Consider the following 144179-nt stretch of genomic DNA (forward strand, 5'->3'; position numbering starts at 1 on the left):
GTAATTATAGTGGTAAATAAAAGTTAATACAAAAGATTGAGCAATTTAAAAAAAAAAATTCTTTACTGTAATAAATAGTGTGATATATAAGCATGATATCAGCCCATCTGCCACACTGCTCTCTGTATATCTGCATCAACCATAAAAGAACCTGTATCGGTCGACCACAAATTTGAAAGGTTACGTATACCTTGTATTTTCAATATTTCAGTATTTTGAAGAGAAAGTTTGAAGGGTATATAAGCCTTGTATATTTTCCAACACTTATATATGTCCTGATACATGCTTGCTAAGGTTTGTTTTGGGTGGAACAAAGGGCTCTGCTAAACATTTGCTTATGTGTTCAAAGGTTGGGGTTTTGGTTATTTATTACGTAGATAGATGGATGGAAAGAAAAGAATGTAGATAATAATGTATGGGGTAGTGTAGTTGTGTTTTCACCTGTGAAGTGTCTTGTTTGAATGGCCATTTAATAATCCTCAGGAAACCAAGCAAATGGTGGAAAGTTTGGAGAAGATTCTAGATGAAGATCAGTGCATCAATTCCAGTGTTTTCCAGGAGTTTATTCTGGAGGCGAGGTTGGTGTGAAGCCATCAGCATCTAGAGCTCATCCCTTTACCAGTAGAAATCTTTTGTAATCTTCATACTCTCAGCTGTACACTGTAGGTCAGGCCTATTCAACTGGGGACCCATGGGCCAAATCCGGCCCGTTTGATATTTTCAGTGGCCCGCTTGAGGTTGTCTGTTGTCTTAGGGTGTGTTCACACCACAGTTTAGATGCTTTCAGATGTTGCACTACAAATGATCATTATCCATACATTTTATGAAATTAAAAGTTTAAATAACTAAAATCATGGACAACTGACAAGCGTCACTTCAGAGAAGCAAAAAAGTTATTTTCATTTATTTGGTCAAGAAAACATTCAATTTGAAAAGTCAAATGTTTATATCATTGCATCTTCACTATAGGAACCAAACTATTAGTATCAATTTGATTTACTTTCTCAGTTAAGGACCAATTTTAAAGCATTTTCTGGAATTTTTTTTTCTCTTGATGTTTTAATGTTATAGTAAACATAAATTATAGACACAACATCTGATGGAACCTTTTCATTAACGAAATGTTCTGGCTTGGCCCGCATGGCCATAAGATTAGTTTTTTTCCATCTGGCCCGCTTGTCTATGAAGTTGAATTGCCCTGCAGTAGGTTCGGTGGATTTTCAGTGGATTTTCTTGTTTTTCTTGCAGTGAAAGTGAACTGGAGGAAGTTCTTACATTCTACACACAGAAGAACAAGAGTGCCAGTGTTTTTCTGGGCACAAAGTGTCACAGCAGCAGAACTGAGATTAATGGTGACTTTAGAGAACCCAAAACATGCCAGAACACAGAGAGTGAGTGACAGTTCACCATGTTTTCACATCATGCGTGATTTACCAATATACTGCATGTGTGATAATATGACACAGAACTGAATGAATGTTTGAATTACATAAAGTGGTCTTGATTTAAATATTTTCAAGCATGTCATTTCTGATCTACAAGCGCCACCAAACAGAGATACAGAAATAGTTTGTATTTTCACAGATTCCCAAATACTCTTTCCTTCTTCAGTTGATCAAACAAACAGATAGTTTCGCCTTAATCTCACTCCACTGTTTGAGTCAAAGTTGCTGTGTTGGGCTGGACGTGTCGCTCTAACAGAGTAATGTTTTTTTTTTTTTTTTTTATAGCACCACAGTTTTTAAAGTAAATCAACCAAATGGCTACGAAAATGGGATACATAAAATAATATTAACATAAAAAAAAACTGTCAAAAAAAACAGATTTGTTTTTCCATAATAGCATTTCAGAAATAATTGTTTATTTAAATATTAGTTTACTAAAACGTTACAATTGTCATTGTTTACTCATCTGCATGTTGTTTAAAACCCATCTGCTGTTATTTCTTCAGGGGAATATAAAAGTAGAATTGTTTTAGGGCTCTTCATGCAGTTCTTTTCCATTCATACTGATCACAACTGTCAAGCTGCAAAAACAACAGCAACAACAAAAACCACCACAAAAGTATCATGAAGTAGGGATTAAAGTAGTCTGTATTTTTTGTGCATTGTATTCCAAGACTTCTGAAGACATATGATAGCTTTGTGCAAGAAACAGACCCAACATTAGATCATTTAGTTTGAGCTCAAATCTCATTCTCCATCCCTTATATTCAAACTAGTGCCACCTTCAGTTACAACACCATACTCAAGAACCAATGCCGTTTTAGCATCAGTGATGTCAAACCTGCTGAAGAGCAGCATGAACTTTCTTGAACATTTTTAGAAAAACTAATATTTTAATATTGACTAACGTTTTCAAATCAATACATTTGCAGACATTTTTATGCTTACTGGGTACTATTTTTTTTTTGTCAGGATGTAATATTCTGTAACGACAGACATTATCAAGCTTATTTCCTTTCTTTTCTGTGAAGCAGCTGTATCTAACAACCTGGACTCTGCTGGTTTAGAAACAATGGACACAATCAGCAAGGCACAAAGTACAGACATCAGCGCAACTCTAAATGCAGACAGACGAAATGGTTTACCCCACTGCACGGACAACTGTAGTGCAACTAAACAGAGTAACAAAAACATGTGTAACACATTGCAAAATGGATGCATCAGAAATGAAAGGCAAAAAGGAGACTGCACAAGTGTTGAAGTACACCCGAACATATTAACTGTACCTGAGACTGATGCAGGGGAAGATGTGGCAAACAAGACTCACCCTTCTGTAATCAGAAGCAAAAAAACTTTGTTAAAATCTTTTAAACTGCAGCCTGAAATGGGCCAAAATATGAAATCCCGTCCCAGGGAGCCCAGCCTGACATACTCCACAGCTTTAGATTGTGAACACATCATCCTGCAGCACAGCCTTGTGCCGTCTGCACCTGAACCCCCGCCTTACATCCAGCCCCCCACACCCTCTCGCAGTCTCCTCCTCCTCCACAGTCACACCTTCACCTCTGAGTGTCACATGGGCATCTGCACGCATGGATTCTACTGGAGCAATATCAACCCCTGAGGCACCTCGACCGGTCCAGCCCACCGACGTGAACACCTCCTCCATCTCCAGAGCTCCAGTGCACACCTTCAACCAGAGATTGTCACACCCATGTTCAGCAGGGCAAGGTAATCTGACTACAGTAATTCTGTACTATGAATTATTTGATCATTGAAACATTATTATGTTTCTCATGCTTGTCACCAAAGCTGGACACAACAGCTATTTTTCATTTTTCCTATCAGAGGAACCGTCATTTCAACCAAACAGCAATTGGAACCAAGTAGATTTAAATGCAATAAGATAAATATAATATGTAATATATAATCAATGTTATATACTGTAATATCATTTTGGATCATTCTCATTTTTATGCTCAAATACAGTATAACAATACATAGGAATAAAGGGTAATATTTATGTACATATGAAAAACACTTGAATATATGAAAAATACCACACGTACACTTTGATGGACATTTTTAATTGATGACGTAAACAAATCTTTTTGAATCATCTCATCAAAACAGACAGTTTGAATGGATTCACAGAAATGAATCAAACGTTTGAATCTAAGAAACTATGAAAACATCACTTAATGCTCCAATACATGCAAAACTAGCTGAACTGATACACTCTTTAAGAAACGTAACATGGCCACATTTAGGAAGGGTAAGAAGGGTAACAATATAAAGATAATGAAATAATTGAATTTATTGCTATTTTCCAAAACATACAAATAATACATTTCCAAGTTTTTCTTCAAACTATTGCTTTTACTTTGAAATGCACTGCTTGTAGAAAGCAAGAAAATAGCATTTAAAAGATGCCATGATGTCAAGTTACATTTAGATAAAAATTGTGAGTTGAGGCAAGAGTTCTTATCCAAACCTCAGTATAGTAACCTGAGAAGAGGACCCCATTTCAATACATTTTCCAAAAATTTGGCCCACTCACTTTTTGCTGCTCATGCCAGCCTCTCAAATGTTTGTATCCCCCAGGAGACAAAAACCTGTTTTGGGTTCAGATTGTTGTGATATTCATCAACAATCATGAATATATTGTAGATAATAAATAAATGGCTCAGCCCTGCTTGTCATTTAATTTATCTGCCTGAAACATTTCATTGCTATTTGTCAATAATGTGTATGTATGTATTGTGTGTATTGTATATAATTATCATGTTGTGTAAGTATGTGTACATCTGACATGTAAATTGTGTTGTGTAAATATGTTGTTTATTGTAATTGGTATATGTCTCGTCACTGTCATGACTGCTATGTTGCTCGGAACTGCACACAAGACTTTCACCTACTGTTGCACTTGTGTACATGGTAGTGTGACAATAAAGTGATTTGATTTGATTTGATAATATTTTTACATTATAAATCAGTTTATTTGTTTTTAATAAAAATGATTTGAAATCCATCTCTGCTCTGCCCCACAGTGAGTCAAAAGACCAGTCTGAGTAAGTCCAGGCCAGGTTCTGCTGGTGTGCTAAAAGAAAAGGACTCATTGACTGCCCAAACCCAGTCAAACCAGCAGGCCATTGTATCAGCTCTACGCAAACTAGTGGAGAAGCAGGCTGCTCGCCAGTACAGTACATCCAGTCACATCAGCCTTCTCACACAACACGTGAGTTACCATTTATCCATGATTAAAACCCTTTAGAAGCTTTTCAGGGTTTTTCACCTTTAATCTTCCATAATTTCCTTAATAAACATAATAATGGTCTTCATAGCAGCAAATTATGTCATTTTGCAGCATGAAATAATGTTCAGGTCCCCTTTTAATTATTTGGCAAAAGTGGAAATTGCCAAAGGTTTGTGAAATAACTGTTTGTCAGAAGTGGAAGATCTTTGCCAAATGTTTGCAGAAGAACTGTTTGCCAGTAGTGATGGATATTTCAGATATTTGCCAAATGTTCACTACAGAACCGTTTGCCCATAGTAGCAGATATTAGTCAAAGGTTCACTACAATACTGTTTGCCAGAAGTGAAAGTTGTTTTCCAAAGTAGTGTGCCAAATGTTTCCAGAAAAACTGTTTGCCAGTAGTAGGGCTGCAACTATTGTTTATTTTGATAATCGACTAATCTAATGATTGTTAGAACGATTATTTGACTATTTGCCGATTATTGCAAAAATTATCCTTAAATTATCCAAAAAAGACAAATAAAAAAAATATCGGTTTGTATATTGTGCGAAGACTACACCCTCTCACCTTCCTGTTCACTTGATGTCGATCCATCTTTAACTCTTTAACTCTTTCTTCTTTCTTCAGCATAAGATACACACTGTGATACTCATATTGTAATTCACTATGTCGCGAACAATCACTATAAACTAAATCTATCTGCAGCAAGCGTGAGCCAGTGATGAGCGTCTCCGTGCGGGACAGTGTATCAGCCGGGAGAAGTTTGAAACTCTCTCGCGCTGTTTTTCACTCGACTCATATAAGTGGCTCTGACCGCACAGACAAATGTCAGTTTCGGAGTTTGTGCTTATTTATACAGCCCACCTCCTTATTATTTGAACTTTAACAAAGGATGCATTAAATACAGGATACAACGGTGCAGTGTTTCCTTTTTAGACGCTGGACAGGCAAGTTTTTCTCAAGTGGAACACCAGTTACAGCTTCTCTTAATTTCACGATGACACTGTTTCTGTTTTTAGTTATTTTGCATGTTTGTATTATAATACTCTGTGATCTACATCACCTTAATCTGTTTGGAAAGTCTGGAGTGCAACTGGACTGTGAGCGGTTCTTTCTTCCTCTCCTCAATCAAGTGCAAGCTGAAGTGCTGCTCTCCTGCATCATCATTAGTGTTTCAACACATCTTATGTTGTGTTAAATGAAATCAGACAATGAAAATTGGTCGATAATGTCGTCTAATCGTCATCTAAAGGTTTGCCAAATAACTTTTTGTCAGAATTAGTAGATATTTGCCAAAAGTTTGCAGAATAACTTTTTGCCAGTAGTGACAGATGTTTGCCAAATAACTGTTTGACAGTAGAGGTAGTTATTTTCTAAAGGTTCACTACAGAGCTGTTAGCCAGAAGCAGCAGATATTTGTCAAAGGTTTGCCAAATAACTTTTTCTCAGAAGTTGAATATATTTGCCAAGGGTTTACTGCAGAACTTTTTGCCAGACGTAGAAGATATTTGTCAAAGGTTTGCCAAAGAACTGTTTTCCAGCAGTGGCAGATATTTCAGATAATTGCCAAATGTTCACTACAGAACTGTTTGCCAGTAGTAGCAGATAAAGTATTTGTCAAAGGTTTGCAGAATAAATGTTTTCCAGCAGTGGTTGAGATTTGCCAAAGATTCGCCAAAGAACTGTTTTCCAGTAGTGGCAGAGATTTGCCAAAGGTTCACCAAATAACTTTTTTCCAGCAGTGGTTGAGATTTGCCAAATAACTTTTTTTCCAGTAGTGTAAGAGATTTGCCAAATAATTTTTTTCCAGTAGTGACAGAGATTTGCCAAAGATTCACCAAAGAACTGTTTTCCAGCAGTGGTAGAGATTTGCCAAATATTCACCAAAGGACTGTTGTCCAATAGTGGTAGAAATGTGCCAAAGATTCACCAAAGAACTGTTTATAGTAGTGGCAGAGATTTGCCAAGGCTCGCCAAATAACTTTATCCAGCAGTGGTTGAGATTTGCCAAAGATTTGAAAAAATAACTGTTTTCCAGTAGTGGCAGAGATTTGCCAAAGAACTGTTTTCCAGTAGTGGCAGAGATTTGCCAAAGGTTCACCAAAGAACTGTTTTCCAGTAGTGACAGAGATTTGCCAAAGATTTGAAAAAGAACTGTTTTCCAGTAGTGGCAGAGATTTGCCAAAGAACTGTTTTCCAGTAGTGGCAGAGATTTGCCAAAGGTTCACCAAAGAACTGTTTTCCAGTAGTGACAGAGATTTGCCAAAGATTTGAAAAAGAACTGTTTTCCAGTAGTGGCAGAGATTTGCCAAAGAACTGTTTTCCAGTAGTGGCAGAGATTTGCCAAAGGTTCACCAAAGAACTGTTTTCCAGTAGTGACAGAGATTTGCCAAAGATTTGAAAAAGAACTGTTTTCCAGTAGTGGCAGAGATTTGCCAAAGAACTGTTTTCCAGTAGTGGCAGAGATTTGCCAAAGGTTCACCAAAGAACTGTTTTCCAGTAGTGACAGAGATTTGCCAATGATTTGAAAAAGAACTGTTTTCCAGTAGTGGCAGAGATTTGCCAAAGAACTGTTTTCCAGTAGTGGCAGAGATTTGCCAAAGGTTCACCAAAGAACTGTTTTCCAGTAGTGACAGAGATTTGCCAAAGATTTGAAAAAGAACTGTTTTCCAGTAGTGGCAGAGATTCACCAAATAACTGTTTTCCAGCAGTAGCAGAGATTTGCCAAAGATTCACCAAAGAACTGTTTTCCAGCAGTGGTGGAGATTTGCCAAGGTTCACCAAATAACTTTTTTCCAGCAGTGGTAGAGATTTGCCAAGGTTCACTAAATAACTTTTTTCCAGCAGGTGTAGAGATTTGCCAAAGATTCACCAAATAACTGTTTTCCAGTGGTGGCAGATGTTTTCCAAAGATTCACCAAATAACTGTTTTCCAGCAGTGGTAGAGATTTGCCAAAGATTCACTAAAGAACTGTTTCCCGTCAGTGGCAAATATTTACCAAATGTTCAACAAAGAACTGTTTGCCAAAATTGGAAGATATTTGCCAAATATTCACCAAAGTACTGTTTATCAGAAGTGCAAGATCTTTTCCAAAGGTTTGCTGAAGAACAGATTGCTAGACGTGGAATATATTTGCCAATTGTTCAGCGAAGAACAGTTTGCCAGAAGTGGATAATATTTTCCAAATGTTCACAGAACTGTCTGCAAGACATGTCAGATTGCCAGATCTTTTTTTTAAAGGTTTGCAGAAAAAGTTTTAACCAGTATGGCAAATTGTCCACAGTTGCCAAAGGTTTTCTGAAAATTCACCACTAAGGCAGCAGAGCTTCGAACTTCTAGCAAACTTCTGTCTTGTGTTTTCAATACCAAAATATTTTAATTGTATTTTTTTGTTCTTTATTTTTTGTGTGCAATGACTTGGGTCAAATGGCTGTCAGACAGCCAGTAGAATGTGTGCTGGTGCATATGACAGAGTGGGAATGTGTCTGAAGAATGCTGCAGGTTTCTGTGAGGATCCCGTATGAACAGAATGCCACAGAAACAGTGTGTTTATCAGGAGAGTGTGAGGAGAGCAGGATACAGGAGGAGTCAGTTCCATATCTCTCTGTGTGGTCTCATTATCAGATGCTTATAAAGGGAGGCACACTCTGTTGATATTTAATAAGCAGGTAGTTTTCCCTTCAATTAAATGACTCTTATATATAAAAGAATGTAACACATTGGCACAGAGTAGAGGTGCAAGATCAGTTCATGCCCCACTTTTCCATTCCTTTAATACCTGCATCATTTCAATGGTAATACTGTTGGCTGTCTGCTTTTTGAGATGAGGCTGGACACAAAGATTTCCTGAATCCATCTTACTGAACGCTTTTCATGGAGACTTTCAGTTCAAGTTTTATTGCTTGAACAATTACATGAACAAATTGAAATTTAACATTATTGTAAATAACAGCCTTTTTAATGTTTTTGAAAAGACACTTCTAGATTTAATTTACTGACTATGGTTATATTGTTATAGCTGTTCATTTGCATTTTTAATTTAAAGGCAGTGAAATATTCTGTTAATCAATAGTATAAACATTTATACTCTGATTTATATGTAATTTCCTGCATGCAATTTTATGAACCACCAGAATTGGTTGATATTTTCAATCTCACAATTCGTGCCATGGAAGTTTTGGCTGGTATTTTAAACACCTTGTTCAAATAATTACTTCTTAAAAGAGTCAAAATATAGCATTTGCAGCCTACTGACTGTTTTTCATATTTAATTGAACTAAGATTGACTCAAAATCGCATTACTCTTCACTTTATAATGGGCAATTTCAAATAGAGGTTGCCGTGACAAACAAAATAAGCCATGCATTTGGAAAGAATGGTTGGCTGTGTGCATTCTTCATGTATGAACAGCAAAGAACACTCAAGCTGTGTTTTATATTTGCCTCCCGTGACCTTGTAGGCCACATGTTGCCTTTTATAAAGAAATGTTCAGCTTCAGCATGGATCATTAGCACAAACCATCATCACAACCCAACATAGTTCGGACCATTTAGAACCAAATATAGAGGCAGCGCAACACAATGACGTTCACATTTGTAAAAGCTCTGCTGCTGTTCCTTTAATTCAGGAGAGTAACAGAATGAAATATGTTATTCATTCACCATCAACAATGATCATTTCAGTGTGTTAACAATGTCACGGTTTTATTGAAAAGTTCTTTTAATATGTTTATTTGGGTCAAAATGGAATATTGAATTAGAATTTGACAATTTCTAGACCTGACAGAACCAAGAGGTAAAAAAAGGGGGGGTGCTTAAACTACTGAAAATGCTGATCATCAACTACAGGAGATCACCCGAAATGATACTTCAAAATTTTAAAAGATTGCTAATAGGGTTGCATCTTCATGAATTATGTATATATAATTTGTATGTTATTTTATATATATAAGGAGACCTGTCGATTTAACATTAATTCAGTGTGATTTATTATATAAAAAATAAAGCATAAAAAAATGAATGCAATTAATCATGTCCCCAGACCATAATAAGGAACATTTCTTCAATATGAGCAATTCAAGCTTGAAGTAGCACCGGTTTTCTCTAGTAGGCTGTAAACTTCAGCTGTATAGACAACGCTCAGCTTATACAGAGAACAAACCACACACAATTTCATTAATTATTTGACATACCATATAGTTAATTATATTAAACATTTGAATTGACAGCCCTACTATTAAGCTATCACACCAGGGCTATCTAGTTTGAGAACACATGTGGGTTTGTAGTTTTTGATTAGCTTATATTTTCCATTAACCCTCTGGGGTCTGAGGGTGATTTGGGCCCTGGAGAAGTTTTGACATGCCTTGACATTTGTGCTTTTTTCAGTTGATTAAAATCATATTAATGGCTAAAGTCTGATAACACTGTATTCAGCACAAACTGGGCTACAATAATATGTGAGCAACATGTGTGTGCATGTTTGTATTTTTGAGAAAATAATGTTTATGCATGGTTTTTGAAAGAAATTAAATTAAGTCACTGAAATAAGGTCACACAAAACAATATAGTAATTTAACTTTTGTAAGACAATTTTAGTGTTAGAAAGGTCATATGCGAGGAGGCGTGAACTATCATTAATATGGATGTATTTCACACCTGAGGATACAAAGACCCTCCCCTGGGCCTATCAATCAGGGATAGAGAATTAATGTGAGGGGAATTAATTATCAAAATCAATTTTTAAGTTAAAAGTAATCTGACTATATATTTTCTTTACATAAAGACTTAATTTTCGACCTACACTACCATTAAAAGAAGTCTCTTCTGCGCACCAAGACTGGATTTATTTGATCCAAAATACAGTAAAAACATTGTATGAACTATTTTTACAATTTAAAAGAACACTTTTTTTATTTGAATATATTGTAAAATGCAATTTGTGATGAATTTTCAGCATCATTACTGCAGTCTTCAGTGTCACATGATCCTTCAGAAATCATTATAAGATGGTGATTTTCTAATATGTGCATATTTAAAGTGCATTTTACTCATTTAACCTGAACACATATTTGCAAGCACAAGCTTTGTCGATGATAATAAGGCAGCATAAACACTAGATAAAATATAATCTAAACATTCATATTATTTTTATATCATATTACATATCATATTTATATCATACAGCATACAATTTAAATACCTGCTTCAAACTTTCATCTGAGTCCCGCTCTTCTTCTGAGGAAAATGTTAACTTCCATACTATCCTGGAGCTTTCTCGTCTTTGTATCGCTGCAAACGCGCAGAAAAATGAATGAAATGTGTTTAAATCAAACCTCACAGTCGCCTGTGTATCGTTAAAAACAGTTGTGTTTACAACCTCACAGTCGGGGGCATGTACATTTGCATTGATTGTCTCAGCATATTAGTGTATGAATGGCGCACTCTGCTTGTGGGTGGGATCACATTACAGATAATGAGATGGACCGGTAAAAACTGTACATCGCTTTGTTTCATACAGATTACATTGCAGGAGAATATTTGTTTTAAATTTGAATTGTTTTATTTAAAAGTAGACATTTTAAGCTTTCTTTAGACATGTTTCATGTTTGTGTGATAAGTATTCGTGGAGTTTAAGTTCATTTTTGTGACGTGTTTCTGAAATATGCTTGTGAACCCAGAGACTGCTGAAAGCTCACCCTCTTTATTTTCTTTATTTTACAAAAGCACAATGTTTTGTTGTTATTGTGAGTGTACACAAATAAAAGTAGACCCTTTATAGTTTCTAATGATGTCTTACACTTATCTGTATACCCAAAATGACAGAGTATTTAAGTTGTTTCTGCTGTAATGACGAAAATATCCAGCAGGACGCGCCTGCACGTCCGTCAACCCCAGAGGGTTAAGAAAGGAAAGATATTTTGGCTCTGTTTAAAGAAAGCTGTCTACGTCATACGTGCAATATCATTAGGCATGGCAATAAAGTTTTGGTATATTCATGGAAGCATGCACATATAAATGAAGACACCCCATTAATAAGACATTGGTAGCTAGTGTAAATGGGTTGTTTGCAAAGCCGCAGATGTATGTCCTTGCAGCTGGCTGGCCTGAACAATCAGAACAAACCGATACTGAAGGTCAGAGCTACAGGTTAGAGGATTTGGTCTCCATCTGTCAATATTATGAACAATCAGCTAGCCAGAAACAGTCAATTAGTGAGATTTGATTAAATGCCAACATTAAATATTATATCTAAATTAGCCAATTTTCCCTTTTAAAAACAAAAACTTCCATAATTTCTGTTAAAGCTGCACTTCATAAGATCTTTTGGTTACAAATTAACAAAATTGCATTATTGAGTCAGTGCATGAATAATTCATGTGGAAAAGAGTGTTCTTGCCTTACCCCAATTCACTATGATAAACCTACAATAATGATTTTAATTTAGAGGGAAATTACATGCTTACATCATTCGTCCTTCTGTGTTACGTCACGTACGTTTTCAGCAGGTCTAAACAAAAGCGGCAGATATGTTACTTGCTTGGAAGGCATATTTTATTTCACATATTTGTCTTCTAGGACTTTCTTCTTCCTATCAGTGAATTTTGGTGCAGCTAGTCACATCATAAACGGACATACAAGGTATACCACAAACCGTCAGGTTCAACCTCAAAGAAGAGCATCTGCAAGTTGCATGCAATTTTATGTTTCAACCACAGTTGATGATAGAGAGGCAACAATTCCGTACTGCAGCTTTAAATTAAATGATCAATGAAAAAAAAAAAATTCGTTTCATTTCAATATCAGTTGAATTACAAGATTTACACACTCTCTGCATGTACTGTAACTGACTTTAAAATATCACTGGCATTTTTTTTCTGATCTGATGTGGATTCTTTATAGAATCAGGCAGAAAATATATTACTGAAAGCAGTATTTGTATTCTTATAAAAAATACCCAAAACAGACTGAAGAACAGGGACAGTTATTGTTGCAATTGTCTATTTATTGCCTGCATTTTTTCAAACATAATAAATTGCATATTTGCAGTTCTAAACATCTACCAGAGAAGCCAATACCCTTGTGAAATATGACACGAGAACACTAGCACGCCCTCTGCCTGCATATGTCTAACGCACATCATAAGTGTCTGCTTACTACTGATTTGCTCCTCAGATCGCATAATTAGTGGAGAATGATAATTCATCAATATTTATATTTCAATACGTTCTAATGAATGTTTACTGAGCCCTTGGCACCATGTAAAATAGATTAACTTGTCTGTGGATCATCAGTGCATACAAATGTGGAACTGCCATTTTGATTTTGCATGTTTTAATTTTATGTGCATTTATAACACAAATGTGCTAACATATTGTAAAACAGTGCTCAAATCTTGAAGCTAGCATCTGAAGACCTTTAATTTACAGTTTGTCAAGATTAAAAAGGATTTATAAAGGATTTAATGGTAATATTGTGCAGTAAATGTAACTAAACAGCGTATTAGTTTCTCTGTGCTCCAGTGTAAGTTATATTTGACAGAAATATTACAAATGCACTTGGACACTCTATGGCACCTATTTAAATGTATTATTTAGTGAAAATCTACAGTGTAAAGCAGTTCCCCCCGCTAGATGGGGCATTCAAGCGAGAAACCGCTTTCTTTTGCTTCAACAACACCACGCCAGAGATATTAACAACCGAAAACACAACACAGCTGCACACAAACCAGAGAATTGAAGTTGAAGAGATGCAGCATTTCTATCCAAGCCCTATTTGTATGAAACAGAGTATTCCTAAAATAACCTGAAAGAGGAGAACAACACGAGGGTGAGTAAATAATGACTGAGTTTTCATTTTGTGTGAACTATCCCTCTAACTGAAATTGTCAGGGACATTATTATCTGTTCCAATGTATTGTAGAGTTTGAACATTTACTTTGATACAGTAGTATCAGTTATTATTTCTCAATAAAAGAGCAAATAAGGATTTACTGAGCAAACTACATTTACATGGACCTCCCAAATATTTTTGTGAATAACGCCCACAGATAGTGCGAACACTCACACCCACGGCCTGGTGCGCGTAGCCCAGGCATGCAAAAACTTGATAAGATGTAGCGCATGGTTGTAGTGCATAGCCCTGTGCCTAGTGCACATATGACAATAGAACTTGCCATCTTTTTATTGACAACTTTGCTAAATAGCTCACGTTACGGGGTTGGATGGTTGAGCTTGAAAAACAGGACAATTCAAGAGTCACACCTGTTAGTAAATTCAGTTTGTCAATCCCAAACACAGACTGTGTGAACATGGCCCATGAGAATTCCCAAAAGCTAGAAGGTTAGTTGTTTTTTTTTTTTGCACTGTAGAAGATTTGTAAAAAATACTTTGCAATCAGTCATCCTGTAAAAAAAAGTTTGAGTGCTCAAGTAATGTGTTAAAATGACGACTCAACAAACATCAATCAGCCAGCTGTGCAGCTTAGCATTGAGCATCCCACACTGTTAATGTGTTCACAGAGAGCAGCAGATCATCTCTGCAGTGTTTCAAAATAAACTTCTTCAGTGAGGTCTTGTGGAGGTCCTGCATTAATTTAAACACCTGCCTGTGAAGAATGCTGAACATTTCCCGTCCTCGGTCTGACTAGCACACTGTCCACCTGAACAATAAAATGAATGAACGTATTTTCACACAGGTCAAGATTTATCTTGGTCAGTCAGGTTTTAGGTCAGCCTGGAGCATTTTCTAGTGACACGGCAGCAATGCTTATAATAAAAAAAAAAAACACATTTTGACGGATGACTTGGTCAAAATAAGCTGCTAAGTGGACCAGACTAAGAACCTTAACCAGGAAGAGATCATTTGACTGACGTGTCGCAACATGACCCATTTTGTTTTTTTAACAGGCCGTTCAGGATAGGCAAATCTGAAATACATGATTCCACAATATTAGACTTACAAGGAAAACTCATTTAGACAGTGGTGCAAAAACCTGATTGTACAGAAAACACAGATGGCATTTGTGGATATCTGTCCATTCATAATAAGTACTGATTATTTCACCGACATCAGTGATATTTCTCTTGATATTTCTTTGATTTGTCTCATATTTCATCTCCAGCGTGCTCTTCACTTAGTTGTCAAGTACACAACTTCTGAACAAACTTTATTTGGGGCAAAAATGTTTGGGGAGGTGGAAAATTATTTTGTTTAGATGATCATAATGTTAAACATGTAATAATTTGTGTTTTTATAATGGATTTCCATAGTTTAATATTGAAAGTCTGGGTTTGGAACAAAAACTGTCAAATCTAAAAGTACCAATGGTGACCTTCATATAACAAAAAGGAAAAAGTTCAAATCTGTTTTATTAAAAATCAACCCATGGGACGTGCAATTGCCTGAAGTTAAAGAAACACTCATATGTGTGTATTTTTTAAAGATTTATAGCCATTGACCTGGCAAACAGTGAAACCCAGTGACTAGTTCTTCCTCTGAGCTGCTTACGATATTAACCTGGTATCTTGTGAACGCTACTTGGTTTCCAGTGGACTGATAAAAACCAGTGTGCCCTTACTTCCAGCAGTTGCAGATTGAAACTGATGTTTTTGTGTGTGTGTGTGTGTGTGTGTGTGTGTGTGTGTGTGTGTGTGTGTGTGTGCACGCAGTATGCATTATGTGTGCTGTCTGATGCTGACACTTCCAGTAAATGTGCCCTCAATATTTTGCTGCAGTAAACTTCCTGCAGATTAACTTTAAATCATGTAATGAACACGCTTATTCATCAGATATTTTGCACTAAAAATGTTTTTATTTTTCCCCACAGCTGACTAATCTAAATGTGGCCAATGGGCTCTTCAGCAGAGGGGGTCTGGTGTTGGGCCCCGAGCCACGACCTGGACCTGTGAGAGCGGTACATGCAGACACGAGCACAGGGAGCTCTGGGTAAGTGCACATACACTCACTTACACACTCACACACACTGATCTGTCTGGTTTCTGGCACATGTTCCTGAGGTGAGGAAGACATCACAGTGCATAAAGACGTGATAACTCATTTCACAAGTAGTGTGTTGTGTGTTTGAGATAACCAGCATAAAGCGTAACTCAACACACAACTCAGAGCTATATTAGACACAGTGTGTCGGTGTTGTCTTTGTGGTAATTCTGTTCTGGTAATTGCTTTTGTAATATTATTCCATTGGCTTTTGCACTGGTATGTTATAATGGCAAAAGGGTAAGTGTTCAAGAGTTCATAGCTTCACAGTGCCAGTGTTTGGAATCAGAAATGGAGAGTATTTTAAGAACTCTTACAGGAAAAGTCTGTCATTATTTACTTGCCATCATGTCCTTCCAAATGGCATTTCGTCATTAATGGTGTGAAACTTTTCACAACATTTTTTAATCTGAACATGGCATGAATGAGATTTCAGACCTGTGGAAGATATGACTTCAAAAGTCTATATAGCACACAAGTTGACAGCCTGTGAAATGTCATTGTATGAAAAAGAAAATAATCATTTTGAAACTTGTGCTCAGTTAATGTTGGCCAAATCGGTCGTTGTCTATAAAACTGAAAGGCCAGTTTAATGATCTCTGAAGAGTCAATATTTGGTGTAAACATCATTTCAATTTTGGGATTTCTAGACTTAAATCAAAGGTTTCAAGATAATCTATAAAAGACTACAGTAGAGTGCACAGTTTAGAGTAGTGTTTATAAAGTAAGCTTTGAAGTAAATAACATCCTCCACTGTTTTCCTAACCCTCTGTGTGAGCATGTGCGTGTACAGATACGTGTTAAGCTTGACGGAGGCTTAGATCCTTGCGGTAGACCAAGTCATAGGGAGTCAAATTAAAGACTGGTCTTCCACAACCATTTGCCCAGATTCCCCTCCTACATCGTCACACTCCAAGTGAATAGCATGAGTTCAGGTTTGATATTATTAGAGATTGACCTGTACGTCTGTGTAAAGTGTGATTCTACAGACCAGCAGTCAAAGGGTTAAAATTCATGTGGTTTCTCCTGTATTTTTACAGTGATATGTGAGTGACAATCTCTCAGACACTTTGGCCCTGATCTTGCCCTTCACTGTTTTTCCAGTCCAACACTTCCTTATGTATGGGACTGTCATGGAATTCCTGGAATGTCTGGCTTTTTCCCTTTTTAAAAGTGTTTTTATAACCACAAAAGAAAGAGTAGCCATTATACAGAATCTGTAATACACACACCGTGATTTTCTAGTGATATCAATAGCAGACTGTAACTTTTACTAACATAAATGCCATGATCGAGCAATCTCTTCCTGTTTGTTTGATCACTGCTTTGCTTCAGAATGTCAGGGCTCATATTTGAGAGTGGAACACACCTCTAATATTAGGACTGTTTCCATTACATTGACCGTAAAACAGGGGAGGATGGGAAAAAAGTTAAACAAGGATTCTATTCTGCTGCAGTCCTTTCTACTGAGATTAATCACCAATTAATCATAATAGTGTTGGGGATGAACGATTAGAAAATACTGGGGTTTATTTTTCCTCAGAACTCTGTCAGGAAGACTCTGCCAGCCTGTCTTTTGTTTATAGCTGAAGGTTTCATTCCTGGTCAAAACGTGGCATCCCATTTGCAAGGCATCTGGCTGGAACTTTCCACTGGCTACCGTGTGATACACACCAAACTAGACAAAACCAAAGCAAATTCTTGTGCTGTTATCCTTCACCTAGTACTTGGCTCGCAATTTTTGAAGAATCTCAAACTAACATTAATTTAACAATCTATCATAATATACCATGATATACCGCTTGACCCTTTTTTTTTTGACTCAATGCTGTCTTTAATGTTTGGGTTTTTTTGAACACCACCTCCGCAGCCAAGATTTTGGGGCCAGTGGTCTGTGCCAAACATACTGAAGCCGTTAAGTGCGCTGTTTTAGAAGCCAAGGGGGTTAGGCGTAATGGCTTTCAAAGAGAAGTAGGGACCTTTGAAGTTGCACTAGCCAGGAGCTGCCAGGTATGCTAGATCAGCACTTCCAATCCATTGTCCTCCCACAAGTTTTTCACTTACTGTACTGCAACGGTTTAGTCTGATACTAATGAAGAATGCCCAAATCTGACCCTTGCTAACAGAATCCAGCAGCTGAGTGAACGGCCCAAGGTTGAATGTTGGATTATTATTTTTTCCCTTTAAGAATGTGGCAAACATTGTGAATGGCAGTGATTGAAATATTTGGGTAATTTTAGTTCCACTTCGATGACTGTTTCAGCTGCCTCTTTTCTTGGCACAGGTAGAGATTCATTTCCAGTAAGTTATTGGTACTGCTTGCAAATGGTAATAATAGACGTGGTTAAGGATGGTAATGGAATGTCATAATTATTAAATAGTTAGGTTTTGGAGTGTGTCATCGACTGGAAGAATGTGGAGTCCCACAGAGTAGACTGAATTGACTGTCAGCTTTACCTTGGCTTCTTACCCCAACCATAGTATTCCAGGATTACTCCTACTCACAGCCAAAACAAAATCTTTGCATACACATTCATGTTTATTCTGCATATATACTGACAGCTGCAGAAGTTTATTAGCTCCAGTACTAATTTTATGGGAGCCAGTGGAACAGCTCTTAGAGTAAAAGCAGTGTCGATAAGTGATTGAATGACACGTAAATAAAAGCTGAAATTTCCAAAACATTCAAAGTAAAAAAATTAAAAAAAGTATCCATCTGGAGCATGATAGATGTCACAGATGGTCATCTTCTCAGTGGTGGCCCAGATTTGTTTCATTGTACATGGACCTCAATTGAGAAAGGCGGGTCTTTCTAAAGGAGAGACTTGATGTTGGATTTATGACAGCAATAATAAGGCACAATTAGCTTCAGGTGTGCCTCCTCACATGCAGCCAGAGGGGTTCCATTGAACTTCCCCTTAATCTCCCACTCCTATCGTGAACCTGGACTTGGGAAACAATGATTAAATGCAGCCTGCACCTCACCCCGTTCTGCCACCCTGCTAACATCTGGGGTCAGAGATGTCTCCTCCTTTGCCACGGCAAGGTCTGTCACCTCCCTACTGACTCTGCTCGGGATTTAGGCTCACTGCCTTCTAGTACTGGTTCTGCTGTACCTTTCTGTCCTCACTTGGACCAGGCCCATAAATGAACTTGCCTGCTCCTGTGTTATTCGCAAATGGTACCAATGGATGCATCCTTTCTCTCCAGCTGCAAGTGGATGCTCCCATTGGCAATCACAAAAGCCCAGGTAGCTAGTCCATCAAGTGTTAGAAGGTAGCCAAAAGGCATAAACTGGAACTGGTAAAGCCCATGTTGGGTTCTACAAATGGTCAATTCTCTGGCTTTAGGTGTCAAAGCCTCTCCACCAATTCATCAGTTCTGGTCATTATATATTGCTTAAATGCTCTTGATCTGTCTAAGGTCAATGCAGTACCTGATATTACCATCACTTTCTGGGAGTAGCACAAATGAACAACATCACACTTGTGGAAGTGTCAGTTACACCTATTGAAAGCAATGTGTCCAGCTCATCGTTCAGCACATGTAGCAGGTGTTCTGGGATGCAATACATCTTTTGATGCCCTAGTGTGACCTTTATAATAATGTAATTCTGAACCAATTGGGTATATTTAGGCTTCTCTTTAAAGTGTACTGGGTCCAGAAACTGCTCTGGTTGGTCTCTCCAGTGTGGCTCCAGATGTGATGAGTCCACTGCTTATGTTGTGACCGTTTTAGGAAAATATAGCCACATTGGTTCTTCCTTCTCATGGTGGCCTCAAACAAACGGCTGAATGTTTGCTGTATCAGTCTGAGAGTGGAACTCTTTCATCAATTTGATGTGGGAGGTTCTGCTTTATCTTCCTCCTCTCTGGTGCAGGCAACGCTGCCAGCCGCATCTTGCATACCACTTCATATGGTCCCTGCCACTTGGCTAGAAGCTTGCGGTCATTAGTGAGGAGCAAGAGTAGCACCTTTTGATCCGGCAAAAAGTACCTGGCACTCTTCTCATGACAGGTTTTCTGGTTCTGCAGAGCCTTCTTCATGTTCTCTTGGGCCAGAGAGGTAATCCGAATGACATGCAGGATGACATTGCTTTTTTCCACCTGGGGACCTTCCCTATCACACAAATTGTGTGTGCCAATACGATATCTGATTATTTAGAACAGCATCTGCCGATACAATACAGATATTTGGGTGGTTCTGCTTTTTTATGCTACCTTGTTTTAAATCACTAATAATTCAACATAACAATTCTCTATGTCTCTGCATGGTTTCCTTGTTTCAGAGTAACTGGTCGCAGTTTTAAACAAAACACTGAAACAGAAAGCACATTATTAACTTGCATTAACGTTCTTAAGTCACATTCCCTAAATTCTGAATGAAGCAGAAGCAGCCTCCACTTTTAGCTTTAACAAACTTGTCATATTTCTTGCTGTGTCAAGCCTGAAGTTAAGTAATAAAATTAGTTATGTTAAATGTTTTAATGGTAGTTCCTCCACCTAGTAAAATACTGGCAGTGCAAAGCTTACAACTAACAACTATGCTGTCATTGTCACTCTATTCAAAGTAAATCACAAGAGACATTTTATTTACACACAGCATGAGTTGTAGGCTAAATGTGTGACACATTTTTCCACCCCCTATTGACAGGAAATATTCTGCCCTGATTATCTGCTCTTTTTAAGCAATCTGAGTTCAGTTATTTTTAAGAGGATTCAAAGGACTCTAATAATTATGGAAAATATATTTACTGTATTTACTTTTTTAAAACACATTGCTTTTGATGAAGAAAATGCAATGTTTTCAAGAAAATGAAATGTTTCTGTGGCACCACAGAAAAATAAATAGATGAAATGTGAATCATTTTGATTTGGTTCATAATCTTGAACTAGGAATCATACTATTTTACAGTGGAAACAAAGGTATCATGCATACATAACTATTGTCAGAGGTTATGAGAGTAAAAACATTTTAATAAAAGCTTTGTCTTCACCTTAATTGGACCCAGATGGTTTGGAGTTTACAGACTCTCCTCTGGTTGGCGAGTGAGAAATTCCACTCTGGGATAACAGTGTTGTGTTAATGAGTCAACACAGACACCAGAGAGACGGCACACTGGAGCCGAGCTGAATCTATACTCCTGCCTGTCATCAACAGCATACATCACACTGCATTTATTGCACTCTTTCTTGAAATGCTGCACTAATGTACGGCTGTATTAACATTCTCTGGCACATTCTGAGGGCATACCTTTCTTGCTCACTGGGTTCTACCTATACATCCAGTGTCATGAGACCTAATGTTTCACTAATATAACCGAAACAAAAGATCCCCAAAGCAATTGTATTTGTTGCACAATTCACAATGTATTGGAATTATGTTTAATGTGTTTATGGTTTGCACTGGTGTGTTATTTTATATTTTTATTAGAATATTTGCACATGCATTCAATGGACATTCTTAGAAGGTCAGTGAAGGTCATATGTCCTCCTCTTCTCCACCATAGTGATGTAATGACCTACTTGTAAACATTTGTAGTACCTGCTAGGGATGTCTGTTTTCAGATATTTTCACAATCAATTATTGTGGAAATGAACAATCAATTTATAAAACTTGAATACTGCCAAACGCACATTTAGGACTCCAAATAATATGTGCATGTAGCATACTTAATATATAATATTATATTTCATATATAATATAATTTAAATGAATATACTTAAGAAGTATTACTAATTTCCTCTTAAAATATTCTTAGTTCAGAGTATTTTAATACGTTAAGGCTATGTTTAGTACAAATTTGTTAATTGTTTAATTACATGTAATGAATTACTGTTAATAATAACTTGCATACAAGATACATATTTGAGTTCATTAAAACTTCATGTTGTGGATTGTGTGATATTTCAGACATTTGAACTTCTTTTTTTAATTTGAAATTAAGTCAAGCAATAAGTCAAATATTAGGTAGGTGGTCGTAATTTTGTGGCTCATCTGTATAAATGCAGGTACTAGGGATACATGATGATTTTGAACGCTTAAGCTTATAAAACACTGATTAATTAATTTCAGGACAAATGGGTTCTGAATATTTACTCCCAAATACAAGTCTTGTGCTGTATGAAAAATAATATTCTGAGTATTTTACCTTTGGTTTAATGTCTCTAGGTCAAACAGTAATTGAGTTTAATGGAATTAGAATATTACAAACATTTACACACTATATTTATTTGAAAACATATAGAATGTAAATTCCAACATAGCCTTGTGTCATGAAAGGGATATTTTAAGAACATTTCATATTTGTTGTGATGTCATAATATCAAATGGTTCAATTGTTTAATTGATTTATATGGCTTAGAAAATTGGTATGAAATAAATACAAATAAAAATCAATTTTTTTTTAATTCAGCTTTGTATTTCACTGTTCTAAAAAAAAAGAAATGTTTTTTTCTTAGATTTAAAAAACAATCACAGTTACAGGGTTTTTTCAACAGCACAAATGAATGACACCGGTTTGGAGCGATTTGGACGACATGGGGTGGAGAAAGTGACGTCACAGCCCCGAATCATATTTGTTATTTCTAAGGAATGGAAATAGATAAATTGTTCATTTTAATGGCACAAACCAGCACAAATCGAGCACAAACGAATGACACCAGTCTGGAGTGATTTAGACAACATGGGGTGGAGAATGACATCACCGCTCACGAAAACATGTTTGCTGTATCTAAGGGAAATAGTTACAATATTTGTTTTAACGGCACAAACCGAGCACAAACGACCAGCACCGGTTTGGATCGATTTGAGCGAGATGGGGTGAAGAGTGACATCACACAGCCCAAAAAAATAATGCATAATATCTCAAACATCAAACCAGCAAAAACGTTAATTTATGTGGCACAAATCAGCACAAACAAATGGAATAGTTTTAGTGATAATTAGTTTTATGGGGTGCCAACTTCCTGAGGTCCTACAGATATTCAATCGGATTGAGATCTGGGGAAATTATTGGCCAGGGCAACACTTTGAACTCTTCATCATTTTCCTCAAACCATTCCTGAACAATGTGTGAAGTGTGACAGGGTGTATAATCCTGCTGAAAGAGGCCACTGCCATCAGGGAATACCATTGCCATGAAGGGGTGTACCTGGTCAGCAACAATGTTTAGGTAGGTGGCACGTGTCAAATTGACGTCCACATGATTGGCCGGACCCAGAGTTTCCCAGCAGAACATTGCCCAAAGCATCACACTCCCTCCACCAGCTTGTCATCTTCCCACAATGCATCCTGGTGCCATCACTTCCCCAGGCAAACGACAAACACATACACAACCATCCACATGATGTAAAAGAAAACGTGACTCATCGGATCAGGCGATCTTCCACTGCTCCGAGGTCCAGTTCCGGCACTCACGTGCCCATTGTAGGTGCTTTCAACGGTGGGCAGAGGTCATCATGGGCACTCTGAACGGTCTGTGGCTATGCAGCCCCAGTCGCAGCAGGGTTTGATTCACTGTGTGTTGTGACACATTCCTCCCATTACCATCATTAAACGTTTCTGTGACTTATGCCACAGTAGACCTTCTGTCGGTTTTGGACAGACGGGATAGCCTTCGTTGCCCTCGTGCATCAATGAGACTTGGCAACCAACACCCTGCCACCGGTTTGTGGTTTGTTCCTCCTCGGACCACTGTCTGTAGGTACTCACCACTGCTGACCGGGAGCACCCCACAAGCCTTCAGAGATGCCATAACAATTTGGCCCTTGTCAAAGTTGCTCAAGTCCTCCTGCCCATTTCTCCTGCATTCAACACATTGACTATGAGAAATTGTCAGTGTCATCTAATCTACCCAGACCTTGAGATGATCAACGTTATTCGCTTCACCTGTGAGTGCTCATAAGGTTTTGGCTCATCAGAGTAATTTCAGGTGATGAAATGGCAAAGGTCTGTTTTAGACGCAATGACACTCATGTTGATGTTCATGTGGTGAAGTGGTGGTCTTTGAAGTCATGTAATGAGTCACCATTAGTTTTTCCAGCTCACAAAGCATTTTAAGAAATTATAATTGAATCGATGTATGGATCTTTTCACATAACTATAATACCAAGTGTCTTTGATTCTGTTCTCATATTTTCTGTTCGATGAGAATTGCTTTAATGATGTTTAGAGTTAATAATGTTTAAAAACAATCAGCAGAGGTCTAATAGTGCATCTCCAGTTAAAATGTTTTTAGAATACTAGCAAGATAAATAATTTTACAATAAAAACTAAATCATGTTAAATTATTAAATCTAAACATCATGTTCAGGGCAGATTATAAAAAAGGGGTAAAGGCTGTAAAAGAAAATGTTTTTTGGTTGGAATTACTTTTAATTGGGTGATAATTACAGCAGAGTTGCAATTTGTAAGCTTTGCACTGCAAGAATTTTCTGGGGTGGAACTACCATTAACATTTTTAACAAATTTGATTACTGACCTTAAAGCACCACACAACAAGAAATATGCAGAGTGTGTTAAAGCTAAAGCAGAGATCAAGACCAGTTACTCTGAAACATAGAAGACATGTTGAGACATAGAGTTATTACATTTCTATCAAAGTTGCTTCATTTATTATCACTGATTTGAAACAATATAACATAAAAAGCAGGACTACCAAGCAGTCATCATCAGTATCGGCAGACATTGTATAAATAATCAGATACTGATAACGGCACACACATTTTGTAACTGTGTCATCAATGTCCTTTATATCTACATTGGTTGCTATAGTAATGACTGAAGCAGCAGAATGGTTTAGAAGAAATAAGCTGGGATTTTATTCAAAATTCAAACCACATATGGGTGTAACAATCTGATTGAAGTTCAACATTCATACTACAATCAAACTAAACGAATTTGAGTTGAATATGCCAAACTATCAAATTTGTGCTGTTTCTCTGAAGTTTCCAGTGCTTTGAGTTGTCTTTACACTTGACTTTTAGAGGAAAACTTACGGCTGAATTATTTTCTCTGTAATCCACATTGAGCGTGTGCAGCTGGGCTGTGGGGCCCTGCCACTTTAGACGTGAACAAAAAGTCGAAGTGCTTCTGTAAAGCCAGAGGTAATCCAGTTAGACAAGTGACTGCTGCTCTGGCCACTGCCTCTTTGACAAAGATGGAAGGTGACACTGCAAGTGCAGGGCAGATAGAGGTCATGTGTTCTGTGACAGTGATGTTTGCCATGAAAACGCACTTTGCTGTGGAACTGCCCCTATTACAATTAAAATCCTACAGATGAGGAGACCCATGTCATTTTTCCATTGACAGGATGTCGTGATCTGTGCCCAATCTGGAACTGTTCCACCGCAGACAAGTCGGTTCTGGGACGCAAAAATCAGAAACGTTTTCAGAGCAACAACAACTCAACAACAAAACAGACAAAAAATAAATCCCGATCAATGAAGCAGTTGATTTTTTGTTGCACCCCTCTTATCCAAAAACCCTGTCTAATGAGTAAGGGGAAGCATGTTAAATAATTTAAAAGTCTGCAGATATTAATATCATACAGATATGGGACTCCCTGCTCTCTACATTATGGCATCCAGTTCAGGCATGAAACTCTGAATGGTGCAAGCTGATAGGTTCTTTTAACTGATCTGTCAGCCAATCAACTAGCATACTCTCACTTTGCCTAATACTTAAATTTGCCAGTTTCACTGCAGTGCTCTGCGAGTGTTTTCTCTGAAACCCTACTTCCATAGGTCTAGATCTGTTACATGGTGTATTGTTTTATTTCTAATTGTGCTGCAGCATATCAGCATGTCTTGTGTTTTTCCAACTGTGCAGTAGCAGCATGTCCACATGTATGTCTGTGTATGTTCTAGCAGTTTTAAATCTCCATACTTGTTCTGCAGCAGCAGCAGAGTACTAATGTTAACAAATGTACCCATATTATAAAATGCTTCTAATATGTCATACCCACATTCTTTCCGGGAGTTTTCATGACTGAACTATTGAAAACAAAATCATATTGGTCCTCCACTACTCACACACATATATATATATATATATATATATATATATATATATATATATGCTTTAGTGCCTATACAAAGCGATCCAAATCAGTTACTAATTAGGTTCCATTTCAGTTAGGATGCTGCCTTAGAAGACACACAGACAGCTCATGAGCATGACATAATGGTCTAATAAGTTATATATTTCTACAGTAGCAGCGGTCTTCTCTTGTGTTGTTCATAAGGCCACTGGCACACTGAATTGCTGTTTCTCTGCTTGTTTCCTGCTATTGACAGTTGATTCTGTCTGTACTTTGCAGTGGGAAGGCTGTGTGTGAACCAGAGTCAGTGTGTGCTGGAGATTCAGCCAGCGTTCAGTCCATTCAGCAGAAGAAGCCATCGACTGCAGGCAGCTACCAGCTGCAGTTTGCCATTCAACAGCTGCAGCAGCAGAGACTGCAATCCAGACAACTGCTGAACCACAGTCGCACACGCCACCAGGTAACACTTGTAGGACTGCCCCCGTCCAAGATTTTCCTAGTTGATTAGTAGTCGTTAGTTTAAGCAATTAATCAACTAGTTGTTGCATGTTTGCACCTGTCCCCATCACCCTCTGCGACTCCACAATTGACACTGTGGAGTCTTTCCGCTTCCTGGGAACTATCATCTCCCAGGACCTCAAGTGGGAGCTGAACATCAGCGCCCTCATCAAGAAAGCACAACAGAGGATGTACTTCCTGCGGCAGCTGAAGAAATTCAACCTGCCAAAGTCAATGATGGTGCACTTCTACACAGCCATCATCGAGTCCATCCTCACTTCCTCCATCAATATCTGGTACGCTGCTACTACTGCCAAGGACAAGGGCAGACTGCAGCTTGTCATCCGGTCTGCAGAGAAGGTGATTGGCTGCAATCTGCCACCGCTCCAGGACCTGTACGACTCCAGGACCCTGAAGCGTGCTGGAAAGATTGTGGCTGATCTCTCCCACCCTGGCCACAATCTCTTTGAATCTCTTTGAATCCACACCTCCGGCTCTACATTTCACTGCACTACTCTGCTCTCTTTTATTTTATACTTACTTTTAATTGATACTGCGTGGACATATTTATATTTATATTTATATTGCTTTATTTTTATTCTTGTTCATATATTTAGAGACTGTGTGAACGCACCTGCAACACCACAACAAATTCCTGGTATGCGTAAAAAACGTACTTGGCAATAAAGCTTTTTCAGAAAATTTGTTTTTTTTTTTAAAGATTTTTTTAAATTTAATTCCTTAATTTAATTCCTATGACCTGAGTTCCAGGTCTGAGGAATAATGCTATAAGTAACATTGCTAACACTGTTCTACATTACAGAGAAATACTAAACCGTAATCATGAGCCTTTCAAATATAAAGCACATGCACGAAGCGAGCCGCAGCGACACCAACCAAAGCAGTAATGATCCTGAATGTGTCGGAAAAAGCAGCAAGAGTCTGAACATTGTGTTCATTTATAGAGAGAAATGCACATCGACGATGATCTCGGGGATCGGTGATGGTCAGAGTGATGATGCCTTTGATGATGTCGAGACAATATTTGGCGCATTTTTCCATGCATTACATTTATTATTATTATCATCAAATTAATATTACAAATAATTTCCCTGTAGACACACAGACACATGCTTGAAGAAACACACTTTATTATATTATTAAGATCAGATGACAGAAAAGTCGTCTATGTGCATGAATGACACGCTGATACGGAGGCGGGCAGTCTCGTGAACACGTGTATGTAAAAGGTTCTCACTCTTTCTTTGTTTCAGTCTTCTGAATTTTGTTTTGCAAGAACAGTATCATCTATGAGTGCTGCAAATGACCTCAGACATCTCAGTTCAGGAGGTGTTTTGAGTTCAGTTCACTTTATTTCCACAGAACAGTTCATTGTGAACACAACTCTGCAGCCTATACATCTGTGATTAAAACATAAATACAAAAACACCTCCAACCATGAGTTATATTTCAGTGATTATGATCATTATTATTCGTACATTTATAATTGTTTTTATGTCTTCTTTTGTGTAGTAATTTTCTGCCTGCATGTTTAGACGGACACTTACCTGACGGTAAATGGAAAGGTGGTTACTTATATATGTATATAAAAATCACTATAACAAGAATCCCGTGGGTTTCCGATGTAATTGGATATTGATATATATATATATATATATATATATATATATATATATATATATATATATATCGTGAAGGAGGGAACCAAAAGGTTTATTCACACGCATAATGTATTTTCCCTGTCAATGAAACACCGGCCGGTAGAGAATGCACAGATGAAGCAGGTTCTTTGCCAAAGAGATGTTGCCCTTCACAACCATCTTTCAAAAACAACACACATTTTAATTGCACTTATTTTTTTCAGTTTCATTTGAATTGTTAGTTAAAATAAATAAAAGATAAAGATCAAAGTTTGAAATCAAGGTCTTACTTCATTGTGTATTCTTAACCCTAACCCTGCTTAATGAAAATTACCCCATAGTTCCACCTAGTGTTCAACCAGCGGTAATATCGGTGTTTGTCGGTTTTCAAGATCTATAAAAAGCCCCAATTCTCAAATTTAGGTGCGTAAATATTAGCCAAAATCAACCTTTTCCCCTGAATTTCTGCTAAAACAATAATGACTCTTCCTAAGTTATCTTTACTCTGTTTGAGACATTTGAATTGTAGATGTTCATTTATCAATTTAATGACTCCCCTGCTCTTACTCGAGCAAGCACTAAAGAAAACATGTCCACCCCATAACTTCACAAATATTTTAGCTTCCTGCATGGAAAGATGCATTTTTTGAAGAAACACTATATCATATTTCTTATGTTTAAGAAAAGAAATGACTTTTCTTCTTTTTATGGGGTGCCCCAACCCATTCACATTCCATGTGGAGAGAGACAATCCACTCATAACATTTGACATTTTGATATATTAGAAAAAATAGATTATGTGTCAAAAACAAGATTATAAAGACCACATTCCCCATTAGTGCAACAATCAGAAAAAAGAAAAATGTGCGCGTTAACCCCGCACACGACAACGCCAACTGGCTTACATCCCTCTAAACTCAAACAGTCCATGTATGCCTATGAGAGCCCGTGACAACTTTGCCATCAGATTGCTTTAGTCTGGTATTTCTATGCAAAGTTTGTGAGACAGAATTACATAACAGAAGCAAATCTATAAAAATAAAACAAAGTCCAGCCAATAGGCGGAATAAACACAAAGAACGTGTAGATTAATTTACAAAACTGACCCAAATGTGTGCTCCTCCACAAAACAACCTCCTGCTAACGGAATAAGTGCACACACACACAAATTAAATTTATAAATAAAAAAACGTTCAGTTTCCTCGGACAGTCAAACAAATATTCAGTGAGTGCTGTTTCATAAGTGCAGCAGATGACCTAATCATTCCAATGTCCTGCAAAAAATAATCCACAAAACAAACTCCATCCAATAGGAGGCATAAGCACAAAGAAAGTGCAGATTCATCCACAACTGACCCGAAGGAGTGTTACTACACAAAAAAAAACTCAAGCCATTAGGTGGAACCAGCACAAAAACAAATAAAATGGTACCCATTTTCCTTGGACGGTCAAGTGAATGTTCAGTGAGTCAAGCCCACTAGGTAGCAACATGAAAATCACCAAATGGAATTGTTGTGGGCATGTAGATATTGTGCGGCCATCCTTAGTATCTGTTCTCTGTTTGGCCGGAAACATCAGTGCAAAAGTGAATTTGCAAAGTCTGGGAACAAGAAAATGCTGTGGTTTTCCCAAGAAAGCCTTCCTTTACTCCTCGCCTTGCGTAACACGAGATCTTTATCAGATGATCTCAGATATTTGGCCAGAATTGATCGGGGCCCTCGAAGTCCCCCAATCTTGTATCCAACTTTTTCGTCTCCATAGCCATAATTGGTTGATGTATTACAGCAAGATCCTCAGGTCCACTACGACCTTTGCCAGCATCACCGACATGCTGGAGAGCTGACACTGGATCTCTCCTGCTACACCGTCCAAACTGAGTCTCTGGTCTGCGGCCCTGTCAAGGCTTTCAGCTTGAATACATAAGTATCATTTAATGTCTCGAGAGCTTGGGGATTTTGAATATTTTGACATATTGGCTTCATAGAGCAGTTATGGAACAGGTTGTATCAAAACTCTCCGGTTTATGACACAATAAGAATTAAAAACTAGCAGGAGAGCTCGCTGTTCACACTTCCGACCCTCGCATGGCGCCGCCAACAATTTCAAATTGTTGCATATTTCTAAACCAATTGTGTTGAAGTGTCAGATTTTGCAATGATGCTCGAATATTCTGTCAAACATGACAATGCTCCACAGTCAAATCTGATTGTGTAACAAAGAAAAGACACTTATTTCATCAAACATCAAAATTCTAGCATAAACTTTGTCACACAGGTGTCAGACTCAGACTTCGACCAGTGTGGTAGGTTTGGTATATATAGCCAGTTTTGCCTACCAAATGAACTCCTCTTAAATTGGTCAGATGTTGATTTTTAAATCTACTGAAGTGCACATGTTTGTGTGATGTCAGGGTTAGGTTTAGGGGTAGAGTTTAGAAATAGAAAATATCATTAGCTAATGGAAGTAAATGAGAGTTCACTAATATAGTGTGTATGTGTGTGTGTATGTGTCTCTGTGTGTTTGTGTGTCTCTGTGTGTGTGTGTGTGTGTGTGTGTGTGTGTGTGTGTGTGTGTGTGTGTGTGTGTGTGTGTGTGTGTGTGTGTGTGTGCATGTACGTTCATTTTCTGCATTGTGGATGTTTTATAGTCTCACCCCTTCATTTATGTGTGGTTGTGTTCTCCATCTATTCATCCATCCAGCCTAAAGCCAAAAAGTTGAACTCCTAAAGGCATGAATTGTAATTTTGCAACATATGTATGAAATCATGAGCACTCTTATTAAAATGAAGACTCGAGTCATATCAATAAACTTATAAAAGCTGTTTTACTCTACAAGGAGAAGGTCCGCACATGGGGGATGCCATGTTAGAATCACATGACCAGCCGAATACTACTCGCTTAATCTCAGTAACCAGCCTGTTATTTGACACTTTCACTCATTGATTAAATTAATCATGACTGATGTGAATTTCTACAATGTCATCTAAAACTGAAAACTATTGATTTTAAGTGATGCTGCATCCAAACCACTAGGTGTCAGTGTCCAAGATGACACGTAAGCCGTATTCAGATGGGAATAGTTTTTCTGACATATGTCTGTAAAGTAATTATTACTGCGGGTGTCTGTAATATTTACCATTGATTCACACTGGATAAGCGATATCTGTAAAAATCACAGAGATGGGTGTGTCTACAGCATTTACACGCTGCCGTCATGCGTAACTGACCTATTAGAAAATGTATACTGCTGATTAATTATTCAGGAAATATTAAACACGAGCATATACTGTATCTTTGATTATTAGGAAACATGACTGAATATCTGTCCAAATAAACCAGAACTGGTGACATTAACAAGCTTGTAATCTTATATTACACTCTTGAATTAAAAATATGGACAATCCATTTACATTTTATAATTTTATTTTTCCCTCCGGAATATAGGCAGGGCTCAACACAATTTCCCCACTTACTCTGCTCAAGTCATAATTAAAACTGCTGGTTTCTCTTTTATATGGGTAAATAAACACTCGACAGCATAAAAAGCTTGAGAAAATCATGCATCATTCAAAACACAGCAGCCAGCATTATCTGAAGTTGTGAAGCGCGTCTTTTTCTGATGATTTCTCTTGACCAATATTCACTTTGTACACACGGTGATATTTTAAGGGCTCAAGGGCTGGAAAGTGCAGATTTACAGGCTTTTTACTAACATGTCAGTTTGCACAGGATTGATATTACCAGGGGTTATTTTTTACAGGACGTTTTATGGTAGGTAACCTTTACCGGCATGGGAATGTGCAATTTGTAAAAAGTCAGGAATAATCACTGACATGTCTGATTCGCACAGGTTTTAAAATGACTGAGAAGCTCTGGTTATTATTACATTACATGACCCATATAAAGCTATTTCTGTCCAAATAGGGCTGAAGACAAAAGTTACTTAATGCACCTTTAAATGATCAATAGTCATTTAGAGCTGTCACATACAACCGAAACAAAAGAAACTAATTCTGTTTAGTTTTACCCCTTCTCTCTATTTGCATCTCATTATAATGTCCATTCATGGTTAACCAATGGAATTGAGTATTTTAAATGAAACGGGATCTACACCACGTGTGTTTTACTCTCGTCTGTACATGTCACACTTACATCAGATTCTGTAAACATTAAGTCTTCTGCACGCTCTGCTGTTAACATCACTGCATATGTTATAATAGTGTTGCAATTCACATACACTGATGTCACTGTTCTGTGTTGACGTTCATCCGTACTTAATGCCACTGGAGCTTGTTTTTCTTGGTTGGAGTTGAATGTCCTCTGCAGGGGATTTTGGGAAAGACGTCCCACCCCCACAGACCTGTCATCACAGAGGTCCTCTGAAGCTCAAGCAATCAAGCCGGGTCACCCGAGAGCTTTATTAAGATAAGGCCCAACTCAGAGGAGACGGTAGATATATGCCCGAATCTCACGTGGGATTACAGTACACTTCCTGTGAATGGACTGTTAGCCAGTGTGAGTGAAATATACTGGTCAGCAGTGCAGCTACACTCTGTGTGTGTGTGTGTGTGTGTGTGTGTGTGTGTGTGTGTGTGTGTGTGTGTGTGTGTGTGTGTGTGTTGGGTGGACTGGTGGTGAGTCAGCCCTGTATCAGTGGATACTCCCTAAACCGCCCCATAAAGCATTGCTCTTCTTTGTCAAACACAGAAACTAATTTGTAAACACATTCATGTGCCCACTCACATACAGTGCAGTCCAAAAAGATTTTTGGACACTAAGGCTTAAAAATGTATGAATGTCTCTGCATTATATAACAAAATATCAAAGCCTGTATAATTTATAAAAAAAAAATATATTCACTTAACAGTTGTGCCACTTTCTGCATCTTATTCATTAACAGTCTAGTTTAAACAGACTAAATGAGCACTGAAATGGCGCTGCGTCTTGAGTATTTAAATGAACACATCGTCATTCCTTCCATGCAAACACACCACCTTTCTATGTAAATTAGGCTCGTGATAGGCAGTGTTCAAAGGTGCTTCATTCACAATAATTTCCCGGCACAATTTACATTGCGCTATTATTGTCAGATGAAAGCGGGGGTTGAATGTATTTTACTTTAAAGAGAGGTTTGTGTACATTTTCCATCGATCATATCAGCACTAATTCATCAAATACTGTGAAGAGCGTTATAACTGGCATATAGATACGGTGTAGTCAAGCGCTCTTTCACCGTGTTAAAGGCTTTTCTGAGAAAATGCTAAATTTGTACTTTATATGCTGTGATCAGGGAATGAAGTTAGCACCTGCTACCTGCCAAATGTGTGTATTGCATCATCCATTGAAACTCCATGTTTGCTAATCACTAATCTAAATATTGGGAGGAGGGCAGCATGTATCCCTATGTGTACCCATAATTACCCCAAACTTTGTCCCAGAGGAGGGAAAATATGATTTCTTAAAAGTTCAGCAGGGACCTTCAGAGGTATATAGTAATGAAGTACATGTTTGTAACTGTACTTAAGTTCATATTTAAAACATTTCTACATTACTGTAGTGTAAATATTTCTGATGACTTTCACATTTAATACACTATATTTTTAATAGAAATGTTTTTAAATTTTTGGGTGAACTGTCCCTTTAAATCTTGTTTATGTAAGATTTAATGTGTGTTTTGGCTATGAATTAATTCGATACATTTTGGCTTACATATTGCAAATGTTGGCAAATACTATGAAAAATGTGTCCTGCCTTTCTTTTGAGTCCTGTTCATATAAAAGTCAATCAAATTCAGTTACCATTTACATTTAACCAAGGTACGACGTGCATGAATCAATAATGACAGATGTGCTTGTGGAAAGTCATATTAATTTCAAAATGACACTCACTTTTTCTTTGTGGTTGATACAAGTTTTGTTGACTGTCTCTGCCTGTGTGTAGGGAGTGTGTTTACCTTTCAATCTGCTGTATGCTTGTTCTCTGCACTCACAAATCTTCAACAGAGTATTCCTTATCGCTGCCCACGTGTTGGGAAAACGATTACCTTCTAATCTGTTGGCCGTTGTCCTTTGCCCCTCGCTACGCTTCTACGGAGGATTGCAGCTACTGTGCGCACTCATCCCCAAAACTCCATCCCGCAACTACAGCCGGTGCTGGGATCTTCAGTCTTCGCCAGCACAGTTAAAGATATCTGTTGCAGGGACGGGCCGTGATGCTGATACTGGTGCCGAAACCCGGGAAGGAGGAGGGATGCACCATAGTAGAGTCCTCGCTACTACCGTCTACCGAAATCAGAGCAGCTGCGGCCATCTCCTGGGGGACAGAGGTTCCCGGCCGCCTGAGAGCGGAGGAACAGCCGCCTACCACGAGAGGAGGAGGGCCTCCAAGCTGACTTCCTAGAGCAGTAAGGGCCGCTGCTAGGGGTGGAGGAGACCCCTACCAGCCACTAAAACGCTACGGAGACTGCCTCCGATCCGCCCGGGAAGGCGCGGCTGTCATCCACTGGAGGGAGGAGGAGTGTTTTTTTTCCTCTCTCTCTCCCACTGTCGCTCTGTGTTGGCCTTTCCCTCTGTTTTTAAATATTATTCTCTTACATATTCAGGTCTTTAGAGACCCGGCACTTATATCATTTAAAAATTGATGTACAAAATGCCCAGATAGTGTCAAATTTTCTAAATATTTTCAAGACAATTACGAAATAATAAAATAAAGCATATTTTGATATATTTTTATGTTTTATTTTTCAGATAATGCAACAAATCAGGACAAATCTGACAGTCAAACACATATTTTCAAACTCATCTCAACATTTAAACATTCAGAAGCTGTACATCACTATTGAAGGAATAACCTTGCTATTAAAATGGATACGAGTAGGGATGTTGTGATATTGCTGCGAGTATTTTAATCATACGTGGAAATCCCACTTGAACACCTCAAGCACTATAGTTATTGTTTCATGTCTGTCCGAATTAGCACTGAGTGCCTGCTTAAAAATGGAAGGGAGTGTGTGTAGTTTCGGCTCACCTGCAGATCTTTCCATGTCAGTGTATATTATTAACAATGTATCGATGTAGAAATATATTGCCATTTAAATGCCATTAATCAAAGTGCATTATTGACACTTGCAGTACAAGAAGAACTTGCTTTCACGTTTTAAACCATCGTGCACATTATTGACATATTACCAGTATACAGCACACACGCTGACAGTAACCTATTTAGTGTTTCTTATAAAATGAATGTAAACTCACTTGGTACACATTATTTCAAACAGTGATATCTCATATCATTATTATATATAACATTTCATGATATAATATTAATTAATAGAATTTAGAATTCTTGTATTTTTATAAAGTTAAAATGTGATTGAAATAATGATGACAAACAAATTATAACAAAAATGAAATATTCACTTTCACATACTTTTTTCTGAAAGGTTCTGTTCAGTTCTATTGCTTGATCAGCCTGAATGTACCCCACTATTTTTGATAGCTTATTTGTTTGTAATCTTTTTTTATAGACAAAGGTACACAAGCAACTCTTATTATTTCAACTTTGACCATTTATATTGTGTAACAAAGAACTTTATTTTGATGAGAGATTGTGTTTTTTGCTCAAACATTTTCAGAAAAATAAAAACATTTTGAAACATTTAGTCATTTAATTGTTATTATATCGAATCAAATTATATTGAATTGTTAACCTCATATCATTTATCAAATCAAATTGTGAGATAACCATATCGTCCCATCCCTAACAATGACCATATTCATATATTATATTGTATTTACATGGTGATTCAAGGTGGTACATGCCCATAAAACATGGTAATGACAAGGTTCTTTTTTATGTGTTTTCATGTAGGCAAGTAAGGGGTGAATTCACTAAGAAAAGCATTAGTTACTTGCACACGCTGTCTGCGCTGGTTTAGTGCCTGATTCAATAAAGGTTTTCTGCAGATCAGGCAACAGAGCTAACTTTTCCACAAAACATAAAAATGTTGTACTATATATCAGAAGATGCAGCAGACCACCGTTATCTAACACGCTCTGCTGACATGTAGCATCATATTGATCCAGACACCTGAATCATCCCTTTAACATGCCGAAAGTATGCTTGATCTGTATATAAGCCTGGTTATAATACTCTTCTCCATCATTTGATCATTATTTGATGAATTATTGCTGATATTTGATTGATAGTTAATGTACACAGACATCTTTCAGCACGGTGTAAATTGCGGCGGGCAATTTTGGTGAATGAAACGCAATCTATAATGAGCTTAATTTACATAGAAAGGAGATGTGTTTGTGCAGAAAGAACGATAATGACTTCATTTAAATACTCAAGGCTTAGCGCTAATTCAGTGCTGATTGTGCCTGCTACATAGTGAATAAGGTGCTGCTTTTTGCACTGAAACACCACACACAAAAGTGGCACACCTGTTCTGTAAATTCGCCCCTATATGTTTTGATGTTCTTTTAAAGGTAAAATCAAGGTGAACCTAATAAAGACCTTCTTAATCATTGGTAAAGAGTAGGATGCAATTGCAGGTTTGGTTTGCATTTGTTGTAGTAATATATCCACTGCAACCAGTGTTATCTTTGTTCTCTGTGTTTTAAAGTATTACATTAGTGTGTTGGCAACCAAGAAACTGCTCCAAATGATTTAGCAGCACATGCATGAGCACTCTGAGCCATTCAGATTGAATTGCGAATCAGACCACTTTGCTATCACTTGTGACCAATTCATTGAGAGAGAGAAAGCAACAACTCAAAAGAGTGATTAACAAGAGATCTTGTTCTGATTTAAAACCGGCTACTAGGTATGCGTTTTGTTAGAGCTACACCACTACCTAATCAATAAAATAGCTTCACTACTGAAAAGCTACTTGATTTAAAAACTAGCAAAGCTACCACCTCTCTAGTGTGAAAGCTAATAACTTACAGTGCATCCGGAAAGTTTTCACAGCGCTTCACTTTTTCCACATTTTGTTATGTTACAGCCTTATTCCGAAATGGATTAAATTCATTATTTTCCTCAAAATTCTACAAACAATACCCTATAATGACAAATTGAAAGAAGTTTGTTAGAAATCTTTGCAAATTTGTTAAAAATAAACTGAAAAATCACATGTACATAAGTATTCACAGCCTTTGCCATGACACTCAAAATTGAGCTCAGGTGCATCCGGTTTCCACTGATCATCCTTGAGATGTTTCTACAACTTGATTAGAGTCCACCTGTGGTAAATTCAGTTGATTGGACATGATTTGGAAAGGCACACACACACACACCTGTCTATATAAGGTCCCACAGTTAACAGTGCATGTCAGAGCACAAACCAAGCCATGAAGTCCAAGGAATTGCCTGTAGACCTCTGAGACAGGATTGTATGGAGGCACAGATCTGGGGAAGGGTACAGAAAAATGTCTGCAGCATTGAAGGTCCCAATGAGCACAGTGGCCTCCATCATCTGTAAATGGAAGAAGTTTGGAACCAACAGGACTCTTCCTAGAGCTGGCCGCCCTGCCAAACTGAGCGATCGGGGGAGAAGGGCCTTAGTCAGGGAGGTGACCAAGAACCCGATGGTCACTCTAACAGAGCTCCAGTGTATCTCTGTGGAGAGAGGAGAACCTTCCAGAAGAGCAACCATCTCTGTAGCACTCCACCAATCAGGCCTGTATGGTAGAGTGGCCAGACGGAAGCCACTCCTCAGTAAAAGGCACATGACAGCCCACCTGGAGTTTGCCAAAAGGCACCTGAAGGACTCTCAGACCATGAGAAACAAAATTCTCTGGTCAGAAGAATCAAAGATTGATCTCTTTGGCCTGAATGGCAAGTGTCATGTCTGGAGGAAACCAGGCACCGCTCATCACCTGTCCAAAACTATCGCTACAGTGAAGCATGGTGGTGGCAGCATCATGCTGTGGGGATGTTTTTCAGTGGCAGGAACTGGGAGACTAGTCAGAATTGAGGGAAAGATGAATTCAGCAATGTACAGAGACATCCTTGATGAAAACCTGCTCCAGAGCGCTCTGGACCTTAGACTGGGGTGAAGGTTCATCTTCCAACAGGACAATGACCCTAAACACACAGCCAAGATAACAAAGGAGAGGCTACGGGACAACTCTGTGAATGTCCTTGAGTGGCCCATTCAGAGCCCAGACTTGAACCCGATTGAACATCTCTGGAGAGATCTGAAAATGGCTGTGCACTGACGCTCCCCATCCAACCTGAAGGAGCTTGAGAGGTCCTGCAAAGAAGAATGGGAGAAACTACCCAAAGTGTGCCAAGCTTGTAGCATCAGTCACAAAAAGACTTGAGGCTGTATTTGGTGCCCATTTACCATTTATGTACATGTGATTTTTATTGTTTCCGTTTTTTTTTGTTTTTTTTTTTAATTAAATTTGCAAATATTTCAAGCAAATTTATTTCATGTTGTCATTAAGGGGTATTGTTTGTAGAATTTTGAGGGAAATAATTAATTTAATCCATTTTGGAATAAGGCTGTAACATAACAAAATGTGGAAAAAGTGAAGCGCTGTGAATACTTTCCAAATGCACTGTAGCTATTATGCCGATCATGGTATATATTTACAGTAGCAAGTAAGACTGTGAACCCTTTTGAATCATTTATGTATAAAGTTGTCTTAAAATCTGGTTTGATCTTCATCTAATTTACAATAATGAACAAACACATTCTGTTTGTTCTAATAACACAAATTATTGTATTGTTCTTGTACATTTTGAATACATCAGTCAAACATTCACAGTGTAGGTTGTAAGAATATGTGAACCCCTAGGCTAAAGCCAATATAAAAAGGCAATTAGAGTCAGGAGCTGGCAAACCTGGCATCCAATTCATGAAACGAGGTGTGGGTTAGAGCTACTTTGGCATCTGCTGATGTGGACCATGACTCACTATGATCAAGAATTGTTTGCTTTGCATAATGCTGGAAAGGGTTACAACATTATCAGGAAAAGTTTAGACAATTCATCTGTTCACAGTTAGACAAACTGTCTGTAAATGAAGAAGATTTAGTACTGTGGGTACTCTCACTAGAAGTGGCCGTCCAGCCAGATGACTCAAAGGACACACCACAGAATGCTCAATGAGGTAAAAAAGATACCCGTGAGTGACAGATAAAGATTGAAGGAATCATTGGGACTGGTTAACATCTCTGTTCATGAGTTTATGATATGGAAAACATTAAACAGACATGCGTTCATGGCAGGACACCACGGAGGAAGCCACTGCTTTCCAAAAAAAAACTTTTCTGTGCACCGGAAGTTTGTCAAAGATCACCTAGACACTCCAGAACGCTACTGGGAAAGTGTTTTGTGGACTGATGAAAGTTAGGTTCAATTGTTTGGGAAGAACATGCAGCACTACATACAGTATGCCTTTAAAATGGCACCGCATAAAAATATGAAAACATCATGCCAACGGTGAAGTACGGTGGAGGGTGCATCATGATTTGGAGCTGCTTTGCTGCTTCGGGTCCTGGGCCGCTTGCTATCATCATGGGAAAATTAATTTTATTTTTTTCTTTTATAAAATGAAAAGTTTATCAAGATATCCTACAGGATAATGTCGGGGTGTCTGTGCACCAGCTGAAGCTCAGTTGAAGTTAGCTGATGCAGCAGGACAATGACACTAAACATCAAAGTAAATCCACTACAGAATGACTTCAAAAAAAGAAAATCCACTTTTTGGAGTGTCCCAGTCAGAGTCCAGACATTAACCCAATAGAGATGCTGTGGAATGACCTCAAGAGAGACACCAGACATCATAAGAATATGTCTGAACTGAAGCAGTTCTGTAAGGAAGTATGATCCAGAATTCCTTCTGAATGTTGTGCAGGTCTAATCCACAGATACCAGAAACACTTGATTGAGGTTATTGCTGCCAAAGGAGGATCGACCAGTTATTAAATCCAAGGATTCACTTACAGCACTGTGAATGTTTAATGGGATGTGTTCAATAAAGACATGAAAGATTATTATTGTGTGTTGTTAGACTAAGCACATTGTGTTTGTCTATACATGTGACTTTAATGAAGATGAGATCACATTTTATGAGCAATTAATGCAGAAAACCAGCTAATTCCAAAGGGTTCACTTACTTTTTCTTTCCACTGTATATTATATTGATAATATTTATGTATTATGTATTTTAATTGTCTTATTTGGGGGCCTTTCTCAGAAAATATTGATATACGGATATATTGATATGTCATTTAAATAATACGACAACTTTTTTTTTTTATAGATTGACAGCCATAGTTTTTGCTTGTTGTTTTGCTGATTGAATCAGTTCAGAGAGTGAGAGGAAAGTTTTAAAACAAGCAGTGCTGTGTGTATTTGTGCTGCTGTTTGCTGTAAAGGGTGCAGACTGCACGGTTTCTCTGCTGTCTTGGCCGTTGGCCACTTGGCAGCATTAGAAAGGTGCCCGGAATCTAACTGGTGAGCTCCGTCCATGCACTCATTCATCAAACGCCAGCGGATGCAGAACTCCCTCGACCCAACAGCAGCAGCAACACGAGAACACTTAGATGGAAAGAATTCTCTGCTCTCCCGTCTCCTTTGAATCAATGAACGGTAGCCATTAAATGCCATGTCAGGCTGGAAAATATGTTTACCGAGACCAAGTGCTCATTCAGATGAAAACTTGTCTAAACAAGAATGAAATGTGAAGAATTCCTGTGTTTTGGTATGTCCGATTATAAAGTATTTAGTGTCTGTTATGATAAGCCATGTCGTTTCTTTCTCCCATGTGAATGAATGAACAAGCTTTTGGAGTCTGTTTGTGTTTGACCCCGAATGACTCGCAGGAAAAATTCTGCTTTTAATAAAGTCTGAGATAAAGTCATTCCTGAGCAGAACTGCTCAACACAGTCTTTTTATTCCACGTCTGCTGTGCCTGAAGCTGCAGCTGCACTTTCAGATGTGTTTTTCAGTCTCAGTGCATTTGTAAATACTGTGGGGTCCAACAGTCTAAGGACACGTTCACTTCCTTTGATCTTTCTTTGTGTCTTAGGCCATTCTCTCTACACACACCATCAGACCTGCAGCTGCAGCGTGGCCTCACACCCCCCAAAGTCCTCGTGTGAGCCAGCCATTCAGACGCACCCTCAGTCAGTCGGGCAGTCAGGGCACCAGCGCAGGGGTCCTCACGCTCATCCCCAGACCACCTAGCAGCACACCCAGAGATGGGCGCACATGCAAGACTGCCGCCCACTGTCAACACAAGTAAGAATTTACACACCAGAGCGTATGGAGCGGCCCTGAGTCTGTTTGACTTTAGAGTTCGAAAGCAGTTTTCACATGATGAGTCCACTTCAGATCTGTAGTTGGTTGGATTTGTTCAGAAACAGGTTAACATTGTTACGTTGCATTTTCTCTTTGGTTCGGTTCTTTGACATTTCAAAACGGACCAAATTTTGGCTCTGTTACCGGGAGAAATGTGTCAATCTAGGCTGCATGCATGTTCCAATGAGAGGTTTTTCTACAAATAAACATTAACCGCCACTCGGATGGAAATTAGTTGTACAATTTTTGTCATGGTTATTTTTTTCCAAATGTAATTTACCTACTTGTTTTCTGCATTGAAAAGTGCCAGTGAACCTTTACTGAATTCACTTGAAATCAGACTGAGGTGATTTTCATACTGGGCACTTTGCTGTGGTCTGAATCCCAGTGCAGTTGTTCCCATCTCAAGACACCTGTGTTCTAATCGATTCGTTGCGATGCATCTAGCTTTTGTAGCGGAACATGGCCCCATACAGTCACCTTAACACTTCTCTCATTCTACTGATCACACAAAAAAAATCAGTTAGTTTTCTAATCTTGCTGAAAATTAAATGCTTAAATCTTTACATTCTTCAGATTGTATCAAATCTGTGATGATCCGTATCAAGTAAGTGTGCTGAAAAGTGCTCGTCCACGTCTGTTTTGAATTCCAAGACAAAATAAACACTATTCAGAGTTTAGAAAGTAAAAAGTCAAATGTGTAACATTTGTTAATTAGTGCGTCAGGTTTTCAATGATTAAGAAAGGCTTTAGTTTGCATTAGTAATTGTTGTGTTGAAAGACAAATAAAAATGTTAATTCCATTAGTATTAATTCTCATCTTCACACACCACAGGCCTTTGATTACTTTGTAAACAGTGTGGTTATGGCCGGGCTGTGTTTATGCGTGCTGTGGAAACCTGATTTTGTTTTGAGATTTGCAGACAGAATTGTGTGTGTGTTCTGCTGTGCTCCGACCACAGAAAGAGTGCGAGTGAGCCCGAACGCTCATATGTTTCCCACGCTACACATTTGGCCCAATTACACAACAACAGCAGAACACTGAGATATCAGAGAGCATGTGGCCCACCGTGACAGGCTGATCTCTATTTTCACTAACACATGCTACACTCAGAATGTGGACTTTATTGCTAATTTATGTGGTGGAGGAAGTCAATTGTTTTTTCTCTTTAAACAATCACACATGCTTGTGTAGAAGATTAACCTAATGTTTCCAAATTGTTAGCAATGATTGGGTGAAAAATATACCCTCAAGGAGCAAATACAATTGCAACAGCCAAGAGCCAGAAATGACTCTGTGTGCCCTGTGCATACCAGGGCCAGATGACAGTTAATCTTCATATGAACAATCCAGATTTTTATATCCCTTATGTATAGATTGAAAAGACAAAGTTTCCAATTATGATGTTTATCAACAACAACAACAAAAACAAAACCAGTCCATATAACCATGAATATTTGAACAGACTAATGCTGTTGGGATATTTAATTGATTATTCTTTCTACTAGTGAAAAAACTTCTCGAATATCTAAATGTAATTTTCTTTTGTGCCTTTGCCTTCAGCGGGCTACAATGAAAACTATCTAATTAAAGTTCAAAAGACTTGGAATTGTGTGAGTGCATATTAATTTATTTACTTATTTTTGTAATTTTTGGATCTAGATGTTGTTGTTCATGCATAGTGCTGGTTTTGTCATTAGAAAAGCAGGTTCAAAGTTTGTTGAAGTTAGCTTATTTTAAATCTAAGAATGACGTTTCTGAAAACATCAGTACGATGTAAAATGATTACATGTGAAAGACTACTTGACAACAAAATTAACCGAAATATCCAGCACTTATATATACACTGATGAGCCAAAACATTATGATCACTGTTACAACTGACAACAATCAGTTCTTGTGGTCAGCGTGTTGAATGCAGGAGGACCTGAGCGACTTTGACAAGGGCCAAATTGTTATGTCCAGATGATTGGGTCAGAGCATCTGTGAAAGGCTTGTGGGGTGCTCCCGGTCAGCAGTGGTGAGTAGCTACAGGCAATGGTCCAAGGAGGAATAAACCACAAACCGGTGGCAGAGTGTTGGGCGCCCAAGGCTCATTGATGCACAGGGGCAACAAAGGCTATCCCGTCTGGTCCGAACCGACAGAAGATGCACTGTAGAGCAAGTCACAGAAAATGTTAATGATGGTAAAGGGAGGGGGGCCTGTGTTTTTCAGCGAGCAAATATGCTGACTACCACCCCTGGAGTGGCGAGTTCGAATCCAGGGCGTGTTGAGTGACTCCAGTCAGGTCTCTTAAGCAACCAAATTGGCCCGGTTGCTAGGGAGGGTAGAGTCACATGTTGTAACCTCCTTGTGGTCACTATAATGTGGTTCGCATTGTGATTTTTGCGTGGATGCCGTGGAGAATAACGTGAAGCCTCCCCACGTGCTATCTCTCCACAGTAACGCACTTAACAAGCCACGTGATAAGATGCATGGGCTGACGTCTCAGATGCGGAGGCAACTGAAATTCATCCTCCACCACCCAGATTGAGGTGAGTCACTACACCACTACGAGGACTTAGAGTGCATTGGGAATTGGGCATTCCAAATTGGGCAGAAATAAAGGGGAGAAAATTAAATTTAAAAAATGATGGTAACGGGAGTAATGTGTCACAGCTGTGTCTGGCATAGCTGCAAACCAGACAGAGTGCCCATAATGAACCACGTCCACCGTTGAAAGCACCTACAATGGGCAAGCGAGCATCGGAACTGGACCTTGGAGCAGTGGAAGAAGGTTGTCTGGTCCGATGAGTCCCGTTTACTTTTACATCACCCGCATGGCCGTGTAAAGGTGCACTATTTACCTGGGGAAGTGATGGCACCAGGATGCACTGTGGGAAGATGATAAGCTGGTGGAGGGAGTGTGATACTGGGCAATGTTCTGTTGGGAAACCCTGGGAACGGCCAATCACGTGGATGTGCATTTGACATGTGCCACCTACCTAAACGTTGTTGCTGACCAGGTACACCCCTTCATGGCAATGGTGGTCTCTTTCAGCAGGATTATGTGCCCCGCCACACAGCACACATTTTTCAAGAATGGTTTGAGGAACATGACGAAGAGTTCAAGGTGTTGCCCTGGCCTCCAAATTCCCCAGATCTCAATCCGATTGAGCATCTGTGGGATGTGCTGGACCGACAAGTCTGATCCACAGCAGCTCCACCTCGAAACTTACAGGACTTGAATGATCTGCTGCTAATGTCTTGGTGCCAGATACCACAGGACGGACACCTTCAGGTAGAGTCCGTGCTCTGGCGAGTCGGCACTGTTTTGGTGGCACGTGAAGGACCAACAGCATATTAGGCAGGTGGTCAATGTTTTGGCTCATTAGTTTATATAACAATATTTATATAGCACCATATTTGGTTTTATGAGGCATGTTGCCTGTACTGGAATGCTGACTGCCCCCCACTGCTACATCAGTGTTGTACATAAGTGTTTCCTACAAAACTTGGCTCTTGCAACAGAGGATTAATGATTATAATAATAATCTGTATTTGGATATAACCGGATATGGGCTGGGCTTAACCCAGAAGTGCTAAATTTATCTAAAAACTAAATAAAAGCCAATTTTTAAAGTAACTATATTCTATTAATTGTTTCCATATAGCAAATATGCATTCAGGGTTCCCACGGATCCTTAAAAAGTGCCTTTAAAGTTCCACACTATTATATAGACAAAAATTTAATTGTGCCACCATATTCATTTATTTCATTATAAAAAAAATGTTTTTGCTTGCAGAAGAGCGTTGTTTACTCTGAAGCACACATAGACCATGTAGGCTATTCATTTCATTTGATCACAGCCTTTTGCAGTTTAATAATCACATATGACTATATCACAATATTTTATGTTATTTTAATGATTGTGCAGCCTGAAGGATTGTGAAATTTGTTTAATGATGAACTCTTGGAAATCAAGTAGCCAAAGTAAAAGTTCATTAAAATTATTGCGATATTCAAGATATTGTTTCATTTTATATGGCAGCAGAATAACTGATGATATCCCAGCTCTACACAGCCCGACACAACAGTCTGTGTTTGTTCTTTGCAGGTTACTTGTATTCTTTTTATTTTAATAAGTAATTCACCCTTTCCTCTCTTACATAGTGCTCACCTGCTAAACTTTTACTCTCAACATGCAGTGATAGGATCTGAGTCAAAGGAGCTTTAGGATTTAAGAATCGATATTGAGATTGATCAAATGAAGATCGTGGAAAATCTATATTTCCTATCTAATCAGTCCTATATATATATATTACACACACAGTGGATATAAAAAGTCTACACACCCCTGTTAAAATTGCAGGTTTTTGTGATGTAAAAGAATGAGACGAAAGATCAATCTTGTCAGAACTTTTTCCACTTTTAATGTGACCTATAACGTGAACAATTCAATTGAAAAACAATCTGAAATCTTCGTGGGGGAAAAATTAAAATGAAAAACCTTACAATAACCTGGTTGCATAAGTGTGCACACCCTCTTATAACTGGGGATGTTCAGAATTAACCAATCATATTCAAACTCATGTTAAATAGAAGTCATTACACACCTGCCATCATTTAAAGCGACTGATTAATCACAAATAAAGTTCAGCTGTTCTAGTAGGATTTTCCTGATCATGTTTCCTTCTGAAACAGCAAAATCTTTGTCCGCCAGTGTAAATTAAGGTAATTCCAAAGGGTTCAAATACTTTTTGTTGCCACTGTATTTTAAGTTATACATTTTGTTTTATAGAATAAACAATGCAAAATCCAATTATTTTCACCTACACCCTGAAACCTGCTTACATACCCCCTTTAGGAATCCCTGAAATATTCCAATATATGATGAGAGTGATTCAGAGGTTGCATTTTCTTTCTAAAATGACACAATTACTCCACAAATAGGTTTGGAGTTTGGGTTAGGGGGTAGAGTTAATAAAATATGCATTCCTTTTGTCTGTTTAAAATACAATTTAAAATACAGCTCGCTTTTGGCTTCACTTTATGGACATTTCACCTGGAATCTGGAGCTCATACATGCCCATACATTCAACAACACTTCCAGCTTCAGCCACTGGGAGCAGTGGTTTGAATTTCAGTTAGAACAGACCGATTTTAGCTGAAGAAAATTCGGCATACTGTCACCAAATTTACAGAGATCAGTCTTTCAGCAAGGAAGCTGTTTGCCCAATGCAATGTGACTTGAAATCCAGAAATTTAGCCATTTTTCACACTACACCTCTACTTATAGGAGAAAGAAGCTTGTCTCTGGAAAGGCTACACTAATCTGGAAAAAACTTCTGTCGCATTGATGGCATATGCTATATGAGTTAGAATTTTTGTTAGCTTCTCCCCAACACTGGTTAACAGGAAGTTTTCATGACTCCTTTGAGTTATTGAACACAGAATGGAATGAATGATACTGGCTGGAATGGGAAGGCAGGGAGAAACAGGAAACGGAGGTAATTCGTGAAGAGTGAATTGCTGAGAGCTGAGAGAGCGGTTGAAGATTAGAGGCGGTTGAAGATGGTTGGGGGATGTGTTGCAGTGTTTGCTCATGGCCTGTACCGTGTTTACCCTGTCCATGTGGAATTCCAGAGCCCCTCACTCTCCACTGCGCTGCATTTTTGTGGTTGGCCTGTGTGACATGGGAAAGTGTGGGAAAAACGGAAGCCTGAAAACCAAAAACCCATGAATGGAAACAGTGAACTGACAGAAGAAACAGGAAAAAAAAGACTCTGAGAGTAAGTGACAGGTAAAGATTCATCAGAGCACAGGAAATGCTGGAGGAGCTTGATGGGAAGGACGAAGGCTCTAGATGTTTTGGCAAATTCTGTGTGAAGATGCAGCATAAAAGCTGTTCTGACCCACCAACAGAAATAGAACAAGCAGGTATAGAGTGTAACGGTGCCACTCTTTCAGACATCTTGGTTTATGAAGTATTTCTAATAAAATTCTAATTCATTTTATCCATAGGGAGTGAACTAACAAGCTCAGAGGTGAATCACAACATTACAAACTCTGATTTAAAAAATCAAACAAATAGACAAAGATACATGACTGAGAACTTCACGTCTTTAATGAGGGAATGAACAACAGACCCATAAACCACTGAACAATAAAAATAATGGAAAATATAAAACTATTGATTTAAAGATGAATATAAATATAGAAACAATGTATTTTGATTATATTGTAAAATTTTCAGATACATTATGCTAATACTTCCAGAACAATTACACTTGTTGACCAAGTGTAAACCCCCCCAAAGTGTTGTAACCAGTGAAGATTCAAATCCTCCTTTACAGAGAGCTCTTATGTATGTTTCCATCAGCGCTGTAGTCTCAGGCTTGTGCAACCAAATGAAAGAATAACTTTCTGGCCCCTATAAGGCAGCACTGTGCCCCCTCATTAGTGCACTAATGCTGCTCTGGTAGGCTACCGTTCAGTCTCTGGAGTTTAATACTAGTTAAGCTTTATTTATTGTTCCCAAAAATGCTTAGCAGATTTAAAGTACACAGTTACAGGCATGTTGGGCCATGTTTCTCCCTCCACCCGCTCACAGTGGCCAGCTTGTCTTTGAGCGAGCCCGATGCTATTCAGGCTGTTAATTGTCTGGGAGAGGCGTGACGATTTAGGTCATTAAGTCTTTTGAAACAGACAAAAGGCAAAGAAAGACCAGGAGAATGACATTCAGTAGATGTCATAACACTTTGAAGAGGTAACTAATGATCCATTGAAGCGCTATAATAATTATCCATTAAAAAATAATTACCTAAATAATTATCAATATTGTTGTATGTAGTATGTAAGCGATGTCATTTGACATAATTTTCTTACTGACTATTTTTGTCTTATTTTCCAGTAAAAATATCTAAACATCCTAAAAACAAGTACAAATGACTTGAGCAGTAGAATGACATAAGATATTATTTTGTGAAGTTTATGCTTAAAACAAGACAAAACAATTTGCCTGTGTGGTGAGAAAAATACGCTAGTTTTCCCTTTGAATCAAGTTATTTTATTTTTTTTCATATTGGATTTAATGGAATATCCAAACATGTTTATAAAAAGGGTGTGTACACAATCTTTGGGCATGTAGTGTACATCTGGAACCAAGATGGCTGAAAAACTGCCAGAGCATTCACTTCTGCGATAATAATGCCATTGCGTCGCAAAAGGCTACAGATGTTTTGTGCCATATTTTCTTTGCCGTTGGCGTTACATTTGAAATTCCAACGAGTTAAATGCGAGAGAGAGCAGAATGAGCAAGGTTTCCAACATCAGGACGTGATGCTAAACGTCAGTTTGCCCAGCCGCATGACGTCTACAGCAGGAGAAATGTTCAGTTGAGGTCAAGTGACATTAAGCTGGTGGAAATGACTGTGACTATGATGGGCACAGACATACTGTAGAGGCAACAAGTGTACACAATGAATAAAATCCCAAATGCAGTTTATTGTGCAACCAAAATGCCAATTATAACTGGAAAAATATAACATTTGGGTATAATGTGGGACTTTTAACTGCAAATATGAAAGTTTATTGATAACTATCAGCACGATTAATCAGTAAAACTGATATATCAGTCAGTCTTTAATTTTGAACAACGTTTTGTGGCGTTTTGTCTCGTATGCTTTTGAGTGGTTGAATTTCTATCAAATGCATCTTGGTTGGCATTTACACTTGTACTTTTCATAATCGGATAGCTCAGTAAAAACATGTTTTATTTCCTTTTACTTGATGGTTACACCACATGACATTTTTGAAGTCATAAAATCTTTTCTTTTTTTGTTTAAATGCTATACATGTTTTTCAAAAATGTATGAAACCAACATAAACACAAAGATCTCAGAAAACCTTGTGCATCTATGACTTCTATTTACTGATTTTAAACTGTCCTGCTGCTTTCAATCTGTGGACATATCATTCTTTGTTGTTATTGTTTGTTTTTTAATGTTTATATGTATAGCATAAACAAAGTACATCATGCATTTATACATTTTTCTTAATAGCCTTCGATGTGCACATTATGTCTTTCGCAGGAAAACATCATGTGAGACTCCAGTCAATCAGAGCACTGCCAGTGTGCAGCATGTTGTGTATGACACTGTGTGTGCAAAGACAGGTGAGGACACACACACACACACACACACACCTTCATTGATTTTGTTTTTTCTGTTCATTCAGTATTGTATGTGTTTGCTTCATTATGGGCCTCATGTAAGTTAATGAACTGCTGAATGTCTGGACTAATGCCAGCTCAGTCGCTTGTATTTTAATGAGCAGCCTCGGAAAAGGGTTTGAGGTCGGTGTGCCCGCGTGGACGTCTCACCCCACTCACTCTGGAGCGGGCAGCTGGCCATAGTTACCATTCCGGTGCCAGGTTTCTTACATGTCGCTGAGAGCGGCCTTTATTTGTCCAGTGTTGGTAACTAGACCTGTGTAAACATGAGCTGACAGACTTAACCAGTAACTGACAGCTGCTTGTACTGTTATTGAGAAACAAACCAATAAATTGAACTAAACAAACTAATGCAGACTGTAGCAATACAGTATCAGCTTCTGTGGTCAAAATACACAAATCATGTACTTGAGTAAGGAACATGATGAAATATGACTCCAATTAAAATGTGAGCACTCCTTTTACATTTCTAGTTGAGTAAAACTACAAGAATACTTTCGAAAGTATTTGAGTATCAAATGTAAGAAGGACTGATCTATAAGGACTATAGTTTCTCATTTTGTGCAGTTGGATATGCCCAATCCTCCTGCTCATAATGTCTATTTAAAGAGAGAGGAGTCTAATATTACAGACACATGGAGAGGTCAGACCTAAGATAGATAATAACTTACATTATTGTTTATTATTATAAGTTGTCATTTAGCCATCGATTGTTGAGTATGGAGATTTGAGTGGGTGTAGACATTAAAAACACATACTTTGGTGGTTCCATTTAGCATATAACTGCCTGGCACTATCCTGACTCCTGATTGGCTTGATTATTGACTCCTATTTTGATTCAAATTAACAAGAAACTTCACTCAAAAGTAAAGTGTGGCATGGCGGGGCCGGGTCGTGATCCTACACACCCGGTCCCGTATTAGGCTAATCAAGCCTCCAAGAGGGATAAAGGTCGACTGCAGAGGATCGTGTGGGAGAGAGAGATCGTTTACGGACATGTCCATCATATGTGTGTGTTTGTCTTTTGTTTAAGTTTTATATTAAACTATAATTTATATTGACAAGCTGGTTCTTGCCTCCTCCTTTCCATTGATCCCTTTACACTGGTGCCGAAACCCGGGAAGGAGGAGGGATATGCCATAGTAGAGTTCTTGCCACTACCGTCCACCCCAATGGAGTGGCCGTCTGCCGGGGGACGAGGAGCCCTGCCACATAAAGCTTTTCCAAAATAGAAAGAACTGTGGTAAAGTACAGATACTTGAAAAGTTATATAACTGGGCAGAAATACTTTGTTACTGTCCACCATTGATCAGTGTCAATATGAACCATGTCTCATTGGTCATATGGAGCTTTTCACATACCATCTATTATATGTGTATGGGTCAGATTTGGAGCCTGCTATAATTTTTTGCAAAACTACACAAAGTTGTTTATTAAACATCCGTGGCACTTACAAAGTGAAATATCCATTGTGTGGCGTTAAAAGCAGTGAAATGTTCTCCTAAACAGATGGTTAATACTCTATTGAGTTTTAAATCAACAAAGCCAACCTCCCTTTCCTAAACCTTAAACCTAAACCTTACTGATAGTGTCCGAAAAAGCAAATGTGAGATGAAAAACACGTTATTTTGTGGAGCTTTTATGACACTTTGGGTTCACGTGTGGACTTGCGTTGGCCACAAATCGCAGGGTTGGCCCACACGACTCCACATGCCGAAGTGTCCTTGGGCAAGACACTGAACCCAAGTTGCTCCCAATGGCAGGCAAGCACCTTGCATGCAGCTCTGCCGTCATTGTGTGTGTGTGCGTGTGTGCGCGTGTGTGTGTGTATATGAATGGGTGAATGAGTCACAGTGTAAAGTGATTTGGTAACGGCTATGGTTAAAAAAAGCACTATATAAGTGCAGACATTTACCATAATCTGCAATTTTTCTCGTAATTTGTGTGAAAGTGAATAAAGGTCATTGTTGTTGTAGTGCCACGTAGAACTGATGGTACGAGATTCTACGAGACCAGGTTGAAGATTTGTTTGGTAGAACAAGTTTTATGTACTCATGATGATGGATCGGATCTCTGAGTGTGACTGGATGTCAGTTTTATGATGAAAATATTAGTTTGTTTTATTTTGTCAATTAACTTTACTAATGGGTTAATTAACTCACCCAAACACAACATTAATCAAATATATCCACAAAATATACATCATATTGCAATTTACATCAGAGGCCTGTCTCAGAAAGCCAGTTTCAGTGGTTACCCATGTAAGTTTCAGCTAGGTTTGAGCAAACTGTTGTTTCCCTCTCAAGAAGGTTCAATTCGATTTGATCTGGGTATCCTCCAGATACAATGTCATTTAGCTCACAGATGAAAGCTTACTCTCTCAGCTAATACTGTTAATTATACAGGGACTTTCTAACTTGGTACATTATGAAAATATTAATGTTATTATATTTTATCATTAGTTTTTCATCATTTTGGTCACATTTAAGCTTTTTAAAACTGTACAAATTGTATTCCATCAATGAAAATGCAACAAAATTGCATTTATTATATTGCATATATAATTTGTTGCATGTTCGTTGTTAACCTGCATTATTTGTATTATTTACAAGACTGATGTGTAAATAATACAAGTGCTAAAACGGTTCTGTCTGTTTAAGAATACCATCAGATCAGCGAGCGTCTCACAGAAGTGTTTCGATTGAGAGTCAAATGTTCTTTTACGCATGACCATGATTCATGGTTTTTAATTTTTTAAAACAGTATATCAGGTAGGAAACAATAGTTGCATCTGGAACGGAGAAATGAACATTACTTGAAACACAGCCGTGTCGTTCTGAGTAAGCGTGTACTTTGACGAGGCTAAACACACTCATCAACAGCTGCGACTCCATCTGCACTAGCGGCTTCTGAATTTCACAGGTTTCACATTGTTTCTGTTGTTCACAGGAAAAGTGTTTGTTCTTTAAGTAACAGCAGAGAGAGAGAGGCGCAGATGTGCGATCCTAACAGAACATTTGTGTTGGTTTAGTGTGGATGAGAGCGACTGTGACAGGGAGTTAACACACTGATCCATACGGCCGCATTCTCTGCCATCAGACGTCAATTCACATCAGTCTCTCTCTCCTCTCATCTCGCTCGCCCATCAGTCATAAACAGCCCACTGATGTTTGGAGTATTTTTCCTTTTCTTTGGATTCGGTCAGACTCTGAACCTGCATGAGGGAGCAGACTTCATACTTGTGTCAAATACTTTCATTTTTGGGATGAAATTGTTTTTGAAGTTTCCAACATTATCTCATGAGTATTTGTGTGTATTCTTTAGTAAAGTGTGGTTCTAGCTAACGTACATTTGCACAGAAACATACAATATTGACGTATTTACAGCTCCTCATTCATTTTACATGTTAACAATTTTAGAGACATACATATGTTTATATATCCACAATGAATCCATGAAGATTGAATTGATGGAATTGATCAGTTACTTTTAATACATTTGTAATGAATGAGATTAATTGAATGTTCAATACAACACATTTATTGAACCTAATTTGACATTAGAAAGGTTGATTTCTGGTGTTGTATTCAACTCGTTTCAAAGGAGTGCATCAGTTAAACTAAGAATACTCTTAAAAATGTTAAAATAAATATAAATTCTGTAATGGTTTAACCCTTGAAATCATCAAAATATTAATAACTACAGTCTTGACCAACACAATCTTAGAAGCTCTTCTTCCCAATGCATGCAGACATTATGACCAAACAATCATAAAAGAAATCCATTTTATTAATTAGCTATAATCCAAGTCTTCATATATATATATATATATATATATATATATATATATATATATATATATATATATATATATTAGGGCTATCAATCGATTACAATTTTTAATCAAATTAATTACATGATACATTTAATCGCATATACAAATATTTGCTGAGAAAGCCCCTCATATAACAATAATTCAATATGTAATGTTGAAATTATTGTACATAGGTATCTTTTAAATATTTAACAATTTTATATAAATATATTCAGATAATTAAAATGCATTACATTCTTGTGGCAGAAGAGATTATCATTGATAACACAATACAATATACGGCTTTAGAATACAATGTATTGTTTACTGCCATATTATTGATCAGAAGTCAATCATTGGCACACAGTTCACAGCAATCCATTACACAAGTGAATTTGTCAATCAGTTGGAGATTTATTATGAGGGCTTGTTTAAGAGCCTGTCAATCAACACCTGCGTCAGACCTGCTTCTGTAGCATAAACATAAACATAAAATACATCTAGAGATCTCTTAGTTCGAATTTGCGCTCCATCAAGTGTTCTGAAAGCAAGAACGTAACGAATGTCTGTTTTGTGCTGTCTGGTTGTTTTCTTCACTGTATAAACTGCTCATTGCCACACAGCTGAAATTTCAATTACTGCCCTCTAGAGTAAACATGTGATACTACAAGCTTGCATTTCTCAGGAATCATCCTTAATACAATAAGGGGGCATTGCGACTAATTGCATACATTTTTTAACACGTTATTCATAAAAAAATTAATCACACTGAATTAACGCGTTAAATCGACTGGCCTAATATATAAATATATATTTATATACAGTATCTCACAAAAGTGAGTACACCCCTCACATTTTTGTAAATATTTGATTATATCTTTTCATGTGACAACACTGAAGAAATGACACTTTGCTACAATGTAAAATAGTGAGTGTACAGCTTGTATAACAGTGTCAATTTGCTGTCCCCTCAAAATAACTCAACACACAGCCGTTAATGTCTAAACCGCTGACTGCTTCAGTGCAGCGTGGCATGGAGGCAATCAGCCTGTGGCACTGCTGAGGTGTTATGGAGGCCCAGGATGCTTCGATAGCGGCCTTAAGCTCATCCAGAGTGTTGGGTCTTGCGTCTCTCAACTTTCCCTTCACAATATCCCACAGATTCTCTATGGGGTTCAGGTCAGGAGAGTTGGCAGGCCAATTGAGCACAGTAATACCATGGTCAGTAAACCATTTACCAGTGGTTTTGGCACTGTGAGCAGGTGCCAGGTCGTGCTGAAAAATGAAATCTTCATCTCCATAAAGCTTTTCAGCAGATGGAAGCATGAAGTGCTCCAAAATCTCCTGATAGCTAGCTGCATTGACCCTGCCCTTGATAAAACACAGTGGACCAACACCAGCAGCTGACATGGCACCCCAGACCATCACTGACTGTGGGTACTTGACACTGGACTTCAGGCATTTTGGCATTTCCTTCTCCCCAGTCTTCCTCCAGACTCTGGCACCTTGATTTCGAATGACATGCAAAATTTGCTTTCATCCGAAAAAGTACTTTGGACCACTGAGCAACAGTCCAGTGCTGCTTCTCTGTAGCCCAGGTCAGGCGCTTCTGCCGCTGTTTCTGGTTCAAGTGGCTTGACCTGGGGAATGCGGGATGTTTCTACTCCAGACTCAGTCCACTGCTTCCGCGAGGTCCCCCAAGGTCTGGAATCGGTCCTTCTCCACAATCTTCCTCAGGGTCCGGTCACCTCTTCTCGTTGTGCAGCGTTTTTGCCACACTTTTGCCTTCCCACAGACTTCCCACTGAGGTGCCTTGATACAGCACTCTGGGAACAGCCTATTTGTTCAGAAATTTCTTTCTGTGTCTTACCCTCTTGCTTGAGGGTGTCAATGATGGCCTTCTGGACAGCAGTCAGGTCGGCAGTCTTACCCATGATTGCGGTTTTGAGTAATGAAACAGGCTGGGAGTTTTTAAAAGCCTCAGGAATCTTTTGCAGGTGTTTAGAGTTAATTAGTTGATTCAGATGATTAGGTTAATAGCTTGTTTAGAGACCCTTTTCATGATATGCTAATTTTTTGAGATAGGAATTTTGGGTTTTCATGAGCTGTATGCCAAACTCATCAGTATTAAAACAATAAAAGACCTGAAATATTTCAGTTGGTGTGCAATGAATCTAAAATATATGAAAGTTTAATTTTTATCATTACATTATGGAAAATAATGACCTTTATCACAATATGCTAATTTTTTGAGAAGGACCTGTATGTATATAAAATAAGAGTCCACTGAGAATGTCAACATAAAAGTCTTTGCAAACATAAGGAGGATTAAGACAAGCGATGATGAAGAAGGATGATGTGACAGACCCCCCTATGGGGGCTCCTGAATCCCAAAAAAGAAGAAATATGATAGTCCAGGACGTAGCCAATAGCCAGGGAAGGGACTCCAGGAAGGGAGCGGGGTCCAGCGGTTTGGGAGGCGTCTCCAGGAGATGAACAGGGTCGGCGGCTCCAGGGAGGGAACTGGCAGAGGGTTAGGAGACCAGGATGGGAACTGGGAGAGGGTCAGGAGGGGTGGGCGGAACTGCTGGAGGAAGCGGGCATGGCTGCAGTAGGTTCAGGGAATTGAATCTCTTGAGGCAGAGCCACTGGAGGTTTAGCGGTCGGAGCCGCTAGAGGAGTATCTGAAGAAGAAGAAGGTGGAGCTGCTGGAGCAGAAGTGGTCGAAGCCACTAGATGAGGAGCTGGCAGCGGGTATAATTCAATGAAGCTGTCAGCAGAGGACATGTGAGGTGTCTATTTCTCAAACTAGAGACTCTGATGTACTTATCCTCTTGTTTAGTTATACATCTTCCACATCTCTTTCTGTCCTTGTTAGAGACAGTTTTTCTTTGTCTTTGAAGACTGTAGTTACACCTTTGGAAGAAATCTTCAGTTTTTTGGCAGTTTCAAACATTGTATTGCCTTCATTCCTCAAAACTATGATTAACTGATGAGTTTCTAGAGAAAGCCATTTCTTTATTGACATTTTTGATCTAATATTGAGCTTAAGACATGCCGGTCTATTGCAAACTGTGACAACTCAAAAACAAACACAAAGCTTCATTTAATGAACCAAATATCGTTCAGATGTGTTTGATATAACGGCAAGAGATTTTCTAGTATCAAATTATCAATTTATCATGATTCCTCAAGGATAAGGTGTTGGAGTGATGCTGCTGTCTAGATTTGATCAAAAATGACTTTTTTAAAATAGTGATGGTGCTGTTTTTTACATCAGTAATGTCCTGACTATACTTTGTGATGCATTTTAAATAATTGCAAAACGCTTCATTGGCCAAAAACATTTACTATCACAAAAACCCAAATTTCACAGGTTTTTGGGCCTGGCACAAAATGACCAGCTAACATAACTTCACTAATCATATCAGCAGCACTTGGGAAAGTGTGAACGAGCACTAGTCAGGTGACATCACTCTATCATTCTGATTGGATTATAAGAGCAGACTGATTGCTATAAAATCATTGTGTTCTTGTTCGCAATGGTTACCTCTAAAGAAAGACGTGCAGCCATCATCTCTTTGCATCAAAATGGCCTCACATGCAAGGAACCATTTACCAGATCATCAAGAACTTCAAGGAGAGAGGTTCAACTGCAGTGAAGAAGGCTTCAGGACATCCCAGAGTGTCCAGTAAGCGCCAGGACCGTCTCCTCCAGAAGAGTCAGCTACAGAATCGTGGCAGCACCAGTGCAGAGCTCAATATTGGCAGCATGTTGGTGTGAGTGCATCTGCACGCACTGTGAGGCGAAGACTTTTGGACAATGGCCTGGTGTCAAGAAGGGCAGCAAAGAAGCCACTTCTCTCCAAGAACAACATCAAGGACAGACTGAAATTCTGCAGAAATACAAGGATTGGACAGCAGAAGACTGGTGCAAAGTTATTTTCTCTGATGAAGCCCCCTTCTGACTGTTTGGGACATCTGGAAAATCGATAGTCCGGAGAAGAAAAGGTGAACGCTACCATGAGTCCTGTGTCGTACCAACAGTGAAGCATCTTGAGACCATCCATTGGTTGCTTTTCATCCAAGGGAGTGGGCCCTCTCACAATTCTGCCCAAAAACACTGCCATGAATAAAGAATGGTATCAAAACTTTTCCCAACAACCCAGGAGCAATTTGGTGATGATCCGTGCATTTTCCAGCATGATGGAGCACCATGTCACAAGGCAAGAGTGATAATGAAGTGGCTCGGAGATCATTACATTGAAATTTTGGATCCGTGGCCAGGCAACTCCCCGGATCTTAATCCCATAGAGAACCTGTGGTCAATCCAAAAACAAAAGAAATAAGATATTATTTGCATGACAATTAACAGCATTTCTCTTCTTTTATTTTTTTTTGCGTTTTTTTTTTTTATTTTATTATTAGTTATTCTCAATGTTGATACTAATTAGTAAAAACTATTTTAACGGTCCTTAACAATGGCTTTATTTTCTTTTTTTCAAAATGTAATTTTTATTTTTATTATTTTTCTTTTGATTTCGGGGAGAAATGTTACCTGGCCATGTTTCAATGAGATTCGTATGTATTCCACTGTGACTTGAATACACTAGTCACACAGAGGAGGAATACGGTGTCTAAAAAAAGGGAACTCTTTTTCTGATGGTTTAGAAATGTCTCACAGCAGTATATTGGAAGGCGAGCGTGATGTTTTCATTCTCCGGTGCCGTAAGACCTCAGAGTGTAAAGGAGCACTAAAATAAACAGTGTGTGTGGAGCGGGAATGAAAGGGAATAGTGTTCAGAGAGTGTGTGATTGGTGCAGGAGCTGAACATCAGCCCAAGGATGGATGAAAAGACCAATGAACATATAAACATGTGTAGAGCTGGTGCGTCTTTACCTACAGTACTGACATGGCGCATGGTGCAAAACGTCAACATTCAAAACAACACGGACAAATCATTAATAATAAAATAACACTTTAAATACAGCTGACATTGTGTTCCCCTAATGAGTCATGTTCATTGGGACGTTTTAAATGTTGATGTTTTAACGCTGATTAAAAGCGTGCCGAACCGCGTATGTTATTTTCGTTACTTTTAAATTATAATAAAATTTTACCACAAGAGTTGCTGGATCTCTTTGCTTCATCCCTATAAACATCATTTTCTCATTAATGTCAACATGAATTTGACATTTAGAGGGATTCAAATTTTTATGTTGGTATAAATTAGAAAATTATTCAATTTCTCAATACTTTTTCCTGGTGTTTAGGCACGGTTACATTTACCTTTGCACAGGGAAATACAATCATCTCAGTGGGAATGCACCTAATGAACTTCCGGTGGTGAAGAATTACTATACAGACATTTTGCACGGGGTTCAAGTTTGGTCAAATATGACATGCAAGTTCACTGTGCAAATGTAAATGTGAGCGCACCTTTAAGCAGCATAAGAAAACACTGTCCCATGATGTTTCAGAACATCACTTTCCACATCATTTCTAGAAAAGGACATTTTCTTCAGTGCATGTCACTTTGGATAAAATGCCAAAATGTTCAAATGTCACTGAATGTTGTATTTGTGCATATGTTGAATCATTGTGTTCTTCTCCATTCACAGGTCTGTCGGTGTACAGTAAACTTTTCCATACTCAGGGCTCCAAGAACAGATGAATGAGGCCAAAGGTCAACTGTAAGAATCAACTGCTCGTAACGTCCTGTATGAGAACAGGGCTGAACTATTCAAAACATGCACCTCATTTGTCCCGCCTTCATTCTCACCCCACAACTGATGCCATGTGACGACCACATGGACTGACAACTGACAACAGCTGCTACATCCACCTTATAACAAACACAGACTGTACAACAACTGACCAAGAGCTCATGAACATGTCCATCATTTTTATATCATTTACATTTATATATATGAGATGTAAACTGATAAGAGTGTTATTACTGCTCGTTAAAGGGACAGTTCATTCAACATTTACTCACCCTTATGTTGTTCTGAACACTTATGACTTATGCAGAAGGTCCGAGCTGCTCTTTTCCATACAAGTGAATGGCGATTAATACTGTCAAGCTCCAAAAAGGACAACAAAAAAAACACAGTGAAAGTGCTTGATGAAAGTCTTCTGAAGTCATATAATAGCTTTGTGTGAGATTTCAGATTCAGTTTTCAAACTTGTGATGACATCTGTGTCGGTGTTGTTATTGTAAATATGAAAAAAATAAATGAATGAACACAAATGTGAATGAGATTTGAGAACTCAAAGGCAAGATTTGCAGTGAATAACGCCTTATATGCCATATACGCCATATAACGTCATATGATTGCTTTGTCTATTCCACACACAAAACAATCATATGACTTCAGAAGACTTGAAATATAGCACTCAAGTCAAATGAACTACTTTTATGATTTGAAAGTTGACATGAGTTTTTTTGGAGCTTGACCAGTTAAATCATTATACACTTTTGTTGTAGGGAAAAGAGCAGCTTGGACATTCTGCCAAACATGCGTTTGCGGAAGACAGAAAGTCACGTGGGTTCAGTATAAGTGTGGGTGAATTATGAGAGAAGTTTCATTTTTATATGAACTATTTCTTTAATAATCTTAAATGTGTGACATCATGCTGCACGCTGTGTTTGAGTTAAAGTGCCTCTTTCAGTTTGAAGCCATTTGAGCAACTCTGAGTTTCTTCAGTTGACTGTTTTAGTCGGCGGTTTGGATACACAGAATCTTTCAATTCAGAGAGTTTCATTGGATTACTGGTCCTGTATGGCTCACTTATGAGATTTCAAAAAATGACAAACTTTCTTTAACATGCACTGGCCATTTTTATGTAATCCTGGTAATATTTCACAAAAATAATTACTTAAATATACACTTTGATCAACACCGTTGCTCATGGGATCACATTGTGTTTTCAGTTCAATTGGAAACATTTAATCATAATTCGGTTTTAGTTAAGCTTCAGTTAACATTTAGAAGGCCAACAATGAAGGAGCAGAACAAATGTTTGTGTCAATTATTTCTATTATTATGTTCTCAGGATTTGCTTTCTGAAGTTTTTTGTGTTATTATTTTTAGTTTGAATAGTATTTGACTTTTTTTTTACCTCTCCTGAATTTACTTGAATTTCCATTAACAATGACAACGACCAGATATGAGCAGTGGACCTCGATTCCTTTTAAATGACATTTTGTCATGCTAACTTTTATGCATTTCATAACATTTTAGCTTTCAATTGTACAAGTAAAGAATTAGAAGTAAATTGAAAGAATCTTTACACGTGATCCAGATACTTTTGCTCAATTTCTTGCATTTAAACAGTAAAATATGACTTTCTTTGAGAATGTGAAAGGAAGTACTGCAGTTAGCATGTACAACTGTTGTGAATTGACCATTTTTAATCACGTTTTTGATGATACTGCACATTATGTCTCATGTACTGTATGAGACGTCATGAAATATACAACAAATGTCAAACTTCTATGACAGCTTGTTTTGTCCAGGACTATGTTTAATTAAAAAAAGAAGTGTTTTCAGGAGTAATAGCAGTAAAAACATTAGCATTTTGTGATGTAAAACTTAATGTATCGTCATAAAGTCATCAGCTTCATCGAAGAACACAAATCTCAAAGACTTCTGCTGTGTAACAGAGGTAAGCATAACCAAAACACATTGTTTTTCACACTTTCTTTCCAGCATGTTTGCATTAACATTATCTCTAACACCGTCATGTTAGACAAACAGTGTCGATTAGTGCGGAAAGGGGGAATGCCGTGCACAGATTTACATCAGAATATCTTTTTACAGAAACACGTCAGCTCTCATTAACCCTTTAGTCTGTCAATCCAGCAGGCATAGGCAGTGTCTCCTCTGAGTGCAGGTGCTATGAAGTTTTGCACTGCCAGTTCAGAGTTCACAAATGCCCATGAGGTTCTCCTAGAGGCACTTCAAAATGCTGAGGAAAATTACACATTAAAAATAACATTGAAAAGTCACGTCAAACGTCAGACTAGAAGTCCCTTGGGCAACATTAGGCAGCGCAGTCATCTTGGAACACAAGGTGGTGCTCTGGGGTTTGGATGTAGGTGAGAAGGATGTACAGAGGTATTCTTCAAGAGTCCAGTTCTGCCCTGCGTCCTACTGATTTTACCCTTGAGAGTTTGAACCCCTGTCGGGGTCTCGAGACCACTCAGCTGCACTTGCAGGATTTGACGATCATGTTGGAGAGCTGCTCCACTTTTGGTGTTCGGCCCACATAGTAGAGGATGGTGAGTGGCTCCAGGTCTTGAGGAACACAGCAGGGGGAAGCTGACGCCTCGGGGTTCAGCGTGTTGTACAGACTCAACAACTGCAGAGAGAGGAGCGGATACAGAATGTCAGCAGGGATTCTATGACCAAATAAATTAATGAATCTTAAATCTGTTTTGTACATTATTCTGATTCTAGTGAAACTTTGTAATATCGCACTTTTCGTACCACTGTCTCCTTAAGATGATTCGCTTCTGTTCTCCTCTTTTGTAAGTGCTTAGCATAAAAGCGTCTGCCAATTGAATAAATGTAATATGACCAGTGGTGTGGGTGAGTTACTCAAAAAAGTAGTCCACTACAAATTACTAAGTAGTCATCACAAAAAGTAATCACTTTACTTTTAAGGCACTTTTGAAAACATCTCACAGAATTATTTTTAGTTTTTTTGCTCAACGAATTCCAAATAATTTCTCATTTGTGCACAGTGGCAATAAAAAGTAAGTGAACCCTTTGGAATTAGCTGGTTTTCTGCATTAATTGCTCATAAAATGTGATCTCATCTTCATTAAAGTCACACGTATAGACAAACACAATAACAATCTTTCATGTCTTCATTGTTTAAACACTTTACAATAAAGATCTGTAAAGTTATTTTATTTTTACAAAATCTTCTTTCAAATACAGTGTCCTGAAAATGGCATGTTTCATTTTTTGCTGAATTTTAGACATTATAAAAAAAAGTATTTGTCAAATTGTAGCATATTTCTAAACCAGTTGTGTTGAAGTGTCAGATTTTGCAGTGATGGTCGAATATTCTGTCAAACACGACAATGCTCCTGTGTGTGTGTGTGTGTGTGTGTGTGTGTGTGTGTGTGTGTGAGTGTGAGTGAGAGTTTGAGAGAGAGAGTGTGTGTGTGTGTGAGTGTGAGTGAGAGTTTGAGAGAGAGAGTGTGTGTGTGTGTGTGTGAGCGCGTGTGTGTTTTCTGCATTGTGGATGTTTTATAGTCTCACCCCTTCATTTAAGTGTGGTTGTGTTCAGCAATTTGTCTGATTTATTGATTTTTATTTGACAATTTTTTTTTTGGAATGTTTACCATTAATTTCCTATGGCGGGTCAAAAATGACCCGGAACATCACAAGAGTTGCATTTTTTTATTTTATTTTACAACCCCTTAGACTTATCGAATCAAGTCATTTTTTGTGCTAGTGGAGGAAATGTCTAGTTGTCTTGTACCACTCATATAAAAGGTACTATTTTTATTAATGAAACAAATGAAAATGCTCAAAAAAGTCTCGGAGAGCACACAAGCGTTAACACTGAAAAAGTTTCATACTTCATATAAGCAAAAAATAAAAATATTACGTGACGCCGAGAGGCATGGCTGAAGGACAAAAGCTTCTGACTGTTTATCGATCCTCTAAAAGAGTCCATTTTACATTTATTTTCAAGCATTTCTATAATTTAGTTCTTAATTATTCAGCGTTTATTTCAAAGTCACTATTTGTGATCTTTTCATTTAAAACACAAATTTGATGTTTAAAAAAATTCAACTTGTCATTCAGAACAACAATAAATGCAGTAAGATTCAACAGCTGCAGCGTCCCGACTTCAATGAAATGTCAGTTCCTCACACAAAGTTATCATACGATGTCAGAAGGGTTAGATTATACAGCACATCTCATATGGACTACTTTTATAATACTCTTACTGTGCTTTATTGGTCATTTTTAAGCTTGAGTGTGGTCGTCTACATTCGCTTTCACTGAAGGGAAAAGAGCAGATTAAACATTTCCTTTTGTGTTCTACGGAAAAAATGTAGATGTGAGAAACGACAAATGGGAGAGTAAATGATTACAATTTTTGGGGAACCTTTCATGTCTTGTGTACTGTATGAACGAGACACTGACCGAGCTATGCGTGGTGTCGGCGCTGCGGAGGTACGGGCACGGCCCTGAGCAGAAGTTGGCGTGATACCCCTTCGGCTCATGGATCCACCTCCAGCCCAGATCCTGCCGGAAGTCAATGTACAGCGGCCGGACGCAGCAGTTCTCCTCGTAGTTTCTGAAAGACAAACAAAAGCCATCTGTTTCTGGACCTTTCTATTCATCACTCTTGACATGGATTCTGCATTCGTTCATGTCCTTACACTCACTTCACCTGATGACTTGTATTTTGGTTGTGCTTTTATAAACGTGTCAGGCAGTCTTTTTAATGCCAGAAATTCCATTGCAAGGTGTGTCATTTTCCCCTCCTGGATCAGACCCAGGTGTGGAGTGCTGACAGACAGCCACACACTAAGAAGCCAGTGCACTACATAGTGAAGGCATCTAACAGTTGAATACTGGGACAGATCTGAACTTGCAAGGCGTTGCAGAACCCTCCCCAACGCTTCAAGCAGTCAGGTGTCAATTAAAAGATTCATTCCTACAGGGAAAATCTCCTTAGACAAATATAGTGTGCTACTGCTGACTGGAATGTCAACCAAGAACATACATTTGAAGGTGCTGAAGATCATATTCAGCTGGTGTTAATGCCATAAAGAATATCATTTAAGCATTCTAGTGACTTTCCAAAGCAACATTGCATTTCCAAATACTATACTTAATCCACATCATTTTTGGTTCACTATATAGTAAACTCTCAGCATCATATATTGAAGAAAAAAGTGAGCGCTTACGAAAAGCAGTAGTTGGTGTCCAGAGCCCGTTTGCGTCGTCTGGAGGTGGGCAGTACGTCCAGGCGGTGCGGTGGCAACATCATCAGGATCAGATGAGGCATCAGCTGCTCCTTCTGCATCTTTGGTCGAACCAAATCCCAACGGTCGGGCTCCTCGTACTCTCCTTCCATCCCTGAAATTTGTGAGTACGAAAGCACCCCTGAAATCAACTGTGCAGCTAAGAATGTGTGTTTTAAACAGGAATATACAGTAGGATGAACTGAAACATTATAAACCTCATCAGCCTCTCTCATGAATATGAATTAGGTGACATAGCATTCACCCGCTTGTTCTAACTGATTTGCTGCAAGGCAGGTAAGTGGGTGCTGATAAAAGTTGCAGCTCAAGGGCTATAAAATGACTAGAGAGCCATTTGCTCTAAAAATGAAATATTTAGGGGCCAAATGACAGATTTGCTCGATTAAGATGATTTCTCTCTTAAGAAGCCAGAGAAAAGAAAGACGCCAATTCCCTAAAGAAAATCTGCAAAAATCACTGTTGAATCCCCGATCTCGTGGGCTGATTCTGAGCGCTAAATAGAGTAAGATGAATCAGAACACTGAATCACTCCACTACTGTGATCAAGACACCTGAATAATCTCTTTAACATGCCAAAAGGGCACTTGATTACAGTGCACATTGTATGGAGAATGTACACAAACATCTCTTTTAAATACAATTCATTATATTGTTTGCGGCAAACAACTTTTGTGAATGAAGTGCAATCTATGATGAGCATAATTTACATGTTTGAGCAGAAAGGAATGACAATGACTTCATTGAAATACATGCAGCACTGATTGTGCATGCATGCTTAAACAAGATGGCGAGTGGTTAGTGAAAAAGACGCATGATTCACGCTGGAATATCACGCGCAAAAGTGGCGAAACTGTTTAGAATATTCGGCCCTTGGTATTTTGAATATGACAGAGATATTACATGAACGTCTGGGGCAAGAGCTCATTTACCAAAGTGTTCTCGCCTTTTTCCTCTTTCCTCTTGCATTGTCAAATAAAAACAACACACACTGCAGTTTTGCGATTTGGTGACCCAACTGAATGAACAAAATCTCATGAATTGGACTACACTTGGAATCTTTTGTTTATTTTTGTCTCTATGTGTAGGGCTGCTTTTATACTTTATTTAATCCTTTTTTCTTGACTTTTATTTACAAATAGCGTCCTGTGGGAAAAACCAATAGACCAGGTACCTTTTTTTCCTCATTTGCCACCTGTCAATCAAGTGCTGCGCTTAAACAAGAGTTTAAACTTGGCCATTTATGAGCGTCTTTAAAAGGATATAACCGTCCAGTCAGAAATCTAAAAAAGCGGATCCATATATAATCACGAGAGCTTCACGGATCTTCTTTAGTATGTCTGATATCAAATCAGATGACAAGCACGAACCCCTGAAGCTCCTTTAATACAGATAATCCACTAAAATAACAGATTATTCTGCTTGACATGTTGCGTTTGTGCACAGATTCAATTTCACATCTGGGAGAAACAGCGAATTGTTTCTTTTAACACTTTCTTTGTCTTTTCTGACTTGTTGTGCTTTAATATCAGGCAGTAACACACTGACATAGTGATTAATGTATATCGTGAACAGAGACCTCCCCTCCAAATCCGAACACAAGTGGTCACAGGAGGCACATTTAAAGGTGCTGTAAGCGATTTTAGCATTCTGAAGGTTTCCTTTTGGACTGAGCTGTTAAATTAGCCGCACCCCCTCATTCCAAATAATTTTGAGACCAAAACCGAGCAAAAGAGCAGCATTATTTGTTCCCATTCCTGTAAAAATTTTAAAGTGGTAAAATTGCATTATGAATCATAGCCTCAATGATCTGCTTGAAATACAACACTAAGCCAACGAGCCAAATTATTGATATCATGTTCAGCATCAATGTTCACGGACATATTTTGATTGCTGTTTACAAAGTCTACAGCTGTCACAGAGACTGGTGGACATTTATTTCAGCAGTATATTTAAGGCAGTAGGAAAAATTTCCATTTCCATGAAAAAATCACTTACAGCTTCTTTAAGTGACGTCTCACCTGACCACTTGTGATTGGATCACCCGAGACACGTCTTAATACCAGGTGGAAACAGGGTCTAGAAGTCGATGTTCATGTAGTGTGTGCACTCCTGCAACTTGCTATGGCAAATTTTAGACAAGCCCTTCATTCATGTTGTTTAATAAATAAATAAATAAACTCTCCTGTTGCCATGCGAGGGATTTTCTTCAATTGGATTTTGGGATCAGAACATCATGTAGTTGGTATTTGATACACCCAGTCTCCAATCAGTCATATGATCTGCGCACTAATGCCCAAAATCAAAAGACGATAAATTGTTAAGTGTGCGCTTGGTTTAAAATGCAGTAGTTGACCCTTGCAGCAATGCTGAGAATGCATATGCGCAATCTGCTCTGACAAATTTCTGAACGCAACGACACATGAAATCAAGCTTGCGTAACTATAAGCATCTGCTTTCACGTACTTGCGTAAAGTATGTTTTTTGCGTAAGCTGCAAAGTAGGCCAGACTTTAAGCCACAGAAGCATCAGAATCCAGCCACATATACAAGTACAAAAGTCCCAGTGTTACTGCAGACTTGTGCCTTGACCCATACATACTATCCAGTCAGCCCTTGCTTTCAGCCCACTCAAGCATCTGCTTATCCAATCAGTGTGTGATAGCAAAAGCAGCTCGGGTCCCAGGAGACACGTTGCCAGTAGATACGGACACCCCTCTTTCATTGAGGGCCAAGTGTCTGAGTGCCCGCTGCTGCATCTCATTCCTGCGAGCGCATTCTCAAAACCCCAGACACCCCCGTGGCCCCCTGAACTAAGTGAGATTCCATACTGCAATGCATTCCCAGGATCAGACTCAGAGACAAAAGCATTATCTCCCATTAATGTACACACATCGGTGCTGCATGAGAAGCATTTATGTAATAACCCACACAAGGTGAGCAAAAGATGAGGTGGCAAACACAACTAAAGTGCATTAAAAGAAACCAGAGTAATCTCTGCAATGATTCACGGTCATGGTTTATATTCTGTCGGAGGCGCTGTGTCAAGGAAACAATGACAGATAGACCGATAATGTGTTTGAACGATATTCTTTCACAATATTCACACTCTTCTACTTAATCCATTATTAGTTGTTCAATACTGTGTCTACCGATAAATGTCATCATAACAGTAAAGTGTCTTATTTTGGAGCAAATTCTCTAAACAGATGTGCCACTTTTGCCTTCAGTATTTCAGTGCAAATACCTGCATCTTATTCACTTAGTGCTTTTAATGTCGGGCTATTACTGGCCACAAAAAACAAACAGTAAACTGAATTTGAAATAAAAAGAGATGTTTGTGTACATTTTCTATTGATCATATCAGCAGTAATACATCAAATGATGGAGAAGAGCATCATATCCGGCATATATCCATATGTGTGTGGTGCAGTTAAGCACACTTTTGGCATGTTAAAGAGATGATTCAGGTGTCTGGATCACAGTAGTGGAGTGATACTGTACAGTCCTGATCGTGCTAATAACTGGTATTGTCGTAAATAAAACAATAAAACTTTGTTTCTTGGCTCACCTTTGAATTTGATCTCCAGCACCTCATTGACGTTCTCGATGATGTCACCGTTGGTGTTAAAGGTGTGACACGGGCAGTGAACGCTGATCTCCAGACCGAGATTTGTCTCTGAGCAGAGGGAAACAAACAGAGTTGAGATTTGATTAGATGTATTAGAAAATAAAATTCCAGTTGTGACAAGAATATCACAGATAGAAACTTCATACGCTCTTTCTAATATCTGTGAATCACAGGATTGAAGTGTTACGATCAGAAGTAACTCTGTTGAATGATGTGAGATAATCACTAAATGCTGTACATCATTTTATTTAGATTAATTATTACTAAAGCTTTACTTCCTGAATCAACATTTAAAAAACAGTTGCTATTCATCAAGTGAATATGGAACAACGCCATTCACAAGCAAATTACTTTTATTTTCTGAAAGTTTTCAGATTCACATGATTTATAAATAAAAGTGCAAATTAGACTTTAAGCATAATATTGATTTCCACAAAAAACAATTTCGACTCGTTTTTCTGTGAGAAACTTACAGTGGAATTCAATGGGCTCCATTTTCTGATATTTTAAAGGCAGAAATGTTAAGTTTATAATTTCATTAAAGCATGAATTGTTCTGTTAAAACTCATGTATTATTTCAGGTGTAAAGTTTTTTTAAATCATCATTTTTACAGCCGTTTTATGGTTTGTTGACATTTACATCGTCGCGGTAACAAAGTTGTAAAATTGTCTGTAACTACACAGATGCTGTTAGTAAGTGATTTTATCACACTACAACCATGTTAACACACATATTGTTATATTGTTTATGTTTTGTGTCTATACTTTTGAAACCGTGAGTATTTTAGTTCAGAAATTGTCCCCCATTCACTTCCATTGTAAGTTCCTCACTGGAACACAGATATTTGCTTTTTTTAAAGAAAAGGAGAGACAAGTAAAAATGAAATTTTGTGGTAATCAACATAATGCCACAAATGCTGTTGAATGAGATTAACTTGTACTGAATCCGGAATATTCCTTTAATTACCTCAGTAGTTGTGAATCCTTAGAAACTCTCAAAGCTATTAATGATCAGTCCATTTAATCAAAGGAGGTAGTGAGGTTGACTTTAAAATGGTAGTTTCTTTTACATTTTGAAGTATAGTAGAAATTAATCATGTGGTGTAACATTAAACAGACAGAAGCCCTTTCGACCCTCAAGTCATTCCAGACTCCTATGCTAGGCAGACATTTAGCGACTGACAGCCTAATTTTTGGGGTGAACTATTGCTTTGAGTATAACCTTGTAATACTCCAAATTTGAACATACCTCTGTACATGAGCCATTCTCGTACAGTCTCAGTAACATCAAAGGAAACCCACTCCAGTGTGCCTTTAGTCAGAACGTTCTTGCCGCCGATGTAGCGCTGTTTGGCAATGTGCTCATCAGGACGAAGAATCTGCCAATCACAAACAAAACACATGCAGCATCTGTTAAAGTGACAAGATCTGTGTGCAGAATCAACACTCCTCATCTGCCATTGTTTGCAAAAACAGTGAGTAATATTGCATGTCAATTCTTGCAAGCAGCACACAGAAAGAAAAGTGTCCCCTTAATCCTCAATAGAGTTCTAAGGCCATGGACCCCAAAGAATGTCTAAGCAATCAAAAAGGCTCTGTGTGAGAAGAAAAGGCTTTTGATAGTTCAGTCTACACTATCGTGAACATTTTTCTTGCTGGATCAAAAGGTGTCACAAGAAAGCGTCAAGTTTGAGAAAGCCGCTGGCTTCATTCGAATATACCCTGCGTCAATAAAGAACTTTGGTTTTAAAACAAAATGTTGATGGCATTTTTAGAAAAAGTTCTGGTTTTGGAAAGTCTTTTAAAGTTCTTCAAATGCACCAAAGTCATTGCCATTTTGAATCCTGGCAAAGATTGTATTGACCCTGCAGTTTACAGACCTATTACACTTCTCAACGTTGTCTATAAATTTCTCAAGAGGATGATCCTCCATCATGTCCAACCCATAATTGATGAAGTGACACCAGTAAACCAGGCAGGGTTTAAAAAACACACCAGCTGTAGTGAGCAAGTTATGACAATTACCACACACATTGAAGCTGGTTTTCAGCGCAACTCAAAACTGCTGTAGTGTTTGATGACATCACAGCATCTTACGACATTGTCTGGCAAGATGGACTGGTGCTAAAATTCAAGAAGGTTGTTCCTTGTACAAAACTAAGCAATCTATTAGACAACATGCTTTCTAATTATTATTACCAAGTTGTAATTGGTGATCAGAGGAGCAGATGGGGCAACTTGAATGAGGTCCTCCCACAGGGAGGTACCTATTCTATTCAATATGAATGTATCAGCCATATCACCTACAAAGACTAAGCAGTTCTCATATACATACGATGGTGCATCAGGCCATTCAGGAGGACCTGCACATTCTGAATCAGTACTTTCAAAAGTGGAGGCTGTGCATTACACCTGAGCTCTTGAACTGCACAAATGATGGAACTATTAATTTAAAGTTGTTGACTATAAGTGGAGAACCTATATATTTCTACTTTACTGAAAAAATCAATGTAGTTTAAGAGGATTGACTCGATTGTGCCATTCACAGTGCATCATGGGAGTGGGTGGTTGCTGCACATCATTTTTGGTGATCTTTGTTGACTGTGATTCTCTGACTGGTGGATCTTCAAGATCATGGGTAGTGTAGTTTTTCACCAGGAATTCTGCTATTAAACACAACTGTTAAAAGTTTTTGAAATATTGTGGACTGATGGCTTCAACAGAAGCATACCTCTAGTCTTCAATGTTATTTCAACTTAAAACTATTGAAGGCCAAAGTAACTTAAAGAATGTCGCCATACCATTTAGTTGGTACCATACTTTTTAACACTTCAGCCTGCCAGATAAACTCGCCACACACTGTTGTTCAAAGGTCTCACAGCGACTCAGCCCATAAAAGAAGGCTGGATAAGTGACTTCGTGAGCACTGTGAGGAGCTAATCAAACTTCCTGTGAGACTGGATATGTGGGCGGTAGTCCACTGAGAGCACTCGAGCGGCCCACGCCAAGCTGCTCCAGGCCAGCGTGTGGGGGCGAAACGCTTGCTCTACCCCCTCCTACCCCTGTGACTGACCCTGTTGGTAAAACCATCTGCAGGCCAATGCCACAGCCCAGTTCTGACGGCAAGGAGAGGCGGAACGCAAGACCTAGAGATGAACGTCTGCTTTACAGGAAATGCTGGAACCCGATCAGCTCCTGCAGCCTCTCATAGGGGATTCATGAGGAGACAAACCGAAAATTCACCATAAATAGAAAACCTACAGAATATATACTCACAAATGGAGTTTAGAATAATTCTATACATATATTATATAACAAATCCCAGAACTGTGTGTCTTAGTTTTATGTTGCGGTTAGAGTCATCGGTCTGTGGAAGTCAAGCTCTCAGTTTCTCAGAATGCCTCTTTTGTTCAGTTCAATGATGCAAATGTTCTTCTGTATAACCCATCCAGCACCTGGAATTAAGATCAGACCCATAAAAGATAGATACAGAGAAGCCTGAGCAAACATGCTTGATATGAATTCAATACAGTCCACTGGAAAAAGGGAAAGTAGCTCTATTAAAAATACTAAACCATTACATTTGAAATCAGCTTAATACATTTATGTTTGAGATGAGAACAGAATTATGTTGCATAAAGTCCAAGCAACAAGTTGCAAGGTTCAACAGAGTTATACGAACAGAAAAATGTTAGTTAGGTTAACTCAATTCACTTAGGTTTTCACTACACAAAGTATCAGAATAGTCTACATTTTAATTTCATATCAAAGAAAATATTTTGATTGTGTTGAACCATTTTCCACTATAGCTTGTTTGCAGTCACGTGATTCTTATGATGCGCGAAATTCAGATGGAGGGCAGGAAGTGAAAAGCACAATGGACGAGATGGAGGAAAGTCCATACTTTACTAGTTTAGACGCTATTACGAGAGAAAGAAATCAACAGAAAATCACAACATATGTTGGACTTGATCCTTATGTTTTGAAAAGGAGCGATTTTTCAACTGAATACTTGCCTGCCATTGAGGCAATAGATATAAGCAACTACCTTGTCCTCCAGACATCCTTCTACTCCAGAACACAAATGAAAGCATACAAAAGTATGGAGGCATACAACTTTTTGTCCTGTGGATTAACCTAGCAACAAATATTAAACACTGCTGCTCCTCTCGTTATTAGCATTGATTAGTTTAACCACTCTCAAAGGTCTGCCGAAATGCCCCTAAAGACATGGATCATCGCGAAACAAGACGGGGAAGTCATTGCAGCTCATTGCAACTGCATGGCAGGGTAAGTTATTTACGTTCGACTGTAAAGGCTTTGTAATTAGCTTTGCTGTCATATTTTTGTTCAGTTACAGGGGTACAAACTCAAACAAAAAAAGAAAAGAAAATACCATTTCTTTAACTTTACAAAGTACGGAAACAGCTAACATTACATAAAGTTGTATTAACTTTGACAAAAAGTTGCTAAACCAATGAATACTTTTTACAGTGTGATTATATTTGTCTATGTGTCCATTCTGAGTCTTAAAAGTCTAGTATCTTTAACCTAGTGCTTAAATGTCCAAAATCAAACATTTTCAGTTTTAGTTTAGGTCTGTAGCTTTGAGGTCAGCATTCAAAATTCATAATCTTTAATTACTGGGAAAACGGATTAAAAATATGAATGACTCACACTGCACTCACTCATTTTGACCAATCAAATGCACTCTAGAGCACAAATCCCCCTCCCCTAATAGCACTTGTTTCTGATTAGCGACAGCATGTAGAAAATCGTGATTCATGGCTGTGACGTAAACTAAAGACTATTGGCTATTTAACAAAAGGGATGTGCCATTCACAGTCTGATCTTGTGAAAATCGAGTGACTTAAGCCAGAGGTGTACAGTAACGAAGTACAAATATCCTTTGAACTGAACAAAAAGATACAAAAAGCTGTTTGAATGACTCATTATGCGAATCACGGATCTGAATCAAAATCTCAAGCGAAGCCTGCGCCAGATTGTGTTTTCCGTCGTCTGTCTGACAAAAAACTGCTCATGTGAGTTAAATAATTAATTTTTTTTTACTAATTAATTTGATAAGTTTAGGCTTAACATTATGAAAGCTGTGAAATAATGAAGTTATGTGCGATCAGTCTCCCGCCTTTCCAGGAGACCTGTTCATATAAAAGTCAATATTTATTTTAAAATTTTATGAAGATGTGAATGGTGGTGTTATATTTGTTTTGTAGCACATTTATGCTACAGTATGTGGTAACTAGGGTTTTCTGGATAGTTGCTAGGACATGTTATGCAGTTATCAAGTTGATCTGCTTGTGTGTTTTGTTACATTGCTGCAGTATGAGGTTGCCAGGTTGTTGCTATGCTGTTGCCAAGTTGTTTTTTGTGTTTTTAGCACATTGTTTTGCAGTTGACATGGTGTTCTTGGTGGTTGTCATGTTGTTGCTATGCTGTTGCCAAGTTGTTGTCTGTGATTTTGGCACATTGTTTTGCAATTGAAGGGTGTTCTGGGTGGTTGCTTATTGGCCTCATAATCCCATAAATATGATCATTTTGATTTGACTTGAATGCGCTATTAAAGGGATGGTTTATTTAAAAAATGAACCAAGATGTGTATGACTTTCATTTTTTTCTGCAGAACACAAACAAAAAAAGATTAGTAACAGTTTTGTTTGTTTTCACCCAAAACCAACCATTGAAATAACTTACTGGAATATCCTTCTAAAAATCTTTGTTTGTGTTCTGCAGCTGAAAGAAAGACATACACATCTGGGATGGCACTGTTATATGAAAAATGTATTAATCCACAAACTGTATCATCTGTATTTGCATTTAAATGTGTTTGCAATTAAGCTAAAGTGAAAATATAATGTTTAAAGCATGATGGAACAGCACTACAAAGCGCTGCAGACATTTACAGTGTGCATTTTTGCATACGGAACAAGGCTAAATGCTTGTGAAGAGCTAGAAACTGTAGGGACAAGACTGTTTATCAACGCAGCCAAATAAATCTGTCAATGGGGGTACACACGTTTCTTCACCCGCATCGCCACAGTTGCAACACTTGTGTGCTCTCTTCTAATCGCACAAAAGGAGAGATAGAAGACCACATATCAAGAACAGGAAAGATAGTTCAAATGAAATTTGGGGAGCTATGGTAAAACGTTTTATCTATCAAAATGACGAACATAATTTGGAATTATTTGACAGTGTTTAAAAAGTGGAGGTGGAATCTAAACCTTTTAAATAAGATTGACATTAATCTGACAACTTGTCTGGGACTACTCCACCTGTATGAATGAGTACCTCCAACTTTCTGTCCATTACCAACAGAGCTGTTAACACGCGCATCGCAAACGTACGGCACTTAGCAGTGGTCAAAAAGGATTTCCAAAACAGCTTTTGGATTATAAACTCAGATGTGGTTTCGGATGGTAATTATTTTTTGTCAAAAAAACAGTAGGTTATTTGGCCAGGAAGTTTCTTGAGGGAGGTGGGAGGAAAAACACAGACATTTCTGTGCTTTTGTCAACATTTTGGCAAAATTACATTACATTGTGTGGCGCTATAAGCAAGTTAAATGTTCTCCCAAACAAATTAGGTTTTTAAGGTTCTGGCTGACGTTTTCAGACAATCCCTTCCACCAAACCTTCCACAGTTTTAGCACAATGTGTGGACTTTTCAAACGGTCCCTTACCCATTACAGGCAAAATTTCCAATGAATATCAATGTTAAATTAATGATTTTTCGATCTCTCTCGCATGACGCCATCAGACCAGCTTAAATACAGCACAAATCGACAGGATGATCCTGTATTTTACGTAACGGTTGGCTACCCTACCTGCTTTAGATGATCAAACTTTTTATTGAACAAATGACTCTTTGTCACTTAGAAAAAAAAACTAGAGATGGACATTATATCAGCACTACACTGATAAGCCAAACCTGCCTAATATGCAGTTGGTCCTCCACCTGCCACCAAAACAGCACCGTCCCTTCGAGGCATGGGCTCTACAAGAACCCTGAAGGTATCCTGTGGTATCTGGCACCTAGACATTAGCAGCAGATCCATCAAGTCCTGTAAGTTGCGAGGGGGAGCTGCCGTGAATCGGCACATCCCAAAGATGTTTAATCGGATTGAGATCTGGGGAAATTGTTGGCCAGGACAACACCTTGATCTTGATGTTCCTCAAACCATTCCCCAACAATGTGTGCAGTGTGACAGCGTGCATTATCCTGCTGAAAGAGGCCACTGTCATCAAGGAATGTACCTGGGGTAAAAAAGGGGTGTACCTGGTCTGCAACAATGTTTAGGTAGTTGTCTGGGGTCAAATTGAGCTCCACATGAATAGTTGGATCCAGGGTTTCCCAGCAGAACATTGCCCAGAGCATCACACTCCCTCCACACTGTGTGTTGTGACGCATTCCTCTCATTACCATCATTACAATTTTAGTGACTTGTGCTACAGTAGACCTTCTGTCGGTATGTGTTTTGTACCTCCTCGGACATATTATTGTAAGCAGTAAAAATATCTAATATATCATCAAATAACCATGTGTCATATGCTGTTGGAAAGCTCTCAAAGAGTAGAAAAACCTATAAGCCTATTTGTTTTACTCACAGACAAAATGTAGTGAGTAATAGCTAAATATATGTCTCTGACAATTATGTTTCTTGTGAACAGGTCTTGCTCATATGCCACTTTTTCTCTTATAACTTAAAACAAATAAACAAAAAATACAATATCACATATCATTGTTAGGAGGAGAAGGTGATTATCTTTCAAACGAGCACACACACAAGATAATCAGATGTATAGATCATTAGATAATCCACATGAAGCACAATGTTACATATGATCACCAGGAGATGGCGCCAAATACATGACACAGACTCAATGATGACTCAAATGACACAGAATGAAACTCATTCTGTGAAATCTCATGACTAAAATCATGTCTGCATGCTTTACAAACCTTTAGTCATTGTTGTGTTTGCATGTGTAATTAGTTCTTATGTACAATTATTATCTTTTATTTGTTTGGAGAGGCTTTTGGGCACTTTACATTTTATATTTGTAATGCTATAACTTTTGATTGCTTTGTTGTATCAACACAAAACGGTACTCTGTTACAGTTAGCATGATTGGGGAAAAAAACCAAAAGCAGTTTTTTGAGCAACCTTATTTATACCCAGAGATATATGTAAAATAAAAAAATTAGGGAAAAAAGTACAATTTTCAGCAGTTTCTTAGCTGAGAGTCTCAGAATGTATCATAATCAATATGAGTGGTTCCCGACCCTGTTCCTGGATATGCACATTTTGTATAATTCAGGTTGTGGAGTCTCTACTAATGAGCTAATGAGTTCAATCAGGTGTGTTTGATCAGGGAGATAACCAAAATGTGTAGTGTTGGGGAACCTCCAGGAATTGGGTTGGGAAAAAAATGTTTTGAAAGTTTTATTTACAAAGACACCAAACACTTGAACCTGCCTTTAATTTTGGGTATGCCACTGAAACAGGAAATCTTTAAAAACACCTTCAGTGCTAAAAGGGTTAAAGAGAAAATAGAACTGTTGGAATATATTTTTTTAATATTTACTATAGAAATTTCCATGACCATTTCCATGATATTAATTTATGTGACTTTTCAAGGCCCTAAAATGTAAAAATTCTTGGATATTTCCAGGTTTTGTATGACCATGGCCACTAAGTCATAACAGTGAGTTGACATGAGCACACAAATTCCAACATCCTCTAAAATGTTTAAAGAAACATTTTATTTTAAAGCAAAAGAACACTCTGTACACACCTGATAGAGCTCGATGCGCTGCTCGTTTCTCTTGGCGCTGGAATTTGGCACCCGCAGGGCACGGAATTCTGCTCGGAACAGGTTGGTGGCGTTCTTTTCCATGCTGGAGACATTGAAGCGGAACACTTTAGATGTTATTCCCTTGGGACAGTAGGGAAGGTCATCTGCAAACCAAAAGGTAAAAGGTCAGTTCATTGAAGCTCTATTTTAAAGCGAGTTCTTGAACCAAAAACTGTTTCTTGTGCGAGATCTAAATTAAGCCAAAGTATTAAATCAGAATTATTTATCAATTGATAACATGTGTTTATGATTCATGACGCAAGAGTTACCAAGTCAAATGCTGATGGAGTGAAGTGCAGAAGTCCAGTGGAAAACCAGTGAAATTCCCACACAAATACAACATCATTCAAACATCTCAGCAAATCAAAAAATATGGATTTGCATATAAAGGGCCCACAAAAAATTTTTGGACACTTAATTCAGCTGACAGGGTGATCAACTCAAAGCTAACTTTACATTATCACACTTATTATACAGCTACATAACAAATAAATAAATACATTGATTTGAGTTAAAATGATTTAACTAGTTTAAAATGGACCCATTTTAAATGGTGTGTCTATACAATGTCCTTATTATGTACATACAGCCGTGGCCAAAAGTATTGGCAGTGACATAAATTTTGTGTTTTGCAAAGTATTCTGCTTCAGTTAATGTGGTGTTGATTCACATTGTTTCTAGAATATTGTGCAGAGTGATCAATGCATTTTAAATATTTGTAAAAAGCTTAATTGGCCGAAACAAATTAACTTTATCACAAAAACCCACATTTTTGTTTTTTGGCCCTGGCACAAAATGACCAGCTAACATAACTTTACTAATCATATCAGCAGCACTTGGGAAAGTGTGAACGAGCACTAGTCAGGTGACATCACTCTATCATTCTGATTGGATTATAAGAGCAGACTGATTGCTATAAAATCATTGTGTTCTTGTTCGCAATGGTTACCTCTAAAGAAAGACGTGCAGCCATCATCTCTTTGCATCAAAATGGCCTCACATGCAAGGAACCATTTACCAGATCATCAAGAACTTCAAGGAGAGAGGTTCAACTGCAGTGAAGAAGGCTTCAGGACATCCCAGAGTGTCCAGTAAGCGCCAGGACCGTCTCCTCCAGAAGAGTCAGCTACAGAATCGTGGCAGCACCAGTGCAGAGCTCAATATTGGCAGCATGTTGGTGTAAGTGCATCTGCACGCACTGTGAGGCGAAGACTTTTGGACAATGGCCTGGTGTCAAGAAGGGCAGCAAAGAAGCCACTTCTCTCCAAGAACAACATCAAGGACAGACTGAAATTCTGCAGAAATACAAGGATTGGACAGCAGAAGACTGGTGCAAAGTTATTTTCTCTGATGAAGCCCCCTTCTGACTGTTTGGGACATCTGGAAAATCGATAGTCCGGAGAAGAAAAGGTGAACGCTACCATGAGTCCTGTGTCGTACTAACAGTGAAGCATCCTGAGACCATCCATTGGTTGCTTTTCATCCAAGGGAGTGGGCCCTCTCACAATTCTGCCCAAAAACACTGCCATGAATAAAGAATGGTATCAAAACGTCCTGCAAAAGCAACTTCTCCTAACAACCCAGGAGCAATTTGGTGATGATCCGTGCATTTTCCAGCATGATGGAGCACCATGTCACAAGGCAAGAGTGATAATGAAGTGGCACGGAGATCATTACATTTAAATTTTTGATCCGTGGCCAGGCAACTCCCCGGATCTTAATCCCATAGCGAACCTGTGGTCAATCCTCAAAAGGCGAGTGGACAAGCAGAAGCCCACAAATTGTGATCAACTCCGTGCACTAATAAGGCAAGAATGGATCGCCATCAGTCAGGATTTGGCCCAGAAGCTGATATCCAACATGCCAGGGCAAATTGCAGAGATTATGAAGAACAAGGGTCAACGCTGTAAATATTGACTCTTTGCATATATTGAGTGTTTTTGCCAATTAAAATGTATGAAATGCTTTTCATTGTTTTCCAGTATACCACAGAAACATGTGAAAAAATCATCTACAAATACTGAAGCAGCAACTTTGCAAAACACAACATGTATGTCACTGCCAATACTTTTGGCCACGGCTGTACATACGTGTTGTTGCGTTGTACTTACATTTAAATACTTGCATGAAACTATATCTTTAGTTAAACTGTAAACCCTGACCCTTAACCCTAACTCTACCCCAACATACAGTTACAAAATAAGTACATTTTATTTTGTGCATTTTTATGTTAGTATATAGTAGTTTAGACACTTAATATAAAGTGGGACAACTTGCAGAGACTGCACAGTGACATAAGAGACAATCAATATTCAGAAATATGACACTTGCTTTGATATTTAATCATATAATGCAGTTATATTCAGTCAATGTCAAAATAATTTTGGGGCCTCTGTAACTGTTCCATGTCACATATTCTATTTGAGTATTATTTTATTTAATACTTTCATTAGAAAGATAAAACAGCAAAGTGAGGCTTTTCTTTTGCTCTGTCTTAAGTCTTGTAGAATGTGTGCATACTGATGACAGACCATAATCCATTAGCAATCCACCACATTCCTGACTGGCTGGATGGCGAGTCAAATTTGGAATATTTATGTAATATTAACAGATGATGCCAGCTGGGCTCCTGCAGTACACATCATGCCAGACGCACTGTGCATGCCGCCTGCAAAAACCACACACTTATGCAACATTCAGCTGGCTTTTCTCTTTTACACTTCTATTGTAATCTATTTGGTTCAAAAGTGTGCGACTTGTACAACAAATGGTGAGCATGTAATTTTTGGATATTACAATTATTTCTATATTATTCATCTATAAGTTAAGGCAGTCAACTCCTGAAGAGTGTAAACACTGTGTGGTGCTGAAATGTTCTCCCAAACAGATGAGGTTTTTAAGATTAATGCTCTTGAGTTTTAATTTGTTTTAAAACTTACCTCCCTACCTTAAACCCAAAATCGAACCGATAATGTCAATTTGATCACACTCGAACAAGCTTGAAAATGTAGATTGTTATGTAATGCAAACGTTAAAATGAGTAATGCGCTATAGTAAAAGCTTTTAGATAGTGTGAGGAACATGGTGAAAAGAACTTGTTTATGAACTGATAATCTGCCATTTACTCGTAATTTGTGTGAAAGTAAATAAACGTAATTGTTGTTGTAGTGCCTCTAGTGTTCATTTAATCAGAAAACTGCAAAGATACGTAGAATGAGCCACATACAAATAATTTTTTGCATTAATTGGTCATAAAATGTGATCTCATCTTCATCAAAGTTACAATTATAGACAAACACAATGTGCTCAAACTAACAACACACAATTATAATCTTTCATGTCTTTATTGAACACATCCCATTAAACATTTTTCAGAATGTGGCTAAAGACATCAACAAAAGCTAATTAGATTCAGGAGTTGGCAAACCTGGCATCCGATTAACCAAATAAGATTGGAGGTGTGGGTTAGAGCTACTTTGACTTATTAAAGCAAGAATTGTTGCTTTGCATAAAGCTGGAAAGGGTTACAAAGTTATCTTGAAGAGTTTAGATATTCATCTGTCCACAGTTGGACACATTTTCTATAAATGAAGACAATATAGTACTATGGATACTCTCACTAGAAGTGGCCGTCCAGCCAGATGACTCAAAGAACACACCGCAGAATGCTCAATGAGGTAAAAAAGATCCCTTGAGTGACAGATAAAGACTTGAAGGAATCATTGGGACTGGTTAACATCTCTGTTCATGAGTTTATTATACGGAAAACATTAAACAGACATGCGTTCATGGCAGGACACCACGGAGGAAGCCGATGCTTTCCAAAAAAACTTTGCTGCACACCGGAAGTTTGTCAAAGACCACCTAGACACTCCAGAACGCTACTGGGAAAGTGTTTTGTGGACTGATGAAAGTAGAATTGTTCAGGAAAAACTTGCAGCACAACTTATGGTGTAAAAAGGCAACGCATACAAACATGAAAACATCATCCCAACAGTGGTGATTTGGGCCTGCTTCAGGGCTGGGCCGCTTGCCATCATTATGGGAAAGTTAATTCCCAAGTTTATCAAGATCTCCTACAGGATAATGTCAGGGTGTCTGTGCACCAGCTGAAGCTCAGTTGAAGTTAGCTGATGCAGCAGGACAATGACCCTAAACATCAAAGTAAATCCACTACAGAATGACTTCAAAAAAAGAAAATCCACATTTTGGAGTGTCCCAGTCAGAGTCCAGACATTAACCCAGTAGTGATGCTGTGGAATGACCTCAAGAGAGACACCAGACATCATAAGAATATGTCTGAACTGAAGCAGTTCTGTAAGGAAGTATGATCCAGAATTCCTTCTGAATGTTGTGCAGGTCTAATCCACAGATACCAGAAACACTTGATTGAGGTTATTGCTGCCAAAGGAGGATCGACCAGTTATTAAATCCAAGGATTCACTTACAGCACTGTGAATGTTTAATGGGATGTGTTCAATAAAGACATGAAAGATTATTATTGTGTGTTGTTAGACTAAGCACATTGTGTTTGTCTGTACATGTGACTTTAATGAAGATGAGATCACATTTTATGAACAATTAATGCAGAAAACCAGCTAATTCCAAAGGGTTCACTTACTTTATTTTTATCACTGTCGGTATAGTAATGTGATTCTATGAGACCAGGTTGATTGTTGATTGAAACAAATGGCATTAATGATGGGATTGGTACAGAAAATAAACACTTTGTTTTTGGACATTTGTGGTTAACAGATAATCATCAGAACAACTGAGCTCTCTTTAGAGAACAAACTTCATTTGAAAAAAGCTCATTCCTATCTAAGACATCATAGATGCACTTCTGATGCAATGGCTGTTCAAAAGTTAGGAAGCAGCATTATGCTCCCTTCTAAGATAACTCGTCTTGACCAAACTCTAAGGGAGCATCATATGTATCTTTAAAGGGGTCATGACATGAGAAACCAAATTTGCCTTGATCTTTTGGTATATAAGAGGTCTTTGTATCATTAAAACCTCCTGCAAGTTTAATATTTTAAGACGTCCTCCCCATTCTAAACGAATCATTTATTTAATCAAGCTCAAAATACAGCTCGTTCTGGATTCATGGTTAGAAGTGACGTAACAGCGTTTGCATATGACCGCCTCCAGCACAAGATAACTACGCTTTAAGCGCAAGACAACTACGCTCATTTCAGTATCGCCGTGCGCCTCACAAGTGTTCAGTCGATGGACAGCGAGCTCTGACAGAGACTACTTGTGCACAGGAAAATTACGATGCCACACAGATGTGCTGTTCCTGGCTGTGGTCAAACAAAACCTCTGAATAAGCTGCCGAAAGATCCAGACGTCAGGGAAAAATGGATGCAGTTTATTTTTTGCGGACGTCCCAGTCACGGCAGTGTTAACTTAAGCGTTTGTTCTGTACATTTTAAGGATGACTGTTTTGAGAACAAATCTCAATATGATGCTGGCTTTGCCAGAAAACTGTTGCTCAAAGATAAGTCCGTGCCGACTATTCTGGGAACAACGACGATGCAAACTGTAAGTAATATATTTTAAACTTTAAACTACTTTTTAAAGCGCAATTTCATTCATTATGAATAATCACAGTGTTTTTACTTAGTTTACTTGCATATTGTTCTGGCTGGGGGCGTCAATAATTGATACATAGGCACTGACGTTAGCCAATCATGTCTTAAATGGAAAACGCCCCCAAAACAGACTGTTTGAATCAGAGGATGAGAAACAGGGTGGGAAAAGGTCATAAATCACTAGATTTTAAAAGTTTTTCTTAAAAAAAAATATATTAATACTATAATTGCACCTAAGGGAACATAATAATACAATAAAAAAAAAAACATGTCATGACCACTTTAATTCCATACTGAAAAGTATCTAAATGAAAATGGAATATTTGACCTAATATTTGTGTATGCTGTGTATATTTATGCTTATTAGAACATCACGTTGTTATTTTAGCAACATGCTAACGCCAATCCAGACATTATTCAGCCTGATACTGAGCACTAGAGAAACTGGAACACCCAATATGGTGGATGTAGAAAAGGAAGTCTCTTGTGCCTTTACCTATGTAGAGCAGTCCAAATCAGTCTCTTATGAGGTTCCATTTCATTTTGAATGATGATTTAAAAGGTAGCTGCCTATGTATACATTAGAAGGCAAGTAGGTTTTGGAACGGAGCCAAACGTGATTTTAGAGTTTGGGTTTTTCTGACTCTCAGTCACTCTATCATTCTTTCTGTTCTCCTCCTGTGATGTGGAAAGCCCCACTCTTGGAGATTTGAAATTCTAATCAACTCTTTGGTTTCCTTCTGGATGATGTCATTTTTCCTACTGCAATGTTTTGAGGTGGATTTCACATTATGGCTGATTTTTGCCAGGACTCATGTGTGTAGTTCATTTGTTCCATGAATGTTTAATAGTGGGATAACTGGTATAATTGAAGTCAAACACAAAGATTAGTCTCGAGTTATCAGACACGGGTCAAATGGCAACAACGTGACATCACTCCTATTGTAAGTACAGCCAAAAAACATCCAGGTTTTTCAAACTGGCCACAAAGACACAAACTCTCATTCAGAGTGCAATCATTGTTAGCAATACTCGTTATTTTTACTAGTACTTTAGATGCTTGTCAAATTGGACAGATGTCAACAGAGACAGGTTGTGAGACATGAACTCATCCTCACAAACCATCAACAGAACTACACAAGTTAAAAAGAAAATACAATCCAAACTACACTAAATGCAGATTCACTAGAAGTGAGGAGAATAATAATGGTTTGTGTCGGTCACAATGTGTTTTGTGTGCTCAATTATCGGCTTAATACATTAAACCATATCGTTTTATTCATTCAAATTAAATCATGTAAATTCCTATTGATTTTAATGACAATTTTGTTTATTTTTGGCATTGTGTTTAGTCATCACTTGATCCTGAAGCAATACCAGTTGAGAAGCACTGATCCAGACCAGGGGTTTTCTAACATTTTCATGGCAAAGACCCCCAAATATGATGACCCTTTAGCAAGTTGCGCTATACGCAATGCATAATTGTAATGAATTTAAACTGACTGATCTCAGCCCAGGAGACTCTGTGCTGTCAGAAAAGAGTTAAACATTCGACACACCATGTCGTCTATCACAGCAGAGAAACAGCAACAGAAACCTCAGTTTTTACATTGAAACCTGATTGAGTCAAAAGATCAAAAGATTGAGTCTCTAGTTTCATCTGATGTTCCATTTTTGACATTTGAGTGATTTATTGTGAAACGCCACACTGATAAACACAATGTGCACTTTTGTGTACACACTGTTGCTTAGAAATCCTATGTTTACTGTACATTATCACATTGAGATTTTTTTGAGATACTCGCAGGGGTTGCACTTTTAACATGGACACTAAAGAGACAATATAATGGCGTCTCAGTGCGTCCCAGTAGACACTAAGACCTCCTCGCCCCCCGTCCCAGCTTCCGGTGCCTGCCACGTCCTTCCTCACAGAGCTGTCTCCTGCCAGGTGACATTACCCAGAGTTCCTGAGTATTCATCCTGCAATCAGAGTGCTGGTGATGTCACTGGAATGATTTAAACACAGGAAAGGGAGGAGAAGAGCACAGATGGGCAGGTGCGGGGCAGCTGTGCTCCACATTTAAGCCACAAAACGGGAATAATGGCGCAAGAAGTTTCTGATTTACTAGAGTACAGCAGAAAGAGGTTACAGGATTATCCTTCATTAGACTGCCGGTTAGGTAAAGACAAATACTGCAGAGTCACTGAAAGCTAAGTTCTGTAATTATTTACTCATCAACATGTTGTCTCAAACCTACATGACTTTGTTCCATGGAACACAAAAGGAGAAAATTTAAAAGAGGTTTGAGCCACTGTTTTCCTCACATTGAAAGCATACAGTGACCAATGGCATCCAAAAAGTAATGCAAAAGTGTCATAAAAGTAGTCAAAATGACTATATTCCTGAAGTCATACTAGATGTTTGTATAAAGCACACATTAAAACAAATAAATTGATGATTTCGAGAATAATATCATAATATACAGAAGGCCTTTTACGAGAATACAGTCATAATGTAGTAACATTACGAATATATTTGTACTACTATTTTTCCACAATTTTATCTGTATTCTTGCAATATTACCACTTTAATCTCATAATGCTATGGTAATAAGAATAAAGTAGCATCATGAAATTATAGCAGTAATATTTTGAGAATAAAGTCATTCAATATTACAGAACTAATGCTAACTTTATTCTCATAGTGGATTTTATTCTCGTAATTTTGATTTTATTCTCAAAATGTTACTTTAATCTCATAATGTTCTGACTTTATGTGAATAAAGTAGCATCAGAAAATATGTAAATAGTAATATTTAAGAATAAATTAAAAATTACGAGAAAAAAAGTCATAACATTACTCAATTAAATGTACAAATACCATGACATTATTCTTGTTAAACTGAAATACTATTTTAATGCAAATCAATGCATAATATTAACAGATTTATTGTTCATGTTAACAGGTTAGTTACAATGAAAGTGTTATGTTAGATAAATACAGAACAAGAGTTTTCATCTGTATAATGCGGCCCTACAATAATTTTGTTAGTAGCCGTAAAACCTCAAGTTTATATATTTATTTTTAAATACAAACCAGTCTGGCAGTATCAATTATTTAAATAGTGTTTATAGTTCCTTATCTGTCACTCACTCGAAGTGTGTCGAAGAGTTGACATAAGGGGTCGCTCCTGCGGAGCCCAGATATCTCTGATCTTGACAAAAGGCCAATGGAAATTGCCGTGTGGAATTTGTATGCCACTCCCCCGGACATAGGGGTATAAAAGGAGTGACGCTGCAAACACACATCAGATATCTTTGGAGCCGAGAGAGCAGTCACAGAGCTGAATTCCTCTGCCGCCTCCATTCATCTCTACACGCTGTTGGATCTACCACGCTTTCCAGCGGTTCTCCCCCTCGCACACTACGTTGTGCTGAGCACACACCCCTGGGCGCTTCAGCAGCAGAAAAAGTTCACGGAGTGAATAACTTCGTTTATATATATATTTATATACCTACCTATATATATATATATATATATATATATATATATATATATATAGAACACCCAAAAAGAGTATATTTCTCTAAAAGAGTGGCGTAAGAAGAAATCGTCTTTTTCAAGATGCCTTTCCGTTTGTGTTTATTTCCTGGTTGGGGTCGATGTCTCTCCCCGTCTGATGGCCATGATCGCTGCCTTACATGTCTGGGTGCATTTCATGACCATGGCTATGTTGCGGTCGCGGCTCACCCTCATAAGAGCGCAAGCCACCCCAGTGGCTCCCCGACTTGGTCCTTCTACCTACGGGTACGAGGCAGGGTCGGTTAGCACTGGGGGCGATATGGGGACCTAAGTGGGAGCCTCTCCGCCTGGTATTCCCCCACGGACCTCCCACTCCCCATCATGCTCGTATGCTCCAACCGAGTGCTGGGGCAAGGTTGCCGGTTCGTTTCACAGACCCGTGATCTCGTTCGGGGCGCCTGACGACGATGAGCTTTTGATCGCGGCATCGGAGAGCGGGTTCGTCATGTCTGACGCTGAGGACTCGGCTGGACTCCCACCCTCGGGTGCGGCGGCTCAGTCGCAGTGTAATCCTCCGCCCCCCCCGAACTCTCGCAGCTTGACGATTGGTTCCTGGGGCCAGAGCACCACTCACGGCCACGCTCTGCCCCCGTTCCTTTCTTCCCGGAGGTGCATGATGAGCTCACGCGCTCATGGCAAGCACCTTTCACTGCCCGCACGCGATCCGTGAGCTCCTCCGCTCTCACTACCCTCGATGGCAGGGTGGCAAGGGGCTACTCAGCGATTCCCCAGGTGGACCAAGCAGTAGCGGTGCACTTATGCCCACAAAGCACCTCAATCTGGCGGAACTGTCCGAGGCTCCCATCCAGGGCCTGTAGGCTGACGTCGTCCCTGACGGCTAAAGCCTACAGTGCCGCTGGACATGCCACATCCGCTTTGGCAGATGCACCAAGCCAAGGCACTCAAGAGATCTACACGAGGGTAGTCCTGACCCAGGTCTAATGCAGGAGCTGTGCTCGGGAACGCCACCTCTGGCTCAACCTGGACGAGTCACGAGAGGCTGACAAGGTGCATTTCCTTGACGCCCCCATCTCCCAGGTTGGGCTGTTTGGCGACACCGCTGGAGACGGCAGTTCTCAACGGTGAGGAAAGTCTGCTCGTCGGCCAGCGCGTCCCCCTGCAGTGCCAACACTGACACAAGCCTCGCCACAGCCCGCCACTCGGGGCCGGCCCCAGCGCGGAGCTACCCGTAGGACTGTGCCGCCACCCGCCTCATGGCCGCCCGACAAGAACCCCAAGAAAGCTTCAAAGCGCCCCTGAGACGGGCAGCCCCGGGACTCAGGAAATTGCAGTACGCCGGCGGTCGGGTGGAGAATCCTTATTTCTTTAAGAATTTTACTTCACCGCATGCCCAACAGGCATCCTTTTCCAGTCTCCCTGGCCGTCATTATCACGACCGCCGGCCACTTGTTCTCTTTGGAACTGGACCTCCTGCTTCCACATGCCCAGCCGTGGCACAAGCCTGCCCCCGAGCCGATGGTCTCCATGGGCCACGAGGATGAAAATCTTCCTTGGGCTTGTGCTCCTTAACCCGTCGCGTTGGATGATCAGGACCGTCCGACTCTGCTATGTGATTCAGTTTGCCAGGCACCCACCCAGGTTCAACGGCGTCCGCTCCACCGCAGTGAGAGTTGAGAATGCCGCTGCCTTGCGTGCTTAGATCGCCTCCCTTCTACGGAAGGGCGCAATAGAGCCTGTCCCTCCAGCCGAGGTGAAGAAGGGGTTTTACAGCCCCTACTTCATCTTACCCAAAAAAGGCGCCGGGTTGCGGCCAATCCTCGACCTGCGAGTTCTGAACTGGGCTCTGCACAGACTCCCATTCAAGATGCTCACGCAAAAACGCATTCTAGCGAGGGTCCGGCATATGGATTTGTTCGCGGCGGTAGACCTGAAGGATGCGTACTTTCATGTCTTGATCCTTCCTCGACACAGACCCTTTCTCCGGTAGCCTTCGAGGGTCAGGCATATCAGTACAAAGTCCTCCCCTTCGACCTGTCCTTGTCCACTCGCGCCTTCACGAAAGTCGCAGAGGCAGCCCTTGCCCCACTAAGGGAAGTGGGTGTCCGCATCCTCAACTATCTCAACGACTGGCTAATTTTAGCTCACTCACTTATTTCATTATATCATATTATTTTGAAGTTTGATAATCACGTTAGATTCCCATCTATCTGCCCCCAAATTTAAGATCTCTTTAAATAAAAATGAAAACTTTTGTTGTATCATTTAAGATATTTAAGACTTTTTACATTTACATTTATGCATTTGGCAGACGCTTTTATCCAAAGCGACTTACAGTGCACTTATTACAGGGACAATCTCCCCCGGAGCAACCTGGAGTTAAGTGCCTTGCTCAAGGGCCCAACAGTGGCATCTTGGTGGTGCTGGGGCTTGAACCCCCAACCTTCTGGTCAGTAACCCTGAGCCTCAACCACTGAGCCACCACTGCCTTACAAAAACCTCAAAACCGTTGTAGGTTTGTGAGTGGAACATACTCAAATTGAAGTCGTTATTAACTAATATTTTGTCCACCCCGCCATAGCTCGCAAATCTCATTCGTGCATCTGTATATTCAAACTGGCTTGTTGCCTTCAAGGAGACATGAGAGAATTGATGGCATTTTGTGTCATGGTGCAACGTGACTTGACGTGGCAAATTAGAGCATTTGTGCATGCGACAGAGAGAGCACTGAGAGCAATATTTTCCGTGTATACATTTATTAAGGTTATCGTAAGGCTTCAGAAGACGTGAAATAAAGTGTAAGTGTCATATGGACTATGTGTATGATACCTTCATAGTGCTTTTAGAGCAGCTTGGGGATTCATCATAATATCTTCTTTTCTGTTCCATGGAAGAAGGAAGTCATGTTTGGAATGACATGAAGGTGAGTAAATTATTACAGAATTTTCTTTTATGAGTCAACTATTTCTTTCAAATAAATTCTAACCACCAAAAACCACAGAAATAACGGTACACTGAATGCTAATTGTCAGATTTAGAAGATAACTGAACTGAGAAGTCATAAAGTGTCGTGTACCATATAAATCAAAGGAACTACCTTTAAAACACATCATGCTTTCATTCAGGTCCTGTGCTGACTTTTTTCCAAGTGATAAGTACAGTGTGAAATGAGGTCATGCGGTAAATATTTGGCGGTCAGTTCTTCAAGAGCTTCACTGCAGGCCGTTTGACTGCATGATGCCAGTGATTATTTTGAGTCTTTGAGTAACACACAGTGAATGTGGATGCCCTCAAATAAATGAAAAGACGTAAAGTACTAAACGGTTGAGAGATGAGATAAAGCTCAAAAGCCTTGTATTCTGCTCACAACCACTCACATGACCATGAAATAAGAGATGAAGATGTGTGTGTGTTTTGGCCAGCGAATGTGTTCTCAGTTTTGCTTGGAAATTACATCACCTTCTTACAATTACAGATATATGAAATGTGGGGAGGTCTGTAGGTCTACACTTGCTCCTTTCTGCCGGATACAGGCACAATTTACAAATGCCAGATAGTGTTAACCTCTTAGGATATCTCTGTATTTTGCTGTGTTTAGCTTTCCTTCAACCCTGACCAGCCCCCCAGTCTCTGCCGCTGAAAAACACCCCAGAGTATGATGCTACCACCAGCATGCTTCACCATTTGGATGTTATTGCACAGGTGATGAGCGGTGTCTGGTTTCCTCCAGCCATGATGCTTGGAATTGAGGCCAAACAGTTACATTTTTGTTTCATCAGAACAGAGAATCTTGTTTCTCACAGTCTGAGAGTCCTTTAGGTGCTTTTTTTATGTGTCTTGCACTGAAGAGAGGCTTCTGTCTGGCTACTCTGACATCAAGCCCAGATCGGTGGAGTGTTGCAGTGATGGTTGTCCTTCTGCATGTTTCTCCCATCTCCACACATGATCTCTGGAGCTCAACCAGTGTGACCATCGGGTTCTTGATCACCTCTCATACCAAGGCCCTTCTCCCCCAATTGCTCCCTTTGGCCAGGCAGCCAGCTCTAGGAAGAATTCTGGTTGTTTCAAATTTCTTTCATTTAAGAATTATGGAGGCCACTGTGCTCTTGGGAGCCTTCAATGCAGCCGAAACCCTCCCCAGGACTGTGCCTCAACACAATCCTGTCTCTGAGCTCTGCAGGCAGTTTGTTTACCGCATAGCTTGGTTTTTGTTCTGATATGCATTTTCAGCTATAATACCTTATATAGGCAGGTGTGTGCCTTTCCATATCATATCCAATCAATAGAATTTGCCACAAGTGGACTCCAATCAAAGTGTTGAAACATCTCAAAGATGATCCAGAGAAATGGGATGCACCTGAGCTAAATTTCAAGTGTCATAGCAAAGGGTCTGAATACTTATGTCAATGTAATATTTCAGTTTTTTTCTTTTTAATAAATATGCCGTTATCAAAAATCTAGTTTTTACTTTGTCATTGTGGGATATGCAGTAAAGATTGATGGAAAAACAAAAAATAATTTAAAGAATTTTAAATTTTAGCATAAGGCTGCAACATAAAAATGAAAAAAAGGGGGTCTGAATACTTTATAAATGCACTGTATCTCTGGGTGTAAATACAATGGCTCCAAAAAACATGTTTTGTTCCCAATAATGTCAACTGTAACTGAGAAAATTCGAGTTGATATGACAAAGCAATCAGAAGTTACAGCATTGCAAAATAATTTATCAAAGTGTACAAAAGCATCTCCAAACAAATACAACATAATAATTGTACATAAGAACTAATTACACATGCAAACACAACAATGACTAAAGGTTTGTAAAGCATGCAGACATGATTTTAGTCATGAGATTTCACAGAATGAGTTTCATTCTGTGTCATTTGAGTCATCATTGAGTCTGTGTCATGTATTTGGCGCCATCTCCTGGTGGTCATATGTAACATTGTGCTTCATGTGGATTATCTAACGATCTATACATCTGATTATCTTGTGTGGACTCGTTTGAAAGATAATCACCTCCTCTAAGTAATGGTATGTGATACTGTATTTTCTGTTTGTTTTTGATGAAGTTATAAACATGGCACATAAGCAACACCAACATAATTGTCTTATACAAGACATATAATTAGCTAATACCAGTGGCAAATTCTCAGGGCCAGCAAAGCCTTCTCTGCTGGCCTAACATGCCAAATAAATAAATATTTTTCATTCTTAATCACCTTGTATTTTTAATCACTTTCCACTCTTAGTTAATCTACAAACAAATAGAGAAAACAAAAAGTTTATTCAGTCAGAATATATTCTTTGAAGCTTACAAGCAAAGTGTGACAACTGTTTCACAAATCACATGCCCAAATCAGCACGTGAGTTTGAGTTCCACTCCCTCAGACCTTCAGAATTTCCACAGAATCCCTCAACAGTGCAAATGAATGAGCAACTAAAGTCAGATTGTCAGATTCATCAGCCAATCAGATTGATTTATTTGTTCTTGGTAGGTGTGGTCTTTAGGATATGTCCCGGTGGATGCCTTCTAGCTGGCCTTGAGTGACGCAATAAAAAATTCCGTGATGTCATTTGAAAGTGAAGAGCGCAAGATCTTGCTGACGATTCGACTGTCATCACTATCGCCATTGAGAAAGAGATCCTTACGGATTTAAAAACACGAGATGTTCTTCATGACCGTGTTATTGATTAATTAAACAGGAAAGGAGGACTGGTTTTCACTTCAAGTAAATTGCTAAGTGTTTTTGCAACATCCAGGGTTTTCTAAGTGTAAATGATCAAGTTTTGTCCATCAAGTAAAAGATCAAGTTTTGAAAAGTTTTGCTGCATTCCATTCAACTCTGAAAGTCGGATTTTACAACTTCCTACTAGGAAAAGTGCAATGGATGCATCTTGAAGTCAGAATTACAACTTGTAGACTCATGTAGAAATTCTCAACTCTTGCTTTATTTAACTCGAGCATTAAGTGTCGTTTCAAGTTCTGGCTTTCCTGCGTGGACGTGTTTTTAATATGTCAATTAGTATTATTAGTTAGCTGCGACATTATGTATGATGCCCAAAGGTATAGGGAGTCTTATTCATTGTGAAACTGGGTTTTCTTAATGGCATGAATCAAACAGAAGGCCTAGACTTTAAATTCACGGCCCACCAACTGTTATTACTCATTATATTTATGTCTGTGAGTAAAACAAATAGGCTGGTTTTATTCTACTCTATGAGAGCCTTCTAACACATGGCAATTTGATCAGTTTGATGTTTTTTACTGATTGCAATAATATATGCAGTGCAATTTAGATTTTATTTGTTATTTTTTAGAATTGATCCAAACGGAACATTTCTGATTTGTCTGCAGAAGTGCATTGAAAAGTAGAGTTTCTAAGCTTCAAAACAATTCCTATTTCTGTTGTGTTAGACAAGACTAACACATATTTTGACAATTTTTTATTTAAGACCCATCCAAGCTTAAAGGGTGATTTAAACCATTTAATATTACAGTTCCTTATAAAGTTGGCATTTTATTTGACTCATTTTAAATTTTTTCATTGCATTTGGCATTTGGCGAGTGTTAATTTTACACCAAACAAAGACAATTTTTATTTCAAGTTTTTGTTCAAATTTTGCTCAAGACTTGAGATTATTTTTGGACTCTGGCTCTTGTGCCTTTATTTTTCTTTTCTCCTGGTTAATGGACAAACAGCTCTGGAATGGCAAAAATGCCGTCCAGTGATGTAACTGACATTCCCTTATTTCTGAATGCAAATATACACAAAGACAAGAATCCGTAGCCTGCTTTTGTTCTCAAAACCTTGAGTGCAGGGACGCTATCTTGACCACTACTTCAATGAGAAAATGCACGGAAAAGCAAAAATATGTAAATGATTCCACAAGCTGCAACCTTCCGAAGTGCTACGCATGAAAAATCCATTAGTTTAGCTGATGTGAATGGAACGAGAATATACATTACTCTATCACCGTGGTGACGGCCACCACAGTCTTCAGATTTACTGAAACTGAAAATGGCATAATGGAAAGGAAAGAGATTTCTCTGCCAATCCAATGTTAAAGCAGCGAATGTGGCTCCTCTCACTCGAGCTTACCTGCTAAAACAGCTCTGATGGGACTTTATTTTAAAATAGCATTCTGAGAGAGCAAATAGTTTACCACTGTGAAGTAGAACACGTCAACATTAGAAGTAGCCTGAACTGGGTTCCAAAAAACATCAGTGTGAATGTGGAGTGGACTGAAGTGGACCAAAGAGTGGGACAGTGTGGATGCAAAGACAATTACTGTAGGTTTTGTTTTGATCCTCTTAAAAAAAAAGTATTTGTTCACCTCATAAATAGAGAGTTGTTCCATATATATGAATTGGAAAAATTCAAATGACTGGTAAAAAAAATGTAAGTGGCCAGTAAAAGTGGGCATTCACAATATGAGGTAATTATATTGTGTCTCAAGGATCTTGTGAGTTTTACAGTGGTATAGCCAATCAAGTCTACAGCATAAATCTACTACTACTGCATGACTTCAGAGAGTTAAACAGCAGTGATCCAGTCGGTAAAACACAGACTGCTCTAAATCTGACCGGACTGTCTAGTACTGGACTCTTGTCTCACCTTTGGACTGTATGACAGCTTCACAGGACTCTATCCTTAAATAATCTGGGGCCCATCTCAACTTGAACTAAACCCAGAGACACATGGAAAATTGGTGGGGATATTTCTGCATTGACCCTCAGATGAAAGAGGAGAGCGGACTAATCATATGAAATCATTTTCAGATGTCAAGACGTTCCATTTATTAACAAGAGTGATAATAAACTCGGTCTTCTATTTCTTCATAGCGTGTGCATATGCAGTCGCGAGCCTGTTCAAAAGATTTTATTGCATGCCTGTTGTTCTGATGGTCACAGTTTATCATAACATTAATTACCATAACATTAACAAACATTATTACGTGATACACATAATGCTCAACAGATCAAAGAAATTACATTCAAAGAGTTTGAAACGTCTGGAAAATTTGATTCAGATTTTCTCATTAGTGATAAACCGCTTTATATATATATATATCTGCCAGGCTGACTAATATTGGTTCATTTTGAATATATCGGTTTGTGCTGATAACTGTAGACGAGAGAAAGAAGGACAATTAACACAAGCGCTTATGTTACATATTGCGCAAATTTTAAAGTGAATTTTGAGATCATTTTGTGTAACGTAAGTGATCATTTAAATTCAGTCATTTTATTTGCTATCATTACATTTTTTTATTTCTGTCATGGGCCACCTTGCTCTTTAGATATCTGCACTGGTTGTAATCTGTAATCTGTATTGTGTTGTTTGTAAATTATTTATGATGTACTTATTATACTGTAATTAATATTTGGTTGTTATAAAGTGTTACTGTTAATACAAAATCCCCTTTCACTCTATGATTTCATATTTAAATGCACTGAACTATTGATCTGTAAAATATTATGTAATGTTTGTTAAGGATTTATTATATAGTAATAATACTGTAATTAATGTATAGTTGGATTACCATTAATTCCATTCCCCCTGTCTGTCTCTGATTTCACATTTAAATGCTACTATTGATCTGTAAAATATTATGTAATGTTTGGTAATGACTATATAGTTATTATAAAGTGTTCCTGTTAATACAATAACCTCTGTATGTATATGAATATCCATATGTCCACTGTGGTCACTTACTGTTTTCAGGGGATCCCTGGATCATGTTGAATTTGTGTATTTCTTTTGCATAGTACTCAGTCTCAGTGTTGTCCTGTCCGCAGTTCTGCTGTCTGTCGCGTCCTAACTCTTCCAGCAGTTCCCTAGTGCTGTTATAAAGAGCCAGCACTTGATAGGGCACCTGACTAGAGCCCAAGGTCTGCGGCGGGCTGGTCAGTCTCAGTTTGCTGAGGATCTGACCCCGGATGGCCTCCACCCTCTTCTTCTTGATGTGGTCGATGTCCACCGTGGTGCAGGTTGATAGAGACAAACTCATGGTTACACTGTTCAAAAGAAGCACAAACAGCAGTCCTCTTCCCAAATGCATGATTTACTCTCTACACTTTACACTTGACAGTAATTATAAATACAGTTCCAGTTCAGATAAAACAGGTTTAAATGAAATATAATGGTGAATTCCAGGTTCTCCTCACTATGGGCTGGAGTTCAAGTGCTGAGCCTGTTTTCCCCATGAAATTCCATGCTGAAACCTTATTCCACATAAGCATTGCACAATAATCCCAGAACATCCTTAAACCTCCATCATTAGAGCTTTAAAAGAAACACAATGGTCACTATCACATTGTCCATCCGTATTTTCTCCACAAACAAGCACTTTTTCCAGACTTCCCTGACAGCTGTGCACACACGCTGGAGCTTCACTGGACTGCAGGCTTATTTCGCTCCTGCTGCACTTTATAGTCAGAGCTTCAGTGATGTATGCGGTGGGAGGAGTCAATCTCACCCAAACTGCTCTCTGCAAGTTTCCCAATCATGCAATTACTTTATATAATAGCTAAGGCGTATTAGAAAATGTAATTGCACCTTATGTAACTCACAGCAATGGAAACGAATAGAATATTTTAGAAATTAGTTTGCAGTCCTAATCATCTAAACGCCAAACATCCTTCTCTTTTACACACACACACACACACACACACACACACACACTCTCTCTCTCTCTCTCTCTCTCTCTCTCTCCTAACAGCTGGATTTTTACAACACTTTTGCGCCCCCTGCTGGATGTTCACACCGATTTAAAACATTACCCCTGTAAAAAAAGAAACTGATATTATTCAATAATGATTATCATTGGCATCTTAATTGTATATAGGCTACAGGTCCATACAGTCTTTATTTCATGAAAGGACGTTTGTGAAGGCCGACACATCATTTGATTGCATGAAACACACAATCAATGTCTTTTGCAAACTTAAATACACATTATGAATTCAAAATTTATTATAAATGTGTCCTATTTGAACATTATTGCATTTGATGATGCTGTGTTTTATTATAAATATTTAAAGGAGTATTTTGCAATTTTACATATATCTGTATAGCCAGTCATGCAAATTCTGTTTAAAAAAAATAAATAAAAAAAAGCAAAACTTTACAAGATATGTATAAAAATATATAAACTGGGTTGTGAGGGTTACTTTTGAAATGTATTCCACTACAGATTACAGAATACATGCCGTTAAATGTAATTTGTAACATATTCTGTTAGATTACTCAAGGTCAGTAATGTATTCTAAATACTTTGGATTACTTCTTCGACACTGGTAGATTTTTTCACTGATGTATAAATCACATCATAAGAAAGTGTTTCACCGCTGTTCAAATGCACTTTATATCACATCATTTATATGTATTAATGTTTTCCATCTGAAAGGACTAAATATGAAATGAAACAAATGACAATAAAATGCAAAGTAATCTCTTCAGTAATCAAAATACTTTTGAATGTAACTGTATTCTAATTACCAATTATATAAACTGTAGTGGAATACAGTTACTTATATTTTGAATTTTAAATACGTAATCCGTTACATGTATTCTGTTAATCCCCAATCCTGATTATATATATATATATATATATATATATATATATATATATATATATATATATATATATATATTTAATCAAAACAGAGTCAATTTGATTATTAGTCATTTTGAAATATTCCACCCGTTACAAGTCTTGTATAACCTAACATATTTATTTGTATTTATTTAGCTTGAGACAATGCAATAATTAGCAGTTGAAGTACTAAATATGTAACAAAAATGTATTTAAACAATCTAATTTCCTAAAATGAGGTCTGTACCCTCAATGGTGTGTCAAGAGAAATGCAAAACACTGAGATATGCTGAAATTATTTGTGTCATTTTTTTTTATTAATGATTATGTATTTTACCGTTTAAAGTCATCAAAATATGATTTATGTACATAATGTGACTATTTTACCCTTAGTTTGAGTAGCACCATAAACATCTCTACAATTTTTCGCTGTTGTGTATGAAGCATTATTCCCCTTTTAAAGAATCTGTAAATGTTATTTAGGATCCACTGTCCAGTACATGCTTCAGTTTGTATGAAATAACTGATATGACATTGCAGCTGGAGTTGCATATTAACATTTCTATATATGGTGAGGTTCAAGTCCCTTAAATCAACATCCATAGGCTATGTCTTACTAAATGATACAAGACCCCAGATTACTGGCACTGCACCAACTATCCCTTGAATAGTAAAAATAAACTATCCAGGATCAGTGGATGTCATGGGTTATTAGTGCCCCAGTGAGATTTAAAGAGGACAACGAGATCACAAACATTACCCCCCTCAAGTTCTGTCAGTGCCAGAGAAAATGAGACATGTTTTAACAGTAGCTTCATTCATTTGATTAACTGCAGAACATCTCAGTCTAATCTAATATTGGCCTGACTATATCATCAATATGGTATCTATGCAATCATAGAACATTTATTGCAATGGTGACACTAGGCAGAACTTTGAGGAATGCATACCGCGCCAGATCACCATGCACAAGCACTGTTTATATACAGAACAAATGTGCATAATCCTACATATCACTAAATGTCATATCTAAAACTCTGTGTCTTAAGTCTATATTCCTATGTACAGTATATGCAACTAACTGTTAGCTAAAGGGCCATAAACTTTTACATTTGGTCCTTCTCATTGTTGAATATTTGGTATCATCCTTTAATTTATTAATAGCAGTAAAGAAAAAATGACAGAAAATAAATTAAAAAGCATTTAATAGCTTGGCATACAGGATGTCAAGATTCACTGTTGTCTGCCCTGTGTTTTGCCTCTGTCATCTGTTCCCCATGGACTACCCTTCCCATCATCCCCTGCTCTGATCACTTCCAGCTGTTCCCCATTGTTCCTCACCTGTGTTTAATTTTCTCATCTTTGTGTATATAATGCCCAGATTTCTGTTCAATCTTGGTCAGTTGTTGAATGTTTTTAGACCTACCGTGTTTTGCCCGTGCCCTTCGTGGATATTTTCCTCCTGTTTATGTTATTGTTTCCCATCATGGATGTTTGATTTGCTCCCGTGTCTACCCGTTATTTGTACTTATTTATAATTTCATAAAAAATCCTTAGCTGCAACTAGATCCAGCTTTCTTGACTTCCTTCAATCGTTACAGAACAACTGACCCTAAAATGGATCTAGCGGCGTACTTCACTGAACTAAGCCAGGCGGGTTTAACAATTTGTGAGTTCTCCCATTTCTTCTCCACCATTGCCATCCACACCAGTTTTGATGATGATTCCCTGAAAACCATCTATCGAATCGGAATACCAACACGCCGGTGGAGGGAATTGCCGGAGACCAGAGATTACACATGGAAGAAGTATGTGAGGCTAGTTTCGGAGACACTCACTGCAGAGGAACCACCTCTCTCAATCCCGGTTTCAGCTTTTGAGCATTCCACGCCCGCCACGGCCAACAAGCCAATGCCCGCCACGGCCAACGAGCCAACGCCCAAGCCTGCCACGGCCAACGAGCTGGAAGTCTCGTCCATCCCAGAGCCAGCGTTGCCAGCCTTGTCCGTCCCAGAGCCAGCGTTAACAGCCTCGTCCATCCGGAGGAGGAGGAGAAGAAGAAAGGTTTCTGTTTCCCAGTCTCCTTCATCCACGGCTCCGCCTCCCGAGCCTTCCACGGCTCCGCCTCCAGAGCCTTCCAAGGCTCCGACTTCCACGGCTCCACCTCCTGACCCAGTCCCCGTCCTGTGGCCGCCTCACAGGCCTCCTGACCCAGTCCCCGTCCTGTAGCCGCCTCCCAGGCCTCCTGACCCTGTCCCCATCCTGTGGCCACCTCTCAGGCCTCCTGACCCTCTCTCGGCCCTGTGGCCACCTCCCAGGTCTCCTGACCCAATCCCTGTCCTGCGGCAGTCACCCAGGCCTCCAGACCCGGTCTCCACCTTGAGGTCATCCCTTTGGTCTCCAGGCCATCCCCCAGATCTGCTCTGGTCCCCTTGGTCTCCTAGCCATCTGCCTGACCTGCTCTGGTCTCCCTGGTCCCCGGCTCCATCTTGGCCCTGCCTCCCTGTCTTTGTCCTGTTCCCCTCATCCCATTGCCTCTAGTGGCCCCTTGAACTGCCTGTTTTTCTTTTTTTTTTTTTTTTCCACACCCCATGGACAATTTTTAGTTTTTTGTCTGTTTTTGGGAGCATCTAGAATCCGCTCCTTAGAGGGGGGCTATGTCACGATTCACTGTTGCCCTGTGTTTTGCCTCTGTCATCTGTTCCCCATGGACTACCCTTCCCATCATCCCCTGCTCTGATCACCTCCAGCTGTTCCCCATTGTTCCTCACCTGTGTTTAATTTCCTCATTAGTCTTTGTGTGTATATAATGCCCTGATTTCTGTTCAGTCTTGGTCAGTCTTGGATGTGTTTAGACCTATCGTGTTTTGCCCGTGCCCTTCGTGGATGTTTTTTCCCGTTTATGTTATGTTATTTGCTCCCGTGTCTACCCGTTATTTGTTCTTATTTATCATTTCATTAAAAATCCTTAGCTGCAACTAGATCCAGCTCTCTTGACTTCCTTCAATCGTTACACAGGATGGCAGTTTTCACACTTTTGTGTGAAGAAATCCATTGATTTTGAATACATATGGGGGGGGGGGGGTTGTACTTGCTTCTTTTGATTGTTGTTGGGGGGTTGATTCCATACCCCCTGGAATCTATGCCCCTGGTTCCATACCTTGGAAATCATAAATGTGAAATTCCAGGTAAATGTTTCTAGGTTAGTCATGAGCGTGGGAGCCCCGCAGAGACAGCAGGATCGGGTTATGTACTCACTCGGATGATGAAGTTCCTGTGCACTCCTCTGCCCATCCTCCCTCCAAGTTTGCTGGTTTCAGTGGCTGCTGAGATTGAACACACAGTCATGAAATGACACACTCAACAAAACACAAACACTGTTTGACTTCCCAGTGCTGTTTAGAATCTTGTGTATGAGCAATGAATCACTGAATAAGCTGTGTGTCCAAATACTCTTAACTCAAATATTCTCATGTGCATTTTCAGTGCTATGCTAATATTTACAGTATGGCAATGTAGCCCAACTGCTTCACTGCTTTTCTTAGAAATAATAATGAAAGATTATGCCAAACTACTTTTTTTTTTTTCAAGAATTTCTAGAATTTCGTACTTTATTGCTCGTTATGCTTGAATATCCACAGTTTTCCTAAGCAACCACTGAGCAACGGCAAGATGATTCTGATTGCTGCTAGACTGTGAAAAGCAATGAAAAAACTACCAAAACAAGTGATCCAGACAGAGAACAACAACCATTTTAAGTATTAGTTGGAGTAAAAATGGGTTCTGGCTCAACTTGTGCAGTTGTTGACTGTCATAACAACTATAAGTAGTTAATGATATCAATGTTGCCATCGCTTCATCTCATGTACTTTGACATGTAACGCAAAGTCAAAAGATGGTCATCACAACTCTACAATCGCCACTATGGAGCCACATGTTTTTAATACGGTAAACGTCACATTATTCGCTATTATTACACGGGTCTCTGGAATACTTGATTCTGACTGGTCATCTAGCGGTCTGATATCTCTGAGTATCAGAATGCACATCCGGGTATTGCGAGTCATCTTTCCTTCTCATGTCACTGTGTGATCACTACAATTATTTCGACTCATTTTAGTGTTTCATGTCCATTTATTCATTTATTTGGCAAGTAGTCTAGTAATAAGCAGGATAATGAGCAGTCAGATGGTCATTTTCACAAAATAAACTCCAACTGGAATTTCTTTTCACATAATAACATAATTTAAACGCAAATCAATATTTTATGTCCCTTTATTCTTTTATTTATTTGGATAGTAACATGTAATAAGTGTGATAATGTATTATCGTAAAATACTTCAGGGTGATTCAGTTTATTTTGTGATAACAACCAGCTGACTATACGTTATCCCGTTAAAAACATACGCCAATGTGAGAGTGGAAAACGGCTTCCATTATGAATTGCGGAACACAGGAAAAAGGTGAATATAAGAGTTTGAGGGGTATATGAGGGTGATTCTCATGAAACCTCTTTTTTAAAATGAGGAAGTGAGAGCCAGATGAATTTTCACCTTCTTTCATCTTTATTGCACAATTCACTTTCAGTGTCACAGTAACTAAAGTTTTAAAGACTTAAACATACCAATTTTATTATTTGCTTTATATATTTTAAGTAAAATATGTAAAATAGTGTATAAAGCACAAATACACCTTAAGAAATATGACAATTTATCGTGAAAGCCCTAAAACTGGCTGGTGTTTTTACAGACATTTTCAACCTGTCCCTCTCCCTGTCTGTAGTCCCCACATGCTTCAAAACGTCCACCATTGTGCCTGTGCCGAAGCAATCAAAAATCACTTGTTTAAATGACTGGCGTCCTGTTGCTCTGACCCCCATCATCAGCAAATGCTGTGAGAGGCTAATCAGAGATTACATCTGCTCTGTGCTGCCCACGTCTTAGGACTCTTTGCAGTTTGCCTACCGCAACAACCGCTCCACTGATAATGCCATTGCATCTACAATACACACTGCTCTCCCCCATCTGGAAAAAAGGAACACATATGTGAGAATGCTGTTTGTAGACTACAGCTCAGCATTCAACACCATAGTGCCCTCCATGCTTGATGAGAAACTCCGGGCTCTGGGCTTAAACAGCTCGCTGTGCAGCTGGATCCTGGATTTCCTGTCAGGCAGACGTCAGGTGGTTAGAATGGGCAGCAACATCTCCTCATCACTGACCCTCAACACTGGAGCCCTGCAGGGCTGTGTTCTCAGCCCACTCCTGTATTCCCTATACACACATGACTGTGTGGCAACACAGCTCCAATGCCATCATTAAGTTTGCTGACGATACGACGGTGATAGGTCTGATCACTGACAATGATGAAAGAGCCTACAGAGAGGAGGTGCACACTCTGACATGTTGGTGTCAGGAGCACAACCTCTCCCTCAATGTCAGTAAGGCCAAGGAGCTTGTAGTGGACTTCAGGAAGAAAGACAGAGAACACAGCCCCATCACCATTAATGGAGCACCGGTGGAGAGAGTCAGCAGTTTCAAGTTCCTCGGTGTCCACATTACTGAAGAACTCACATGGTCTGTCCACACTGAGGCCGTTGTGAAGAAGGCTCACCAGCGCCTCTTCTTCCTGAGACAGCCGAGGAAGTTTGGAATGAACCAGCACATCCTCACACGGTTCTACACTAGTACTGTAGAGAGCATCCTGACTGGCTGCATCACCGCCTGGTACGGCAATAGCACCGCCCACAACCACAAAGCCTTGCAAAGGGTGGTGCGAACTGCCAGACACATCATCAGAGGTGAGCTTCCCTCCCTCCAGGACATCTATAACAGGCGGTGTGTGAAAAAAGCTTGGAGGGTCATTAGAGACTCCAGCCACCCGAGTCATGGGCTGTTCTCACTGCTACCATCAGGCAGGCGGTATCGCAGCATCAGGACCCGCACCAGCCGACTACATGACAGCTTCTGTAGCAATCAGACTTTTGAACACTTGATCTCTCACGATCAATATACATCAGCAATGCACTTTATTAATCTATTATCTCACACTGGACTGTCATAATTATTTCTCTTATAATTTATAATCTATATAGTTATATTATAATACAACTACTGTATATATATATATTTTTATATACTCTTATTTAATTTTTTTATTGTATGTGTATTCTATATTGTGTGTATTGTTACTGTACATTATATATAATTATTGTGTTGTATAATTATGTGTACATTTGATATGTAAATTGTGTAAATATGTTGTTTATTGTAATTGGTATATGTCTCGTCACTGTCATGACTGCTATGTTGCTCGGAACTGCACACAAGACTTTCACCTACTGTTGCACTTGTGTATATGGTCGTGTGACAATTGGTCGATTTGATTTGAAAAGATACAATTAATCATTATAATCACAATTATTTGTTTAACAAATTAATATCAGCCAAATTTCATTATCGTGACAGCCTTATTTAGTGCCATCATGACCACAATGCAACAGCAGCAACAACAAAAATATACTGTATATATGGTACACTCATTGTACTGCCTTTTATTTTCAATGATTTTAATAAATAAAAAAATCTACGTACAACAGCATCTTTTTACTGCAAATCATTCAAAACAACAGACATGTTACGGTAATAAGAACTGGGGGTTAAAATGAGCTTAAGTGTCCTGAAAATAATGACACAATGCAAAAATCATAATGCATCCCATCACCCCATCATCAAAACCACCATAGCAAAATATACACCTCTCTTTAAAACTACACCTGCATTAAACACACTTTTACAGGATTATCAGCTAAATTAACAAAGTTAAAACATGATGAGGCACAAAAGAAAATGTAAAAAGTAAAATTGCTCTTGCTAAACAAATATTGTAATTCATAAATTGTATGAATTTATGTCATTAAAAACATGACAACCTGCACTGATAAAAATGTCCCAACCAGACTTTCATGAATGTCCTCAGAATATGTTTAAACCTTTTTTACATAAAAAAATCAGCCTTTATAATATAGTTGACCCTTGTCTGAATGTATACCAGTGTAGTTTGATTATGTTTGCTTTTTTACCCAACAGCTAGAACAAGATAAGATAACTAGCCCCAGTCTCATCTGTAAGTGTATGAAGTGTATACAAGTTTTTGAATGGTATATAAGTGTATGAGGGAGGTTGTAAGTGTGGGAACTGCTCTAGTCAGGCATGAACCAAAATAGCTTCACAGGGAAAAAAGACCATCTCCTCTCATTCTGAAAATAGTCAATTGAGCTACGATGGCGGAATAACGGTCCCACTTTAAATGATGGAATTCCACCGGGCACACTGAGGGTGGGCAATCCACATATGGATTTGAAAAAAGACACATTTCTTATTCCCAAATTGGGTCTGCAATGAAGCCAGAGGCCTGCAGGAATTCAGTTACTTTCAGCATAAAAAACACACGAGAGCAAATAAACTTCCGTTCCTGGGATCCATCAGCAGAATCAGTTGTCGGAGACGGCTGAGGGAACGGGTCGCTGTCTGTGCATTCCTATTGCAATGAGACGCTTCGAGGGAACAAGTCTTTTCTTGCAATTAGTCAAAAAAGGGTGTGCAGAAGAAAATAAAGACAATTAAAGCAGCATTATTAATAATAATATAAAAAGATTGTGCCTGGGCAACACGCAACTGGTCGTGAGTGTGAGAGTTTGCGCCGTCTACAGCCGTTTGAGCACAAACAGTGGGTTTATTCACATAAAATGTATAGGAGGCCCATGTAGAGGAAGTGGCACGAAGCCTAATTTGCTGTTTTTGTAAGAAATAAGTCTGCATAATCAATATAATTAATATATTGATTAGACATAATCAATATAATTAATTATACTCACATTCTCTATAATTTACTCTAACAGTCTACATCAAATTAGTGACGACGAACACTGAATCCATGCGTATAAAGAGCGAGTCATTTTGGTGAACCTGACATTTACAAAGGATGCAGCTACTGCGCAAAATAACGTACAAATTTTGCCAACCCACATATGCCGAGACTTAGCACATACTGGCATGCAAATACCAAAACTCCAAAAATGTTGGAAATGTAAAAGACTTTATATTATCATTAAATTGAGAAAGACTAGACTACGACTAGACGGTTCGAGAGAGAGAGAATTACGGGCATGTCCGTCGTGTGTGTTTATGTTTGTGCTTTTGTTTTGAGTTTAATTCAATTATTATTTATATTGACAAGCCGGTTCTCGCCTCCTCCTTGCCCATCTTAACCCCCTTACAATTATGTATAACTTATTTTAATCATTCTAAATTACCTTTATTTGGGTATACTGTATTTCTTATTTCACATTGGTATGCGATTAATTGCAATTCATTCGTTTAATTAATTGCTATATCGTGTAATTAATTCTATTAAAATGTGTATTGATTGACAGCCCTAAACATAATACAATACTAACAGATTTTATTCTGGAACTTGTCAGACTCGTTGTCATGTGCCTGTCACTCCTCATCCAGGAAAACGTTTGGTTACGTATATAACCTCCATTCCCCGAGGGAGGGAACGACACGTTGTGTCGGAGAAGCGACACTAGGGGTCTCTCTTGAGCGCCGATATTCACCTCTGATCTTATTGAAAAGGGCCAATGGGAGTTGGCAGTCGGTATTTGCATATCCCGCCCCCGGACATACGGGTATTTAAGCGGCGCAAATACGGGAGTTCATTCAGGATTTTTCTGAGGAGCCGGAAATGGTCCGGCCACAACAGTGGCTCGGTTCAGTGACATGGCGGAGGAAAGACACAACGTGTCATTCCCTCCCTCGGGGAATGGAGGTTACATACGTAACCAAATGTTCCCCTTCTGTCGCTCTCTCCACGTTGTGTCGGAGAAGCGACACTAGGGGACCCATTCCAATCTTGCCATGCGCTGAACCTTGTACGTGGACCGCCGATACAGAGGCGGGCAGGGATTTCATCCAGTGCCACGCATCGTCTGTACCTGGCTGCACGTACCCTTCCCCAATGCCCCATAAGAACATCGGAGTCCTTCTAGTTACCCTGGGAGGGGAACAAGGCGATGTTTGCCAACATGGGAACGGGCCAGCCTGGCTGGGCCTCTTTTCTCTCTATGTTTCTCGCGGGCCCTTACATGCATATAGGGAAGGGGGTCTTACCCAGACCCTGCGGAGACCACACCTGCCCTTTTTCTTGGGGAGGAAAAGTGGTAGACACGTCACACGGCCGTCTTAGGGCTCGTGTGGAAAGTATGGTGCGGTGGTAGATCCAGCCTTGAAAGGGGGGAGTTGCTACAGCACGGTGATCGAGGCAGCTGTAACTGCCTAAGGGAGACACGGGGGTCCGCTCGTAAGGGGACAGAACCGTGGAATTACACACAGGGGGAGTCCGAACAGGAGGCCTTCTTATTTTACCTGTGGAGCCCCTATACCAGTACGGGGTGGCCATCAGGGTACCCGCAGTGGCTTGGGTCGGCGAGTTCCTCCGCTGAACCGCGGACCCGGAGGGCTGGGGAGGAATCGAACAGGGGCCCGACTCGGAGTGGGGCGCCCTGGGAAGAAGGCACACTACTTTACCTTGACGTCAGGAAAAGGGCGCTGGGCGCAAGCGATCCACCCAGCCGGTCGGTCTACGTGTTACCGAGTTCTACGGGCTCGGACCTGAGAAAACACGAGACGCAACCGACTCAACGCGGAGGTTGTAAAAGGTGCCCTTGGCCAGTGCCCACGAGGACGCAACACCCCTTGTTGAGTGAGCTCGGACCAGTAAGGGTAGGGGCACGGCCTGGGTGTGATAAGCCAGTGTGATGGCATCGACAACCCAGTGGGCAAGCCTCTGTTTGGAGACAGCATTCCCTTTCTGCCGTCCCCCAAAGCAGACAAAGAGCTGCTCAGAGCGTCTGGTGCTCTGTGTGCGGTCCAGGTAAATGCGCAGGGCGCGCACTGGACACAGCAACGAAAGGGCTGGGTCTGCCTCCTCCGGGGCAGCTTGCAGGTTCACTACCTGATCTCGGAATGGTGTGGTAGGAACCTTGGGCACATAGCCCGGTCGTGGTCTTAGGATCACAGACGTATCTGCCGGACCGAACTCCAGGCAAGTGTCGCTGACAGAGAACGCTTGCAGGTCCCCGACCCTCTTAATGGAGGCGGCAGCGATCAGCAGGGCCGTCTTAAGAGAGAGGGCCCTGAGTCCAACTGATTCGAGCGGCTCGAAGGGAGGTCTCTGGAGTCCTACCAAGACTACCGAGAGATCCCAGGAGGGAACTAGGCCTGGCCGGGAGGGATTCAACCTCCGGCGCCTCTCAGGAACCTGAGGATCAGGTCGTGCTTACCCAAAGACTTGCCGTCTACAGGATCGTGGTGGGCGGCGATAGCGGCAACATACACCTTGAGGGTGGACGGGGACAGCCTACTGTCCAGCCTCTCCTGTAGGAACAGAAGCACTGACCTAATCAGCGATCTCTGCGTGGTCTTCGGCTCGGGAAGAACACCAATCTGTGAACAAGCGCCACTTTAGGGCGTAAAGGTGCCTGGTAGAGGGGCTCTGGCTTGGTTGATGGTATTCACAACGGTCGCCGGTAAGCCGGCTAGCTCTTCCGCGTCCCGTCCAGGGACCAGACGTGGAGGTTCCAGAGGTCTGGGCGCGGGTGCCAGAGCGTGCCCCGTCCCTGAGAGAGGAGGTCCTTTCTCAGGGGAATTCGCCAGGGAGGAGCTGTCGCGAGCAGCCTGAGTTCCGAGAACCAAGTCCGAGTGGGCCAGTAGGGGGCCACCAACGTGACTTGCTCCTCATCCTCCCTGACCTTGCACAGCACCGGTGCAAGAAGGCTCACTGGGGGAAATGTGTACTTGCGCAGCCCCGAGGGCCAGCTGTGTGCCAGCGCGTCTGTCCCGAGGGGAGCCTCTGTTAGGGCGTACCAGAGCGGCGAACAGGTCTACCTGGGCCTTGCCAAACCGTTCCCAAATCAGCTGGACCGACTGGGGGTGAAGCCTCCACTCCCCGCCGGGCAGGCGTTGTCCTGATAACACGTCCGCTACGACGTTGAGCTTGCCGGGGATGTGAGTGGCACGCAGCGACTTGAGTCCATAGGAGGAGACGGCGGGCGAGTTGTGATATGTGGCGGGAGCATACGCCGCCTTGGCGATTTATGTACGCCACCACCGTGGTGCTGTCCGATCTCACGAGGACATGTTTGTCCCGAACTAACGGGAGGAACTTCCTGAGAGCAAGAAGGACGGTCAGCAACTCCAGGCAATTGATGTGCCAACGCAGCGGGGCCCCTTTCCAATGGCCCGCTGCTGCGTGCCCGCTGCACACGGCACCCCACCCGGACCGGGAGGCGTCGGTTGTGACCAGGATGCGTCGGGACACCTGCTGCAGGGGCACTCCTGCCCGTAAAAAGCAGAGGTCTGTCCAGGGTCGGAGTGTTTTGAGGCAGGCGGGGGTGATCCTTACCCGATGCGTGCCGCGGTGCCATGCTTGTCTTGGGACTCGAGTCTGGAGCCAGTGCTGGAGTGGTCTCATATGCATCAACCCCAGCGGCGCGACCGCCGCGGAGGACGCCATATGCCCCAGGAGCCTCTGGAAAAGTTTTAGAGGGACCACTGTGCCTGGCTTGAAGGAAGCGAGGCAGTCCAGCACCGACTGAGCATTCTCGCTCGTGAGACGTGCTGTCATTGAGACTGAGTCTAACTCCAACCCGAGAAAAGAGATGCTCTGAACCGGAGTGAGCTTGCTCTTTTCCCAGTTGACCTGAAGCCCCAGCGGCTGAGGTGCCGGAGCACCTGGTCTCTGTGTGTGCATAGTAACTCTCGAGAGTGTGCTAGGATGAGCCAGTCGTCGAGGTAGTTGAGAATGCGGATGCCGGCTACTCGTAGCGGGGCAAGGGCCGCCTCTGCGACTTTCGTGAAGACGCGAGGGGACAGAGACAGGCCGAAGGGGAGGACTTTGTACTGAAACGCCTGGCCGTCGAACGCGAACCGTAGGAAGGGTCGGTGTCGTGGCAAAATTGAGACGTGGAAGTACGCGTCCTTCAGGTCCACCGCTGCGAACCAATCTAGATGCTGAACGCCAGCCAGAATATTTCTCTGCGTAAGCCTTTTGAACGGGAGTTTTAACAAGGCCCGATTGAAAACTCGCAAGTCCAGGATTGGTCGTAAGCCACCGCCTTTCTTGGGTACAATGAAGTAAGGGCTGTAGAAACCCTTCCTCATTTCGGTTGGAGGGACGGGCTCTACCGCGCCCTTGGCTAAGAGGGTCGCAATTTCTGTGCGCAGGGAACTGGCGTGCTCGCCGTGTACTGCGGAAAAGCGGACGCCCCTGAAGGGGGGCGGGAGCCGGGCAAACTGAATTGCGTAACCGAGTCGAATGGTCCGGTGCAGCCAGCGTGATGCGTTGGGAAGCGAAAGCCACGCTTCCCAGCTCTGCGCTAGGGGCACCAAAGGGACGAGTATTTTGGACGTGCCCGGCAGGGCCTCGCAGCGGGGCGGAACAGGTAATGCAGTGTCGGGCGGCTTCGTTGCGGCCTGAGGCTGAGGTGCTGAGAATAGACTCAAAGCACTTACCTTGCTCCGCGCGCCTGGCAGGGGGTGGGTTCTTGACTGAGGAGGAGGTCTGATGTTGGCGTCCTCTGGACTCGTCTGAACCGGCCAGCCGGGGGACAGTCGTGGGCAGGCGGAAGGCGGGATCGCCGCGTCCGGTGTACCGGGACTGTTGTGATCTGAAAGCACATTGCCGTGAGAACGGCATTTGCGGAACGGCATCACCGCGGAGAACTGTTGGGCGAAGTCCTTGACGGTGTCACCAAAAAGGCCAATCTGGGAGACAGGTGCGTCCAGGAAGCGGTTTTTGTCAGCCTCACGCATCTCGACCAGGTTGAGCCAAAGATGGCGTTCCTGGACCACTAGGGTGGCCATCGTCTGTCCGAGTGCCTGCGCTGTGGCCTTCATCGCTCTCAGGGCGAGGTCGGTCGCTGAGCGCAGTTCCTGCAGCACATCAGGATCAGGTCCACCCCCGTGCATGTTTCTGAGAGCTTTGGCCTGGTGGACTTGCAGGAGGGCCATTGCATGCAGGGCGGAGGCAGCGCGTCCAGCCGTAGTGTAGGCCTCGCGTTAGCGAGGATGTTGTCCTACAGGGCTTGGATGGGAGTACGGGCGACCCCGCCAGGAGGTAGGGCTACCGGGGCATAGATGGTGCGCAACTGCCCTATCAACCTGGGGAATCGCGTCGTACCCGTGGCGCTCTCCGCCGTCGAGTGTGGAGAGAGTGGAGCGGGTGGCACCTAGACGAGCGGAGAGCGGGGCTCTCCACGTAGACGTCAGCTCATCATGCACCTCCGGGAAGAAAGGGACGGGGGGGATGCAAGGCCGCGAATGGCGCGCTACCCCCAGGAACCAATCATCCAACCGAGAAGGCTGTGGGGAGGATGGAGGGTTCCAGTCCAACCCCATGCTCAAGGCGGCCCGGGCAAGCATGTCGGACATCTGAGCGTCGGCCTCAGCCTGGGCCTGCTGGCCCGAAGGCGGCAGTCCAGGGGAGTTCTCAGCATCAGACACCGCACTCTCCGATGCAGCGGCGAGCTCATCTGCTTCGGACTCGGGAGGATAGACGGCCTGGCCGTGAGGCGAGCCGCTATCGCCGCGAGCGTGGGCGGAGACCAGCGAGCGTGTCGGGGAACGGGAGGTTCGCGGGGGGGCTACCCGGCGAAACTGCACCCGCTGCCGCCCCCAAATCGCCCCCAGCGCCAACCGCACCGTCCATATTCCCGTGGGAAGAAGGAGCAATGCGGGGTGCAGCTGGGGTGGCTTGCTTTCTGTTGAAAGCGAGCCACGACCGCAACGTGGTCATGGTCATGTTCTCACAGTGAGAACATGAACCATCCACAAACGCCGCCTCGGTGTCATCGCGGCCCAAACACACGAGACAGCGCCTGTGGCCGTCTGAAGCAGAGAGCACTCTACCGCATCCAGGAACGACACAGGGGCGGAAAGGCATCTTGAAAAAGACGCGTCCTTAAAAGGACGTTCAACGCCGCTGTGTTTGCTCTTTTAGAGAAAATTACTCTTTTAGTAAAAAACTCTTTTAATACACAGTGTGTGTGTGTGTACGTGTCTGCGCTGTCGAGCGCTCAGGGGCAACAGTGCACGCCGTGCACTGAGAAGGAGAAAGCCGCTGTTGTGCGCCGTCAAGATCCAACAGCATGCAGATCGTCAGAGGAAAACAGGAACGTTTAAGTGGCGTGTAACTCGCAGCAAACTGCAGACAGACCATCGGCTCCGAAGAAATTTTCTGAATGAACTCCCGTATTTGCGCCGCTTAAATACCCGTATGTCCGGGGGCGGGATATGCAAATACCGACTGCCACTCCCATTGGCCCTTTTCAATAAGATCAGAGGTGAATATCGGCGCTCAAGAGAGACCCCTAGTGTCGCTTCTCCGACACAACGTGGAGAGAGCGACAGAAGGGGAAATGTATTTCAGTTGATGTGAGGTCACAGGGGAGATGACAATCCTGGTTTACATTGGAAAACGTAGCCTAATTTGGAAAGTTAACAGAAAAAAACATAGCTGTAATTCCAAGCAGAATTCATGTACAGCTCTCAGCACTCTTGGGGACAAACTAAGAGCTTCCAAAGATGGCATGCCAGAGATGCCAATGCCCTGCGGTAATACACCAGCCTTCTCAAAGACCTCAACAAAATATGCCTGAAATGATCTGAAGTTCAAGTGTAAGAGTGCTTCTAGTACACCAATGCTCCGGGGATCAACCTTTATACTTAGGATTAATTAGCATAAATGTAGTTTTAGATTTAATATAACATAGTAATGAACACATTCAGTATAGACTGAAACAGTCAATAATTACATACTTTGTTAGAGTATAAGAACAAAAAAATCGATTATATTTATTATACAAGTGTATCATACTATAATCAACAATGCATTGATTTCTCAGACCAGTGCCCTAAAGAAAATGTGTAGCAACCGTGTAACTTTTACACAAATCTTCTTTTTTCTCTTAAGGCCTAGATATACTTCATACCAAATCTAAGAATGAACGGGTGTGACGCCATTTACATCAATATCTCACAAAAAAAGGTGTTTTTACATTTGTTTCTGTGGTTCGTAACAACTCACCTGTACAAACTTTATGAAATCTACTAACCGACTGCTAAAGACTCAGGGGTGGAGCCAGGAGTTTTTCCAAAGTGGTGGCCAGGCAGGGGCAAGCGATCAGTCTGTGGTGGCACAGAAATGTTCAGGCAGGATTTTTATATCGTCGGACTGTGGGGCAGGGTGTGGTGGGGGGTGGGGGTTGTGAGTGGATACAATGACACCTGGGACAGAGAGGTTTGGCGACCTTGGTGTGCGCACATGTTAAGTTTGAACATTTGTACAGAGATGATTTCACCTCTTAAGAACTAAATTGTGCCTAAAAATGACAAAAAAAATTACTAATCCAGCAATTGCGAGTGGGGTGGCCAGGCTTCGGTCTTCACCCCTGGTCACCCCCTAGCTCCGCCACTGTAAAGACCTTCTTGCTGCCACTGGTCATTGTTAGCTGTGACCTGAAGCTCCACCTACTATTGTGTTTTCACCAGCTAATGTTGTGAATTCAACATGAACAATTGTACACAGTCATTAGCTGGTGTAAATATACCTACATCAGTGCGATTGTTCACATAGAGACATTTTCCAAGAACATGTCATGCAAATTGTTGTTTTGTTTAATTATTCTAATAAAGGAATCAAATCTACTCAAATACTCTCAAGTGCCCATTCACTCATGTGTCATCTACAGCAAAGTCTGTCTGAAGTGAAATATGCCTCATCATCATTTTTTGTCTGTATTCCTCCCATTAACACTCTTTTATATATCCATATTTGTGGTACTTGTCATCATAAATGACAATAACAGAGTATAATCGGAGCATATTATAGCCATGTAAACAAAATCTATGTTTAAATACTGACCCTTAACACTTTCTTAGTTTAATAATTTTAAAGCATGACTTGAACTATACATAAGTAATATTGTCATTATATTCATGATGGCCCCCACAGTGAGTCTGGTTTAGGGTTAGGGTGGGGTCAGTCAGAGTGGAACTGGCCCCCACAGTGAGTCTGGTTTAGGGTTAGGGTGGGGTCAGTCAGAGGGGAACTGGCCCCCACAGTGAGTCTGGTTTAGGGTTAGGGTGGGGTTAGTCAGAGGGGAACTGGCCCCCACAGTGAGTCTGGTTTAGGGTTAGGGTGGGGTCAGTCAGAGGGGAACTGGCCCCACACAGTGAGTCTGATTTAGGGTTAGGGTGGGGTCAGTCAGAGGGGAACTGGCCCCCACAGTGAGTCTGGTTTAGGGTTAGGGTGGGGTCAGTCAGAGGGGAACTGGCCCCACACAGTGAGTCTGGTTTAGGGTTAGGGTGGGGTTAGTCAGAGGGGAACTGGCCCCCACAGTGAGTCTGGTTTCTCCATTAATCTACATCTTATGGAGTTTTGTGTTCCTCGCCACAGTCGCCTTCAGCTGCACACTGGGGTTATTAATACAATTATTATTTAATTACTTATTTTTAAACACGATTAACAATCATATTTAATCAAACTACACAATGATGACTCATCAACATTATAGACATTACAGTTTTATCTTCTGTAAAGCTGCTTTGAAACGATGTGTGTTGTGAAAGGCGCTATACAAATAAAAATGACTTGACTTGATTTGACATGTAAAGTATTAGTGCATTAGCATCATGATTTCAAATGTAATTAGGACATATTTAAAAATGTTCTACTAAATATTTATTAATTTAAATAATCATTGAGTGGTTAAAACAGCTTCTTTTACTGATCCAGTGTGAATTCTATTGAGACATAACGTCATTGATTTTAATGTCACATTTGTTAAGGGTTTCTGAGCGTTCTCATATTTAAATGCTCCTCTAAACGCCTGTGCAGCTCAGCTGTAAACACTTTGGCAATACAAATGTAAAAATGCTTGTCATGACAATAAATCACCTTAAAACTGAAAACTGATCATATCGGAACGCACTTCACTTCTATCGATCAATTTGGAAAATTTTCATTCATTTATTGAAACATGAAAAAATGTAAACAAAAATATTTCTTAATTAAAATTCAAACAAAACTAAAATATAATCAAAATTAAAAAAAAATCATTACAAATCCAAAATTTTGATCTGTCCAACAGGTAGAAAAATACCAATACAAATTGTAACTGTACCAATACATGTATGTAACAATACAATCCAACTGTAAATATAAACATAATAAAAAAAATAAACCATGACCTAAAGATAGTTTAACACAAATCTCATAAACATTTGTTTTTATAAAACAGTGACAACAGTGATTGACATAACTTCATTTTCCAATAAACATGGACATGAATTTTATTACGACCTGCTGGTGAAATCTCCAAACTGCAACTATTTAATCTGAGTTTAAACTTTGCGCTGCACTGAAACATCTTTAGCACAATGACTTATTTCTCAGGAAAATAGCAAATTGTGTTTTGTGCCACTTCATTAACATACAATACACCCACAGTTTGCACAAACACTCACGCCCACTTGTGCTGTGCACACTCATGAAAATAGAGCCCATGTTTACACTTGCTGTTTTAAACCATGATGATGATGAAAATGAAATGCACCAAAAGGTTATTTTTAGTGTAAACAAGCACAACACTAACCCTGCCTTGAAAAAAGTGTCCGTCCAAAAGTTACAAGTACTGAATATTTGTATTTATATTTATTTTTTTGATTCAGAAAATGAAGTAGATTGTACAGAAGTATGTAGAGTTTGTGAACTCTTCTAATGGTTTGATTAGAGGTCGACCGATAGTGATTTTGCCAATAGCGATAACTAAGGTGGTGGAAAAGGCTGATAAACAATTTTTCAGATAATTCGATTTACAGAATGTTAAAAACTATATCTTAATTTTCCTGACTATGACTGGCACAGACAAAGAAGAGTCCAAATAAATAAAATCCCAGATTTAGTTTATTGTTCAACCTAAATCCCACTAAAAACCAGAAGAATTCAGATTTGGTGTATAATGTGAGACTTTTAACACATAAACAAGCCCAGAACACACGAGGGATGATTATTTTGAATTAACGGAGACTTGTTTTCAGTGCTCTACATTTAAGGATTAACCAAATTAAGCTTTTTATAGCCTTTGCTTTGGAGTTATTATTTACAAGATATGAAGTTGGAGACACTTGATGGGGCACATTGTCTCACTTTTCTATGCATGCCCACGCTTCAATTTAGATTACTATTATCTGATCAAAATAGTGCCGGCCACAGAGGATCACAGAGAATTACATGATATACCGATATATCGGTCTACCTCCAGATTTGATGGCACTAATCTGACATCTGACTTTGGCTCCTGTGATTAGTTCATGAGAGAAATGGTCATGATTGACTATCGACAGATTTCTGCCGATATCTGAAAGTTCTGAAAAGCAACTATTGGCACAGACACTGACGTGCGGTCTGGGTAGGCAAACTAGGCACTGCCTACCCTGCCAAAATTCAAAAATAAAATGTTTATTATATAATAAACTTGTATTTGTATTTTTACTTTTTATTCTTGTGATTTATATATGCAATATGTGTGTTATTCCAATTGTTTAGACGTTATGATGACAAATGTAGCAGTTACGCATAATCAACTAAAAACAAATGGTAGAATAAGCAGTGCTTTTACGGTCCATTCATTGCAGACGACAAGCGGAAAACCCATGTTGCGCATGCGCACTTCGATCCTGTATTCTTTAACGTACGGCAAAAAGCACAAATCTGCTGTGCCTTTTGACGTAAATATGTTATGCCCGTAATCATCTCCGTTACATATCAGACATGGACCAATTAAAATCGAGATATTCCTGGACATTTGCGTAGCTAACGTCATTACACCACAGCTAGCGTACATGCCTAATCCCCGCCAAATTCAAAATCAAAATGACAGCACCGGCCGTAATCACGGTGTAATGATATGATAAGATCCCCAGGACACAAGAGGGCGCTGTTGTATAATAAATATCCTAGACCAGTAGTGGCTTTACAGGATGTTATTGTTTCATTAAAGCATTTTACAGTTTAGCACTCAATGGAGTAAGTTGCATTCTCTTTACACACGGAATTAAGAATTTTTTCCAAGCTCGATTTTAATTCCAAATATGAGTTAATTGCAAGAGGGAGGTCTACGCCAGCCTTAGATGGACTAGTACAGCAAAAGGGCACAAAATTATCCGATCATTTCAAACTGATTGGCATGTAAGAAAAGATTGGCTATGTGGCTGTGCTAACAATCAGCGGCTGTACTGCTATCCCTGCCTGCTTTTTTCAACCAGTCGGACTGTTTGGACTTCAGCGGGATATTGTGATTTGAACAACCTGCCCGCAGCTTTAACCAAGCATGAAAAGCCGTCAGCTCACATCCAGTGTCAAATTACACTGAAAACCTTTGGAAAATCTCGGATCGACCTTGCACTTGACGAGCAAAGGAAGCTGTATATAACCTACCACAATGAAAAGGTAAAGGATTGTTGTATTGTATCTTCTGTTATAAAGATGAAGATTGCACATAAAAAAATAAGCACATAATGTTGTAAAAAATAAACAACTTATGTTCTGTTATATGACTACTGAATTTTGTATAATAATATCTAATGAAGATATATTAACAAAATCGTATATATTATATATAACACATATATAAAATACATACATTTCTTGATATGCCGCGCTTGTGCGTAACGTTCACTGTGTGTGTGTGTGTGTGTGTGTGTCTGTGATAGAGAGAGAGAGAGAGAGAGAGAGAGAGAGAGTACACGATATACATCCTGATTATTTTTTATTTTTTTATTGACAAATAATTAATCCTGATTTTTACATTTCTTGATATGCCGCGCTTGTGCGTAACGTTCACTGTTATTACGTATTATTAGCTTAAACAATAAATCAGGTAATCTGGCTTTCATAACCCAGTGCCTAGCCTCTTTAAGACATCACCGCACGTCACTGGGCACAGATTAATCGTTGAAACCGATATATTGCTCTACCTCTAATCTCCATGCTAATATTTGCCCCCTTTCAATTTCACTAGACATATATAGTTCGTAGTTTTTTCAGAATTTAGTCATTTCAAAATAAGAGTCCCAAGTGTGTTTCAGGCTTGTTTATACTTAAAAGTCCCACGTTATTTACCAATTTGTTTTCTTTTAGTTATTAAGATTTTGAATTATTAAACTGCATCTGTGACTTTATTCATTTTGGACTCTTTGTCTTTGCCCTCCATAATATAAAGAACATTCTATAAATCAATTTGAAAAACTATCTGCCAATTAATTGGTTATCTGCCTTTCCCACCACCTTATTTATTGGTATCTGCAAAAATCCAATATCGGTCAACCTCTAATGCAGATGTCATGAGTGACCCCAAAACCCTTGAGTCGTGTTCACAAGGGTACGGGTTGATGCAGTGAGCAGATTTGAGGATGAAATGATCACTGGATTTGCCAAAGTTTGCCAGATTCTTGACATCAAATCTTTTAAAGAAATGTACAGAATTCTTTGTGGCATGTTCGTGGCAGTTAGGTGGACAAACACGAGCATAACAGCATATTCTGCTTTGTTTTCTTAGTTGTGTCTGTGAAATAAGCTGAAATATGTTTTTCTGTGCTGTACTTACACTCTCTACACATTCTCTGCTATCTGTGCTATCGATCGTGGAGACTGCCACGCCATTATTTATTATTTGTTTCTCCCCATGCCAGTCTTTTATTATTTATATTAATATCTCTTCAATAACTCCACCTGCAAACAGCACATTATGACAAATTCGACTTCGATTGATCACTTAACATGTCAGTTAGAGGGCTTTTCCTGTCAAAGTGGGCGGTTCTCTGTCAATTTGAGCCACTATAAGGTCCAGCGAGGCTTCATTACCTTGGCATTAATTCAAATAAAGCAAACTAGTCAACACTGTTGTGATACAATATTGCCACACAACTATTCCAATAATGCTTTAGCAATATCCCCAGGATTATTGATAACATAAGGACTAACATCCATCTTTTATAAGAAATCCGAAATTGAGTGTGAATATACTCTTGTTTTATTTGTTACACCTTCTAGCTAGTTTTCTGAATGGGTAATGGGCAGTCTTATTTTAATGTTTATTTTGACATCACTGTTAACAAGAATGAACTGCGTCACACAAATGGTTATTTATATGAAACATCATTTCATTTGATGGAGTGACATTAAAGTTGGCATCTTTCTCCATTTATGTTTGTCATCAATTAATACCTGTTGTGAAAGACTGATGAAGATGATCAACTCTGACAAATAAACACAAGGTACACATCCCTGTCAACACACAAACAACACTAGATCATGTCTTCTTGTATAAAGTGATCGACAGGAATAGTTCATTTGGTGAGATGTTTTAAAATGCAGCAAGTTGCACATGAAGTTCATCATCACCTGCTGGTGAAACCTCCAAACTGTAAATGCAGGAACTGAGAGTTAAGAGGCGATATTGAAACGTCTTAGAACAATGACATATTTCACAGGAAAATAGCAAATTGCACTTTGTATCACTTCATTTACATACATACAATACACCCACAGTAGTGTAAACACTCCCACCCACGCCCCCTTGCGCTTTGTGCTGGCACGAAAATCTGATAAGAGTTTGTGCACGGCTGTAGCGTGTAACGCTGTACATTTACATTTACATTTATGCATTTGGTGCTTTTTACAGATGCTTTTATCCAAAGTGACTTACAGTGCATTTATTACAGGGACAATCCCCCCGGAGCAACGTGGAGTTAAGTGCCTTACTCAAGGACACAATGGTGGTGACTGTGAGGATCGAACCAGCAACCTTCTGATTACCAGTTATGTGCTTTACGCCACCACCACTCCTGTACATTGCGCACTCACAAAAATAGAGTGGTTTTAATGTATGTCTTTTTTTCTTACATATACTGCAAAATTACAATTCATGTCTTTAAGAGTTTAAGAGCTTTTTTAATGAGGAAAAAATGACTGAGTGCACCTTTAAATATGAATTTATTCCAATTATGTAATACACAAACTTCCCTTGCGTGGATGACTATGCATCCACCACCCAAAACCATTTTTGACATAGGCTCAACCCTGCTTTGTGGACTTGTAATGGTCTCCTATAGGTTAGGAAAAGGGTATCGATGAATATTTATTATTAAATTAGAGTGTAGACACTGAATAGAATTCCACTGAGATGGAATAGAGTGAAGAAATGACCGTCAGTTTCCACATGATGGCATCATTCCCTCTTAAACGTGTTTTACTGGAATGACCAAAACTCATCCCTATATAGTGATGCATATGCCTCATCCATATTTCTTTATGCCCTAAAGGAATATTTCATAACAAAATATATATTCTATCGTCATTTACTCACTCTCACGTCGTCCCAAAGTCTTATGACTTTCTTTCCGGCTGCCCTTTTCCATATAATATAAAAGCATGAGGGACTGGGTCTGTCATGCTCCAAAACGACAATAATCTTTCATTCACATCACACTTAATTGGATAATGTTACTTTTGGCAGTGTGATTGAAAAACGAGTCAAGAAGGTGTTAGAAATGACTTCTGGTTCATTCATCGCACTGGAAATAAATACATAAGTTCTGTGCACAGTATATGAGTAACGTTAGTATTCTACTGCGAGCACAAACATCGTCTCAGTTACTGTACAATGAAGTCTGACTAGAGGGGATCTTATTCTGTTGAATGGCTTCTGAACATCACATCGATTCTCCTTCTGAAACAAAGTAATCGTCCCTCAGAAGAACATAAGGACTTTCTCTTCAGGTCAATGTCACCTCTGGCGCTGTGCTTCCATTAATCCCTGGATTTGCAGATCTATCACTCCTAATTGACAGTAAATGATCTGTCAGGTTATTGATGAAGCTTTGAAGCCGGCTTGTCACAATAGATTTGATCCGGTTTTAGCGTGTTTATCGCAGCGCGTTACACGGGTGTTAATAGCACGCAGTAATGAGGACAAGACACTGTCCCACACACCAACACACCTGATAATCACAATCTACAGATTTCGTTTCATATTTAGGATTAGTTTGCCTTTTTGGCCTTCACATTATATTTGACATGTCATTGCACACAGTTCATGGATAGTATGGCATGATCAGTTTGATTGAAAAAGTTCTAACCCTTTATTAAATAGTTGTTTCCATACTTTGGGGAAGCACTTTTTTAACAGTCATAAAACTGCCAGCGTTCCAAAGGTCATGGATAACCTGGAACTATCAGGGAATTAAAAATAAATATTATACAAATATAGCAAATAAAAAATGTGCTAGTTTTGCTCAGCTCCAAAATATTTCATTGGATGGAAAATGCTCATTGTGAATGGCATCTTTATAAAAATGGAAATTCATTGTTTAGAAATGTGAATATAATATAACGCAGTGGCATCAGGAAATAAATGCATTAAAAAGAATATTCCGTGTTCAATACAATTTAAGCTCAATCAACAGCAAAAAAATTAAAAGGTGTTTGGCCAGGTGGCACATGTATTGGCCAATTAGCTCATGTAGTGTCATTTTGAATGGCAGTGTTTTGAAATGGCAAACATGTGACTTTATGTCAGACTTTATGTCAGATTGTTGTGAGCATATTTTTGTGCAGTGCATGTAAAAAGTGCCATTTTGAATTGCAAAATATGTGTAAAGCAGAAAATGTGTTTAGACTTTTGGAGACTTGAGAAGAGGATTTGCTCTTTGTGTGTCAGTTTAAATAATTGTGCTGTGCGTGACATTTTAGTGTGTTAGCAATTGGAAAAAACTGTAATAAAACACTTTTATTAATTATGTTAAAACTCATGTATTATTTCACCTGTAAAGTTGTTTAAATTGTCCTTTTTATAGCAATTTCAGGGTTTGAGCACATCATCATGGTAATAAAGCTGTAAAATTGTCAATAAGTTTCCACAGATGCAGTTAGTAAGTCATTTAATCACAATACAATCATGTCTTTTGAAACAGTATTTTAATGTTTACAGATTAAACCCCATTGACTTCCATTGGAAGTGTCTCACTGGATTTGTGCTTTTTTTTTTTTTTTTAAGAAAAGGAGGAACGAGTCTAAATAATTGTTTTTGTGGTAACTTGTATTGACTTGTATATTCCTTTCACACTTAATGAATAATTAGCATATTATATTATATGGTTATTATCAGTATGAAACATTGACTTGAAGCTTCTAGAATGTTCTGGATTTCTTGTGTTTCGTGTTTTAATGCATGTGAAAGCAGGATTGTTGCTGTAAGGATCCATTAGGTGGCGCTCAACACCAACAGAAGACCAGCATGCATCATCTCTCAGTGACACTCAGACTTACCTCAGTGCACTTTGTGTTGTATATTATACTGCACTGTATGTACATCGCAAACGTGCATACTTGCATGCAATGTGCAAATGCAGATCTTCTAACAGTCTCCACCGGTCCAGATAAATGTCAGTAAAGATTCTATTCTCTTCCATCCATAATCCATGTACATACAGTAGTGTGAACAACTACTATTCATCACATTATTATTGCACATCAATTAAAAGGTTGTGAAATAATTGTACCAATGCTGGTCTATTTCAGTTAATCAAATTATATTCTAATTATGATGTGAATAAGAATATATACATACATATTCAGAAGGACTGACTGAATTAATAAACATTTCAATTCAGTAGAGGAGTTTGTGATTGTGCTGTTGATTGTTTTAACCTTTTATTTGTGGTGTCCTCTACAGATCAGGAAGACGATTGGCTGTTGAAGAGTGCGTTCACACAATTTACTCTCTCTTTTCTTCATGTTTTACTTGAACTCTCTGTGATTAACAAGTGAGAACTTAAGAAAAAACAAGTAGAAATGTTTGTTTATGTTTGTTGTTTCAAAAGGAACTGGCTAATGCAAGAATAATCACTCTGATTAAAACTCATGATGGTGGAGTTTACGTGAATAACCTGCGATTAGAGACGACATCACTGGCATTGAGCTGGGCAATAGATCAGATTCTCACCTTGTATTCGAAAAGATCTTAATTAACTTTTTTATTTGGCCATTAGAGAATATAATTAGACGAGTTTTACTATCCTTTATTGTTTAACGAATTACAAATATGCGAGTGTAAAAGGTGAAGTGTGTAATCGTCTTTTTTCATTCATTCATTAAATACTTTAGTATAAATACTGTATATGTAGGTACATATTTTTATTTATTACTAAATATATTGTTATATTGGTGAATAAAAATGAAAAATGGTTGCATATAATTATTCCTTGTGTTCACGAGATTGGACGAGATTTCCGCTATATTTCCCAGCCCTGCTCCTCACCCTCAGAAACAGCACTGACTGAAATGTGTGTGTTTATGATGGTGTCTCTTCTCGTGTGTGAAGCCATCGCTTGAGGCCACAGACCCCCGAAGGCTCTGACAATGAAAGTGGTGAGTCGAGCAGACCGCTGACACCAGCTCCACCACTGCACAAAACTCACACACAACTGAAGTTAAAGCGGAAGTATGTAACGTCTTCTTTGTTAAAACTCCTTTTTTATATCCCAGCTTAATATGCAGAGACAACTATAAGCCATTCATTGGTTCATTTTCTTGAAAACGGTAAACACTGTGTCTCTGTGGCGCTATGAAAATTCCTGTTTGTTTTGTCAAGAGAGATAATAACACTGACTCAACCAATGGCGTGACTTGGGGGCGGGACTATCTGTTGTTCGATCAACGGCAGAAGCGGGACGTATTCAGAAAACTGTTGAAACTATTTTCATTTTAACAATTGTGTTTGATGGCACTAGTGTTGCAGAAATTACACACTTCAGCTTTAATAGAGTTGATAAACTATTACACAACATTCCAGGAGGGTGTTGCATAAAGTAGCTTATTCAATGAGCTTTTCACTGATATGAGTGATACATTATAAGCATTTCTTGTTGTTTCATTACATACACTATAAAAAACACTCTCTCTCTCTCTCACACACACACACACACACACACACACACATATTAGAGTTAAAAACAGTAGTCCTGATAGATAATGGTGCAGAAACACCTCCATATACTGCATCCAGTGTATAAACTCACAGAATATATATAAAAGATCACATTCAGATTTGAATGGATATGTATATTAAATTGCATAATATTTAGTTATGTTTGACTGATTGAGTGACTTTTTACATAGCAATATTTCATGTTTAAAATCTGTGCATTTCTGTAATTCTGTAAATACCCCTAAAATTGACAAAATTTATTTTCAACAGAGATATATATATATATATATATATATATATATATATATATATATATATATATATATGCATTTCAAATGTACATTCTCTTCTGGAAAAACAGAACAAAATATTGATGACTCATCTTGCACTACAGAGATTTCAGAATTTTCAAAAGTGCTCTTGAAATATATATCTAGCACTAAACTAAACACTATTGGTCTTTAAAAAAACAAAAAGAAAACATTATGTCCCACCACAACTTCCTGTTTTAATAGAAAATACATCATTACAGGCAAGAAAACTGCACATGTGTCACAAATCTACAGAAATACTTGTTAAATTATGTTAAATATATGTTTAGGTTAATGTATTAAATTAAGCTAAATTAATTTTAATTAATTTAAACCAAATAATCATAATTATGAATATTATTATTGCTAGCAGCAGCAATACATTTTGTAATAAATAATAATTAGCTACTTAATTACTGATAATAGTGTTAATATGTATTATTGTTATTAGTATTGTTGTTGCTATTATTAATAAATGAATGCATTGATTAATTAGTATTAATACATAATAATAATAATAATACTATTACTGTTATTATTATTTAGCATGAATTAATTGAAATGTGTATAATATGGTTATACATATATCATATATTATTAATAGATTATATTATTAATATAATTATATTAATATAATATTAATGTTTTATATTATTATTATTATTATTATTATTATTATTGATACTATTACTGTTATTATTTAACATAAATGAACTGAAAATAATTTAACATGTTTTTAACATTTATTTCAAAAATGTAATTGACGTTTATTATTATTATTCGATTCTGCAGATCGGTTATCATACACTTGAACATCGGTATTGGATGATTTCTAACCAAGCTCCAACACTACAAATATACAGTATGTCCTCTATGCCCTGTCAGCAAATTATTCATAGAATATGTCATGGATTGTTTTTGTGAAAGATGCTTTGATTCATTATTAAATCAGAGAATAATGATCTTGTAAAATACTTTCTGGTACACGTCACCTTTGAGGCTCTCTCGGCCCCGTATAACAGGCCACATTGCAAACTTATTATTATTTGATTTTTAAACGTTGTTTTCTCCAGCTACTTAATCATGTCGTGTGCATACCGCAAGCTTTACCTCTCCAAGCATCACATTGAACTCTGGCGGAATTGTGTCGATGGGGCATTATTCAGCAAGACCAGGGGAGGGGCTCAAAAGTTCAAATCCAGGAAGCTCTTTCCAAAGGCTGGACGAAGAGGCTTTCTGATGTCATGTGCTAAGACCATTAAATGTGACTGGGGGTCCGCTGGGGGCCCGAATGTGCTGAACGCATCGCTTTAGAAATGAGGAGACAGTGTCACCTCATGCTCATGAATATGAAGCAGCGCTCGCCTGCATTTATTTGTATATCAGGAGCGCAGATGAATCTTGTCAGTGACTAAACGAGGCTGGCATTTTTAATTAGCTTTAATTAAAACTGAGAGAAAGGGAAGAAGTTATCAATGCAGGATAACAGGGCTCGTTATGAGGGTCAGGAGATGAATTGAATGTGGCTTTTGTGACAAGACTCTGAAATTCAATCCAGGATGGAAGTCTGACGTGAATTAAAAGTTGCTTCAAAATGACCTTGTTTATCTCGTTGAGACTTTAAAGAACTCTTTTTTTAAATGTGACAATTTGTGCAGAATCTTTTGCCAGTGCTTTATTATAACTTTCAGACTCATGCCACTATTTTAGGTCATTAGCAAACATTAACAGTTGTATTCATCATTAGTTGAATGCAGTTTGTTTGTTCACACTCTAGGGGAAATCACATGTTTTAGACTCAGCACTATAATATATGTACAGTAGATCTACCTGGTACATATTTCAGGCTGTGGCTCAGACTGCTTTTTATTATTTTGGAGCATAATTACAGTACTGTACCTTTGGCTGATTGGTGATGTAATCAAAAATGTAATCATGTAATTCATTAAAAGTAACTATTTTGATTGCGCACATTGTAAAATGTAATTTTATCCTATTACAAGGCTTTGTAATCTGATTACATGTTCCAGATTACATGTAATCCGTCACTACCTAGCATTATATATGACATATGGGTGTGTTGCATTCAGAGCTGATCATCCCTATGCCCTGTTCCCTTCTAAGACTTTAACTTCCACTGTGACAGTTTCAGAGGGAAGAAAGATGCAATGAAATGCTCATTTTGAACTCACTTTTTTAAAGTCATTTTTATTGAATGTTTTGTTTGTAACGATTCTACCAATATTGTTTTTCCTTCAAACTTCGCTGTAAAGGCATCATTTATGCCATGTGCAACACAGTTTGTCTAATCGGCACAAAATCTGATGTAACAACCGGTTGCACACAACAAATGCCAAAAACCCCACATGAAATCCAACCTGAGTGTTTGGACTGAAAAGCATTAGCAAAAATAATCCGGTTTTAATCAGATTTCAAACCACCAACGAATGTGTTTTAGATCATGCTTGTAAAAATCAGATGTGATGTGTTTTCCAGTTTTTTCCTGTTCAGACTACAAAACCCTAAACAGATTTGAGTGAGAAAGGCCAAAACATCATAGCCACAGTGAGTGCAAGTTTGTATTATAGTGTTGTTGTTTAGAGAAGCGTAATGTTGTGAGTTGCGAATAGTACAAAAAGATTTGTTCATGTTTTAAAAACCTCTAAAAACAATAGATTTTATTATCAAGATTTTATAAAGAAAAGGCAAATCTTTTATTATGTTTTAAACACTTTAAAACTGTCGAATGGTAATTTTGTTAATCATGTGCTCTTAAGTAAATATTTAGCAGAATGTCCAGACTGTTTTTTCTATACAACACAAATGAACTATATCTTTATTCAATAAATGATGTAATAACTTTGTTAATGGCTTATTAATGAATGTCATTACATTTATATTTTTTATTGTTGTTTTACACTGGTTCAATGCACAGGGAATAGAAGTTTGTATAATATTAGTAGAAACACAATATTAGCCATTTTTGGTTTGTTTGTTTTTTACTTTTAAACTTAAGATTTGAGAATATGGACTGGCTAAATCTTTTGATTTTATAGTTTTATGCACTTTAGTTTAAATTAAATACGCTTTTATAAACTGGACTAAAGAGATCGATTTAAAATTCCTCTGATCGTTGATGTCTTGTAGCTTTTCTCCCCTAAATAAAATAAGGTTTTTGAAATGTTTAAATACATTTTTTTAATTCAACCCCACTGGACAGTAAAGTTGTAAATGTGACAAAGAGTTCATGTTTATAAACCTCTAATAACTAGTCCAATTTATAAATACAAGACTTTAGAAAGAAAATATATAGTGTCAAACTATGTCTGACGCTAATTTGGTAAACGTGCGCTCTGCGTCTCGTGTCATCGTGGCACACCTGAACACACTCCAGCACGAGTGTGTGGAGAAAGAGAAGGGCTGTGAAAGTTTATCCTTCTTTGGGAGCGATGCCACGCTCTGTCCTGTTGAGTTTTGCCAATTAAAGTGGGTTCCCACTGTTTGGAACAGCGGCGTGCGGCTCTTGGCACCGTGGCTCCTGCCAGGGCGTGCGTGACTTCCGACCTCACACAGATGGGCTTGCGTGCCTGGAGCCCGGCCGAGGCTGAGTGGACGCAGAGGTCGGTGCACCGGCCTGACGGGTCCTGAGGGTGGCCGTGCTGACAGGCCCCAAATGCTCTGCGCGGGGCGAGCGCGAGTGTGTCTCTTTCTGGGGAGCCCCTGGCCCGAGTGCAGTCTCACAGCAGGAAGTGAAACCGCCTGATCAATGAATATTCATGGCCGCATGGCCACTGTGACAGGGGGCAGCGTGGAAGAGGATGTCAGCGCGAGAGAGTGAGAGAAAGAAATGGGGGAATCAACCGGACGTACATACGCCATATAAACACACCCGCACAGAGAAGACAGACAGCATCTGCGATGATTGCAGGGATTGTGGGTTATGCTGCAACTCACAGTAACACCCTGCAGTCCCTGTAGCATATGCACACAGAGTGTGTTTCAAAGAAAACATTGATACCGTTTGTGTGGTCAGTTTAAATAATGCATTTCAGTTAATTCAGCTTATCAGTGTTGGTGAAGATACTTTCAGCCTCTAGCGTCCCAAGCTAATATAAAGTAGTTTAACCACAGTCAAGCTACCTTAACCGTCCTATGGTATTCGGTCATTTTTGACCAAAGATTTATCCCTCATTTAATAAAAATGGGTTCCTTTATCTGAGCCGTATAAGAATTTGTGACTTTTCCTCCATTTGCCATCTGAAAAACAAATAAATAAATAAATAAAATCTAGCTTGATTCAGTCTTAAAAAAACTAACAAAAATAAGTAACACCTTTGGTATTCACAGTCTAAATGGACTAACCATTGAAAATGAATGGCAAGGACTAAAACAATTTTTACACAAAATAATAATAAAAAAAACAGCAATTTTTTTTTTAATCTTAAAAAAAAACAAAACAACTCTCATAAATGAAAGGGTGAAACGATAACACACTCACAATGTAGAACACACACACACACTAAATCACACACACTCACACACGCATTCACATGCACTAACACACACACACACACTCAACCACAAACACACACACTCACACTCAGAAATTAAGGGGTGAAACGATAACACACTCTCAATGTAGAAAACACACACATGCACACACAAACACACACACACACACACACACACACACTCACTCACACACACACAGATACACACACACACAACTCAATCACACACACACACACAGATACACACACACACAGATACACACACACACACAACTCAATCACACACACATTCAAACACACACAGATACACACACACATTCAATCACACACACACACACACACACACATTCACACACACACACACACACTCACTCATACGCACACACACTCACTCATACGCACACACACACATTCAAACACACAGAGATACACACACATTCAAACACACAGAGATACACACACACACATACGACACACACACACACACACACACACACACACACACACACACACACACACACAGATACAAAGTTTAAAGTCTTTACTTATCTTTACTTTAAAGTTGATATTTTTAGGGGGTGCCATCAGTGATACTGATATATAATTATACAACCCCAATTCCAATAAATTTTGGATTGTATGAAAAATGCTAATAAAAACATAAATGAGAGATTTGTAAATTATAATCACCCTTTGCAATATTGACAGCAATACAACTATACATTATATGATGTTTTACCTTGTGAATTTCATATATATATATATATATATATAAATATATATATATATATTCAATTTAATATTGCCAAAGCGTTGTACGCACTCGTCGCATCTCCTCCTCTGGAGTCTGCAGCGGCTGTGGTCACAGGCAGCCTCAACACCACAGCGGATGCGCTGTAGTGGAAGGCAACGCTAAGCGGAGAGTGGAGACTCCACCCTCAGGTGGTCCAGTTGATTTGGAGTCAATTCGACAAAGCACACGTAGACCTGTTTGCTTCCCGGGAATACTCCCACTGCCCACTCTGGTATTCCCTGACGGGAGCCCCCCTCAAGACAGATGCGCTGGCACCGGGGGCTGTGCAAATATGCATTCCCCCCAGTCTTCTTGCACAGACCCTGTGCAAAGTCAGGCAGGACGAGGAACAAGTCACCCTTGTGGCCCCATACCGGCCCACCCAGACTTGGTTCTCGGACCTCATGCTCCTTGCGACAGCACCTCCCTGGCTGATTCCCCTGAGGAAGGACCTTCTTTCTCAGGGATGGGGCACAATCTGGCACCCGCACCCAGACCTCTGTAGGTGCTCCACAGGTGCTGATTACTCTGGTAACCCCTGTGATATATATTCCGTGGTACGGTCTCCTTGTCGGCGGACCCGGGTCTCCCTTTGGCAGAGCTCTCTCTGACCCAGTCGCTGTGCTTGTAGAGTTCCTCCCCACTTTTGTGATGGGACTTACCACCGCACCTCTTCCATGTGCGGCTGCTGAGCCCATGTGTCGACCTTGTCTCGGCTCCTCAGCACAAAACCTGAATGGAGTGGTATTCCAGCTTCTTTTATACCTGTGTGTCTGGGGGAGTGGCATGCAAATTCCACTTGAAAATTCTCATTGGCCTTTTCTCAAAAAATGGGAGGTGTTCGGGGCTCTTAAGAGTGACCCCTAGTGTCACTACATCGACACAGCTTTTCGTTCCCTCCATCAGAGAACGGAGGTCACGACAGTAACCATGATGTTTTCAATATAGCAAAGGGTGAATATAATTGACAAATCACTACTACTTGTTTTTATTAGCATTTTTCATACTGTCCCAACTTGTTCAGAATTGGGGTTGTATGACAAAATAATGATTTTTTTTTTCAAACTCTCCATCACGTGACAGCAAAATTGTGCTACCTGCATGTTGGTTCCCCTTCTGTCGCTCTCTCCACGTTGTGTCGGAGAAGCGACACTAGGGGTCTCTCTTGAGCACCGATATTCACCTCTGATCTTACTGAAAAGAGCCAATGGGAGTTGGCAGTCAGTATTTGCATACCCCGCCCCCGGACATACGGGTATTTAAGCGGGGCAAATACGGGAGTTCATTCAGAAAATTTCTTCGGAGCCGATGGTCTGTCTGCAGTTTGCTGCGAGTTACACGCCACTTAAACGTTCCTGTTTTCCTCTGACGATCTGCATGCTGTTGGATCTTGACGGCGCACAACAGCGGCTTTCTCCTTCTCAGTGCACGGCGTGCATTGTTGCCCCTGAGCACTTCAACAGCGCAGACACGTACACACACACACTGTGTATTAAAAGAGTTTTTACTAAAAGAGTAATTTTCTCTAAAAGAGCAAACACAGCGGCATTGAACGTCCTTTTAAGGACGCGTCTTTTTCAAGATGCCTTTCCGCCCCTGTGATGGATCCTGGATGCGGTAGAGTGCTCTCTGCTTCAGACGGCCACAGGCGCTGTATCGTGTGTTTGGGCCGCGATCACACCGAGGCGGCGTTTGTGGATGGTTCATGTTCTCACTGCGAGAACATGACCATGACCACGTTGCGGTCGTGGCTTGCTTTCAACAGAAAGCAAGCCACCCCAGCTGCACTCCACATTGCTCCTTCTTCCCACGGGATTAAGGACGGTGCGGTTGGCGCTGGGGGCGATTTGGGGGCAGCAGCGGGTGCAGTTTCGCCGGGTAACCCCCCTCGAACCTCCCGTTCCACGACACGCTCGCTGGTCTCCGTCCACGCTCGCGGCGATAGCGGCTCGCCTCACAGCCCGGCTGTCTATCCTCCCGAGTCCGAAGCAGATGAGCTCGCCGCTGCATCGGAGAGTGCGGTGTCTGATGCCGAGGACTCCCCTGGACTGCCGCCTTCAGGCCAGCAGGCCCAGAGCCGAAGACGTTAGCTCCGGAGGTGGTAAGACCGCTCCGTCCCCCGGTGGAGGGCCGGGAGGAGAATCCTTTGTTTTTTCATTTGCCACACCCCCTGACAGGGGCTGTGGTACCCACATTCTCAATAAAAGAGCTATTTCCTTTGCCTCTGGGTCACCTGGCCCGCAAATGCCGTTTTCACGGCAATGTGCTTTCAGATCACAACAGTCCCGGTACACTGGACGCGGCGATCCCGCCTTCCGCCTGCCCACGACTGTCCCCCGGCCGGCCGGTTCAGACGAGTCCAGAGGACACCAACATCAGACCCCCTCCTCAGTCAAGAACCCGCCCCCTGCCGGGCGTGCGGAGCAAGGTAAGTGCTTTGAGTCTATTCTCAGCACCTCAGCCTCAGGCAGCGACGAAGCCGCCCGACGCTGCATTACCTGTTCCGCCCGCTGCGAGGCCCGCCGGTACGTCCAAAATACTCGTCCCTTTGGTGCCCCTAAGCGCAGAGCTGGGAAGCGTGGCTTTCGCTTCCCAACGCATCACGCTGGCTGCACCGGACCATTCGACTCGGTTACGCAATTCAGTTTGCCCGGCTCCCGCCCCCCTTCAGGGGCGTCCGCTTTTCCGCAATACACGGCGAGCACTCCAGTTCCCTGCGCACGGAAATCGCGACCCTCTTAGCCAAGGGCGCGGTAGAGCCCGTCTCTCCAACCGAAATGAGGAAGGGTTTCTACAGCCCTTACTTCATTGTACCCAAGAAAGGCGGCGGCTTACGATCAATCCTGGACTTGCGAGTTTTCAATCGGGCCTTGTTAAAACTCCCGTTCAAAATGCTTACGCAGAGAAATATTCTGGCTGGCGTTCAGCATCTAGATTGGTTTGCAGCGGTGGACCTGAAGGAAGCGTACTTCCACGTCTCAATTCTGCCACGACACCGACCCTTCTTACGGTTCGCGTTCGACGGCCAGCCATTTCAGTACAAAGTCCTCCCCTTCGGCCTGTCTCTGTCCCCTCGCGTCTTCACGAAAGTCGCAGAGGCGGCCCTTGCCCCGCTACGAGTAGCCGGCATCGACATTCTCAACTACCTCGATGACTGGCTCATCCTAGCACACTCTCGAGAGTTACTATGCACACACAGAGACCAGGTGCTCCGGCACCTCAGCCGCTTGGGGCTTCAGGTCAACTGGGAAAAGAGCAAGCTCACTCCGGTTCAGAGCATCTCTTTTCTCGGGTTGGAGTTAGACTCAGTCTCAATGACAGCACGTCTCACGAGCGAGCGTGCTCAGTTGGTGCTGGACTGCCTCGCTTCCTCCTGGGGCATATGGCGTCCTCCGCGGCGGTCGCGCCGCTGGGGTTGATGCATATGAGACCACTCCAGCACTGGCTCCAGACTCGAGTCCCGAGACAAGCATGGCACCGCGGCACGCATCGGGTAAGGATCACCCCCGCCTGCCTCAAAACACTCCGACCCTGGACAGACCTCTGCTTTTTACAGGCAGGAGTGCCCCTGCAGCAGGTGTCCCGACACATCCTGGTCACAACCGACGCCTCCCGGTCCGGGTGGGGTGCTGTGTGCAGCGGGCACGCAGCAGCGGGCCGTTGGAAAGGGGCCCCGCTGCGTTGGCACATCAATTGCCTGGAGTTGCTGACCGTCCTTCTTGCTCTCAGGAAGTTCCTCCCGTTAGTTCGGGACAAACATGTCCTCGTGAGATGGGACAGCACCACGGTGGTGGCGTACATGTCACAACTCGCCCGCCGTCTCCTCCTATGGAGCCAGCAGCGACTCAAGTCGCTGCGTTCCACTCACATCCCCGGCAAGCTCAACGTCATAGCGGACGCGCTATCACGACAATGCCTGCCCGGCGGGGAGTGGAGGCTACACCCCCAGTCGGTCCAGCTGATTTGGGAACGGTTTGGCAAGGCCCAGGTAGACCTGTTCGCCGCCCAGGAAACCTCCCACTGCCCGCTCTGGTACGCCCAAACAGAGGCTCCCCTCGGGACAGATGCGCTGGCACACAGCTGGCCCTCGGGGCTGCGTAAGTACGCATTTCCCCCAGTGAGCCTTCTTGCACCGGTGCTGTGCAAGGTCAGGGAGGATGAGGAGCAAGTCACGTTGGTGGCCCCCTACTGGCCCACTCGGACTTGGTTCTCGGAACTCAGGCTCCTCGCGACAGCTCCTCCCTGGCGAATTCCCCTGAGAAAGGACCTCCTCTCTCAGAGACGGGGCATGCTCTGGCACCCGCACCCAGACCTCTGGAACCTCCACGTCTGGTCCCTGGACGGGACACGGAAGAGCTAGCTGGCTTACCGGCGACCGTTGTGAATACCATCAACCAAGCCAGAGCCCCCTCTACCAGGCACCTTTACGCCCTAAAGTGGCGCTTGTTCGCAGATTGGTGTTCTTCCCGAGCCGAAGACCCGCAGAGATGCACGATTAGGTCAGTGCTTCTGTTCCTACAGGAGAGGCTGGACAGGAGGCTGTCCCCGTCCACCCTCAAGGTGTATGTTGCCGCTATAGCTGCCCACCACGATCCTGTAGACGGCAAGTCTTTGGGTAAGCACGACCTGATCCTCAGGTTCCTGAGAGGTGCCCGGAGGTTGAATCCCTCCCGGCCAGGCCTAGTTCCCTCCTGGGATCTCTCGGTAGTCTTGGCAGGACTCCAGAGACCTCCCTTCGAGCCGCTCAAATCAGTTGGACTCAGGGCCCTCTCTCTTAAGACGGCCCTGCTGATCGCGCTCACCTCTATTAAGAGGGTCGGGGACCTGCAAGCGTTCTCTGTCAGCGACACTTGCCTGGAGTTCGGTCCGGCAGATACGTCTGTGATCCTAAGACCATGACCGGGCTATGTGCCCAAGGTTCCTACCACACCATTTCGAGATCAGGTAGTGAACCTGCAAGCGCTGCCCCGGGAGGAGGCAGACCCAGCCCTTTCGTTGCTGTGTCCAGTGCGCGCCCTGCGCATTTACCTGGACCGCACACAGAGCACCAGACGCTCTGAGCAGCTCTTTATCTGCTTTGGGGGACGGCAGAAAGGGAATGCCGTCTCCAAGCAGAGGCTCGCCCACTGGGTTGTCGACGCCATCACACTGGCTTATCACACCCAGGCCGTGCCCCTACCCTTGCGGGTCCGAGCTCACTCAACAAGGGGTGTTGCGTCCTCATGGGCACTGGCCAAGGGCACCTCCCTAGCAGACATCTTTAGAGCCGCGGGTTGGGCAACACCCAACACCTTCGCGAGGTTTTACAACCTCCGCGTTGAGTTGGTTGCATCTCGTGTTTTCTCAGGTCCGAGCCCGTAGAACTCGGTAACACGTAGACCGACCGGCCGGGTGGATCGCTTGCGCCCAGTGCCCTTTTCCTGACGTCAAGGTAAAGTAGTGCGCCTTCTTCCCAGGGCGCCCCACTCCGAGTCGGGCCCCTGGTCGATTCCTCTCCAGCCCTCCGGGTCCGCGGTTCAGCGGAGGAACTCGCCGACCCAAGCCACTGCGGGTACCCTGATGGCTACCCTGTACTGGTATAGGTGCTCCACAGGTAAGGCCTCCTGTTCGGACTCCCCCTGTGTGTAATTCCACGGTTCTGTCCCTTCACGAGCGGACCCCCGTGTCTCCCTTAGGCAGTTACAGCTGCCTCGGTCGCTGTGCTGTAGCAACTCCCCCCTTTCGAGGCTGGATCTACCACCGCACCATACTTTCCACACGAGCCCTAAGACGGCCGTGTGACGTGTCTTCCACTTTTCCTCCCCAAGAAAAAGGGCAGGTGTGGTCTCCACAGGGTCTGGGTAAGACCCCTTTCCCTATATGCGTGTAAGGGCCCCGGCCATGATTGCTCTATGCGAGAAACATAGAGAGAAAAGAGGCCCAGCCAGGCTGGCCCGTTCCCATGTTAGCAAACATCGCCTTGTTCCCCTCCCAGGGTAACTAGAAGGACTCCAATGTTCTTATGGGGCATTGGGGAAGGTTACGTGCAGCCAGGTACAGACGATGCGTGGCACTGGATGAAATCCCTGCCCGCCTCTGTATCGGCGGTCCACGTACAAGGTTCAGCGCATGGCAAGATTGGAACGGGTCCCCTAGTGTCGCTTCTCCGACACAACTTGGAGAGAGCGACAGAAGGGGAACATTTGGTTACGTATGTAACCTCCGTTCCCCGAGGGAGGGAACGACACGTTGTGTCTTTCCTCCGCCATGTCGCTGAACCGAGCCACTGTTGTGGCCGGACCATTTCCGGCTCCTCAGAAAAATCCTGAATGAACTCCCGTATTTGCCCCGCTTAAATACCCGTATGTCCGGGGGCGGGGTATGCAAATACTGACTGCCAACTCCCATTGGCCCTTTTCAATAAGATCAGAGGTGAATATCGGCGCTCAAGAGAGACCCCTAGTGTCGCTTCTCCGACACAACGTGTCGTTCCCTCCCTCGGGGAACTGAGGTTACATACGTAACCAAACGTTACACTGCCTAACTTTGATTTGGTGGACAAAAGGTTTTCAAATAGTAATTATATTTTTAAATAAAATTGTTTCACTGCTTATTGTTTTGACAATTAATAATAAAATATTATTTTGCACTCCTCATGCCAATTTTATTTTATTTTTTTCAAGAATTGTAGCTTTTAATAAGACTTTTTTTTATTGTCTCCGGACAGGTTGCACCGCATGACATTTTTTACTTTAAACCCCAGAAAAAATATCAAAATGACTTTAAAGTCAGTAATTGAAAATATGTTCATCATAGAAGAGGTGTATTCATGTAATTGATTTGTTTGAATTGCATTGTAATGTACTTTTGAATATTTTATTATAGTATCACATCATTGACCCATATTTACATATATATTTATTAGGGCTGTCAATCGATTAAATTACATGGTGTGCCAATTAATTAATTCCAATTAATCGCATATATAAATTTTTGCTGAGAAAGCCCCTGATATAACAATAATTCTATATATAATGATGAAATAATTATATAGTTATATTTAAATAATTACAAATTATATATATATCGTAATAAAATAATATTCAGATAATTAAAATGCATTAAATTATTGTGGCAGACGAGTTCAGCATTGTGTCATGGTCCCTTGTTGTCTGCCCCGTGTCTCACTAGTCAATTGTCATGAACTACAATTCCCACAATTCCCGGCCCTCATCACTGCCAGTACTTTGTCATTGTCCTCACCTGTTTGTCGTTTTGTCGTTATTGTGTCTGAGTATTTAAACCCTGTTTGTTCCTCAGTCATTGTCGATTGTTGTTTGTGGATGTCTGGATGTAGATATTTTGCCGTGCTTACCCAGTTAGTCCATGTTACCTTTGCCCTCTGTGAATGTTTCTCCAGCCCATGTATTCTTTGGATATTTTCGTGTTTTAGTTTTGTTTTTCCCATCGTGGACGTTTTCTTTGTTCCAGTATTGTTTGTTTTCACTTTTGTCAATAAAAACCCGCACTTAGATCCTCACCCATCGTCTGCTTCCTGCTTACTTAACAAATTGGCTTTAGAATGCAATATATATTGTTTATTTGCATATTATTGAACATAAGACAATCATTGGCCTACAGTTCACAGAAATATATTTTGCAATTGAATTCATCAATCAGTCGGAGATGTATTATGAGGGCTTGTTTAAGGACCCGTCAATGTACATCTGCGTCAGACGGACACTGTTGGAGCATCTTGGTTATGCTGCGTAATTAACGTACCATTTTTAGGGTGCTGTGTAAAGTTAAACGAAGTTTAATACTTAGAAGAACACATCTTGAGATCCCTGTGTTCAAATTTGTGGTCTATCAAACTGTGTTTGAATGCAAGAACATGTCCTCGTGTTGTGTTGTCTGCTGTCGGTGAGTGTGGTTTGTTCTCTGTGTAAGCTAAGTGTTGTCTATACAGCTGAAGTTTCACTTACAGCCCACTAGAGAAAACCGGTGCTACCGGTGTACGGAAGAAATATTCCTTATTATGGCCCAGGGACATGATTAATTGCACTGATTTTTTTGAATGCCTTATATATATATATATATATATATATATATATATATATATATATACACACACAATTAATCACACTGAATTAACATGTTAAATCAACAGCCCTAATATTTATATATTGATATATAAAAATGTATTTATATTATTAGATTTATATTTTATATATATATATAATAATATAAAAACATTTGTGTTTGTGTGTCCACCAAAACTGTTGTTGTGATTCAGTTCAGTGTCAGCAATTGCTATGTGACGTTTTCACCCATATATAATTCATATTATATATTATAACATTGCTATAAGGAAACGTGTCTGGGTCTCTGAGGTTTAACATGATAAAACATAGAATGTGTTGCTGGGGTGTTTACAGTTGTCTTGTGTTCAGTATCCAGGAGAACAGAGTGATGACCTACAAAGATCTGGACAATGACCTCATGAAGCATTCAGCTTTTTAAACACTGTGAGCACAACTCTATGAGCTGACTTACACATGACAACAAAATTTTCATGACACGAAATAGTCTATGTAAATGATCAATTAACAGTAGTATAGGGCGAGTATTTGATTATTTGATATGGTGACCAATCATCATACTGCAGATATGAGGTGGCCTGAAGGATTTAATGTAAAAGCTAGATAATGTTTTGCCTGTGTTGTATATTTTTAGGATGGAAAGATCGACCTGAAGTTGCTCACGAAGGTTTTAGCCCCAGAGCATGAGGTGAGAGAGGTGAGATTCATGATTCATGAAAACTGGATCAGCATTTTTCATCTCACATCCCCTCACCTCATTGATAAAAAGATGTTTTAATATAATGTTTTTATTCACCCTCATGTGAGTTCCGAACCCATTTCATTTTTTTCTTCTGTGGATGTTAATGAAGCTCTTTGACCACTGAGGTCACTATATAAAACACCAAAGCACCACAAAAACACCATAAAGCACCATTAAAGAAGTCTATATACCACTATATTCCAAGTCTTTAGTAGTTATATTATAATTTTGGGATTTGACAGTATCAGTGGAGGGGAATATTATCAGTAAACTTAAATTTGTGTTTGTTCCGCACACAATTACATGCATCAAAATTGGTGCATCAGTGGAAAACATTGCTTGTGTCGAAACCAAATGTGATGTGCCCACATGTGAATGGACAATGAGACTGGAGTGTATCAATAAATAACAGAATTGAAGCTCTAGAAGAGTTGGAATATCAAGCTCAAATCAAACAGATTACTTTTATGATACTTATAGTCCTTTTCTGATGTCCTTTTGTGTGTTTTGGAGCTTGGCAGTCACAGTCACTACACAAACTGGTGAAGATTCTTCACAAATTCTCTCTCTGTCTTCCATGGGAAAAATAACATAATAATGACATAATTTTAATTTTCGTCTGATCTGTTCCTTTAATGCTTTCTCATCCTCTGGTGTCTCTCTGAAGCTCATGTGATATTTGGTGGTCTCTCTGCAGGAGGATGTTGGGTGGGTTTGGGATCATCTGTTCACAGAGGTCTCGTCTGAGCTCCAGACGGGATGGGATCAAGGAGGGCGTGATGAGCAATCTCCACTTCCTCTGAGCTGAGGATCAATTCGTTCACTCACTGACTCCACTAGAAACGTCCCGTAACTGTGTCCAGCACAGAAGAATAAATGTTTTTATATACTCGTATTGTTCATATTGACTGTGTTTCCTATAAAAATCATATCAGCATTAAATACAGAAGGATCTGTAGTTAATGCACAGCATATTATAATACAATAAACACTCTGCTAGAATACACTGGTGTAGCGTATTTAGGGGTTTCAATGAAAGTTCACTATCTGGTTAGTTTGGCGGTATTGTGTTACGGTATTAGCTTAGCTGTACTGTGTTTACAATATGGCATCGGCAGGTTGCACATGCACGGTAAATTGCCTTGGAAGGGTCTCTTTAGGACCATGAACTTTTGTCGCCATAGCAACCAACACCAGTGATTGTGATCTGGGTCAGCACTAATGAAAACAGTTTCATCGATGCATATGAACATCAGCGCGTTCCACAATGCACAAATAAACAGTAATCAGTTAAAGTGCCCAGATTCTCACACCAATATATGTAGTGAATTCGTTATGATAAATATACACTGCACGGGTTAAAGTGTCATGTACGTTACCATTGTTTGTAAGGGAAACATTGTGTGTGAGCTAGGAATTAATTTAAACTGTCCTATTTCCATCCTACTAATGGAATCAAGCGCGTTAGACAACCATTATAGTTTAGATAAATGACAAATAACTACATTATTTGTCTGAATAAATTCTCCACCATTAAAATCATAATACAATGTCTCTTTGTATCAGCTCACAATTTCTACTGTAGGGAATTAGCTTTAATAAGAGAATTATGATTAATTCTCTTATTGGAGTAAGATTATTCTCATGGCTTATTGACAATAATATTACTCATATAGGTATAGATTTGAAGTGAAATCTTTTAGAAACAGGGATGAGATTATTTATCAAAATATACCACAGCCAAAATACACTCACCTAAAGGATTATTAGGAACACCATACTAATACTGTGTTTGACCCCCTTTCGCCTTCAGAACTGCCTTAATTCTATGTGGCATTGATTCAACAAGGTGCTGAAAGCATTCTTTAGAAATGTTGGCCCATATTGATAGGATAGCATCTTGCAGTTTGTGGGATGCACATCCAGGGCACGAAGCTCCCGTTCCACCACATCCCAAAGATGCTCTGTTGGGTTGAGATCTGGTGACTGTGGGGGCCATTTTAGTACAGTGAACTCATTGTCATGTTCAAGAAACCAATTTGAAATGATTCGAGCTTTGTGACATGGTGCATTATCCTGCTGGAAGTAGCCATCAGAGGATGGGTACATGGTGGCCATAAAGGGATGGACATGGTCAGAAACAATGCTCAGGTAGGCCGTGGCATTTAAACGATGCCCAATTGACACCAAGGGGCCTAAAGTGTGCCAAGAAAACATCCCCCACACCATTAAACCACCACCACCACCAGCCTGCACAGTGGTAACAAGGCATGATGGATCCATGTTCTCATTCTGTTTATGCCAAATTCTGACTCTACCATCTGAATGTCTCAACAGAAATCGAGACTCATCAGATCAGGCAACATATTTCCAGTCTTCAACTGTCCAATTTTGGTGAGCTCTTGCAAATTGTAGCCTCTTTTTCCTATTTGTAGTGGAGATGAGTGGTACCCGGTGGGGTCTTCTGCTGTTGTAGCCCATCTGTCTCAAGGTTGTGCGTGTTGTGGCTTCAAAAATGCTTTGCTGCATACCTCGGTTGTAACAAGTGGTTATTTCAGGCAAAGTTGCTCTTCTATCAGCTTTAATCAGTCGGCCCATTCTCCTCTGACCTCTAGCATCAACAAGGCATTTTCGCCCACAGGACTGCCGCATACTGGATGTTTTTCCCTTTTCACACCATTCTTTGTAAACCCTAGAAATGTTTGTGTGTGAAAATCCCAGTAACTGAGCAGATTGTGAAATACTCAGACCGGCCCGTCTGGCACCAACAACCATGCCACGCTCAAAATTGCTTAAATCACCTTTCTTTCCCATTCTGACATTCAGTTTGGAGTTCAGGAGATTGTCTTGACCAGGACCACACCCCTAAATGCATTGAAGCAACTGCCATGTGATTGGTTGATTAGATAATTGCATTAATGTGAAATTGAACAGGTGTTCCTAATAATCCTTTAGGTGAGTGTATCTCTAAAAGGGAAACATGAATAATTAATCATAACTCGTTATAATTAACTATGAACATTTGGATCGGTTAATATAATGAACTTGAGGTAGCTGAATTAATATTACAATTGATTTATCTGTTCGTCCAGCGAACACTCAGTATTGATCGTCTATTAATTCTCAGAAAGGATATTTTTCATGGCCACACAAAAATAACTCTTTCTTAGCATGTAGCTGTGATCGAATCCTTAAATTTACATTAATTTACAAGCAGACCAGAATCAACTCGAAAGTTTATTTAACTAAAATACGAACACATGACTAATCTAAACAAAAACATACACATGAAATCACTCATACATGGGAAAGGGAAAAGTGAAAATAAAATGAATCCGGAACAGAATAGGGGAAATGCATTTATGAAAGAGTCATTTTGACCATCTGAGAGAACCATCAAGCTCCTAATTTAAAAGCACCTTTTGTTACAAAGGGGTTTTCATCTTATACTAAACTAAGTTCAGTTAGTTACTGGTACGATACTTGAAATTGCCTTGGCTGTTGAGAGAGCCCAGATGCAGTCGCAGGAGTACGTCTTGATGGTTCCTCCAGTCGATGGTGTTCAAGTTGCAATCAATTTCTTCCATGTTGAATGAAGAAATTAGAATGATCGGTGGTATTCATTGACTCTATGGTCGAGGTAGTTACACATGGCTTGATGTGTTGAGTCCTGCCGGCCTGCAGCCTCAGGGTCAGACCCCCGGTCCCACAGGAACAGCAGAAGAGAGTCAGGGGAAAGAGAGAAAGTAAGAGGCGCGACGTGTCTTTTAACTTTTGATGCAGGTCCCTCCTCTCGAGTCTGACTTGACCAATGAGAAAAGTGCAATGTTCCTTTGTTTGGAAGCTGACTCATTTGCATGATTGGGGTTAGTTTAAGCCCCTTTATGCTCTGATTAATATAGCAAGCATACAATGCATGCTGTCAGAATCATATATATATACCATTGTGAAGGATTAATTTGGTAGGAAACATGATGCAAAATAATTTTACATTAGCTGGTAGTCCTGTCATAAGTCATGCATAAAACAGTATACAGTACAAAAACACTTCACAAGACAGTAATGATCCTATACAAAATGTCCTGGGGATATACATGTGAAATTATAGACAGTCTATAATTTAGTGAAGAAAAGTCTATGTTCTAGGCTTTATTTCCATTTCCTATGGGGAAAGGAGTGAATCATTCTTTCTGCATTCTTTTCTGTAGCATGCAGCTAACCTCCCCCACTTGGAATGTCACTGGGGGTCCACTATTTGCTGGTCCAGTAAACAAAGACAGTGTAAAGGCTTGATAAGTCTAGATCTTAATGTAATCACCATCTTGTAGTATTTTTTTTCTAAATGTGTTCTCTTCATGTTCAGGGTCTTCAGAACTGATTTTAGCTTTTATTTTAAAACAAAAAACAGGCTGTTTATTGGTAAAATATTTGAACTCTTTAAGCTCGAATAAGCACGGCAGAAAAAATATAATCATCAAAATATGAATAACAACAGTCTTAACCAACACAAAATCATTTGAAAATTTCCATGTAGGCATTATGACCAAAACTGAACAAGTGCTTTGAAATTTGCAGATAAACTCCTTCATGGTGAGTTTCACCTGTTGCCATCAGGGAGACGTTATAGGCAACCATGTGCAATGAAGAAAGTTTATCAGTTATCTTTTGTGCCCAATGCTGTTAAAATTTTAAATGCAAGGGATCAATGACTTCTGTCTTGGTTTGTATGCCTGTTTTAATGTATATGTATATTTATATATTGTTTGTGATGTATTGTATGGTGAAGCCAGAGACAATTTTCCACAATGTGGACAATAAAGTTAACCAATCAACCAACCAACCATTCAATACAGAAATGTTTCGTTTTGGTAATTTACAAAAAAATTATTAATTAATTAATTGCACTGTAAATATTATTGTAATCAGTAAAAACATCAAACTCATCAAATAGTCATGTAATAGTCACAAGCCTGTTTGTTTTACTCACAGACAAAAATCTAGCTAGTAATAGCTAAGTATATGTCTTATGTTAGTGATGCTTATATGCCACATTTTAACTTAAAACTTCACAAATAATATGCAGAACATAAAAATCGTATACCATATACTTTAGGATATTAGGAGGCAATTGTCTTTCAAACGAATCCACGCACAAGATAATCAGATGTATTGATCATTAGATAATCCACATGAAGCACAATGTTACATATGACCACCAGGAGATGGCTCCAAATACATGACACAGACTCAATGATGACACAAATGACACAGAATGAAACTCATTCTGTGAAATCTCATTACTAATATCATGTCTGCATGATATGCAAACCTTTAGTCATTGTTGTGTTTGCATCTGTAATTAGTTATTTGTAACAGTTAAAGCAGGGGTGGGGAACTCTGCTCCTGGAGGGCCACTGTCCTGCAGAGTTTAGCTCCAACCCTAATCAAACACACCTGCCCTTACATTTTTCAAGTAATAGAGACCATGATTAGTTTCCTCAGGTTTGTCTGATTATGGTTGGAGCTAAACTCTGCAGGACAGAGAGCCCTCCAGGAGCAGGGTGCCCCACCCTTGAGTTAAAGGATGGGCAAAGAGGAGGCGGGAACCAGCTGAAGAGTATAAGGTTTAATTTCAAACTCAACATAAAACAAACATAAACAAACACACACACATGCTGCACAGCCGCATACGTCTCTCTCAAACTGGTGTCTCCAGTTCCCCTTTATCTTGCTCTCCTGCTGATTCAGTGCCAGCCGTGAACTCTCACGGCCCGGCCACGCCCTCCTCCTCATCACACTCCTCCCCCGCCTGATTCAGGCCAGGGCACAGGGACTGAGAACTCCAGTTGTCCACCGATCTGTCAGCCGGTGGTCCCCCCCACCTCCTGGGAACCTGGGGGAGAGATGAGGGGAGGTGTGGGGAGAGGGAAAGGGTGAGCAGGAGACACACAGAGAGAGAGAGAGAGAGAGAGAGAGAGAAAATTGCTCGCCGGTCCCTGGACACGCTGTCACCAGGCCCTCAATAGCTCCTCTCCTTCTGGTGGACGACAGCTCGATACTTCCCTGGCAGCAGGCAGCGAGCCCTCTGACACCTGGCGGATGGTTGCGGCTTCTCCTTTGGTGGATGTGAAAAGTGCTGGTGAAATCACATGGCTTTGAGTTTCTCATTAAGGTTAACATTGCAAAGCCAGAAACCTAGTTTTTCTTAACTGGATCAATGTGGAGACATTTGTCAACCCTTGCAGTGTTTGGAGAAAGCTTGAATCCAAGGTTAATGAGCAGGTAAACTGAAATCCAGTTGATTGAGATAAAATTAACTTCGCTCATCGAAGCAACTTGCAGCTCGCAGACAACGCTTTAAAATGTGTTGAGCTTGAGTTTCTATCACAACATGAGGCTTAACGTGATAAAATGATTTACACGCACAAGTATTCTGTCATAGTAACTCTTAAATGCATGGGTGTTTCACCCGGGTCTTTAGTGACCAGGCACGTATATCTATCACAAATGGATCTACAAAATGCCCAGATAGATTTATAAAACATTTGAAAGACAAAAGTAAAATATTAGAATATATTCTGATTTATTTTAATGTTTTATTTTTCATAAATCAAAGAAATGCAAAAAATTAGGACAAACCTAGAACAGGATTAATGACTTTCTTACTCAAATTTCACGAGACACAACTTGCAGTCAAACATATTGAACTACACATAACACACAAGCTACACATTAGAAACACATATGTATTTTCTCAGGCACTTATTGAGTCAAAACGGATGTCCAAATGACAATAGCCAAATCATACTGTTCATGTGTTGTACATGCTATAGACTTCCATGTTGTTTCTTCATCAAATAGTGATTCAAATGTAAATCATGTCAATCACTGACACACCAGCGCCACCTTGAGTAAGAAATACCATGAATAATATGTACGTTTACACATATGTGATACTGAAAATTCAAAAAATTTGACATGATATAGTAGTTGTTTGTATGAATATAGTCATCATTTGTCTGGTAAATAACAAAGAAATATACTATTTCCTGTGATAGTAAACTAAAAATATTGTAATGATTTATGGACAGGAACGGATTATGACTTGCAAAGGCCCT

At 40.0% G+C, this 144179-nt stretch overlaps 2 protein-coding genes across 3 annotated transcripts; one reads left to right on the forward strand and one right to left on the reverse strand.

Annotated features, from left to right (window-relative positions):
- The first annotated feature begins 481 nt into the window (after positions 1 to 481).
- LOC127656805 (tubulin polyglutamylase TTLL5-like) lies at positions 482 to 60489 on the forward strand. 2 transcript variants are annotated; one of them, XM_052145273.1, is made up of 9 exons: positions 482 to 578; positions 1249 to 1391; positions 2480 to 3176; positions 4496 to 4683; positions 15530 to 15648; positions 26021 to 26201; positions 40949 to 41160; positions 49296 to 49378; positions 58872 to 60489. In XM_052145273.1, the coding sequence occupies exons 3-9, from the start codon at positions 3038 to 3040 to the stop codon at positions 58922 to 58924; spliced, it is 975 nt and encodes a 324-aa protein (XP_052001233.1). In that variant the 5' UTR covers positions 482 to 578; positions 1249 to 1391; positions 2480 to 3037; the 3' UTR covers positions 58925 to 60489. The 2 variants fall into 2 exon arrangements, with proteins under 2 accessions (XP_052001233.1, XP_052001232.1); XM_052145272.1 differs by lacking the exons at positions 40949 to 41160; positions 49296 to 49378; positions 58872 to 60489 and adding an exon at positions 26342 to 26817.
- Positions 60490 to 60729: 240 nt separating this feature from the next.
- LOC127656804 (transforming growth factor beta-3 proprotein-like) lies at positions 60730 to 95314 on the reverse strand. The gene is made up of 7 exons (XM_052145271.1): positions 94632 to 95314; positions 76717 to 76880; positions 69150 to 69279; positions 67841 to 67948; positions 64196 to 64367; positions 63426 to 63579; positions 60730 to 61617 (listed from the first exon to the last, which is right to left on the reverse strand). The coding sequence occupies exons 1-7, from the start codon at positions 94975 to 94977 to the stop codon at positions 61459 to 61461; spliced, it is 1233 nt and encodes a 410-aa protein (XP_052001231.1). The 5' UTR covers positions 94978 to 95314; the 3' UTR covers positions 60730 to 61458.
- Between the last annotated feature and the right edge of the window lie 48865 nt (positions 95315 to 144179).

Source organism: Xyrauchen texanus, chromosome 16 (assembly GCF_025860055.1).
Source record: "Xyrauchen texanus isolate HMW12.3.18 chromosome 16, RBS_HiC_50CHRs, whole genome shotgun sequence".
Classification (NCBI taxonomy): Eukaryota; Metazoa; Chordata; class Actinopteri; order Cypriniformes; family Catostomidae; genus Xyrauchen; species Xyrauchen texanus.

Bases quoted from the DNA above. Each gene is read 5' to 3' on its own strand.
- LOC127656805 (XM_052145272.1), top strand. From the start codon at position 3,038: ATGGATTCTACTGGAGCAATATCAACCCCTGAGGCACCTCGACCGGTC. The intron at 3,177-4,495 runs GTAATCTGACTA...TCTGCCCCACAG, and splicing joins CCCATGTTCAGCAGGGCAAG to TGAGTCAAAAGACCAGTCTG. The intron at 15,649-26,020 runs GTAAGTGCACAT...TGTACTTTGCAG, and splicing joins ACGAGCACAGGGAGCTCTGG to TGGGAAGGCTGTGTGTGAAC.
- LOC127656804 (XM_052145271.1), bottom strand. From the start codon at position 94,977: ATGCATTTGGGAAGAGGACTGCTGTTTGTGCTTCTTTTGAACAGTGTA. The intron at 67,949-69,149 runs GTATGTTCAAAT...CCCTCTGCTCAG, and splicing joins AGAATGGCTCATGTACAGAG to AGACAAATCTCGGTCTGGAG. The intron at 61,618-63,425 runs GTCAGTGTCTCG...CTCTCTCTGCAG, and splicing joins CCGACACCACGCATAGCTCG to TTGTTGAGTCTGTACAACAC.